Source organism: Microchirus variegatus (genome assembly GCF_963457635.1).
Source record: "Microchirus variegatus genome assembly, chromosome: 6".
Taxonomy (NCBI): Eukaryota; Metazoa; Chordata; class Actinopteri; order Pleuronectiformes; family Soleidae; genus Microchirus; species Microchirus variegatus.
In genome coordinates this window covers 26,941,780-27,085,958 of record NC_139807.1, presented here as the reverse complement: position 1 = coordinate 27,085,958, position 144,179 = coordinate 26,941,780, and the positions used below count along the sequence as shown (strand labels likewise).

General features: G+C 40.7%; 1 protein-coding gene across 1 annotated transcript; it reads right to left on the bottom strand.

Moving 5' to 3' along the window:
• Nucleotides 1-56,051: 56,051 nt before the first annotated feature.
• igdcc3 (immunoglobulin superfamily, DCC subclass, member 3) lies at nt 56,052-139,773 on the bottom strand (the record flags this gene model as incomplete). Its single annotated transcript, XM_083890655.1, has 14 exons — nt 139,685-139,773; nt 133,044-133,352; nt 88,600-88,744; nt 88,369-88,499; nt 87,914-88,051; nt 81,821-81,979; nt 75,038-75,203; nt 62,919-63,166; nt 60,743-60,907; nt 59,350-59,538; nt 58,303-58,407; nt 57,179-57,314; nt 56,807-57,017; nt 56,052-56,183 (listed from the first exon to the last, which is right to left on the bottom strand). The coding sequence occupies exons 1-14, from the start codon at nt 139,752-139,754 to the stop codon at nt 56,052-56,054; spliced, it is 2,304 nt and encodes a 767-aa protein (XP_083746781.1). The 5' UTR covers nt 139,755-139,773.
• Nucleotides 139,774-144,179: the final 4,406 nt, after the last annotated feature.

Below are 144,179 nucleotides of genomic sequence, written 5' to 3'. Positions count from 1 at the left end.
GTTTTTGGACAAGACAAGAGGCCCTTTGTCAGACCTGGGTCTGTTTGCTGCAAGGCAACAGTGCTAACCACTACGCCACCATGTGGCCTTATCCGTTCTGTCATGGTTTTTCTTTTAATCATGCTGTTGCGCCATGACATCACTCACTCACCCACCCACCCAGTCTGGCTAGCATCTCCAGGTCCTTTTTGGTTTGCTGATTCTTTATTTAGTTTGGTTTTCATTTAGAATGTTCATTTCCCTGAGGGAAAAGGGTTTTTTCTGGTGTCCTTCTTTTATGTTGAGGTCTCCAATTTGAGCCACTGAATTGATTTATTATTGTTATTTATTATTGTTTGGTGGCGGTAACACATGCATTGTAGATGGGCATTTAAAAAACAACAACAATAATAATTGCTTTTATTATCATAACCGTTATTATTGACGATTATTAAAATTGAAAAAGTTCATATTATTCCGATAAATCATTGGTTCTTAAAGCGCGGCCTGCGAGCCAATGGCGGCCCGCAGAAACATTTCTGGCGGCCCGCAATGAATTACAGTTGATAGTTTTAATCCAGGAGCGACTAAGCTTGTTAAATGTTTATTAGACATTACTGGATACAGACCAATACGTGTAAACTGTAGAACTGCAATCTGGTCATTACAATTATTTCTATTTATTAAAATATTTTTCCTTTTTTACATTTTTTTCCTTTGGTGGCCCTCAGTGCAATGTTGGGTTCCTAAATTGGCCCTCAGGTATCAAAACTTGAGAACCCCTGCGATAAATGCATCTAATTTTTCTAATTCCCATGCCTGAAAAACTCACATATTTTTGTGAACGCATCAGACCTGGTGATTGTGCTCTGATGGTGAAATTTACATCTAAAAGTGGTTCAGGGAATGTACGTCAAACATTGGATGTGGGAGGGGCCAATAAGTGTGCCACCCCCCGTCCAAATTCACCCTGAACAGCAAAATAATCGTTCATATACTAAAATTGGTACACGTGTGTAAGAAGGTCGGGATGAAGGAAAAATGACATTATGACCATGATCCAAACCCAACAGGAAGTCCACTATCTTGGGTTGAACGGCTATTTTTTTGAAGATTTTAGCAAATTTGCATCAATGGTATTTGAACGAACTTGTTTATACATTTTTATGACAAACCCTGATACGAACAGAAAAATGGTAGTGATGGTTTAGTGATGTTGATGTTTGCTGTTCAATCTAAACTATTCTGTGATGAAATGAAAAAAAAAAAAAAAATCATCTCTAACAGGTGTGATTTCAGGACGCACAGTTCTAAAAATGATCCACACTTGGTGAGGTCAGGCTGCTTCTTTCTGCCAGGAGGTGTCACTATTCAACAGTGGATTTTTCCCTCTGACCACTTCACACTCACACTGTCACAGCATCTCCTCCCATATAAACAAAAAGGTTTCAGTGAATGCACGGAGCCGTTCGGCTGTTCTCGCTGGATTTAATTAAACCACAATGGACTCGAAAAGGTTACGGCAGAAATGACTGTAAAGGTCAAAGCTGCACCTATGGATGGAAACAGAACCACAGGCAGAAATGTCTGTCTTTTTGTCACTGTAAACATTCAAAAACATGCTTTTTACTCTGTCAGGTTTCTTACACGTCAGTCAGCTCTGAGAAGACGCCGTGTGTGTGTATGTGTGTGTGTGTGTGTGTGTGTGTGTGAACATGCCATCAAGTCTTGAGTAATGGATGTAATTAACCGGTCACTGTAGAACAATGCCTTCACTTTTCATAAGTTATAATCATGCTTGAGAAAATCATAGGCTAGTGTAGTGACACTCAATGTCTCATTTTGCTTTTCCAGATTACCTAATTAAACCTTACACGGCAGCCTTGTTTATTTCCCTTATTGGCTTCTGCTATAGCATGTTCAACACATGTTCAGCTGTGTGTATATAAAGCATGTACAGTAAAATATTACACATACATTAGATTGCACACAAACCTGGGCTAAATAAGATCATTTATTTTACATCAATGTTGACAGGTACTTCCTATGTTTTCATTTTATTATATTATGGCATGGCTATAGCTATATAGGATGGATGGATGTAATAAACTGACGTATTTGCGCTTGTGCAATCCTCACGTGAATTAAAGGTCCTGGACGAGGCCTTTAAAATACATAAACAGAGATTAATAAAAAGGTTGCAGACAAAGATAATTTAATATGGCTCCTCTGTGGACTGGACAACATCTTTTTTTGCTGACTGAAAAATTATGATTTACACAAACACACACACACACACACACCATAAAATGACTGTATACTACAACGCTGGCTCAGAAGCAAAGCAAGTCATCTTTTATCCTGAAGCTTGGGGGTTAAATTCCAGGTCTACATGCGAATGTACATGTCAACTGCAGCCACCGCTACATCACAGTTAGCTACAGCCCCCTCAGTAGTTCCCGAGCAGCCGGGAAATCAGGGAGAGTGGGTGACTGTCCGCGGTGGGAAGCGTAGCTCTAAACCGAAGCCCCCGGCTAGCCACCGGCCGACCCACGTTTCGAACACATTTTCCCCACTCAGCGACACACCCGCTGAGGAAACGACTCTAGTTATCGGTGACTCTATTTTACGGAACGTAAAGTTTTCGACTCCAGCGACCACAGTCTGTTGCATTCCTGGGGCCAGAGCGGGCGACATCGAATCTCATTTAAAACTGCTGGCTAAAGCTAATCGTAGGTTCAATAAAATCGTTATTCACGTCGGCAGCAACGACATTCGGCTTCGCCAGTCGGAGGTCACTAAAATTAATGTGGAGTCGGTGTGTACATATGCCAAGACGATGTCGGACACCGTATGTTTCTCTGGACCTCTGCCAAATAGAACGAGTGATGACATGTATAGTCGCATGCTATCATTCAACAGCTGGCTGTCAAGGTGGTGCCCTAACAATAACGTGGGCTTCACACAGAACTGGCAAAGTTTTTGGGGAAAACCTGGTCTTATTAGACGGGATGGTGTTCATCCCACTCTGGATGGAGCTTCCCTCCTTTCCAGAAATATGACAACGTTTATTAGAACCAAAACGTGACAACAAGCAGTCGGGACCAGGAAACAGAGTTGCAGTTTAACACGCTTCTCTGTGCTCCCACTCGTTCAGTCGCCCCCTATAGATAATGACTATGCTATATATAAAGATAAAGCTATATATGAACATAGATTTAGGATTAACACAGTGTCTGCCTCTAGGGCTCCTTACATTAGACAGTCACGGAGAAACAGGAGAGGAGTCATTCATAGTAACCTTGTTAGAATAAACACGAGGACATTCTCCGAGCCGAGAACGAACAGTTTTAAGTGTGGTTTGAAAAATATTCGTTCTCTCCGCTCAAAAGCGTTGCTTGTGAATGAACTGATACACGAACAGGATTTTGACTTGCTCTGCTTAACAGAAACATGGCTTCAAGTGAATGATTATGTATCTATAAACGAAGCAACGCCTCCTTCCCACACCAATGTTCATACCCCTAGAGGAAATGGCAGAGGTGGAGGGGTCGCAGCTATATCTGACTGTATACTTTCGCTCACCTCTCGACCCACGTGTACTTATGAATCATTTGAGCACCTTACTCTAAGTCTGTTAGACTCAAGTATTAAACAGAATAACAGACTCCAGCTTATCGTTGTATACCGACCACCGAACTCCTACTCCGACTTTTTAAGTGATTTTGCAGATTTTTTATCTGATTTAGTTCTCTGTTCAGATAAAATCATCATAGTAGGTGATTTTAATATTCATGTGGACGTAGCCAATAATAGTCTTGGCTCGTCTTTTAAAGCTTTGCTTGAATCAATTGGCTTCAAGCAGCAGGTTAACAAACCAACACATCATTATGGACACACACTTGACCTTATCTTGACGTATGGTATTGACATACGTAACTTGGTAGTATTTGATGAGAATCCTTTGATATCGGACCATTGTCTGATCTCATTCGAGGTTGTACTTACTAATGTTACTGATCCTAAACAGCAGCATTATTACAGTCGCTGTTTATCCGACAGTTCAGTTGAAAAATTCACTGAACAGCTCTCGTCTGCCCTCCAGCCATGTTTTATCACAGAGGATGACTATAGAAACATCTCTCCCACGGAACTTAATGGAATAGTGGATAACACAAATTTAACCTTGCAAACAGTTCTAAACACTGTTGCTCCTCTTAAGAGAAAGGTTATCACCCGGGACAAGTCTGCCCCATGGTACACAGCCCAAACTCGAGCGTTAAAGCTCAGTACACGGAAGTTAGAAAGAACGTGGCGTTCCACACATAATGACAGTCACTATGTCTTGTGGAAGAACAGTTTTGATATATATAAAAAAGCTCTTAGACATGCAAGAACTTCTTATTACTCAGAGTTAATAGAGAAAAATAAGAGCAACCCCAGGTTCCTTTTCAGCACTGTAGCCAGGCTGACGGAGAGCCATGATACAACGAATCCATCGATCCCTCGATCGCTGAGTAGTAATGACTTTATAACATTTTTTAACGATAAGATAGAAACGATCAGAGATAGAATTACCAACCAGTTTAGTACAGCGAGCCTAGACTTAACTGCGGCTCCAGCTTTACATGTATTGAATCATTTTATTCCTATAAGCCTCCGGGAGCTGACCTCACTGGTCTCCTCCTCTAAACTAACTACATGTCAGTTGGACCCTATACCAGCTAGACTCCTTAGAGAGGCTCTACCACAAGTTGGAAATATTTTACTAGATCAAATAAATATGTCTTTACTGAGCGGCTGTGTCCCAAAGGCCTTTAAGATGGCAGTAATTAAGCCATTACTTAAAAAGCCTTCTCTCGACAGTAGCATTCTGAGTAACTATAGACCGATCTCAAACCTTCCTTTTATTTCAAAGATTTTAGAAAAAGCTGCAGCCACACAGTTGTGTAATCACCTGTGTAGCAATAATGTATTTGAAAAGTTCCAGTCTGGGTTTAGAACCCACCACAGTACAGAGACTGCACTACTTAGAGTAAAAGATGATATTCTTATGGCCTCTGAAAAAGGACTGGCTTCTATACTGGTTCTGTTGGATCTCAGTGCAGCATTTGATACTATAGATCATGAGATCCTGTTACATAGACTAGAACAAGACGTTGGGATTAGAGGATCGGCACTTGTCTGGTTCAAGTCCTATTTATCGGACAGATTTCAGTTTGTTAGTGTAAACGAGGAATCCTCCATACTCACTAAGGTTAACTACGGAGTTCCTCAGGGTTCTGTGCTTGGACCTATTCTTTTTACCCTGTACATGCTGCCATTAGGCAACATTATCAGGAAACACAACATAGATTTTCATTGTTATGCAGATGACACTCAGCTATATGTATCTGCACGACCGGACGACCCAAACCCATCTATTAAACTCCAGGATTGTCTCATAGACATACAGACGTGGATGACTCGTAATTTTCTGATGCTTAACACAGAAAAAACTGAGGTCATGGTCCTTGGGCCAAAAGATATAAGAGCAGCACTTGGAGCTCTAAACCTAGGCAGTAACACTCCAGTCCCTTGCACTACAGTAAGGAACCTAGGAGTCCTGTTTGACCAGGATTTATCGCTGGATGAACATATTAAGCATATATGTAGAACAGCCTTCTTCCACCTTCGCAACATCAAGACAATTAGAAATATTATATCAAGACAAGACTCTGAGAAACTTATCCACGCCTTTATAACCTCTAGGCTGGATTACTGTAACTCCTTACTGTCTGGATGTCCTAGTAAGTCCCTGAGAAGCCTTCAACTGGTCCAGAACGCAGCAGCACGGATACTGACTCGAACCAGACGACGTGACCATATAACTCCTGTCCTGGCTTCTCTTCACTGGCTCCCAGTGAAAAGTAGAATCGATTTTAAAATACTTTTACTTACATACAAGGCCCTGAACAATCAGGCACCTTCTTACATTTGTGACTTAATCACTTTATATCAGCCGAATAGACCGCTGCGCTCCTTGAACTCAGGTCTACTGGTTATTCCTAAAATAACTAGAAGTAGAATCGGTGGTAGAACATTTAGCTACCAGGCTCCTCTCCTGTGGAACCAACTTCCGCTTTCAGTCAGACAGTCTGACTCGGTCTCTGCCTTTAAGGTGAGACTGAAAACCTACCTTTTTAACATAGCCTATAGTCGAAGCTAGATCAGGTAGTCCTGATTAGAATAGTCTATCTTATGCTGCCATAGGCTTAGACTGCTGGGGGAATTTCCCATCATGCACTTAGAATGAGCACACAGACTTTGCACGAGCCGCACTTTCTCTACCCCGTCCTCGATTTTTATCCCTCACCACTTACCTGATGTACCCCCATGAGATGTAGCACATAAATCTACATATAGCACATCTCTAACTGATTTTAATCTCTTACAGTTCTGCTGACACCAGTGAACGACATGAGGTCAGGACAGGAAAGAAGACTCCGTCATCCTCAAGTCTCTGACCACAACAGTCTTCACTACAGGCTGTGATAAACCCAGTGATCCAGATGATCCTGGCGTTTAAAGACTTTTTTCTTTTTTCACTTTTTATTCTTGTCATTGTGTATTGTATGTTTTGGGTAATCATCTACTGCACGTCTGTCCGTCCAGGGAGTGGATCCCTCACCTGTGGTTCTCCCTAAGGTTTCTACCCTTTTTCCCTTTTACAAGGGTTTTTTTTCCCTGGTAGTTTTTCCTTACCCTGGTCGAAGGTCTAAGGACAGAGGATGTTACCAACCCTGTGAAGTCCCGTGAGACAAACTATGTTTTGTAAACTGTGGGCTATATAAATAAAGATTGATTGATTGATTGATTGAATGTGCCTCTGGGCAAGACGCTTCAAGTGGCTCCTGCTGGCAGCATGTGAATGATCATCAAGACTAGATGTTATATAAATATGGACCATTTGATTTTATTTGCTAAAATAAAGAAAGAAGCGGGCCAATAATAGAACCCTGTGGAACTCCTTTCTAAAAAGGTGATTTCCTTAAAGGGGATCAATGCAAGATTATTCATGTATTAATATATATATATATTTGTTTTAAATGCAAATGAATAAACCTTTAAAAAATGCTTAGGTGTTGAAGGGTTAAACAAATTAATAAAAATAAATCCCTGTAATTATTTTTATGACTGTGAAGGTTTTATATCATCCAGCCATCTCATAATCATAATGCAAGCAAGTCCAGTTACTGACAATTTACTAATGATGATGATATTTTTAAATTTATTTTTCACCTGACATTATAAAATAACATTTTCATAACGCAACTACTTCAAAGTGGCAAATTAAAAAAAAATATTATTCCATATGTGAATCTGCTGATGCACATATTTAAATATGCAGAACACTTTATGAAGTTCTGGACCTCAGCTTGAGGAAATATTCTCTATCTGGACCTCTCTGGATTTGAATTGACATTCAGAAATTATACTATCAGAGAGATATCGCAGCAGAGCAAAGAGTAATTGGAAAGAAACACCTTCTGAATGGAAAGCCAACTCTTAAGTTTGGTCGGGAACACACGAAATAGTAAATAAATGGTGTGAGTGTGTTGTGGCATGGCTGATGTAAGTGACAGCACAGAGAGCACAGAGGTGTCTGAGGGAACGAGGACTTCCAATATGTTCCTGGGAGCTTGTTACCAGCTGTGTCACGGAGCCCAGAGCCCGGAGCCTGGCCCTCACTGATAATAGACGGGGGGTTGACTGGAAGGGCAGGGGCTGGTCTGCAGGAGGGAGGAAATGTCCAAGGGTTAGATAGAGACTGGTGGAGAAGTGCACGGTGCAGCTGGAGCAGCTGCTGGTCAGAAGCTGTAATGATGAAGCCCTCCGTGTGTCACTCTCATCATTTTAGCCTTTGACGAGATGGGGGTGTTCGTTGAGGGCTGATCAAGATGAAGTAGATGAAGGAACTTGGAGGTTGTAGGTCAAGGATATACACTACTGTTGAAAAGTTTGGGGTCACCGATACAATTTTTTTTTTTTTTTCATTAAAAGTCACACTTTTATTTATCAAAAGAGTTGCAAAATGAATAGAAAATATAGTCAAGACATTGACAAGATTAGAAATACTGATTTTTATTCAAAATAATAATAATTTTTGCTACCGTCAAAGAACCAGCAAAACTGTTTTCAGCTGTGCTAACATCATTGCACAAGGGTTTTCTAATCATCCAATAGCCTTCTAACGCGATTAGCAAACACAATGTACCATCAGAACACTGGAAATGGGCCTCTATACACCTATGTACATATTCCATTAAAAACCAGACGTTTGCAGCTAGAATAGTCGTTTACCACGTTAACAATGTATAGAGTGTATTTCATTTAATGATATATTCATTGAAAAAAAGTGATTTTCCTTCAAAAATAAGGACATTTCTAAGTGAGCCCAAACTTTTGAACGGTAGTGTAGGATTTACATTTGTTTTCATTTAACAAAGTGGGCTTACATTGGGTTAACAATGATTTAGTGTTTGTATTGTTATATATATACATCAAAAAAGTATCTTTAGGAATATATAATAAATCAATAAAAATGGTTGCTTTATGTTAGTTAACACACATACACACCATAATGCACAGTACTCTCTGTAACTGGAACATAATTTTGTTCTAACAATTACTGAAGGCTGTAATGAATGAATGAATGAATGTCTTTTGTGTCGATGAAAGAAATGACTCAATTAATATTTGTTGATATTAAAAACAGCTTTAAACAGAATCCTTGACCTTGTCAGTCTGGATCAAAAACACCTCCATCAATTTAAGGTGTTTAAGTGGGAAATTGTCATTAATTCAACTTAATTAACGAGGTTCACTGGATCGGGTCACACACGACACCTTTTGTGTACAAAGGACACGGAAAGGAGTTGTTTGAAGAGACTCAAAAATGTCAGTTACAATGTGTACGAACATGTTTTTATGGTTCTCTCGCCTTGTCAAGGGATTCTGTGAAGTTATTGCTGCGTGGCATCAATCTTAAATAAGTCCGTGGGAAAAATCAAGTGTGGGGATGAATGTGGGTCAGTGTTGCCAGATCTCACGAGAGGAAATAAGCAATCGAGCGTATGGAATGAAAACAATCGCAACACAAGTAACTTCTCTCTAACTTCAGCAGAATGTCCACAAGATTTTCAGTAATTTCGAATACTGCACTGTAACTTCTATTCAATTGATACTTCGTATCTACATCGTTTCATTTTATTTGTATTATTTATTATGTATTATTATTATTATTATTGTTGTTATTATTATTATTATTATTATTATTATTATTATTAGGGACCTCGTACACGAAGGTGACAAGGAACCGATTGAAATTGTAAAGATTATTATTATTGTTATTATTATTATTATTATTGTTGTTGTTGTTGTTATTAATCTTTTTTACTTAAGGTTTTGCACATATGTTTTACCTGCGTGTTTTTATTAATATTTTACATCTGAATGTTATTTTATAAACATCTCTTTTCTATGCTTTTTAATGTTTTATGAAAAGCACGTTTAAAGAAATACCTTGTTGTCGAAAGGTGCTATACAAATAAACTTGCCTCGCCTTATTATTACATAATACCATAATAATAAAACCATGCTATCAATACAGTTTCCTCTCACATTTACTCAGAGATTGTTTTCATGGATCCTTCTGTAATCGTCTATAAATATCCGTTATCAGCGTCTGTCACGCCGTCTTCCCTCTCTCTCTCTCTCTGGTCCGTTGTGCTGTAACTGTGTGTCTGTCAGACGCCGCAGTGTTGCGTCGCTCACAGAGGAAATAGAGAAGGAGACCATCTGGACTGGGTCACTCTATAGCGGCCGGCGACCACACGGGACGCTGCAGCCAGAACTGGTTTTTCCACGTCATAATAACTAGTCCAGGTGGTTATAAATAATGACAGTGGCTATGGGAACGTTTCCTTACAGTGGCTGCTGTCATTCTTTTGCCTCATTCTCTCCCCTCATTCTCTCCTCACAGCTCTTGAGATAGTTCTGCATACACGAGTTGATAAATCCTTTTTTTTTGTGCTCCCCGTATATTCGCAGTTTGTCTTTGCACCACTGGGCTTTGCCTCATTCAGGAGGAACACAGTGTATCTGCACACAGGGGTGAACATTTGGGAGCCCCCCACCCCGGCCCCCCCTTTGTTGCCGCTCTGAAAGAGCTCAGCTTGCACTCTGACAATGAGCAGCATACAGCTCAGGGATAAACACTATTTTTCCTCACGGCTACGCATTCTGAAACACTCGACTTGCGCACGCACACACAAGGCGAGATCAACTTTGCCGCTGCTCGGTTTAAGTGTGTGTCAGCGACGACGACAAAGCTCAACCACTGGCCAACACAAAGCCCACAATTCGCCTTTTTAAATGTGTATTTCCATGACATTGGAACAGTTGCTGGTACAATAAAGTACACTTCTTTTTCCTCTCTGGCATTGTGGAGGTGTCTGCCTGCGATGAATGCTGTTTGTCGTTTGTGTCTGACACTCTTGACCTGGATTTCTTTGGTCCAGCAGTCTCTACTTCAGTCTACGGTCCCTTTGTTTTTTTTTTGGTTTTTTTTAAAGCTTTGGGACCAGTGGCAGTTTGTCAGTGGAGGGTGCCAGGACAGCACCCCCACCTACAGTTAACACCTTCTACAGGGTCTCTGCAGGTTTCAACAAGTCAAATTTAAGACTTTTTAAGACCATAATGAATAAAAGTTAAGACCCATTTCAAATCCATACTGGCAAAAAAGTACAAAAGACATCAAGGAAAATTGGAGCCATAAATCGTTGAACTTGCAATTCGGCTTAGCTGTGGGCTTTCATTAAGTTTTCTCCGCTGCTATGCTAAGCTGTAACACCCGTGGCACGCACACAGCACACTAGCTAGTGGTGCGCAATAAATTCTCACCAGGCAGCACAGGTGTTATCGCAATCTCAAAAATAGAAACATTTCAAAGCGAGACTGAAGTTTATGCATGTTTTAAATAAAAGTAACGTTAAAAGATTTTTAAGACCTTTCAAAATTGTATTTCAGACCTTTTATGACATTTTAGACATTTTAAGGCCTTAAATTCAAATTATTGGATTTAAGAGTTTTTAAGACCCCGTGGATACCCTGTTTCTAGGATGTATATATTTTAAAAAAGAGCAAGCTTTGTATTGTTTTACAAAGTCTGTGAGTAAAATGTAGAGTGTGACACAATCTGCACTAAGAATTAGCACTGTCAGATTAATGGGTTATTAACGACGTGAACGCAAACCCATTTTAACGGGGAAAATTTCAACAAGAAACAAGAACAAGAACAAGAAAACAAGAAAATTGGAACTAGCCCAAATCCGCAATAAGCCCAAACAATCTGTGACTGTCAATATTACTAAGTGATATATTACAGAAAAACAAAAAGAAACAAAAAGATATCAAGGGACATTTAAAAATGTGCGACTAATTGCAAGTTAACTATGACATTAATGCGATTAATCGCGATTAAATATATTAAAATATTAAAAATGTGACATGACAAAAGCCATTTTTCAACATTGTTAAAACAATGTTTTGATAATGAGTAGCAGTGCATCCACCGTTCCAGAAGGGGGAGCTGCGCTACTGAGAGCTGGTGTTCTGATTACGTCACTTCCAGGTATTGGCCAATCACAAGACAGTTGGGAAAGCTCTCGTTGGCTGGCCAATCACAACACACTCTGTCTTCTGGGGGTGAGATTTCAGTCTGAAACAGCGCGGCTGACGAGAGCTTCAGTCAGGAGAGATTTCTATCGGCTCGTTTACAGCAACTAGGAGGTTTTTGACCATAAAAACAAGTTAATGTATATAAGTAGACCTCCATAACTCACATGTATGTGCCATAGGACCAAGTAAAGTTACTAGGGTGCTTTGTCACAGGGTGCTGTTTTAGGACCCTATTACCCTTTATGGACAAGCAAAACACATCTTTATATCTCTTCCTGCTTCACTGTGTCAGATAATGAGCTGTCATAACGGAGTGGATGACCCTCATTTATACTCTTTCCATCTTGCTGTGCGACAGAGGGCCGCAGCATGGGGTATAGAGAGTGAGGACGGCAGGAAAATCATAGAGAGAGAAATTGAAGCCTGTGGACTGCACTTCCCCTGTGCTTGTCTTAATAATGGACAGGGTTAAGGAGCAAGTGGCTCCATCTCCAGAAGATGAAGATGGGGAAAAATGTGTCTTCTCTCCTGCCTGGTCCAAGCTCAGCATTGATCCACCTTTAGATAGAACAGAGCTTATTATCTCGGAAATGACTTTCAAAGCTTTCAAGCTTTCTTTTTTTTTTTTCCTCTCTCATGCCTGTCCATCAGCTGACCACAAAAAAGGAACTGATTGCATTCCTGGAGCCTTTGCAGCCAGAAGTCCAACCTGTGTGGACGACATTAACCTCAAGCAACCACAGACTGACCTTCACTTTGTCCTGCTTTCATAATTCTTCTCGGAAACTCTTTCCTCCTGAGCTCACAATGAAGCAGACTTCACGACTCAGATTTATCTTCAACCTGACAAGAGCGAGAAGCTGTTTTGAGTAACGGAAAAATAAAGCAAATTCTTCATTAATATTTCAGTGGGTTAATTAATTATGCATTGTTTACAGTAATTGTTTCACTCCTGGGATGGCAGACACATATCCAGTCCGTATTTTACCTAGAGCTGGTTGAGTCCTGAGTCAATCGGATCTTTCACCCGTGTCTTTAAATTAACACGAGTCGTTAGGATCATTAACCCGGATCAGTTAAATCATACTACAATTTAATTTAAAGCTCACATAGAGTGGTGCTGTTGCACATATATGTTAGTTATGGAGGTCTACTTACATACATTAACTTGTTTTTATGGTCAAAAACCTCCTAGTTGCTGTAAACGAGCCGATAGAAATCTCTCTTTACTAACGCTCTCCTCAGCCAATCTCACACCCAGAAGACAGACTGTGTTGTGATTGGCCAGCCAGCGTAGAGCCTTCCCAACTGTCTTGTGATTGGCCAATACCCGGAAGTGACATAATTAGCACACCAGCTCTCACTCTTTCCTACGTGCACGGACCTCCAAAACCGAGGGAACAGTTCAACTGCTCGGCAGTTGAGACTCTACTGACTGCAATGATTGGAAACTCGGTAGGTGGCGCCTCATGCCAAAACATAATTTCAAAACATAACTTTGCGGTGCGCAAAATATATATTTATATATATAAGTAAATATTTTTGTTGTACTAGTTTTGTTGGTGAGTTCAGTTTGTTATATGAACATTATTCCTGGTCCTCTTCGACATATAAGGAGGATTTTATGGCCAGTTGCTATAGATTTATTACATCTTTAAGCATGCGCACGCAATTTAGCGCTCTCTATTTGGGATATTAGTAAATCAGACCCATAGTGATTTGCTTTCTTCTTTCCTACCTAAGCAGGGAGGGAACCTCCTGTTATTGCAGTAATTAATCAATGCCAATGACTCATAGCGGAATACAGGGTTGCTTTCAAAATGCTGCTTTTTCATCTTTGCACCTAATTGCTTGTCTCACTGGTGCATTTTCAACCTGCTCACAATCAAATCAGGTCTCAGGTTGCGAAGTTGGATGTAGATTTAGTACAAAATGGTGTTTTTACAACGGATTGGACTCCACCAAATAGTTTGTACATTTTCCAAACTAACTTAAAGGACACATTTTATGCAAAATCAACTTTTTAATCATTTTTGATGCTTATATTTGGGACTTACTTTGGAGGCCCTATGAGTAGGCAAAGTGTGACAAAAGATGACTCAGTCATGTTTTTGTGGTCTGCCTCAGTCTAAGTACAGGAGATAAAACACACAATGTTGACTTCTGCACTCATTGTTACGTCACAATGAGACATTCCTGGAATTGTTGTCTCGTAGAGCTCCACTTTGTCCCTAAAAAACGCGAGAGTGCAGGCGAGGGCAATAGTATAATATGTGAAGTGTTCTATTCTTGGCTGCACAGTGCAGCACAGAGTTCTACACAAACTTCCAGCCTCAGAGGATTTACATTTTATATATGACGGCAATGTGCCGGCTGGAGTCTGCAAGTCGAAATCGAAAATGGCAGTTCACACAGGTGTCCAGCAGGTGACATAAAAACCTCATGAGACTTAAAGGGGAAATAAGTAGTTTATAGTGCCATCTAGAGGAGAGGCTGAAATTTACAACAAAGACCTGCTGCTCTGCTCACCCCCTCCCTTCCCTGAGCGCTACAGTATCCGCAGCTGGTCAAATGTCGTCCTCGTTGTCTTTCTCCGTGTCAGCAGACGAAGCGGAGAGAGTGGAGGCGGGACTTCCGCTACAAGTAAAGAGACGCTTGTTTTGTTCTCTCGCGTTTGACCTTACAGGCTCCGGTAGAAACATGGCGTCTCGCTGCTAACAGTGGCTATGCAACCGCGGTCCGCGGTCATGTTATTTTACATGACTTTTTGAAACACTACGAAAATGAAACAAAAACTATTATACAGCAGCTAGACAATGCAGGAGCACATAATATGTATAAAAAAGTGGATTTTGGGTTATATAAACCCATAAATACTACATATTGTACCTTTAAGCTCAAAAACACTGTGTCAGGCAGTTAAATACCATGATTCCCTCCTGACTGTCCTGTCCTGTCCTGACTGACCCACCAACAACAGACACTTATGGGAAGTGAGAAAAGAATTAATCCCAGTGGCCTTTTTCGTCTTCGTGTTTGGTTGGCTCTTAATTTTTCACATTGATTTTAAGTGGCTTTTTGCAGCTCAGCAGTGGAGAGGCCAAAATTAGTATTGTCAATGTCTGTCCTTCTCTAGTCTGGGCCAATTGATTCTACAGCGAGGTTATATTCCCGGGACGGTTCTGATCAATGGATCATGATGGTTCTCCAATCGTCAGAGGCCACAGTTTGTAAGATCTCCCTTTATTACCTCAGAGACTGACCTTGCCTTGAAGAAATTGTAATGACGTTTAAGACTTATACGCAGCCACAGAAGAGACTCATTACTGGGGTTAGGGTTATAAAAGTTTTATCAATTTTATTGCTCAAAAGAATCTTTAAAAAAGAACGAGACCATAAAGTGACACTGATGGCAGGATTTTTCAAATCCAGATCCTCTGAGAGTGAGAATAAATTTGACGTGACTGAGAAATGATGAGTGAATGATGGGCTGTGACAGTGACAGCGTAATTGGTCCCAGGCGCCATTAAAGCAGCACACAGCGAAGAATATCACAGACACGGACTCATTAAAAAAAGAAATAGACGTTTGCAGCGTTTGTGCTTGATATTCCGAGAAGTCTAATGAAATTCTCAAATGCTTTGATTTGATAAATGACGCTTTGGCGTGTACGCACGGTGCTTCAGGTTCTGCACATGAGGAGTCTCCTCCTCTTCTTTGATCCGCGTCTTCGCGGCTCTGATGAAGGGCAGGAGGTGAATTGATCCGAGCAGAGTCTCGTGTTCACATGGCAGCAGCTCGATGGAAGTCAGGTGGGGACAAGGAGTCTGTCAGCAGGGACGCACTGGACTGACTGAAAGACACTACAGTCACGTGGGGAGGGGAGGGGCCCAGCCAGGCTCTGACCTTCAGCAGACCTTCAGCAGACAATAATAACACGACTGTCGTGCCTCCCCCAGGCTCCCTCCCTCCCTCCGTCCACGTTTGTGTGCTTTCTTTCTGCTCTTCTGGTTCACAAAAGCATTTAGTTTTTAATTAGCCATGACAAAGAGAGAGAGCAGCGTACACAACAAAATGTCACTTTCTTACAAAACTGCATCTATAAACGCACGCAGGCAAAAAATGTGAAATAAAAATTGAATCAGTAAAAATACGACATGCTTCGTGCTACTCACATCGAATTTATTCTGGTTTTCACATCAATGACTGACCTAAACTCCACCAGGCTTAGATGGAAACAGATGACGCTGACCAACGCCATACAATTTTTACATCCATTTATTGTCATTGTTGGTTACAGTATGTGTAGTTGGATGAGCTAGAAAGAAAACAAAATTAAGTTAGTTAAAGCGGAACTAGACCGGAAGTTCCAATTAACGCTGTTTTTTAGTGCGTATCTGCGTCATTACCTGTTACTGTTAAAACAATGTTTTGATAATGAGGAGCAGTGCATCCACCGTTCCAGAAGGGGGAGCTGCACTTCTGAGAGAGGGTGTGCCGAATGTCACTTCCGGGGTACTGGCCAATCACAACACAGTCTGTCTTCTCAGGCGAGATTTATGTCTGAAATAGCGCGGCTGACAAGTGCTTCAAAATGGACAGATTTCTATTGGCTCGTTTACAGCAACTAGGAGGTTTTTGACCATAAAAACAAGTTAATGTATGTAAGTAGACCTCCATAACTAACATGTGCAACAGGACCACTCTATGTGAGCTTTAATGAAATAAATAGTAAATGATATATCATGAATCATCATATTTCATATAATTTTTCATTCATTATAATAATATCATTTATAGAATCTTGTAATACAGTGATACATTTGTATGTCGTCATGCCAGCAAGACAGTTTCATGTCATGAAATCATGTAATAATGTGACAAACGTATTGTTCTAATATCTCATAATTATGACTTTTTTTAATCTCTTTTTATCTCATAGTTTTGACGTTTTATCTAATGTTGACTTTCTTAGGCTCAGGGATAAATACCCAGGTAAGGCTTAGTGGCACACTCATGAACATTTCCATGATCAATAATAAATCATGAATACAAATAAATCATAGAGTACGTGTTTTCCCTTGTCAGGGACAGAGGCCCTGTGTGCGTCTGTCAGGCGACGTGCGGGGACATAACAGAGCGGCAGCATTGTGCCAGATTCCAGCCAGTCCTTGGAATGAGAACCCAGCTGGAACCTGGCTCATGGAGGATCTGGAGCAAAAATCGTGACAGACACTGGTGCGAGACAGGGTTCACTCAGGCAGGTCAGCAAGTCTTTCACACAAACAGCCATTCACACTTATAATCACTCACAGGGGCAATTCAGGCTCTAATTAGCCAAAGTCCAATCTGCATGTATTTGGAAGCCAAAATCCCCGGAGGAAATCCATGAACACAAGAACACAAGAACATGTTTGTAAAGCAATTGATTTCATACAAGAGCGCTTATGTGAGATTGTGGTTTCATTACATGAGGAGGTGAGGACATGAGAGCACAATCACACTATACAAACATTAGTGGGGACCAAAGCAGATACATGTCTCTTCTCTACATACTTAGGGCCAATTCCAATTCCTATCTTAACCCTCAAGCTCAACCCTTAATCTTAACTGGCCCTGAAAACCAAGTGTTGAGGGTTATGTTGTCACTTAGAAATGGGACACCCCTTAAACGCAGATACGTCCTCAGACTGCGGGGGGCAGAATAACACGAAAGCTGCGTCCAGTCTTTCAACTCCAAAAAAGAAGAAGAGGAACAAGTTGTCAGTCAAGTTATTAGGTTGTCAGTTAGTTATAAGATGATACTCATACAAATACCACAACCACGGACATATTCAGCTGACAGTTACCACACACCACGGCTTATTGAAAAGTAAACCATAGCAAACGATCGCTTGTCCGCACCGACAGGCTATTGACAAAAGATCGTAAAATAAAAATAAATGTTACGCAACAATGACGTCAGTAATCCATAATATGGGCCTAAACTAAGATAATACAATGGTTTTCATCATTTTTATATCTCTATTAACAAAGAAAATACTTCATTTGTATCGCACTCGCTTCGCTGCTTTCGACGCCATCTTTCTTATGTGAAAACACGCAATGCATTCTGGGTAGCCCTTGCTCCCAAGGGTGGTCTCGGAAAATCTCAATATTGAGGGCGATACAGCCCTTAAACTTGCCCCTCAACTTAATTTTTCTGAGAATCGGGACAGCACTTGCACTAGAGGGAGCGCACATTTTTGAGATTGAGGGTTAAGATTGAGGGTTAAGCAAGGAATTGGAATTCACCCTTAGATTTAATCATTCATATTTCACAAGGTTGTTATAAATCATTTCTCTGTGGGAGCGACAAAGTCAGAAGTCAGTTTATTATTGCTTTAGTCAGGATGTTTTGCGTTTAAAGCTCCAATATGTAACACTGAGGATGGCTTATTAGCATAAATGTAACATTCTATGCTTAAGTATGTTTGTACTAAGTGTATAATCACTTAACATGTGTTTACATTGTTTACGTAGCTTTTGAATAAGCAATATATATGTATTTCAAGGCCTTGGTTTATGGAAGCCACCATCTTGTGCCACCATGTTTTTTTTTTCTATGACGCTTAAATGGACAAAGTAATAGTCAGAATTTGTATTTTTGCATTTCAAAGCAGGAGATAACTACACGCACAGAGAAAGACAACATTATTTCTGGTATAAAAGTGCAACATGCATAGAAAAAAGAGAGATGACTCAGATCAGAGTCTACTGTTTGATATTAGGCGTCAACATTTGTTAGCTACGCGATCTGTTGCAACTAAAACTTAATTTAGTCTCAATAATAATCAAATATTCATCTGTGAAAGCACAAAACAGGGCACGATTCATCGTTTATGACATGAACATAAACACAGTCACAGCTAAATCACAGGATGCTAATTTGATCCACATCCAAGCATTTTTTAATTTTTTTTTAATTTGTTTATTTTTTTTAAACTGTTCATCAAACTCCTTTAACATGTATGAGGTAAATCAGAGGAGTGGCGCATAAACAGAATTTCTTATAAGGACCGAAGCCACAGCACCTGAAGGAAGACACGGCGCTCATGAAAAATACAACCCTTGTTTCATTCCTCAGGCGAATTAAATCACAGCTCAGCCTGTCCTGGAAGAATTAGCGACTAATTGAGGAGCTTGTAATTATGAGCGCTCATACACACTGAGCAGACAGTCGAGTGTCTCTCTGTTTCAGAAGCAGCAGAAGCGTGCAGGAGTTATCTACATGAGGCACCTCCGCTCATTGAAATGCAAATTTGAAAAACACCGTGTGGCGTTGGCAAACCTCAGCATGTTCCTCATATTAAATCTGGAAGGCCGGAGGATTCTGTGATATCATCAAGATCCAACTGTGCTCGTCGCAGGGGAACGGTGATTCTATCAAACGCAGTGGGCATGCAGATCCACGCCGGAGTGCATTAAAGGTTTGCTCCTTATGACTTTACACTAAAATAGTGCGGTCAACACTGGGAAAAAGGCCACTCCAACAATAAGCAAAAACAAATGAATACGAGATATTTTTTGCTTGTAATAAGCGAAAAAAATCTGCCAATGGAACAAGTGAAATTTATCTTGGTAAGATTTCTTGAAATAAGGTAATATATTTAAAGGGATACTTCACCGATTTGAATGTGGCTTTGTATTGCTAGAATAGCAGTAGTATTTTTTGGAAAACGTGCTTCCCTCCCTCAGTTTTCCACTGAGTTGTAAAAAATCTGTTTTCCATTTTCAGAATTTGCCCTACTGTGAGGCAAAACGCGTCATTTGACTCACAGTAGGGCACATTTGGATAAGGGAAAACAGATTTTTTTACAAGTCAGGGAAAAACTGAGGGAGGGAAGCACATTTTCTAAAAAATACTACTGCTATGCTAGCAATACAAAGCCACAGTCAAATCAGTGAAGTATCCCTTTAAGCCTTACAAGATAAGAGTGATCTTGAAATTAGCTGTGGAAACGCATTTTTAGCTATATTTTAACTAGTATTGTGATGTTCTGTGTAATTAAAAATGAGTATTTTCCCCTGTAAAGTAGCATCTTTTTTGTCATCCTGTTTGTTTCAAGTGTATTTAACTCATTTTTAGTTCAAAAATTGTGACACTGCTCTAGATTTAAGTCCACCACCTACTTGAAATTAGAGTAGAAACTGGCATTTTGAGACAAAATATATTGAATTCAGCATTCCTGACTCATATCAGGCAGTGCCATAATAAGCCGTATTTTACCATCCTGTCATCATCTCAAGTGTATTTGCCTTGATTTGTTGTCTCAATTCATCTTTTACAAATAACACAGCAGCTTGAAAACCTTATGACATGTCAAAAAGCTTGTTTCATCTGAGATATGACTCAAAACGAGATGTTTTTTCGAGACTGTTCCACTTAACGAGATATTCAAGATGCGCTGTCTAGAAACAAGCTCCTTTATCTCACTTAAATCTGACTCTTTATGTGATTTTGTCTTCTAATAAGTGTGATTAGATATTTTGACTAGAAATTAGAAAAATGTACTTGGCAAGGTGAACATAAGTGTGAGCAATGAAAAGGTTCAGAGAGGGATGGAGAATCAAGACGGAGAAGATGATGCAGTAGATGATGAAGGTCCTCATAAAGAGTGTGATATTATGTCCTGTTATGGAGATAAATTCATAATTTCTACTCTATGTGACATGGAAAACATACTACTGTTCAAAAGTTTGGGGTCACTTAGAAATGTCCTTATTTTTGAAGGAAAAGCAATGAATATAACATTAAATTAATCAGAAATACACTCCATATGTGGTAAACGACTATTCTGGTTACTGGTTTTTAATGGTATATGTACATAGGTGTATAGAGGCCCATTTCCAGTGTTCTTATGGTACATTGTGTTTGCTAATGGCGTTAGAAGGCTATTGGATGATTAGAAAACCCTTGAAAATCCTTGTGCAATGATGCTAGCACAGCTGAAAACAGTTTTGCTGGTTCTTTGACGAAAGGGCAAAATTATTATTTTGAATAAAAATCATTATTTCTTATCATGTCAATGTCTTGACTATATTTTCTATTCATTTTGCAACTGTTTTGATGAATAAAAGTGTGAGTTTTAATGGAAAACACCAACAAATTGTATAGGTGAGCCCAAACTTTTGAACGGTAGTGTAAATAATGAATAAATGATGAATTAAGACAACAATGACCTATTTTAGAAAAGTTGGCGACGCCCTTTTTTCCATGGAAATGTCTATAGCCATTTAGTATGTCTGTTGACAGTACAATTGCCAAAGGCATTTTAATACAGCGGCAGGGACCTGCTGCTCTTTGTGGCAGAAGCGCACGCAATTATGCAGCCTGAGAATTACCAAGTGGAATCGTCCGAGGACGCTTTGAATTCCCATTTTCCTGCTTTTCCATCTCCACGTGAACGTCGCTGCCAGTCTTCTGCATAATGAATTATTCACGATGTGTGTGTGTGTGTGTGTGTGTGTGTGTGTGTGTGTGTGTGTGTGTGTGTGTGTGTGTGTGTGTGTGTGTGTGTGTGTGTGTGTGTGTGCGTGCGTGTAAGTGATAGGAGATAGAGATGATAATTGAATAAAGGTGGGGGACCTTCATTGTGATTGTAACTGATGTGAGGACGAGGACAATCGCTCGCACGGCTCAACATATTCATACGGCTCATATTAAAATTCACACCCCTTTTTCTTGAATAGACGCCAAACCCTTAAAAATCACATGCATGCACGGACAAAAACACCTATAATGCTTGATTGCATTCGTGCATAAAATGATGGTATGTACAGTATACTGAAAAATTATCGGATTATGCTGCCACAGCTGTGACAGAGCGGGAGAGAGAGAGAGGAGGTGAAAATGTGGAGGAAAAAAACCCAACCGTCTTGTTATTGTGGCACTGATATTGACCTTTATGTCACTCAGAGTGAGAGATGCAGGGATCGTGCAGGAGGCAATGGTTCACCTGGTGACAGACTGTAGGCAAAGGGCGAGAGCAGAATCTCCAGACTGGACACATGCACATGACATGAGACGCAAAAGCAGTAAAACTATACTGGAGAATGAATTCATTTGCTTTCATTTGTCAATGTATTTGAGTAATTTTACTCTTAACCCTCAACCTTAACCCTTAATCTTAACTGTCCCTCAAAACCAAGTGTTGAGGGTTATTTTGTCACTTAGAAATGGGACACCCCTTAAATGCAGATACGTCTTCAGACTGTAGGGGGCAGAATAACGAAAAGCTGCGTCCAGTCTGTCAACTCCAAAAAAGAAGAAGAAGAAGAACACATTTAAGTCAAGTTATTAGGTTGTCAGTTAGTTATAAGATGATACTCATACAAATACCACAACCACGGACATATTCAGCTGACAGTTACCACACACCACGGCTTATTGAAAAGTAAACCATAGCAAACGACCGCTTGTCCGCACCGACCGGCTATTGACAAAAGATCGTAAAATAAAAATAAATGTTACGCAACAATGACGTCAGTAATCCATAATATGGGCCTAAACTAAGATAATACAATGGTTTTCATCATTTTTATATCTCTAAGAAAATACTTCATTTGTATCGCACTCGCTTCGCTGCTTTCGACGCCATCTTTCTTATGTGAAAACACGCAATGCATTCTGGGTAGCCCTTGCTCCCAAGGGTGGTCTCGGAAAATCTCAATATTGAGGGCGATACAGCCCTTAAACTTGCCCCTCAACTTAATTTTTCTGAGAATCGGGACAGCACCTGCACTAGAGGGAGCGCACATTTTTGAGATTGAGGGTTAAGCAAGGAATTGGAATAATCCTTTAGTCTACCTCTACTTATAGGCTGCAGTCTCCTCACACAACAACTATCCCTGTCTTTATATGTCATATGATATGCCACATTTTCATGTAGATAATGAACACAAAGAATGCAGACTTTTAATTATATCACATTTTGCTCAGAGATATATCCCTGTTTTCTGGGGGGGAGAAAAAAACAGCCAAAAACACAACCTCAAGTTTACGCTGGCTGAACATCTTCTACCACTTTATCCTCCAGCTCCAGCTTCTTAGAAAAAACAATTAAGGTAAAACCTGGTGACATAAGACGGTGAAGACGAGGTTAAAGCTCTAGTGCAGTTAAACCTCTGTCCATCTCTGTGGAACCTTTGAGTAACTACCACAACACTGCAGTCCTGATTTGACCCAGTTTCCCACCCCCTCCCCTCCCTAGTTTCTCTCTCACACACACACACACACACACACACACACACACACACACACACACACACATACACACAGGTGCATGCTTGAAAACAAAACAATGTGCTAAACACAGAGTCACGTGGAGCAGATAGGCTTAATCATTGTTGTGTGAGCTCATTGCCAGTGGTTTGAATGTAGCAGATTATTTGTTAAAGCGGACCTAGACCGGAAGTTCCAATTAACGCTTTTTTTTAGTGTGTATCTGCGTCATTACCTCGTTTAAGAAGCCCTGAAGGTTCTAAACAAACAGCTCAGCCACTGCTGAGAAAGCTGTGTTTTATTGTAATCTCGGGCTCAGCGAGATCTCTGAAATAACCCGGTCCGGTTACGTAAAGCAGCAGATCGTCCTACTCCGGGCACTAGTCCCGGGCACATCCGGTTGCGTACATTGAACCGCAGAAGAAGAATAACGTCCGTTGTGGAGGTGTTTCACGAGAGACAGTGTCTTCTGACTCTGGGTCTGACTCCGGGTCAAAGTCATAAAGGGACTGCGGCGGGGAGTCGTGAAGGAGCTATTTTTAAACACTGTTAAAACAATGTTTTGATAATGAGGAGCAGTGCATCCACCCTTCCAGAGGGGGAGCTGCGCTTCTGAGAGCGGATGTGCTAAATAGTATTGGCCAATCACAAGACTCTGTCTTCTGGGTGTGAGAGTTCACTCTGAAATCTCGCGACTCAGAAACAGCGTCAGAAAAGAGGATTTCAATCGGCTCGTTTACAGCAACTAGGAGGTTTTTGACCATAAAAACAAGTTAATGTATGTAAGTAGACCTCCATAACTAACATATATGTGCAACAGGACCACTCTAGGTCTGCTTTAATATTTAAACGTCGCAAACTACAGCTTTAAATTCAAAGAACATTCAAGTGATAAGCTTACATTTATGTCATAAACGTGTGACCCCGGGGAACATGCCGTTTTTGCCATACTAGAAGAAAGTGTAATTTCACATCCATAGATCTATATTTTGTTTTCTTCAATGTTATGCAGAGGTGTACTTATAACAATTTTATAGACAAATTATACTATTTATAGGAGCAGAGTATAGTTTGGGGGGGGGGGATATTTGAGAAGCACTGGTTTACAGTGAGATTCCAGAAATACATGTAGATAGAGAACATGATACAATCTCTATAATTTTGTCATTGTTTTGTTGATTTCCATTAGCTCACAATTGAATGGAGTCAATTGTTTTTTAATCTAGATGCATCTTATATTGCCTTTATTTTGCCTCGTCTTCCTCTTTGTGTACTGTAGTAATGAATGTGCTGTATTAACAAATACGCCTTGACTTGCTAACGTAACGTTATTAACGTAACATATTTCCATGTTGCTGATATATTAGCAACTCGCTCCGCTAAGAAAAAAAACACAACTGTGGCAGATGAAACCAATGTTACACTTTACACTCGTACAACATATTAGCGCTAAATCAATAACAACACAGGTTCAGCACAGGCTCACTTTATGTGTTGTCCACAGGCTACAGGTATGGGGGCTGCTTCTCGAGGGAGTGTTGACAAATCCCTGGATATCGATTGACTGCAGGAGCTTCTGGACACATGCATCCAAACTGATCTCCTCAAAGCCCGGGCAAAGGGCTGCACACGGCAAGCAGGAGAGAACTGGAGGGCTAATACGCGCCGTGACAAAGATATATGTACTGTGAAGAGAAGGTGTGTGTGTCTCTCTAACATCCTTATTGCTACTGTACTCAGCAACACGCAGTGCCGGAATGACTGATTGCACCGGGAGGGATTCTGGTTGTTGTTGCAATTGGATTTTTCTTGTGTGTGTGTGTGGATGTGGGTACTTGTAGGCATTGTGGGAACTCATTAGAAATGTAAGGTTTGGTTGTCGGGTCAAGTTTAGGGACGAAACATTTTATCCATGACGGTTAAGGTTGTGGTATAAGGGAGAGGGCGCGATAACAAATGACATCTGTAATGGGATACAGAAAGTACAGAAATCTATCTATCTATCTATCTATCTATCTATCTATCTATCTATCTATCTATCTATCTATCTATCTATCTATCTATCTATCTATCTATCTATCTATCTATCTATCTATCTATCTATCTATCGTATAAAATACATGCTTAATCCACGTGAGGTGTTATTTACTCATAATTTGAGTTCCAACAGACCTCACTGCATCATGTGTAAAAGACATGTTGATAAATATTTAACAAGTAAAGCATTAAAAAACTCTTCCAACTTCAATTTTTATATTTAAATTCATCAAATGACAACTGTGACAACAGTTAAATGAATGAATCAACTGTCATTTGTGCAATTATAGAAAAGAAAAGCAACAAAATGAGTAGGAAGAAGTATATTTGGCCACTGTGGGTCATTTTTTGTTATTGTACACCTCATACAGTTGTCGCTCATAGGGGTGGATTTGAGGTGAACTTTGGCTGCAATGACCAAGTCTGACCATTAGGTGGCAATGCATTTCTTTCCTGTGCAGTGATAGAATTTTGGTGTTTCCAGGTTGTGTGTGTGTGTGTGGGGGGTGTGTGTGTGTGTGTGTGTGTGTGTGTGTGTGTGTGTGTCGTCATCTATACATTACCAAGCATACAGGGGCAACCGTGCTGTGCCTTATAGGCTGAGACAACAAAGGGAAAAGCGGTGGTTGGAGTCTCTGTAATGGCTGCAGCGATGGACAAAGGCCAGTCAGGGGCAATCGTTCCTCATAAGACGGAACAAGAATGAATTATGTTTGGACAAAATATATATTTTTGCACATTTTCAGCAAAAAAAAATGCACAGAGCATACAACTCTAATACTACTACTAATAATAATAATATATTTTATTCTTGTTCTTGTTGCCCTCTTAATATCATTATGTGCTGTGATTCAGTTTGTGTTACAGTCTTCATACTAATAGATCCCTCTGGTGAGCTCACTGCCATTTTATGGTCACCTATTGATCGTACAATTAGCGGCCCAGCGGGGTCCACCCACTTCATGTCCAGTTGAGAGTAATGGTTATTGAGTGAGCTGTCAATGGTAAAGAAGGACATTGACCAGAGAGGAACATGGTGGTGGTGGTGGTTGTTGTTGGTGGACAGGGGGTTGGGCAACAGAAGCCTGCCTGACCTTCACCTCGCCTCTGCACCGATCCAGTGATTTGATAAGACGCGCCAGAAACCACGGTGACCTCCACTCGTGACCGCCAGTCCACCCCTCTCCACCTTAAGCTGACCCTTCTTCCCGTCCTGTGAAGCTTGAAAATTGGGTCGCGCGTGTTTCCGCGAAGAAGTAGGTCCACGCGGCACAGTGACTATCCTTCATCCTGTAGGTGATGATGCAATTGGAGAGCAATGCAATCATTTCACATGATCCAATTTTGGAGATCTACCAAGGGATTTAAGAGGAGCCCCAGGCCACTGCTCATTTTTTAATATATGTGGTGTTTCTGTTGTCAATAGAACACACATTGTAGAGTCATATTTTAATGTTTCTCTTCCTAAAGCCGCAATCAAAGACCCTGAAATCTGATCCTGAAGGCTGAACATTGATCCAAGAGGATTGAAAGAGTGAGTTCTGATGCTGTAGCTGTAGAGTGGATTTTTAAAGGCTGATAGAGCAACAATTGTTGGAAGCTGATAGCCAATTTATCGCCTTATAACCCTTACCATCTCACTAACAAACGTTTCAATACCAATATTTATTACACGATGTTGAAATTATTTCCTTACTTCACCAATGATTCACCTAATCACTACACAATGAAATGGTCCGTGTTTATATAACACTTCTCTAGTCCTGATCACTCAAAGCTGCTTTATTTTACAGTTTTTGCCCATTCACCCATTCACACCCATTAACTCACTTTTTTCTATCACACATCCTCTTGGGGGCAACTTTGGTGGTCAAACAAGTTGTCTTTGAACCAGAAGGATGCAGGTTTGATTCCCGGCACCGCTAGACCACATGCCCATGTGTAGATGTGTGCAATGCAGCTCCTGACAGCTCTGCCGGCAGCGCGTGAATGGGTGTGAAAGACGTGTGATAGAGAAATGTGCAGAACGTAGATGTGCCGGATGAATGTGTGAGTGAGTGGGTGGGTGTGAATGGGTGTGAATGGCAAAACGGTAGTGTAAAGCCATATATTAATACAGACCATTTACATCTTTTCATACCCTCACTCACATGCTGCGAATCAAACCCTTGGACCTTCACGAGTTGAAAGACAACCCACTCTACCACTTGTCCACTTTTACCCTAATTAGTTGTGTATTTATTACTACAATGTGGCAGCAGCAGCAGAAAGTTTTTAAAAAGGTAAAGCAATGTACATGGTTTGTTGAATGCAACTCTAAGCTCAGCATGCAGAAATCCAGCACCAGAAGTCTCTTTTTTTTTTCTTTTTTTTTTCTTTAAAGGAGAAGTAAGTAGTTTATAGTGACATCTAGAGGAGAGGCTGAAATTTACAACAAAGAACTGGGTTAGAACTCCTCTGCTCACCCCCTCCCTTCCCTGAGCGCTACGGTATCCTCAGCCGGTCAAATGTCGTCCTCGTCGTCTTTCTCCGTGTCAGCAGATGAGGTTCGTGAGGCGAGGGAGAGGGCGAGCTACCGCGGCCGTAGCAGACGAAGCGGAGAGAGTGGAGGCGGGACTTCCGCTACAAGTAAAGCGACGCTTGATTTGTTCTCTCGCGTTTGTCCTTACAGGCTCCGGTAGAAACATGGCTTCTCGCTGCTAACAGTGGCTATGCGACCGCGGCCCGCAAATGTGTTATTTTACATGACTTTTTGAAACACTTAGAAAATGAAACAAAAACTATTATACAGCGACTAGACAATGCAGGAGCACATAATATGTATAAAAAAGTGGATTTTGGGTTATATAAACCCATAAATACTACACAGTGTCCCTTTAAATCATCAAGACAAAATAACACCAAAAAGTGTCCAAAAGACCTAGAATTTGTGTCAGGTGTGCTATCAGTCAACTATCAGAGGTAATTAATTGGCTAAAACTATTAATCTCTTAATAATAGGGAATGTCAAACGGAATGCCAACGTATACAGTTACATTTTCGATTCATGAAAAATCTACAGCGATATAAAACAAACCTAATACATGCGCCACTGTTTAATATACAGGATACAGGATCTGTAACATCGCATGCTCGTTTCACGGGGTTTGCCAAAGCAGATGAAGCAGTGGGAACAAACTCTCCTGGGACTCCTGAGAGAGGCAGAGAGGGCCGGAGAATAATGGAGGTCAGGTTTGACAGGATTATAGTGACCGCAGATGTTTGGAGGAAAAGGAAAATCAGAGCACTGAACACAAAAAGCATATATTAAACCATGCGACAAGCACAAAGCGAGTACTTATATTTCCTTGGGTTATTCTGCTACACGTTGCTCTGTATTAAAACTGAATAAAACACCCATGCAATACAGAACAGCAAAGGTTTATCTAACCACAGTGAACAAACTGAGGATTCAACGCACAACATTGATAAGGTATTGAATGTTCAGTATTTAATTTTTCCTTCACCCACTTGTTAAACTGAAAGATGCGGAAAAGCTCAGTGGCTTCACAGTCTGGTGATAATCAATGTTTTCAATCGCCGATCTTCCACATACATTTGATCCAGAGCTCACTCTTTATAATGGTGACATTGAAAATTGAGTAACAATTATCAAAAGTGCAGTTTTCAAGAGATTATAATCAAGCACAATGGATCAGATGGTGTTCAGGTCTAATGTGAAAAGAAAATCATATATAATAGTACCTTGATGTAGTACCTTTCAGCATCAGGTCTGACTTTTTCTCAAGTGCTGAACATTATCAACCGCGGTCAGCAATCAGCACAGTGAATACAGCAGCTATGAATAGAAGCTTTTTTTCTCCCCCTGAATTATTGGCATTTCACCAGAACAGACAATAATCAGCAAGTGGCCAGCAACGCAACTGCAAATGATTGATTTGCTGTGTGTGGATGTATAAATCAGAACATGTCGGTTATAGGACAATGACCAGAGGGATTATCTTATAAGGTCATAATACAGTACATTAATGTTGTGGTTACAGCTTGTTTCCCCTGCAATAAACCTATTATTATAGCTTTAGGGAAAGGATGTGACCGAGCTACACTGCAGTGAATTTATATCACTCGCTGATTCTGCTCAGCCACCTTTGGCCATATATATTTATATATATATATAAAAAAACAACACAATTAAATAACAGGTCACGCTCATCTCCACCCATCCAACCCTCTCTATCCAGTCATTTCTTTCTGAACTGCCCAAGGGACAGCTGGGCAAATACAGACCACAATCTGCCTTATTCTCCATGACCACTTAATTTGACCTCAACCCTCAACAGCTACCCATGCAGCCCCCCCCCCCCAAATCTGCTCCCTCGGGTTGGCCCCTCAGTTCATGTGGCCCAACCAAGCAACTGGACCTGATGCCCACCCAAGTCTGCGGTCCCAGAGCAGGGGCGACGTGTGAGGCTCAGGAATGCAAAACAGTTAAGAGCTCGGGTAAATACACAAGGTCACTCCACACAAGGAGCAAGGTCACAGTCTTTAGACTCTACCAGCTCTCCAGACGCTGCTACCGCATATCGTTTTCTTTCTTTCTTTCTTTCTTTCTTTCTTTCTTTCTTTCTTTCTTTCTTTCTTTCTTTCTTTCTTTCTTTCTTTCTTTCTTTCTTTGTTTGGCACCAACATTCTTCCAACGTCCAAATGTTGTATCGTGAATTGACGCCCCGATGGAGTGAAGCAGGCAAGAGAAGGACAGGGATGAGCTGGACTTGTACTCCAAGGACTTGTACTGCTTCAAACCATTGTTGTTCTATCGGCCTTTGAATATCCACTCCACAGGTACGGCATCAGAACTCACTTTTTCAATCCTCTTGGATCAATGTTTAGCCTTAAAATGAAGGATTTCAAGATTGCAGCTTTAGGAAGAGAAGCTTGTACTTGAGGTACAAGTCCAGCTTCCTCACTCAAATGAGCCCCGTACTTCTCTTGCCTGCCTCACTCCATTTTCTGAAAAGAATGCATGTAAACTAGTGCAGCTAATGAGTATTTTCGTAATCGATTAATCTGTCGATTATTTTCTTGATTAATCGTTTGGTCCATAAAATATCAGAAAATGTTAAAAAAAAAATCATCAGTGTTTGTCAAACCTGGAAATGACGATGTTCTCGAATGTCTTGTTTTGTCCACAAACCAAAATGATTATTTTTTGTTAGGCGCAAAGAAACTTCATTTAAGAAGCTAAAACAATCAGAAATCTTCAAACCAATTATCAATTATCAAAATAAGTTGACTATTTCAATTAATAATAAATTAACAGTTTCAGCTCTAATGTAAACAAATGTCCTTTACAACCAGCGCCACGAGTGCACACAATACAGCGTATCAGCTCCACACGACTCTCTGTATTTCTCAGTACAGCAGTGTTTAAGACCTCATCCTCACGCTCGACATAGAAAGTGACAGATGGAGGCAACACCAACATTGCATTTGTAAAGTGAGACGCTTCCGCGGAAAAGTTCTAGAAGTGAACGCTGCTGCTCAAAACACCCCCGCACGACAGCATCTCCCTCACTTCTAGGTCTGTAAACAAGTTGCCCTTTACATTCAAACCAGTGTCAGATGAGTGCACACAACTACTGCATTGCCCTGCAGGTCTGAAAGTATTTCTAGACAAAGCCCACATTCAGATGAAGGACAATTGTATCATCATTTCAGTTTGAGGCACAATAATAATGTCAACAACAACAGAAATCACCCAAAAATGATGCACGGCAGCTTTAAATTTAGAATGTATGACATGTTTTATCACATCAAACCATAATGTACCCAGTCATGACAAAACCAGCAACAAGTTGGCAGAGGGACATGTTATTTACAGATGCTGTAGTCATGTTTCCATCATCTGTTTTTGTTGTTTCTTTTCGTTTTAAAAATAACGGGTTTTCGGCAGTTCAGTTCCCAGAGAAAAACAAAATGAAATATGAATATAAATTTTGCAAAAATGAAAAACAAAAAGGTAATACTTAAAAGTTAGTAGAATCAATGATAGATACATATTTCTAATATCAAATGAAATGAAATACACTGAAGTGGCTCTGTGGTGTAGTGTGGATGGATCAGTCTGTTACTGAATAAGCTGATGATGTGCTAACTCTCAGCTAGTTGCTAAGTCATTAGCATCACAGTCAATACTTCATACACAAAGCTATTCAACTTAGGGCCCCATAAAAGTTTGGCCCGGCCCTGGAGCTAGTTAATAACAATGTAGCCACATAATGTTCTGAAACGCACAGTGGATTATTAAAAGACAGTGTCTAGCATGAAAAAACATGTTTTAATCCCGGTATGTGACTTTGAATGAACACAAACGTAACGTAGATTACCAACGTGAATGAAAACTCACCCCATCAGCTGACATTGGGCGATAGGCTGGGTACACCCTGGACAGTTCGCCAGTTCATCACAGGGCCACATATAGAGACAAACAACCATTCACTCACACTCTCACACATACGGTCAATTTAGAGTGAAATTGAACATGAAATTCTTCATTTTGATATATATATATACATATATATATATGTATATATATATACATATATATATATATACATACATATATATATATATATGTACTGGATTTGGCTGGGTCAGGCTGGGTCACATATTAGATTATTGTAAATTATTTCGTTAATTGATTTTTTTTTTTTTTTTTCAAATGTGAATATTTTCAGGTCTGGTTTCATTGCTCTAATAATAATAATACTAATAATATAACAATAACAATAACAATAATAATTTCTGACATTTTATGGACCAAACAATACTTAAGGCAAATTGAGACATAACACATTTACTTTAAAGATGCAACGAATCCAGATTTGAAAAAAAAGTAGGATTTTAAATTTGATTTAAAAAAAAAAAAAAAAAAACATCAATGGAAAGAAAAGATCTGAGAAGCGAGAGTGTTTCAGATCTCCAGATGATGGAGGCAGCATTTAAATAATGTTTGTGTTCACAAAGACCAAAACCAATCAGCAATAGTTACACACTGCAGCTTTATGCTCTCACTCACATGTTTATTGGCCGTTGGTCCAGCTCTCGCGTACACTCTATATCACTGGTTGTGTTGACACTAAAATGATCCAGTGGCACAAAACCTGCAATGCAATGTGACACATTGCTTTGTGTGAAGGTGCTTTTCCTCTCTGCTGGATCTGCTGTTTGTCTTTCCTCATCTCTTTTTCACACACACACACACACACACACACACACACACACACACACACACACACACACACACACACACACACACACACACACACACACACACACACACACACACACAACAACTACCCACACCTGATTTATTCCCCCGCTAGTGCACTCCTTACAAGGCTCAGGCAGCAAGGCTTATATAATCTGCAGAGTAGAATTTTATGTGTGCGATAAATTAACCTCTTATCCCTTAAAAAACTGTGTATTTGTTTGAGCATTGTAAATGTCGCTTGTACACACAGTAAAAGGAAGCAGTAATTGCATCTAAAGCTAAATGCGTCGGCAGAACCTGGTGGAGAATTAAAGCTTGCCGTGTGTGGGCTTTGTTTACACAAAATTTGCTCAGTGTCATCTTTGTTTAACGTGAATTAGAGAGGAGTGTAACAGTCATTAGAGAGAACAGGCTGACATTGTTCTACTGCTTTGAAAGGATCATGCAGTTGCAGTTGCGCAACACTACTATTATAGTGAAATAAACAGATATTTCAGTTGTCTCCGATGATCACCACTAAATTAAGTTATTTATTGGAATAATTCTTACAGGAGATTAGAATTACTCCCTTAGGAAGTTGTTATGAAAGGATACACCCATGGAATAAAGTGTTACAGTGTATGATTTAATCCATTTAAGCGCACAAAAAAACACCCAGAGGTGTCAGGCCAAATACAAATGCCACAACACAAATACAAAAGCATTTGTGCATTTGTGTTGTGGCTTTTGTATTTGTGTTGTGGCTTTTGTATTTGTGTTGTGGCTTTTGTATTTGTGCTGTGGCTTTTGTATTTGTGCTGTGGCTTTTGTATTTGTGTTGTGGCTTTTGTATTTGTGTTGTGGCTTTTGCATTTGTGTTGTGGCTTTTGTATTTGTGTTGTGGCTTTTGTATTTGTGCTGTGGCTTTTGTATTTGTGTTGTGGCTTTTGTATTGGTGTTGTGGCTTTTGCATTTGTGTTGTGGCTTTTGTATTTGTGTTGTGGATTTTGCATTCGTGTTGTGGCTTTTGCATTTGTGTTGTGGATTTTGCATTCGTGTTGTGGCTTTTGCATTTGTGTTGTGGCTTTTGTATTTGTGTTGTGGCTTTTGCATTTGTGTTGTGGCTTTTGTATTTGTGTTGTGGCTTTTGTATTTGTGCTGTGGCTTTTGTATTCGTGTTGTGGATTTTGTATTTGTGCTGTGGCTTTTGTATTTGTGTTGTGGCTTTTGTATTTGTGTTGTGGATTTTGCATTTGTGTTGTGGCTTTTGCATTTGTGTTGTGGCTTTTGCATATGTATTGTGGCTTTTGCATTTGTGTTGTGGCTTTTGCATATGTGTTGTGGCTTTTGCATTTGTGTTGTGGCTTTTGCATTTGTGTTGTGGCTTTTGCATTTGTGTTGTGGCTTTTGCATTTGTGTTGTGGCTTTTGCATTTGTGTTGTGGCTTTTGCATTTGTGTTGTGGCTTTTGCATATGTGTTGTGGCTTTTGCATTCGTGTTGTGGCTTTTGCATTTGTGTTGTGGCTTTTGCATTTGCTTTTGCCTGACACCTCTGGGCCACCGTATTAAACACATTCGTTTTGATCTAACACAAGGAAAATCATTGAAGTAATATCAATTATACAGTAATAATTATACATTTGATTAGCTGAATGTGACATAATTATTTTAGAGGACAGAAACAAGTTGACGTGGGTCAAATTGGATTAACTCCGACTAACAGATCATCCTACGTGACCAGTTTGATGACTTTATTCAATCTAAGACGTGGGTCTTTCTTCGTAACGGGGCTATTTCTGTTTCATGTAAGTCCTCTCCTCAGATCGCCTACTGTATCTCAACCCTCCCACTTAATAGTGGGGAGGTTGCTTCCAGCATAGCAACTGATGGAGTCACTGGAGTCCCCGATGTGGCCACGCCCTGGGGTCTAATTAATACAACACACCAAGCATCCATATGGCTCAGTGTGATTAAACAGGGAGGGATGGGGGTGGCAAAGGGAAATAGAGAGGGGGATAAAATGGGCTGAGGGCACAGGCAGCATATTCCCTGTGTTTACTTCATTGATGAAGAAAAGCACATTGGTGTATATCGCTGTTTCCCCTCACGCCTGCAACAGCACAGTAAAGAGGGCCAGGAAACAGGAGGCTAAACAGAGCAGCTTCATTAGACTCTGGAGAAAAATCAATACACAAAATGAACCCAAAGAGACAATAACTCCGATCTTTTATTTCATGTAATTCAGTATGAAACATGCTTCCTCAAGGCCAGATGTACACGATGTCCGAGCGAAGCCTCGATCGTCATGGTGGAACAAAGCTCTGTTTTGCAGACCACAATCCCCCCGAGTGGCTCTCGTATTGTGTATGGATTAGAGACAGGTGAGTGCTGGGGGTAATAGAGAGGGACAGGGCCGGGGCAAGCACTTAAAAGTAGATCGGGACGAGAAGAAAATGCTCCATAGAGAAATGATAAAACACTATAGTGTAAATCTCCAAATGTACAGTATTGATCAAAAACTTATAGTCTATAAAAACCTATATCTCAGGATTATAATATTTTTATTTTAGGTACAGTTTGTAATATTAACCCATTGACGCTGGGAAAGCATTGTCGCATTTCTACCATTAGAGCCGGGAGAGGCTGCGCGTTTTATTCTACCATTCTACCAATTTTCGGGAGTTCCTCGGGACGTTGTTTTGAAATTACTTAACATTACTTAATGTTCACGGATCTGTTCTCCATGTGCACACAAATTGTCATGGGAATAATACACATCTCCTCTTCTAACGTATTATTGAGTCAAGGTTATGATTCATTTTCTATCAAATTTTTGGAAGTGATATAAAGTAGCAATAATTGCGCAGAAGTTTTTCTTTTATTTTTGTTCATTAAAACGAGCCAAGTGAACTTTGAACTGTGACGTACTTTCAAATTTCACAAATCCAATCCGATTTGTAATTTTTAAATTTATTTTTGCTCACGTTTACGGAGCCCCCGAAGCGACACGAGAAAAAAGACAAAAAAATTACAAAAAAAATATTTATTTTTGAAATCGTGAGTTTCCAATTTTTTTCTTTTTTTTTTATTAATATTCTTTTGGGAAACTCGAGATTGCAAATTTTTTTCTTTTTTTTTTTTTCTCATGTCACTTCGTACACGTTTGATTATATAGTTTTATACATATAGTTATAAATAGTTCATATTTTAACTATATAGTTTAACTATATATATATAGTTTATATTTTTTTTATATCAGATTGTCCAGGTTGTGCTGAAAAAAAGGGATATAAGACCCTATAATGCACATTCTTAGAGCCTCTGTATATTCTTCACGTTTTAACATTATTTTCTATGTATATATGTGTGTGTGTATATAATTGTACTGCAGTGAACAAATAAGATTAGAAGTGAATGACATGCTTCCCCTCAATAATATCATATACGACAACTGTTGCCATTCACAGTGTGGATCGTTTATGGTGAATGTGAACTAATGATGCAGCTGCACTGAGCTTGAAAGTCTCTCGAATCACCCAGTTAAGTCAAGAAAGGCGAAGCGGTGACGTGTAAACGCACGTCTAAATTTGGCAAAGCTACGTTAAAGGTCTAATCGTGAGATGATAGAAGTGGAGCAGGAAGTGGACTGAAAAGCAGGTCGTAGAAAGCATTATTTCATTGATATAAAAGAGGTTCATTACAGAGAAGCACAGTCAAAGAAAACAACACAGGTCATACACTGGAGACTAAACAGGAAAAGTGCTGGATCGCTATCTGGTGACTGAGTAAACACACTGGCAGTGAGTGACAGACGAGCGGAGACTAAACACTGCAGGTCAATAAGACAAATTAAAGTAATGGAAGGGGAGACATTTAGTCACAGTGATGGGTGTGGAATAATGACAGGAAGTTAGCTGATCTGCAAGAGGAGAAGAATTAGGAGAATTTAAAAAATAAAACAAGAAATGGCCAAAGAATGAACGGGTGTTACAGGGATTTGAGTGTGGGTTTTCTTCAGGGTTTTCCGGCTGCACAGTCCATGCAATATGGGGATTAGTTCAATTGGACACTTGTCCATAGGTGTGAGAGTGAACGGTATAATGACGTCACCTATCGCCCTATTTCAGCACAACAGCAGCCCCCACAAATGTGGAGGATAAAGCAGTCAAAGATGGATGGATGGATGTTTCCTCTTTCCAAGCACATACGCTGACTATGGCTTAAAAATGCAAAACTCACAATCAGGTTTGAGCAGCACATAGCAGCCTCCTTATAGCATGGCCCTTAGCAATAGTATATACTTTGAGAGGTTTAATCTAAAGCCACACAAATATAAAACAATTTTAAAATATTGCAAATTGCTGTATAGAGTTGTATAAAACACATACTCTTGTAAATACGCAGTCTGTGTATAAAACAGATATCCCTGTGAACACATTTCAGAGGGTTCTATTTTCCTCCAAATAAATAGCTTTATTTTGCTGACACAGCATTAGTATAGCTGTGCCCCTAAAATCACTGTAAATGCTTGAGGGCTCTCTTGTGGCCTCTTGAGCCATTTCTTTTTGCACACATGCCCTAACTCTGCAATTCAGAGGAGCTTCTACAGGGACTCTACCTCCCTCCATTCCTTCCTCCATTCAGGGTGTTTTCAAAGTAAAAAAATGATGACGCGCGAAATCCAAAGTATTGTGGGAGAAGATGTTACATCAACCTCAGCAACATGCACATTTATGTACATAAATAGATGTGAATAAATGTGATGTATTTCTTAAAGCTCACACAGAGTGGTCCTGTTGCACATAATATACATATAACATATATTATATGTTAGTTATGGAGGTCTACTTACATACATCAACTTGTTTTTATGGTCAAAAACCTCCTAGTTGCTGTAAACGAGCCGATTGAAATCCTCTTTTCTGAGTCGCGATATTTCAGAGTGAACTCTCACCCCCAGAAGTCTTGTGATTGGCCAGTACTATTCAGCACACCAGCTCTCAGAAGCACAGCTCCCCCCTCTGGAACGGTGGATGCACTGCTCCTCATTATCAAAACATTGTTTTAACAGTGTTTAAAAATAGCTTCTTCACGACTCCCCGACGCAGTCCCTTTTATGACTTTGACCCAGAGTCAGACCCAGAGTCAGAACACACTGTCGCTCGTGAAACACCTCCATAACGGATGTTATTCTTCTTCTGCGGTTCAATGTATGCAACCGGATGTGCCCGAACTAGTGCCCGGAGCAGGAGGATCTGCTGTTCAGGAGAAACGTTGTTTACATAACCGGACCGGTTTTTTTCAGAGATCTCGCCGAGCTGAAGATTACAATAAAACACAGCGTTCTCAGCAGTGGCTGAAATGTTTGTTTAGAACCTTCAGGGCTTCTTAAACAAGGTAATGACGCAGATTCACACTAAAAAACAGCGTTAATTGGAACTTCAGGTCTAGGTCCGCTTTAACTTGTTTTTATGGTCAAAAACCTCCTAGTTGCTGTAAATCAATCAATCAATCAATCAATCTTTATTTGTATAGCCCACAGTTTACAAAACATATTTTGTCTCACAGGACTTCACAGGGTTGGTAACATCCTCTGTCCTTAGACCTTCGACCAGGGTAAGGAAAAACTACCAGGGAACAAAAACCCTTGTAACAGGGAAAAAAAGGGTAGAAACCTTAGGGAGAACCACAGGTAAGGGATCCACTAACCTGGACGGACAGACGTGCAGTAGATGTTACCCAAAACATACAATACACAATGTACACAAAGTAAAAAGTCTTTAAATGCCAGGATCCATCTGGATCACTGGGTTTGTCGCAGCCTGTAGCGAAGGTTGTTGTGGTCACAGTTGTAAACGAGCTGATAGAAATCTCTCCTAGCTGAAGCTCTCTCGTCCACCGCGCTCAGACTGAAATCTCACCCCCAGAAGACAGACTGTTGTGTTTGTCCAGCCAGCGAGAGCTTTCTCCACTGTCTTCTGATTGGCCAGGTAGGGATTAATTAGCATGTCGGCTCTCAGAAGCGCAGCTCCCCCCCCCCCCCCCCCCTCTGGAACAGGATGTGCCCGGACCCAAGAATACAATAAAAGCCATGCGTTCTCAGCAGTGGCTGAACAGTTTGTTTCCAAACTTTAGGGATTCATAAACGAGGTTATGGTGCAGATACACACCAAAAAAAAAACAGCGTTAATTGGAACTTTCGGGTCTATGGGAGCTTTAAATTTAAAGCATCGCACTGCGTTTCACACCCGTGCGTAACTCCTGCCACTTTCAGCCGCATCCTTTCATTTCCTCTCCATCCCCAGAGCTGTGCCACATATACTCTCCCTCCTTTCTTTGTCCTGCTCGACACATCACTGCCACCATGCACACACAGGGAATCTCACTCCCTTCCACTGCTGCTGCTGCTCCCCCTCCCCCCATACTTGTTCCTGGAGGGCGTGCGGGTGAGTCGTGCGTGTTAACCTGTAAGTATAGCTGCTCAAAGTGCACGTATGCACGTGTGTTTGATTGATAAACAAAGAGGAACTTGGAAGAATGGGAGGAGGTGGGGGGGGGGGTGTGTCATGGATGGTGACTGCACATTTCAGCGCCAAACTGAAAAGGCCACGCAATTTATCTCGCAGATACGTACACATGCGTTATAAGGGCAGCCTCCACGGTCGTTCTCCTGTCGAACGATTCCCCCGGCACACATTGCAATCACATCAGGCCTCCTTTTTCCCCCCCTCCGAAACAGTCACTCCATTAATGCTTTTCAGTGCCACGTCTCCTGTGGCCTCGGCATGTTAATGCTCGCATTCTCCATCAGTCACCCTCCACTACATGACACTCCATCTCGCGGTGGAGCCACAGGCGAGAGCGCGCTGGCAGAAATCATATTGTCTTTTTCGTCCGCACGAGCAGCGCACGACAGGCGAGAGTGAGAAGTCAGCTGAAGATCTGAAAAAAACAAATGCATCGACTTCATTAATTCTGTGCTTTTATGAGCTGGTGTCTCATTAACACAGACAGTGGCAGGTTTCCATGAAGGTCCCCCTTTATTCTTGTGTGTGTGTGTGTGAGTGGGTGGAGCCACAAGAACACAATAAGCTGCTGTTGATGTGAATCCATTATGCTAAAATATGAATGATAATTAAAGTGAAACAATGTCCATGAGGTTTAAAAACATTATTTTAAAGCCCCTGGGATACGAGATCTACCTCCACCGACGTGTTCACCTGTTTGTTTGTGAGCAGCTTCACTTCAGAATTAAATTAAGTCATTTTCTGAGGATGTCAATTTAACGCCCAAGGAAATATTTAAAGGTGCATTATGTAATAAATCTAAAGCAACTGGCCTTAAAATGTCACAGAGACTCAGGAATAATGTTCATATAACAAACTGAACTCACCAACAACAACAGTACAGACAAAATATTGGCATTAAATTATTTTTTTTGCAGACTGCAAATCATGTTTACGTTGTGAAATCATGTTTTGGCGTCATGTGGAGCCACCTACCGCCGTCTACCAATCATTGCAGTCAGTAGAGTCCCAGTTGCCGAGCAACCACGGGTTGCCAGTTACGTCAGAAAACGAAACCTAAAAGACCTCGGTATTTTGAATTTGAATGTAGTAACTGTTTTTGGCCACATTCTTACATATGGCGCCTTTAATGTGGAAACTGAGCAGAATTAGAAGAGGAAAAACACTCCAGAAACGCACGAAATGTGTTGTTTTTGAGAAATGAATTACATTTTATAGATACAGTATATGGATTTTGGTATTTTGGAAATATTGAGATCATGATCATATTTGAATTTCATCAGTGTTATGCTACAGTCTTAGATTTAATGTTTATCTAAAGGATTATATGCCGTTCCCTTTACCTCTGAGAAGCATTTCACTGACTTTCAGCTCATTATTTTGTTTATTTTTTTGGCCCTCTGACTCTTGACCATTTAAACACTTTATGCTGCAATATAAAATGACAAAACATTAGTTTTGTTAAAAAAACAAAACAGTATCTCGCAATACGACTGTCATCATATAAGGAACAATAACGCCTGTTGGTGGTGAAACAGCAAACAAAGTCTTCTGAGTGTAAACCTCATGCACCTGCTTTCTTCTCTGCTTTACATTCAGTGCACACATGCATTGTGTCTTTTGAATTGTGTGTGTGTGTGCGTGTTTGTGTGTGTGTGTGTGTGTGTGTGTGTGTGTGTGTGTGTGTGTGTGTGTGTGTGTGTGTGTGTGTGTGTGTGTGTGTGTGTGTGTGTGTGTGTGTGTGTGTGTGTGGAGAAAAAGGCAGCCTGTGTAAAGTACTACAGAGGGCTGAGGATAGATTGACAAACACATGACAAGCAGATGCCATTTCCAAATAATCTGCTGGAGAAACCATTTCTTACTACGATGGAGTATATGTTGGGATGATGCTCTTTCTGTGTGAGAAGCTTTTTATTTATTGTATAGAGATCAAAGATTTGGGTAAAATATCTACTTATGAACCGTGATATAACTTTTTGTGTGTGTGAAGGAGGTGAAGCATAACCACCTGAGATGACGTCCAATTATTAACTAGCATTGAATATGAATTGATTCAAATGTCTGAAAAACATAAAGATGTGAGGACCAACCAAATTGTCTAAAATGAAAAATTGCATGTCCTCACAAAGCACACACACACACACATGCACGCACGCACACACGCATGCACACACAAATATCTACTTCATGAATCTATGACATCTATCAAGAACTACTGGGTGCAGTACCATAAAATGTCTGCAGGAGGAGCCCCAGCGCAAAACGTGTGTGAAACACTTGGACTGGAAAACGGGTTTTTGTACCAAATTGAGAACCTGTGTTAAAAAAAAAAAAAAAAAAAAAAAGTGCATAGCATGTTATAGTAACCTAAGGAAGTGATTTCAATGAAAACAAAGTGAGGACCGGCCAAAATGTCCTCACTCTGTAAAAATGACCTCACTTTGTTGGTTAAAAACCCTCACTGGTCCTCAGTATGCCGCAAGTACAAGAACACACACACACACACACACACACACACACACACACACACACACACACACACACACACACACACACACACACACACAGTTTCATGCAGACATCATTGTAAGGACTGTAAGGATGACTGGTCCTGACAAGGTCAGTGTTTAAGGCAGAAAGAAGTCTGGCATAAAGAGGCAACAAATGGTTTATACACTACCGTTTTTCAATGAATATAACATTAAATGAATCAGAAATACACTGCGTGCACACACACACTACACACACACACACACACACACACAAACGTTAACATAAGAAACAGGAGCTGACAAGACGCTTCAGATTATTTGCAGTGTGTGAATGAGGGACGTCACCTGTGAAGTGTGTTAACGGCTGAGGAATCTTGAAACATAAAAAAAAGGAGAGCGAGAGGGAGGAAAAACAGGGGGAACATCAGAGGTAGGCGGGGTATGAAAGCTGGCCGACGTGACCTCTGACCTCCCCCCTCTCTCTCTTGGCTGCTCCCTTTGAGCCACTAGACAAAATGTGTGTGGTGTGAGAAGCCAGGAGACAGCTGCGCCCCTCCTTCCCCTGATTTGGACTCTCTCTGGGAAAACGGAGGTCAGGAGGAGCCGGGGCCCTGTAGAGGTGATCCAGACCGGGGTAGAGTTTCACTGCTTTACATAGAGAGTCTGGACTCTGTGTGTGTGTGTGTGTGTGTGTGTTTTCTTGTACTTGCGGCATACTGAGGACTAGTGAGGGTTTTTAACCTACAAAGTGAGGTCATTTTTACGGAGTGAGGACATTTTGGCCGGTCCTCACTTTGTTTTCATTAAAATCACTTCCTTAGGTTGCTTGCTATACTCAATTTGTCAAAAAAAAAAAAAAAGAATGTGTGTGTGTGTGTGGGTGGGTGTGGGAGCTGCTTGTGTGGAAAACTACTCTGTTGTTGTCTTTAGGTTTCAAACCACAAATGATGACAAAGCTGCAACACTGTAAAACTACTACACACAGCTCTCATTCATAAATGCAGAACACCATATAGACCATTGGTTCTCAAAGTGAGGCCCGGGGGGCCAATGGCGGCCCGTAGAAACATTTCTGGCGGCCCACAATGAATTACAGTTGATAGTTTTAATCCAGGAGCTACTAAGCTTGTTAAGTGTTTATTGGACATTACTGGATACAGACCAATAAGTGTAAACTGTACAACTGAAATCTGGTCATTAAAATGATTACAAATGGGATTTCTTGCTGGTTTTTTTCCTTTATTTTTTCCTTTGGCGGCCCTCAGTCGAACGTTGGGTTCCTAATTTGGCCCTCAGGTATCAAAACTTTGAGAACCCCTGATATAGACAGTTGCATTAGACCATAATTTTGGATTTGATGGTTATTTGGTAACAGTACGGATCAATAGCACAGTAAAACATAATTAACTCTTGATCAACTACATGTGTATTCATGTGATTAGAGCTGCCACTAACGATTATTTTCTCGATTAATCGCTGAATGGTTTGGTCCATAAAATGCCAGAAAATGTAAAAAAAAAACCCGTTGATCAGTGTTTGTCAAACCTGGAAATGACGATGTTCCTGAATGTGTGAGTGATTCAGTTTTAATGAATTCTTTGATATGTTGATATGTCAAACAATCAGAAATCTTCAAAAAAAAGTTGATAGTTGATGATTAATTTAGTAATTGATTAATAGTTTCAGTTCTACATGTGATATAAATGATGAATTCAACATTTATTAATGCTTAAGTGTGTACTTACTATAAGTGTTACCCATAAGGGGTGAATGCTATTATATATAGCTACATATATATATATATATATATATAGCTATATACCTCGATTATTATTGTGCAGAGCAATAATTGTTAAATATAAATACATGTCTGATAAATGAGAACACACACAGTGTGGATTAAGACAATCAGCCGCGCACAAGTGTGTTTCTCACTGTACTCTATGAGATCTCATGTCGCCAGGCAACGTTCCCCACGTTGCTAACAGGGAATTCACGACTGATGTCAGGGAATGTTCAGTAACCACTGAACAACCTTGAGCTTTAATGTCCTTCTTTTTTCCCCCCTCTCCATTTACTTTAACTGACGTTCAGTAGCGGCTATGTCAGCGTCGGGAGGGGTTCTGATGACGCAAATACGCTTGGGCTCACCTATACTATTTATTTGTGTTTTCCATTAAAAGTCTCGCTTTTATTAATCGAAAGAGCTGCAAAATGAATAAAAAATATAATCGAGACATTGACAAGATTAGAAAAAATTATTTTTATCAAAATAATAATTTTGCCCTTTCGTCACAGAACCAGAATGACAGTTTTCAGCTGTGCTAACATCATTGCACAAGGGTTTTCAAGGGTTTTCTAATCATCCAATAGCCTTCTAACGTGATTAGCAAACACAATGTACCATTAGAACACTGGAAATGGGCCTCTATACACCTATGTACATATTCCATTAAAAACCAGACATTTGCAGCTAGAATAGTCGTTTACCACATTAACAATGTATAGAGTGTATTTCTGATGTTTAATTCCTAGGTTACCCCAAACATTTGAACGGTGTATAAGAACTCTTAGGTGTCTTTTCTAAAAGACACACACAGAGAGAAGGGAAGGCTGCATCCATATCGGTCTCTTTGTCTTGAAGTTCAATCATGCATCGGGGGCCTCGCAGTGATTAGAAGTCCAGCAGCAGCAGCCTCCATCGACCTGGAGCTCAGGGCTTTGAGCTCAATACTCTTTGTCTGGACAGAAGGCCACGAGTTAATGTGCTGAACAGGAGGGAAAGGGACGGTAAAGTGGGCCGAGAGACAAGAAGCTGCCTCGGATTGATCCGCTGCATCTCGGCGGACCGCGAGGAAGCAAGCAAACAAACATCTGTGCTGTAAATTATGCTCCTTCACACACACACACACACACACACAAAATAAAGACAGTTACCGCTTTTATTACTAGAGCTATTTTTTTTTTTTATTATCACCGTTATTGTTTTCAATGTTGCACAACGAACCCCTAAAACAATACAAACCACTAAAAAATGGTCTATTTTGCATTTTTACACATATACATAAACACATACAGTACATTCAGTATATGTGGATATGTATAAAAAACACCTTGGTTCTTAAGAGAGAGCGAGAAAGAGTATAGAAACATAGTTTGTGGGGAAAAAAACAAAACAAAAAAAACAAACATACAGTGGTGATTCCTGACAACGCTCTGAGCGTTTTGAGGTTTTTTTCCCCACTCGTACATACCTGAATTTAACTGAGGGAGAAACGGTAACACACAGAGACAGGCAATGACATCAGCAGACACACACACACGCACACACAAGACAGACACACACAGACATGTATTCATGGGTGAATGAACTAATTTGTGCTCCCTTTATTCCTTCAGGTTACCTGCTATTTAATTCAGTGCAGGTCCAGAACTAAAAATGAGGCTGAAAATGCATTTGTGTGTTTTTTTTTATTTTGGTTTACCACACTTTGAACCCTGCAGTTACTGTATGTAAATAATAATGTGAATATAGAACTGCATAGTTAAAACAGAATGAAGCGATTACACAGACATATGGAACAAAGTGGCCCTCTTCGTCTTTTTTTTTAGCTTTTAGCTTTGGAACATGAACTGGAGGAGAAAGGATAAAGTCTTTCAAAATAAAAGCAGTGACTGAATTTATAAACATAATTTAGGGAATTAGGGATTTTTAAATTAAATTTTCAATGGTTATTCTTTGGACTCGTAAGTGTTGTGCTTGAGCGGCACCGGGGTCCAGGCACCTGTTTGCCAGTTAGCTCCGTTAGCTCCTTTAACACTGTTAGCACACCTACAGTGGAACTGGAGCAGGAAAAAAAACAGCGCTACAAAATAACCAGCGTAACTGTGTCACGCGCGGCTTTTTTGCCTAAAACTAAAGAAAAAAAATATGCAAGATCAATCATTTATCGCTCTTATACAAATTTCAAGCTGCAGTACGTAACTTTGGGTGATTTGGATGTAACCATTCTGGACGCTCATATTTTCTGATACGGCAAAAGATATATTTTCCACAAAGCTTCTACATTACAAGGGCCAATTCCAATTCCTATCTTAACCCTCAAGCTCAACCCTTAATCTTAACTGGCCCTCAAAACCAAGTGTTGAGGGTTATTTTATCACTTACAAATGGGGCACCCCTTAAATGCAGATACGTCTTCAGACTGTAGGGGGCAGAATAACGCAAAAGCTGCGTCCAGTCTGTCAACTCCAAAAATGGAGAAGAAGAACACATTTACGACACGATTATTTATTACGATCCGTTTTCAGTCAAGTTATTAGGTTGTTAGTTAGTAGTCAGTTGTAAGTAAACGATAGCAAACGATCGCTTGTCCGCACCGGCCGGCTATTAACAAAAGATCGTAAAATAAAAATAAATGTTACGCAACAATGACGTCAGTAATCTATAATATGGGCCTAAACTAAGATAATACAATGGTTTTCATCATTTTTATATCTCTATTAACAAAGAAAATACTTCATTTGTAGCGTACTCGTTTCGCTGCTTTCCACGCCATCTTTGTTATGTGAAAACACGCAAAGCATTCTGGGTAGCCCTCGCTCCCAAGGGTGGTCTCGGAAAATCTAAATATTGAGGGCGATACAGCCCTTAAACTCGCCCCTCAACTTAATTTTTCTGAGAATCGGGACAGCACTTGCACTAGAGGGAGCGCACATTTTTGAGATTGAGGGTTATGATTGAGGGTTAAGAAAGGAATTGGAATTCACCCCAAGTCTCTGTTATGAGGCTTAAACTGTTTTCATACTGACACTGATGTTCATGTTCAAAAGCTCCCCCGTCCCCCATCAGGGTATAAGGTCACTCCCGAGCTGCCGGAGTAGATCCTACTCACTGAAGCCCTTTTCTTATTTCAGCGGCCAAATAAAGGATGACAGAGCGGCTTTGGATGACACACAACATCGCTCTCCTCCAGCAAAGACGGGGGGTTTTTTTGCGAAAGGAAAATGAAGACGAGTCGTCCTGTCAAGGGTAACAGCAGGACTGACAGGACCTCACGCTCACGAGTCAGTGGTGAACACGACTGCGGGGGGAACAGGACGAGACGATGATCGGGGCATCAACCGGGGCAAGACGGATTTAGACTCGTCAATGGGAAAAAGGTCACTCGGCCAAGTTTCATCAATACACGCCATCAACGATTGACCGACAACGTAAGACAGGACCATCGATAGCACCATAATGAGATCACAACATTATTTCTTTTTGCCAGCATTCAGCTAAATATCACAGTGTTACCATCACAAAGTCCAATAATGATCAACTAACACTTTTTCATTTGAGCTAAACAAAAAAAAAATGCATGTTAGCTTATATTAGCTTATCTTTCCTCATGCAGATCTATCTATCTGCCCACTACCTCGCATTTAATCGTAAACTAATAACACTGATCTCAAACATGAACCTACAAATACATCAAATCACGGTTTGACAAGAGAATAAATGACCTTCAGAGTTGGTGTTATTTGACAGGCGCGGTCAATACGGGACTCACAATGGAGATACATGCAATAGAAGTGTAATTAATTTGCAATATATATCATATGAGATGTTGTTTGGTGCCAAAACGATCAACGCCACACAACGCAATGGACATTTCAAGAGGGAATGAGCGTCAGAGAAACAGAAATGTTGCCGCCTTGTTATCCAGAGCACACACTGAGGAGATGACAATGTCAGTCGATCATGTCCTTCAGACTTGATCTAGTTACCCTGGCTTCAGTTAATGCATATACACATATAGAGAGAGACAGAGCTTCACAGTCAGGTGTGCACTTTTAACAGTAAGAGCTGTTAACTGGTGATCAATGTAAAACAATTCTTACCCAGTGCAGGATGCCGTCTTTGTGAGAACCATGAGGATACTGGAAGAAGCATGAATGACTTACAGTAAAACATACTGATGTATTCATGTATTCGATTGTTTCCAGAAAACAGTCAGAGAGGTCATTTTGTTTGCTATTGCATAAAATATAAAGCTAATGCCTCACAATTTAGAAGCTTGAATTGTTCAATCTGTGATCTAAAGATTAAAAAAAAATGAGATTTCCTCAATTGTTTCAATAGGTTTCAACAAAACCTAACATTTTATGTTATTAGAACTTCAATTTAAGACCAAATACACCGGATTAGTGAACTATTTTACTTTCAGGTGCTCTCTCTCTCTCTCTCGGGGGTTGCCACAGCAGATTTGGCCCGATAGTCTTCCTGATGCAACCCCTCTCATTTAGGAGTACACTAGACATGGCCCTCCTGTGGCTGTGGTCAATATAGAGTGTCCAATTAACAATGAGCAATGGGGATTTGGCAGCCATATACAAGCCAAGATCTCTTTCTACTTGGCTCTGGGCTGCTCACAGTTTACGTATATCATTAAAAGAGATAAATGCATTCTGAAATAGTGTTAAATTTCACAATTTTAGTGTTAAAGTAAACCTGGTTAGTGTTACTGTAATGCTGCAAAATGAGCTGTGTAGAGGCATAGTAAACTTTTTACATTGTCTTTGTAGTTGGAACTGCTTTCTGTTCACGTTTCCAGCTGAGTGGCCACATAAGTACGGAAGAGGATTAGGGCCACACAGGGAAAAACACATTTGAGTTTTAAAAGTTTAAAGTTTAAACTTTGAGTTGCTGACTTTATTCTCAGAATTCTGAGTTGTAAAGTCAGCAATTTCGAGTTTACAGTCAGAATTCTGAGAATAAATTCAGAATTCTGAGAATAAATTCAGAATTCTAAGAATAAAGTCAGAACTCAAATATCTTTTTCCTGTGTGGCCCTAAAGGCCACATTATACTTCTCCGACTGTGTAATGCGTTATCCGACTGCGTAACCACGGAGACCCCTCGAGCCTTCATACTTCTGCGTCGTGGTGACGGACACGCTGCAATTTTCCGCCCGATCAGTAGGGGTCACTGCGCAAGGTTGTTGTGCTTTTGGCTACAGTGCGCAATGGCGTCCGAGAGAGAAAGACTGTTGTTGTTGAAACAGTGGCCGTTTCTCACTTTTCTGTGTCACAAACGCAGTTTTAAGATAATTTGAGGCGAGAAATTGGCCATTTAGAGTCTAAACATGTGCTGTGTGTATTAAGATATGACGTATTTATAGTTTGGCAGCCACGTTGTCGGCGGTGATCAGCTCCGCCTCTGTGGACGCTCGGTGCGCACTGTGAGCCGGCACAGAGCAGCTTTGCTCGGCCTGTCCTGAGGACCAATCGCAGCTCTTGCCGTCTCCGTTGTCCCTTGACGGAGTGACGGACACTTAAAAAATATATTGTGCAGTCGGAGACGACGCAGAGACTCTACGACAGGCTCTGCGTCGACGCAAAGGACTCTGCGTAACCTACGCAGAGCACTTTACGCCGGAGTATAAATTGGGCTTAATCCTCTTCCGTACATAAGGGACACATGAAAGAGTTACCATCTTTTTTTTATCTCAGATAAGATAAGAGCAACAAAGAGGGCATCCTTCACTTCACATCATATCTGTTTGAAGTGCATGGGCAAAAAAAAAGAAGCAGAATTTTAAGATCATTATGTAACGTCAAGAAGGCCAAGCAAGGGCTTTTGATATACACACAACGTGACAATGTGAGAGTCCCTGAGCACACACTCTCCTTGTCCAAAGGCCAGGCTTCAAGATGTATAGGACAAACAGGAGGCAAGCTATAACTAACAGGAGTTTGTTGACGTATAGAGCTTCCCAAGGCTGCAAAATACAAATAACAAGGCCCATTTTTTTTTTCTTCCCACTGTGTCAGCAGAGGAATCATCACATCAACTTGAGTTGACGGAGATTCCGTCAGTCAGTGAGAACAGCTTTCAGGGCTCCGTTAATTCACACAAGCTCTATATTACACACATGCAACCTGACCTATATCGTCTAACCACGTAAACATGAGCGTCACTGCGTCACGGTCCCAGGGAGGCAGGTTAAACAGTATGGCATTAAAACCTGTCACAGCCACCGCTGAGATGTGAGCAATTTCCTGAAGCAGATTAACCCTAAATTACACCGAGGGACAGGAAGCAATGAAGGAAGGAAGGAAGGAAGGAAGGAAAGTAGAAAAGCACACCACATTATTCCCAGAGTGAAATTACCCACAATACAAATAAAAACACGGATTTAAGGCCTGAAGCAAGCCTGAAGAGAGAATATCAAACTGGGAGTTGATGATAAATATTCATCTGCTATTTTTAAGAAAAAGCACCATCACTTGTCACATGATATAAACAACAACGTGTACAATTAAATAGAGTTAATGGATGCAAGGAGAAAAAAAAAATTTAAATCAGCGAAAACCAATCACTTTCAAAGACAGAAAAATGGCCGACTGTTGATCACGAACGTGGAAACTGGTTTGCATAAGACATTAAAACAGCATTTGAAGTGGTGACACACGTACAACTTTCATGTGGATGATCAGAATATTTGATTTTGATTATAGAACCAAAATAAAGTATTCGCAGAATGGGGGAAAAAAGTAATCCAATGTTTATATTTTATAAAGGTCTTTCAATTTGTGTTTAATATCTTTTAGCTAAGAGGAAAAATCTTTGTCTAGAATTCTCAAAAACCACACATTACATATTTGTCCTATTTATTTTATTTGCTCATAAAAATAGCAGTGTTGGGCGTCAACGTTCACGCACATTAACGCATGGTGCGTCCGTGACGGTGATTTTTACGCGTCGTGGCACTGGAGTCCAGGCACCGTTTACCAGTTAGCTCCGTTAGCTTTGTTAGCTCCTTTAGCGCCGTTAGCGTGCGCCTACAGTCGAACTGGAGCGGTCTGTTTATTAAACAAAAAGAGCGCCGCTACAAATAACAAGTGTACCTGTGTACTGCGTATGTGTGCCTCTGTTTTTAAAGTTTAGCGTTACTTCAGAGACTAATTTTAACAATCACGAGTCACGTAAACATCATGTTCTCCCGTGACTCCAGATGTCTTTTTACGGTCAATTGTCGGAAATACGTTGTGCGCTAACGTTGACGCCGTTAACCGGCACTAAAGAAATAGTCTAATAACACATGTGAATGTAGGATAATAATGATAAAACATGAACTGTGTTTATTTTCTAGTTGTTGGTGTCGCCCACAAAAAAAAAAAATTCTCACGTTCTCTCGAGTCACAGATCCACACAGGAATACAAAAGTAAATCACCAGTAGCAAAAATAAAGTTATGGAAATCAACAAACATACATATGAACAAACACAAATCTAACAACAACCGTTCACACGCACTGGAAAACTAAACATGACAATGAATAGTTTTAATAGTTAGTGCACGTGGTTTAAAGGTCCTTAAAAAGGTTCTCCCTCCGTTTGTACGCTCGTGTCCCTTTTTCCCGTGTAAATACTCTCTGTCCAGCATATTCTGACAATAAAACATACAATAATATACAATAATACACCGTGTGTGTGTGTGTGTTCATACTCTATATGTCCTTTCGTTAAGACCTGAGAGCAAAGGCCAAAAGCAGGGTTGAGGTAGGTTAATTACAAGGATTAAAAAAAAGAAGAGGAAGTGACTGAAGGGGGAGGGGCGCTCGGGTCAGAGGCGGCTGCTTACACGTTAATTAATCAACATGTAAAGTCTGTACAACAGAGTCATTCATTAATGACTTAATCCATCTGTGCGACTTCTGCTTTAGTGTTGACACGTACTAACAAACGGTGTCACGAGTGGCCACGTTTAAAGTAAAGAGACTGACGTTAATTTGCTTTTTTTATGCATCCGTGTTCTCTTTTTTAAATATATTTTTTTTCGGTTATGTGAACAGGTAAAAGTTTGTATATATGGCCAAGTTTGTTTGTGCACATGCAGGATAACTCAAAAAGTAAAGGTCAAATTTGGATTACATTTTTTAGGCATGAAGGTTAAGCCCTCAAGGGAGAACATTTTTTTGGGTGGTGGTCCAGCTGTGGATCTAGATTTAGGATATAAAAAAAAAGAAGAAATTGACTTTGTGATTTATATGGGAGTATAAATTCAAATTAATATATTAAAGTGGGAGTTTGGTGGTTTGGCTGGTACAGAAGAGGATTAGGGCCAGACAGAAAATAAATATTTGAGTTCTGATTTTAAGTCAGAATTTTGAGTCTTAAGGCCACATTATACTTCTCCGACTGCGTAACCGCGGAGACCCCTCGAGCCTTTATACTTCTCAGTCGTGGTGACGGATACGCGCTGCAATTTCCCGCCCCGATCAGTAGGGGTCGCTGCGCAAGGTTGTTGTGCTTCTGGCTACAGTGAGCAATGGCGTCCGAGAGAGAAAGACTGTTGTTGTTGAAACAGTGGCCGTTTCTCACTTTACTGTGTGACGGAACGCAGTTTTAAGATAATTTGAGGCGAGAAATTGGCCATTTAGAGTCTAAACGTGTGGTTTGTGTGTTAAGATATGACGTATTTATAGTTTGGCAGCGACGTTGTCGGCGGTGATCAGCTCCGCCTCTGTGGACGCTCGGTGCGCACTGTGAGCCGGCACAGAGCAGCTTAGCTCGGCCTGTCCTGAGGACCAATCGCAGCTCTTGCTGTCTCCGTTGTCCCTTGACGGAGTGACGGACACTTAAAAAATATTTTGTGCAGTCAGTGACGACGCAGAGGCTCTCAGACAGGCTCTCCGTCGACTTGACGCAGGAGTATAAATTGGGCTTTAGAGTCAGAATTCTTACTTATTCTGACTTTATTCTCAGAATTCTGACTTTAAAGTTAGAACTCAAATATTTTTTTCCCTGTGTGGCACTAATCCTCTTCTGTAGACAGGCAGTGTGAAGCTTATGTCACTTTTTTGGGGGGTAAGTAACCGTCAGATCATTTTCAAATATAGCTCACATTCTTCACCTTGCTTTTCCCCCTTCAGATAAACACTGATCTTATATATATATAAACTATGGCTTTCTTTGGAATCCAATTGATGGAAATCCATTGCAGCGACTGAGAGCGTTTAATCCCTGTAAGCATCAGAGCAAAGTCTTGTATGTGACGACACCGAGCAGAAAGAGAGAGAGAGAGAAGCCCTGCAATCTTTTAACCACCTTCTCTCTCTCTCAGCCACTTGTGGTCATTGGCATCGAGCGTTATTTGTAAACACTGTTTGTGAAGCGCAACCAATCAGCTTTGATAGGAGAGAGAAGGCTGAGCAGTGGTTTTGGGAAGAAAAATATGAAGAGCATGCGTGTATAAGGACATCAGGATCACTGAGAGCACTGCAGCGACACATATTTAGAAAAAGCTTAGAGATACACTGCTGTCATTATAAACCAAAGAAACTGTTCAGTCATTTGGGAAATAGCTATTTTTCTCTCTTTTTCTGGAGATCGACCACAGTCGTCGCCGTGTTGTTAAGGGGATTGTTGACTGTTTTTTTTGGGGAAAAATAATGCCACTCTTATTTCTGTGTGTTAAATATATTTTGTTTAGCAGCAGGAAATCACTGTCCCAATCAAGAAAATGTGTTTTTGTACGGAGGAAAAAACAAGACACGGTGTTAAACAGAGAACCTGCAGACTTATGATTCTAGCTTCATATTTAGCTCACAGTCATGAGAGTGGTATCTGTTTCCTCAATACATTTTCCATTGGAAAGAAAAGAAAAAAAAGAAATAAGGAAAAAACACAATATTTCCAACAATTTTAACATTTGCTTGAACTATGAAGCTATAGAGTCGGGAGGCAATGACCTTCACAGGTTACACAAATAGTAAATACAATACAATTTGTGGTTTTAGGGTGTTACTGTATGTGCCTTTAAGGGATAGTGTAGGTTGTATGAAGTATTGACACATTATCAAGTCTGACTGAGGTGAACCAGCCTGAGAAACCAGCTCCTGAGGAAAGTCAAGGAAAACCTTCAGATTCAGGCCACTGAACCAAAGGCTCACCGAAGAAAAATCTATACCTGCGTAACTCCAGTGTACCTGAAGAATACGTTTGCTGCTTTATCTCACACCCAAAAACAAGCCTTTCACACAAAAGTCCATAGAGAAAATCAACATTTTAGACACAGGAGGTCACTGCTGGTCTACTGCTGCCTCATTAGGTTTAAGTTAGTGTCACTAAAGATAAATGTGGATAAACATGGATTTCAAAACGAAGTGAACAATTTCAAGGCCAAAATAATAAACAAATATATTATTAAAATATCTTAGACTTAGATTTTATGAGGTGTTGTGTCCCTGCTGGCAGCCATTATATCAGTGAGATATGAAGCCACTGTCCCCTCATTTTTCCTTTCACCCCAATCTATCGAGGCAGATCGCTGCACATTTCTGTTTTTTTCTCTCCACTGATGCCTAGTGCTTGCTCATTGTTGTGTGAATTGTTGGGTTTCTCTGCTCTGCATGATGTTGTCTATATGGATGGATGAATTGAATGTGACAATACCTCACACAAACACACCTGAAATATCCCTTTAAAGGCAGCTAATGCACTCTATGAAACTAAGGTATTTGCCTACAGGGCTATAGATTCAAAATTTACAGACTCAAGAGTGGTTTCATCTAATTGCCATAACAATAAGCACATTTCAAAAAAAAATAAAAAAAAAAATATCAAACTAACAGTAGTAGAACAATATTTTTGGGACATTTTGGTAAGATTTGTGCTTCATTACCGTCTGTATTTTTTTTTTTTTACACCAGTATAGGAAAACATTCATTCAGTCAATAAAATAGCTTCACACAAACACGCTATGACACACGCGCACACCTAATTTGAATATATAAATATACAGTGTGGTGTCTGTATATTATATTATTTTACTTCTTTCCCATTTGAACGCGATGTGTCGCGTCTCATTCAGCAGGTAATAGCCGTGAAGTTATTATAACCAACGCAGTGTATCTCTAATGTTCTTTTCTTTCAACTGGAACAACTAAAAAATGATAATAAAAAAAAAAACAAGAAAGGAGAAATCAAATATATTCCTGACACACTGTAATAATTCACACAGCATTGTTACCAGTCTGTCAAGTTGCATGAGGTACCGACACTGTATCCACAAACGCCATACTGTCATCATCATCACAGACAGATGGAGAGCAGGATTTCACAGAATGAGGGGGAAAAAAAAAGAGAAAGGTTTTTCATAATGCATTAAACAGACAAACAACAACAGCGACAACATTAACATTGTTATCTTGAGGTAGAACATTAACTTCAGCATTTGGAAGTGCTTTATGTTGGATACAAACTTTTTTTTTCATCGTTTGTTTTTGCTTCGAAAAAAAGCAGGAGAAGAGAGAGGATTCTTGACATCTGAGGTAGTGCGGCAACTGATCTTGTCGTCGTCTCCCCTCCGGAAAAAAAAAAACAACAAAAAAACAACAACAACCAGTTCCTCCGCATGTTAAGTAATTGTGAGAACAGGGGAAGTTAAAAAAGTCCTTAAAGCTTCCCGCAACACATTCATTCTGACTGAGGTAGGTTTTTGTTGAGACGTAACGTTCACGCAGCCAAGTCTATTATGAAGTCTGTATGAAGGCCGAGAACTCATATATATATATTTTTTCTTTTTTTTTTTAAAAGAGAGAAAAGAAAATGTTGATATCACTGAAACAAAGTCCTGAGACAGAATATATATCAAATCCCTGGGAGAAGGCTGAGGTCTTCTGTGAATGAGTGGATGGAATCATTGGTAAGGTGAGAACAGGCAGCAGGAGTCTTTGAGGAAATAAGACCAATAACTTATAACCACTTTTGACATATAGATGATATATATATATATATGCATTTATATATATATTTACTGTATATATATGTCAATAAACTTAAAAATAAAATCATCGTATAACAATGACATTCTGGGCTCTCTATTCTGTGCTGCCCAACACTGGAAAATGAACAATTTAGTAGAACTGTCACTTTTTTTTTTATTTGTTTATGGAAGTTTTTTTTTTTTTTTTTTTTTTTTTAAATGTTCTAACATTAAACTAAATTATGAATACTCATCCGAAAAAGGCTCATTTATGCTTTTAAAAGTTACAATTGTGACTGTAGTTGTGCAATACATCCACTAGAGGGCATTATTAAGGGAATATTGAGTTTTTGACAAGGACACACTTGTCTGCGAAGGCGGTGAAGGTCACACAAATATTCCTGTTAAGAGGAAACGCGACTGCCATATCGCTGTCGTCAACATGTCAAAATTTCTTGCTTGTGTCTTTTAGCCATCTCGCTAGAATTATCGGCAACACTGCCCCCCAACGGTTCATGATGGCACTGCGTCTGTTTGTCGACACGAATACAGATGGAAGGAACACTGGGTATGGCAAGAAAGCTCCTTCCATTTCCATCTTTTGATTTTGAGCATAAATGAGCCTCAACACTGAAGCAACTGATGAACACGGTGTGGCAGGATTTTAAGTCATCAACAAAGATAACAGTTGGTGACTTTACTTCCCCCCCCCGAAAAAAACAAATTTGAGGTAATGTTTGTTCAAGTTTGTTCGACGTGGACTAAAAAAGTGACAGCACTGCAAATTGTAAAAAAATAATAATAATAATTAAAACAAACAATTTAGTTGGCCTGTCCAGCTTAAAAACCAGGCCAAGAGAGAAGAAAAAAAATCTGATATACGTACATTTCTAAATTCTTCTGAATTTACCAACAATAATAATAAAAAAAAAAAACTACTTTGAAAGAAAACACTTTTCAACCTGAGTGAGTGAAGAGTCTACACTGTGGACACAGTGCCGTGTGAGTTAGCCTTCATACAACATTAGCCTTGGTCCTGCTGACTTGCGCCTGCTGCAGGAGGCTCCTGGAACTGCGTCTCCACATCCCGCTCCACCACAAACTGGTCCAGTGGTATGGTCGACAGCTGGGTCTCGTTGAGTACGAAGGAGTTGGACTGAAAACACATGGAATGACTTCTGTTTAATTCTTTTGCCTCAGTGTAGCTTTTTATTGCATTGATTAGACACATTTTAAATGAGCTAATATTAAGCGATTCGGCTGAGAGGAAACCTGTTTAGATGACGTGCTGTTTGAGCTTAAACACATTTAAACAATACTTTTCGACTTTTTATGTCATAATTTTGACTTTATCTCATAATTCGGAGTTTTGATCTTATAATTTTGACTTTATCTGATAATTATGAATTTTTATCTCATAATTATGACTGTTTATCTCTTAATTATGACTTTTTATCTGATATACCTATGTACATATTCCATTAAAAACCAGACGTTTGCCACATTAACAATGTATAGAGTGTATTTCTGATTCATTGAAAAAAAAAAGTAATTTTCCTTCAAAAATAAGGACATTTCTAAGTGACCCCAAACTTTTGAACAGTAGTGTACATGTCAGTGTGCTTTTGGGGCAAATTTTAGATTCAAAAGTTTGTGTTTAACACTTCCCTCCACCAACAGAATGTAAGCCCAAAACAACATTGTGAGAAACTGTATTTTACGCTCTGTGAGACCAAACTAAAAAAGGCTGAAACAAGAGTTCTCACTCGTGGGACTCACCATGCATGAATCTTGTATCGGTTGAGTGAAAAGTCTCTCGAGCTCGTTGCTGTCGACCACTTTCTTCCCTACGGCGCTGCCATTGACCTCCATCTCTCTCCTGACAGCACCGTTGAGCCCAGTCGCCCCCTGGGAGGAGGAGGACGAGGACTCGAGCACTGTGCTGTGTCCTGCCTGAGGGCTCGCCTGAACTGTCTTACACATCATTAACCTAGGGATTACACCAACACACATACATGAAGCACTTGTCAGGTGCATACTCGTGCTAAACTGACGCTGACCCCCCCCCCCCCCCCCTCCTGCCCCCGACAACAATTATTGACTTATTTCCATTGGCTCCACTTGTCGTTGACGGTGATTTTACACACTGACCTGCCCCGATAGCTGAAGACGAGGAAGAGTACGCAGAAGATGATGCAGGTGAGTCCGATGTGGATCCCGATTATGATGCCTGTGGTGGATGCTTTGCTCTGTTCGTCTTTGACGCAGTCACACGGGACGTCCAACACTGACGAGACACAACAAACTGTGTGTTAACCACGAGGTGTGTGCAGAAGGAAGAAGCGCCATTTCTGCATGGAGTTAGCATGTTCTCATGTTAGCATGTGTGCGTGGGTGTTCTCCCACAGTCCGAAAAACATGAAAAATGGGGATTAGGTTAATTGGACACTCTAGATTGACCATAGGTGTGAAAGTGAGAGTGGATGGTTGTATGTTTGATTGACTGGTGGTCTGCTCTTTCACCCCATGTCAGCCCCCTGTGACTCTCATATGGAGAACAAAGTGGTAGAGGATAGATAGATAGATAGATAGATAGATAGATAGATAGATAGATAGATAGATAGATAGATAGATAGATAGATAGATAGATGGATAGATGGATAGATGGATAGATGGATAGATAGATGGATAGATAGATAGATAGATAGATAGATAGATAGATAGATAGATAGATAGATAGTCCTGTTGCACATATATGTTACTTACATACATTAACTTGTTTTTATGGTCAAAAACCTCCTAGTTGCTGTAAACGAGCCGATAGAAATCTCTCTTTTATAACACTTATCTCAGCCACGATATTTCAGACATAAATCGCACACCCAGAAGATAGAGTGTGTTGTAATTGGTCAGCCAGCGTAGAGCTTCCCAACTGTCTTGTGATTGGCCAATACCCGGAAGTGACATAATCAGCACACCTGCCCTCAGGAGAAATGTTGTTTACGTAACCGGACCGGGTTTTTTCAGAGATCTCGCTGAGGCCGCGATTACAATAAAACACAGCGTTCTCAGCAATAGCTGAACTGATTGTTTCAAAAAAACAAGGTAATGACGCAGATACACTCTAAAAAACAGCGTTAATTGGAACTTTCGGTCGAGGTCCGCTTTAACTTAAATAGAAGATGACACACGTAACTAAGTGACACATGATCAACTTTGACGTTCTGGCTGATGTCCTTATTTACGTGTTTTGCTTGTGTTAGAAAAAAAGTCACCTGATTTCTCCACCGCCTCCCGAAGAGAAACAAAGCGCACCGTGGCGTTGCCATCTCCGTGTTGGTTGAAGGCGAGCAGCTTGATCTCATAGACCAGTGTAGGATCTGGACAAAAGACGAGGTAGAAAAATGAAGATAATGAATGAATAAAAACAAACAAAAAACTGTAGGGAAGCTGATACGAGACAATCTGTCACAGCGAGACATATTTGTTCCAAATAAACAAAATCAAACACTCCATAAATAATTAATATTTCCCATGGGATTCTGGGATGCTCATTAATCGGCCCAGATGACAGGAACACACATAGCAAGAATTGAAACAAATAAAATCAATATAACTTAAATCAAAATCAATTGATAAATAAATACAAATACATTAAGTTGTGTCATTTTGAAGAAATGGTTATTGTTCAATGCACAAATGATTTTTGGTTTATGAGCACTGTGTACAAGCTACTGGAGAAAGTGTTGTTGTAAGTCTTACGACTGGAGTTGATGACAAATGACATCAAAGCTATTGCTTAGAATAGAATAGAACTAAGAACTGGGGTCACATGGTTGTTGTAGACCCGGGTACGAGACCATGGAGTTTGCGTGTTCTCCCCAGAGTTTTCTGTGGGCTATCTCCAGGTTCTCCGGTCTCCTTTCACAGTCCAAAAACACATGCAATATGGTGATTAGGGTAAATTGGACACTCTAAATTGACTGTGAGAGTGAATGGTTGAGAGTGAACCCCCTGTGACCCTCGTGTGGAGGATAAAACTGCTTTATGTTTTTGATATTTTCCTCTCTCCAACACACCTGATTCAAATAGTCAGCTCATCATCAATCTCTGCTAAAGCCTAATAACAACCCACTCATTTCAATGAGGTACAATAACATAAAAGGAAACATGCAAGAAATCATACAAATAACACGCAGATAAATTAAATGACAATAAAGCAATAAAACTGACACAGACAGGGTATATTTGAACCTTAAAAGCTTTGTGGTCACTTTGTGGAGTTAAGAAAAACCACTGGTCACTAGTACATGTGGTCTCACCCAGCTGAGTGATGTTGTACTGGCTGATGTTGCGAGGGAAGACGACGGGACCAGTGAACAGAGGCGTGTGTGCTCTCCTGTAGAACAGCCTGAAGCCTTGATGTTGGCCCATCTTTGACGACGGCTCCCACGTCGCTTGGACAAAGCTGCTGTTCACCACCTTCGTGTGGAGTGAAGGAGGCGCTGGCACTGCAACACAACACAACACACACACACGTCAGCTGGTATGTTATAGACGATAAACTATTGCAAATGAGAGCTTTTATTTAGCATCATGGCATCGTTTAAAATACAAATTAGAGAGCAAATTTTGCTTTTCAAACACAACACTTGACACAAGAACTTGAACTTTGCCCGTTATTCAGATGTTGATCAGTAATGTCACGCATGAATATCATCTTTATTAAACAAAGAGTTAACAGCTTCACAACAAGCTTGTACTGAGGTTTACAATAAAGAGAGAGAGCAGATGAAATTATATCTCACTCCACAACAATTTTATTTTTATTGACGCAATAAAGGCAGCATAACTGATCTACGGTTACTCACCTTTTATGGCTCTTCTTTAATTTAACAGTCTGTAAACAAGCACTATACAAACATCATTTTTTTATTTTCCAGATCTCCATGAACATTTGTCTGTGAGCAGAATAACTCAAAAATTAAAGGATAGACATTTTGTAAGAATGTAGGTTATTGCCCAAGGAAATTCTAAAATATTAGTGGTGATGTGGACCAATTACATAATGGAATGGAAAATAATGGAAATTGCAATGCAACCAAGGGCAATATCCAAATAAAAAGGACACGGCAATCATTTCATAAAGATTAAATGTGTGGTCAAATTACATTATAAAGAAACTATGATGAAAAAGCGCTGCAGGAATTCTTGCCCCCCAAAAACCCTGCTCATCAGATCAGAACATCGTTGATTTGTTGACAAATTTATAGATTTTTTGTGCATGTGAACATAAAACTTATGAATCATATTGAAAAATAAAAAAAATAAAAATAATAACAATACGATATTTTGGTAACACTATAGATTCACCATTAACTAGGTGCTTACTAACATGCATATAAGTAGCATACTAGCCCTTAATTAGTAAATATAAAGCATGTATTAACACCTTATGCAGGAAAACTCTGAATTCATGTCATATATATGTTAGTAGGCACCGAGTAAATGGTGAATATGTGTTACCGTTTTTTTTTTTTTTCGCATTGAGCAGCTCTATTCTGGACAAAATTTGGGATTTTTTGTTTTGGTGACAAAATAACTGCTGATCTTGTGAGATAGTGGAGTGGATTGGATATAGAGCAGCCTTGAGGAGGCTACAGGTGCTTCCTCCAGCTACTCATAAAACGTTTGTGTAATCCTTTTACGACTCACCCTCTCCGTGCGTGCTCTGCGTGACGCTGTCCGACGGTTTGCTGGCCCCGTGGGATGTGTAAGCCTTGACGTAGAAGACGTAACTGGTCGACGGCTCCAGGTCCCGGATGACCTGCTGCAGCGTCATCTTACTCACAGCCTCCTCATATTCCATCTCCACTGGGTCTGAATCAAGGTGGAGAAAGGGTTAAAAAAAAAGAGTGATGGGGCGTGGGGAGTAGGAGAGACATAAACGGAGTAACAGGAACCAGAGGAGCGCAAACCATGAATACAATATGTTTGTGTCATCGTTTTATGGTTATTGCCCATTTCACTGGTGTTATCAGAATAACGGCGTATAAAAAAGCTAATCTAGTTTTGCCCTGGGAGGCTGAATAATGACGGCTCTGTGAATTGCAGGGGAGGAGGAGTACGGAGATGGAAGATGGAAGAGTGGGAGTTAGAGAGGGTGTGCTAAAGCATTTTATTGCTCTTAACTCAGAGACATCCAACCATAACCGCTATCTACCTCCAGCCCTCAACCAATCAGGGCCACGCAGCCTTGGAAGGTAATTACAGCAGATCCTATTGGTCGGCCCCTGGGGCCCTTAATTATCCATTCAATAGAGGTACTGATGAAAACAGCAGCTGGTCCTGTAAGGCTCTCTCACAACCACACACTCGTACACTTTACACGCTGCATGCATGTAAACAAGGAGCCACGTGTTCATGTGTGAACACACACAGGGAGCAATGTGCCGAAAATACACAGATCCCAAAGCAAAAATCAGCTCTTCATATTCATCTGGGGGAGATGAGTGTGGGGATGACTCCACAGATGTGTCTGATGTGAATGTGTGTTTGTTTACGTGAATGACAGACAGAGAGAGGAAATAACAGCTCTATAGAAATAAATCCGTGTCTGAACCAGGGTTATTATAAGGTAAGGAAAGCGAAGTCTAAAACTAAAAACTAGCAGTGAAAACATTATTTCGTTCACTGAAATCATAACAAAAACTACAATGAACAAAGCAAATCTAACTAAAACTGAACTGAATTGTTGATCAATTCAGCGTCGTCTTTCTTTTTCCACAACTTCATTCTGGAATACTGACCATTTGAAGTTTTTTATTTTTTGATTTTTCCTGAAGGTGTTAAAGGTTAAAGAATGAAATGAAAGGATTTGATCATCCATATTTGGTCTCACACATTCTTTCATCCTTTTCAGTATCTACAAGTCAAGGCTTTCTCTTAATACCTGAAAAACTAAGACCACTGTGTGCGAAATACAGGGGGGTCTGGGGGGGTTAGACCCCCTGAAAGCCTCAAATGCAAAATTTGAGGGGGGTCTAAACATGTTACAGTGTAATTGGAAAGCATGTTTTTTTTTGTAATTTCAGTTTTACATATATGATCTACATACATAATACACTTTGCATTCTTTCTTATCCTTTATAACCAGACAAAATGTCAATTATTTTATTTCTAATTGTGTATTTTTAATGTTTTAATAATTGCTTTCCAAATGGCGCTGTGGAAAAGGCCCACACAAGCCCACATCTGACAGGGAAAATAGCCAATACTGCAGGGTGGTACCTGGGGTGGTGAAACAGTATTGGCAACAAATGGAAGATGGAACCCCCCCGATTATTAATAGGTATTTCGCACACTAAGACTAAGTCTTCGACTAAATAAAAAGAAAATGAAAACTGATAAAACAGTTGTTGGATTAAATACAACTAAACTGAAATAAAAAGCAAACTGAAAAAAAACCTAAATGAAAATAAAGACAAATGAAAATTTAAAAACTATATTAACCTTGGTCTGAATCAGAGACTCTAATGTCCCGAGGACAGATCGCCTTCATGCTGCTCAGGAATGTGTGTCCAAAAAAAACCCCACTTTCAAATATGTTTTTTGGGATCAGACCTCAGACGTCTGCCCATGATTGGATCACAGATTTATTTCGGCTTCTCCCTCTCTAGGGGTCGCCACAGCTGATAATCCTCATATTAGATTTGGCAGACAGCTTTAACACAGGATGCTCTTCCTGTCGCTATACCTCCCATTTATCCAGCCACAGGGTTTGGTACCTTGTTCAAGGGACCTGGCGGGGACTCAAACCCCTTGGTCACAAATTATTGCCCACTGATCTAAATTGGCTCGTACTCTTGTGAGATCTTAATTGCATGCTCACCTGGGGTCCTGCGTATGTGGACCACATATCCAATGATATCCTGCGTGTTCTGATCGGGCTCCCTCCAGGACACCTGGATGGTGGTGGGCGAGAGGGCCTCAGCCTGCACGTCATTGGGCACGCCGGGGAGTCCGTCGGCCCACAGCACTGTGAGGCGGGCGCTGGCCTGCGTGGAGCCGGCGCTGTTTTCGGCGATGCACTGGTAGATGGCCTCGTCGTCCTGGCTAATGCCATAGATCGTCAGCGTGCTGTGGCGGCAGCGGGAGAGAAGACGTGGAGCGGGAAGAGAGGGGAAATGGAGAGAGAAAATGGAGGGAAATGAGAAAGTTCAGTATTTTCACACACATATGGAACAAAAGATTCAATGTGATAGATGTCAAAGTCAGTTTTACGTGACAGAGTATTATATACTGAAATAATAATAAAAAAGCTTTCAAGAATAAAGTCAGAATATTGTTTCAAATCAAAATATCCCACAATCATCATAAGATCAGGGACGTGGAGCATCTTCCATGTTGGAGGAAGAACTTGATCTTTTGGAACATCACACAGGAATACTTGGTAGCAGAGCTGCAACTAACAATTGTTTTTCGTAATCGATTAATCTGTTGATTATTTTCTTGATTAATCGCTGAATCGTTTGGTCCATAAAATGTCAGAAAATGTTAAAAAACGTTGATAAGTGTTTGTCAAACCTGGAAATGATGATCTCGAATGTCTTGTTTTGTCCACAAACCAAAATAATTCAGTTTTAATGATTTCTTTGTTATGTGGAGCATAAGCATAAGAAAATATTCACGTTTAAACGAGCTAAAACAATCAGAAATCTTGTTTTAATCATGAAAAAAGCGCCAAGCCGATTAATCAATAATCAAAATAGTTGTCGATTCATTTAGTAATCGATTAATAATCCATTAATAGATTCATCGTTTCAGCTCTAGTTGGTAGTGGACGACTGCACGGAGCCTCTGACTTTGTCAACGGCAGAGGACCCAACGCTTTATGGCATATAGATTCTTAAGATTCTAACTGAACCTGTATGTCATTGCAATTAATTGTGGCAAAGATAGAACTAGCTGTCACATCATGCTTTGATGCTCATGCCAGTAAAATTATATGAAAAAAAAACCATATACAAAAATCATTTATAGCACCATTTACCAAAGTAGTAACAGAAAACGGATCAGTGCTGCGTCTTTGCCGTACAGAGTTAAAAAACGATAACGGCTTCACACACCGTTATTCGACACCTGCATGTTGAGTTTGAACAGGTGCTAAGTGCGTCTCACATGAGAGGTTCTGTATGTTAAAGTGCGGCTTACACCAGCACAGAGGCAGCTGCACAATTAACACGACATGCATTCAGCACATGCATGCATGCACCGTAGGTTCATATGCACACAAAAGATAATAACATTGGAAATGTAAACCATCATTTATTTGTGAGTATTACAAAAGAGTGATACCAATCAGATGCATTATGTTGCTGTAGTTGTTGCTGTAGAGATGCCACTTAACCCTGTTTACTCGCTTACAATTACACATTACAAGGACGTGTATATGAGTCCATTTGCTGGCTTCATCTAATGATTTTCCCTGTTGATTAATCAGGTTGCTTGTCTGATCAGCTGTTTGGTCAACACAACGTCAGGAAATAATCATGCTGGTCTTTCTAAAGCCCAGACTCCTCAAATAGTACAAAATTGAAGTGAATCAATATTTTTTTATTTTTCCCTATTCGCCTGCAGAGAGGAGGAAGACATATTAAATACATATTATAGCCTATTTCTCCAAGTTAAGCGGAGAATGCTTTGGTCAAAATACCTTAAGGATGAAGCACCACAGCAGTTCAATCACTCTGCCAAAACAGCCCTGTTCAGAACGCTCGCTTTTGAGTGTCTGTCTCTTTAAATATGCAAATGAGACACAGGAAACTACGTCAGCGTCACTGAGGCTCCGGCAGCTAAAAGCGGTTAGCATTTGGAAAAGCCATCATTTGCAGACTCTTGCCGGCACATTGCCGTCATATATAAAATGTAAATCCTCTGAGGCTGGAAGTTTGTGTAGAACTCTGTGCTGCACTGTGCAGCCAAGAATGGAACACTTCTCTTCTGCGCTTCCCGATGCTATTGCCCTTGCCTGCATTCTCGCGTTTTTAGGGAAAAAGCGAAGCTCCGCGAGACAACGATTCCAGAAATTTGCACAATGTGACGTCACATTGCTTGCGGAAGTCAACATTGCATGTTTTATCTCCTACTTTGACTGAGGTGGACCACAAAAACATGAGCGAGTCATCTTTTTCACACTTTGCCGACTCATAGGGCCTCCAGAGTCCCAAAGATAAGGATTAAAATTATTAAAAAGGTTGATTTTGCATAAGATTCCCCCTTTCATATATGAACGTACTGTACTTACAGGTGATGAAGTGCACTCACTACACTATTGCTCCTTCATACCTCACATATACAGGACTGTGGGAGTGCATACAGAGAAGAATGTGACAGCATGTCAGTGTCACGAGGTTCTGTGCTCAGCTGTGTGTGTGTGTAGATATTTGAGCTTGTGAATGAAACACTCCACATTCTATAGACATCGGCGACGATGTATAGGAGTTCCTCATTCACGCCACGTGCATACTTCTGAACCGAATTGTCTGCTGGAAATCCCAGGGGAGACGATAAATGTATTTCGGTTTCAAAAAAAAAAAAAGAGAAGAGAAAAAAGTAATTTGCCTACATCAGTGAAACCTTTTCACGTGTTCACGCACAAATGTGCAGTGCAGTCACATATCTATACGCGCGCACAGTCTTCCACAGACAGTAAATGATTTCCCTCAGTGCATTCACTACCAGCGTGATGCCTTTGTTCCAGCTCCTCACCATCACACTGTATGTCCACCACTCTGCTCTTTGTCCCCTGTCTTTCTATATTTGCTCTTCTTCCCTCCCTCCTACCTGCCCTGTCTTCATTTGTGGGAGGGAAAATAACAAGGGCACCGTGTGTTTGTGTGACTTGAGTGAGTACGTATGTGCATGCGGAGTAGGTGTTATTAGATGAAAACACATAATCCAATCCCCTCATTGCATTTGTCCTGAGGCAAAAAGGAAAAATAAAACATTTAACATAATATGATAATGAAGCCCTGTGGTGCCAAACATATCTTCAACCCCCGTTTTCGTGCCAAGGCCATTTCTGTTGTATTTAAGGTGTAATGTTCACTGGGGAAAAGTGAAAACAGGCAAACAATGAGCACTGTGGGAATATGGAGAGGCTTAACTTGTAACTTCACCTGTTTTCTCTCTCTGTAAATAAAGTGTGGGCAAGGCACGACAGCAGAAAATGACACAATCCCACACCACTGCAAAGAGAGGAGCAACAAATGGATGCTGTGGAAGCAGTGAGGGATCACTCTAATAGAATAATACATAGTTTTCACGTCTCTGTTTTTCCACATTAGGCACCTGTCAGTCTTACTTACGGGTCTTGTTCTCAGTTGTCACCACTAAAAGGAAATCTATTATGTCCCCATAACAACACAGCACCTTTTGCTTTCACTTATTTCAACGTATTTCAAACTACAGGCATTCACAGTACGTTTGTTTTTTTTTTGCATAATTTTAAAAATAATCATCATAGATCGATTACTGCGTTAGCACTCACCCATTTTACTGCCAGAAACGTATACTAACTGCAAACTCACTGTTTATTTGATCACGTTTATGAACCATTACCATTGTTATTATTATTATTATTATTATTATTATTAATAATAATAATAATAATAATAATAATAAATTGGTTTATTGAATCAGATTTTATTATTGCCTATGGCAAAAAAAATACCCAAAAACAACAATAAAGAAATCAATCAATAAATGAAAGAATTGTGGACCTCGACTCATCTCCTTCATTTGCTGTTTCATCTGCATTAAAACATTCAGACTCAGATTAGAGAGATTAGAGACTCAACAAACTGGTTTATGTTAAACCCACTGCATAAGAAGAAAAAAAATATTTAAAGTATCACTGAAATTCAGGCATTTCCCACAATTCCACTATCAACTTGTTTACATGAGTTGTTTAGATCCAATATCTATCCAATAAATGTCCTTATTTCTCATTTGGACAAAGGGACTTTTCTTTTTTTATATACTGTATATATAAAATAAATGCATCATGGTAAAAGACTGACTTTTGATTTCTAAGAATTCTTGGAAAACATTTACTGAGAACGCAGAACATTCCCGAGCCACACAAAAGAAGACAAAGAGCAACAAGCAGCTTGCCACCTGCAGGTCTGGAACCCTCAGTGTAGCCATCGGCCATGGGAGTCCAGGAGATTAAAAACTAAAAAAAAAAACAAAGCACAGACATTCTCACTTCTGCTTCTTATGCTGTGCTGTAAGCGGACATATTATACCATATTTCTCCAAGCTAACCTAGTTCCCTGGTGTCCTAATAAACATGTCTGTGACATGCTTTGGTCAAAATACCTTAAGGATGAAGCACCACAGCAGTTCAATCACTTTGCCAAAACAGCCCTGTTCAGAACGCTCGCTTTTGAGTGCCTGTCTCTTTAAATATGCAAATGACACACAGGAAACTCCGTCAGTGTCACTGAGGCTCCGGCAGCTAACAGCAGTTAGCATTTGGAAAAGCCATCATTTGCTGACTGCAGCCGGCACATTGCCGTCATATATAAAATGTAGAGAATAGAACACTGCAGACTTCCGCTCTTCCGGATACTATTGCCCTCGATTGCACTCTCGCAATTTTTTTAGGGACAAAGTGGAGCTCCGTGAAATAGCAATTCCAGGAATGTCTCATTGTGACTTAGCAATGAGTGCAGATGTCAACATCATGTGTTTTATCTCCTGTACTTAGACTGAGGAGGACCACAAAAACATGACTGAGTCATCTTTTTTCACACTTTGCCTACTCATAGGGCCTCCAGAGCCCTATATAAGGGTTAAAATGGTTAAAAAGTTGATTTTGCATAATATGTCCCCTGTAAAACATTTGAGCTGAAAGCCACACAAGTTTAAACCAAAACTGCTAATCTGTCAATTCCACTGTGAAAGAACTTGTCGCGCAGATTGTCATCTTTCTTTGACGGACAGTTTGGCTCCTCCGTGTATTAAATCAGAATTTATTACAAAAATGTCAGGAAGGACAATCCCGTGAGGAAACGCAGGCAATTTATTGAAAGAACAACATGTCAGCCGCGTGCAATGTATGCGGTTTGTCACCGGACACCTCCTGCACTCATGAAACGGAACATGAGGAAGGTGGCATTTCAGACAGTGCTGACCTCACAGTCCCAACTCAGCAAGCTTTGCGAGGATGGATTTGTGGGGACAGGAGAGTGTTCTCTTGGGTCAGCGGGCGGAATGGACGAGTGAATCATTCCATTTCCTTTTCAAAATTGATGTGCTGGGATACAATTACAGTACGTCTCTAAACTGGGTCAGAAAAGGCTGCGATGTGGAAGAGTTATTATTCTGTCCGGGGCTACCAGGTGGATTCAATCTGGATAATTATCAGGTCAAAGAGGCCCCCGCTGTATTTCACCCTCTCTAAGTCAATCTCACCTCTGACCCCTGAGGTGGCAGCAGTCGCCCGCTCTCCACTCGCTACTCAACCATCACATTTCTGACAGGCTTTCATATCAGCGATAGACGGAGTGTTTGCAGACAGGCAGCCTGTCCAGATGCCAAACACTCAGCAAAGAGGCCCCTGGGGCGGGACTGGATGCCACCGTGGCTTGTGGATGAGGGACAGGGAGGGGAAAATTTCACAAGATGCTGCTTGTCTCAGAAGAAACAGCAGCATCTGGACAGCGTGTAGACACATTCACATTCGCAGAGCACATTCCAGCCACACAGACTGAGGTACAGCTCATGAAATTCCACACCTGCTGTCAAATCTTCTTCAGCAACTTCCAGGATTGAAGCTTAGGCCGTTTTTTTTCCCACATTTTAAATGCGCTTCATATGCTGTATACATACAGACTCATGCATATATGCTTTACATCTTATCACAGGAGAGGAGGAGGAGGCGGCGGGCTTAAGCAAGCGGAAAAAAAGTCTTCAAAAGGTTTTTGAAGATAATGAGGGACGACCGAGCTCTGACAGAGTGCAGTAGCTCCTTCCAACATCTGAGGACCTCAGTGAGTTCATCTAAAGTTGTAGTCCATAAAAATTCTCTCTTATGGTCTCACTTTGGCGACCTTTTCTGAAGACACTTTGTTAAATAATGTGGTTCCACATTTCATCCATTTTTAAAACTTTTCCTTGAACTTAGATAGCTTGGTCTATAGAGCTTTAAAATAATCAAGCAGGATGTCAGAGCAACCAGAGATCCATACAGGGTATTTAATGACTACAGAGAAATCTGCCTCGGTTTGGACTGTTTGCTCGTCTCCATAGCCAATTTGTCATGTGCTGACAGGTTGACACCATCATTTACCCATCAGTTCAAGGTCATTTCACCCATTTTTGATGGGTAAGGCCATGGGCTGACAGTGGGCCTTGGGCCTGTTGTTCAGCTGCTGAGATTGTGTTTACTCTCCGTTTTGTCTTTGGGGCGCGGGACCCCCGTCAAAAGCCAGCACGGCCATTCAGGATCGAGCCACAGAGAAAGTGGGCGAAAAAAAATATGGGGGACAAAGGGGAGAACAGGAGGAAGAGGAGAGTACAGGGGAGGGGGGAGGAGCAACGAGCTGTCTGCGGCCTGGGAAGAGCGAAGAGCCCAGGGATATGACTGATTACAGGCGGGGTCAGAGTTCAAGGCCAGTGCCCAGGCCCCAGCTCTCTGTAATGGGCGCAGGAAGGGGGGATGTGGGGCACAGAGAGGGGCGGGCGTAAAGAAAAAAAAAAAGGAAGGATTCAGTGAAAGACCATTTGAAACTCTACAACAAAAATGCCCAGGTTTATGTGGTCAGCCATTCCCTTTAGATGTTGCCCATTAATTATAGAAAACACCATAGTGCACACGCACACGCACACACACTCTTTACTACAGACAATAAACTCTTAACGCACTAATGTAAACACTAAATTATTCAGAGAAAGAGAGAGAGAGTAAACTCACTCATATCTTCATTTACCACAGATAAGGTTATTTTTTTTCTCATCATTAGCCGCAACAAAAACAGCCCCCGTGTTTGTTATTAAAGGGCTCCCGATGTGCGACGATTGTGCGTCTCTTGAAAAGACTGGAGAGTGAGAGCAAGTCCTTGCACAGTTAATTAATAACAGCTCTCACATGAGGCTTCAAATAGTCACGATAGCATGTTTTACAGGAGCCTGGTCAGTAAAGGCCAATAATGAAAGAGATCAAAATAATGCTTGCAATGTGTGTGTGTATGTATGTGTGTGTGTGTGCGCAACACACGCCCAGAGCGGCAACATCTGTTTACAGAAGCAGCCAATGATTGTGTGTGTGCATTAATGCTAATGCGTCTCCTTTTTGTGTGTGTTAATTTTACTGTTAGATTTTGTGCATGCACACAACTAATGACAGGCAACATCATTGGGCTTTTTGCACAAACGCACACGCACATACACACACACGCAGGCTTACTTGCTTTTTGATTAATGTCTCTGCATGTGTGTGTGTGTGTGAATGAAATGTACAATCGATTCCCTTCCCTTGTCCGATTTGCTCTTGAAGGTCAGCATCACGAGGGATCAAGGAGCTGAGGGAAGAAGCTTGTGTACACACACACACACACACACACACACACACACACACACACACACACACACACACACACACACACACACACACACACACACACACACACACACACACACACACACACACACACACACACAAACGTGCCCATTACACTGTACTCTGCGTATATGTGCGGTGTAATGGGCAATTTTTTTTGTGTGTGTGTGTGTGTGTGTGTGTGTGTGTGTGTGTGTGTGTGTGTGTGTGTGTGTACACAAGCAACCGTTTCTTCCTGTGTAACTGCAAGCATGTTTATGAAAAGCAAACTGCAAAGTAAATCAGTTTAACATGAGAAATACTCAACTTTACAGGAGGCGCGGGTTAACACTGGGTCACGCTGTTTTTCATATTCTGTATACACATAACGGGCCGCTATAACGAATGGGCACTGCCATGTCTTCTGTGTACACACACACACACACACATTCTTGGTATGGACATCAAGCTGCTCTGTTTTTTTCCCCTGGTCAACTAACTGAGTTTATGAGCTCATTAGCTAATGGTAGCGATCTCAAGCTGAGGCCTGAGCCCTGAACCAATCACAGTGCGGGGTTTGTGATGCATGAGATCCATATTGTAGCAGGTCATACGCTAATGCGATGCCTACTATCTCTCTGTCTCTCTCTGTTTGTCTCTCCTCATTCCTTCTTCCTGCAGACTCATCATTTCTCTATGACCATCCGGTCATTTTTCTGCTTTTATTTTTCCTATGGCCGCTCATTTGTTTCCCACTCTCTCTTCCTTTCTCTACCCTCACTCCATCTTTCTGAATAACATAGACTGGTACAGGAATGGAGCAATGCATGTGAGCGATGGCAGAGCTCTTGATCTCTTCACTCACTGAGTGCAGTTATTTATTCTTTGGTGCATGATTAATAAATTCTTAATATTTCTCTTTTATGAATGATAAAAACATACACTGATGGATCAGCGTACACAATAACGCATAACAGAATACAGTCAAAGAGACATTTAGTGGATAAATAGACTGCAGAGGAGTTAACAATCTCACATCCAGCACATGTCCTGGTCACATGACAGTGGTAACATATATATATCTCTTTGCATGCTGCTTGTGTTAAAGCTCACATAGAGTGGTCCTGTTGCACATATATGTTAGTTATGGAGGTCTACTTATATATTAACTTGTTTTTATGGTCAAAAACCTCCTAGTTGCTGTAAACGGAGCAGGACGATCTGCTGTTCCAGAGAACCGCTGTTTACGTAACCGGACCAGGTTTTTTCAGAGATCTTGCTGAGCCCAAGATTACAATAAAACACAGCGTTCTCAGCAGTGGCTGAACTGTTTGTTTAGAACCTTCAGGGCTTCTAAAACAAGGTAATGACGCAGATACACACTAAAAAACAGCGTTATTTGGAATTCCGGTCTAGGTCCACTTTAATGAAGTGTTTAATGTATGTAATATTTAGGATTAAGGCCTATTTATGGTGCTTTTCCAAAATACGGTTCAGCTAGTTTGGAACCTCGCTACTACCAAAAACAGCACCAGGTACAGGTATTATCACTAATAGAAAAGAAACAAGACAAGGTGATACTTTATAATAAGTACACACTAGCATTAGTTGAGCATTAATAAATTAATAATTAATATTGAATTCATAATTTATAACGCATGAATACTCATTAGTAAGTAGTTTATCGACACAGTTATAAAGGTTTTACTCATTCCATCAGCTGAGAAACAAATGTCCAAATAGCTGCTGTACTCAAGCAGCCAATCAGCATCCGCCTTCAACAAACCAGCTCTTTGATCGGGACTGCTCTCTCACCTCTCTCTGTGTCCAGCAGTCGTTCAGCACATGCCAACACTTCAGCAAATGAGTCAAACATTTATAACTGCGTTTATAAACTACACACTAATGAGTATTCATGCTTTATAAATGATGAATTCAATATTTATTAATGCTTCACTAGTGCTAATAGTGTGTACTCCAAAACGATTACGTAGACTATAAAATAAAACACATTTTAACATTAAAAGACTGGAATAAAATTGAAAAAAAATCTCCATCAAGAAATAGGGCTTCCCAGGCACATAGCCATATGGAATAATCCATCAATTAACATGCAGAGCACACAGCTACACTGGGAAACATGGATAAAAGGTGGAATTCAGAAGTTGACAGATGTTATAAATTGCGACACTGTAGTACCTTTCAGTTAATTAAAAAGTAATTACAGCCTAAATGATATAGAATTGTTTAGGGATATGCAACTGAAAAACTGGATTACTCAAAATTTTGACTTGGGAAAGAAAACCAGTCCTGAAATAACCAATATCTTAAGCAAAGGGGTCAAAAAGAAGAGACTGATTCTATGGTTCTATGTACAATTTGCTGATAAACGTGGAAAACAGCAATACATTATTAGAGAATATATATAATAAGTGGACTGGCGTTGATGTTAAATACAATTAACCCCTAATGAATATCTGCGCCTAATACAGTTCAAGCTAATGACAAGAGTACACTATACTAGAGATAAAATAAGCAAGTTTGAAAACACATCGTCAGATAAATGTTTAAAGTGCAACCTATATGGTGACTCCCTCTTGCACGCCTTTTGGTACTGCAAAAATATTAAGAAGAGTTGGTTATGTAAATTTACTATACCTATACTATATATATATATATATACTATATACTATATACTATATATATTTATATACTATACACTTTTTTCCACTCTTATCCTTGATAAACTAATATTGCAAAACTGGAATAAGAAAGCACCGTCAAGAGAGAATTGGAAGGCTTTGATGAAGTACTAGCTGTGTATTGAAAGATCAATGTCAGAGGACAAAAATAAAAATAAACAATTTGATAGCTAATGATGCCAAATTTATAATACCCTCTAAGACCTTTTTGTTTTCTTTTTGTTGTCGTTTTGTTTTGTCGCGTGGGTGTGGCCGCGCGTGTGGGGTCTTGAATGTGGACTGGCATTGAGATAGAGGAGTCTTGTGCACTAGGTATTTTCAGCTCTAACCGGTATAAAATTATATATATATATATATATATATATATATATATATATATATATATATATATATATATATATATATAAAGAAAATCCCCGAAGTCTAATACACTTATAAAACAACAAAAAAGTGAGATGTGAGACATCGTTTTATTTCCTCTTTCTGTCCCTGAATAAATTTGCAGATTTTTTCTTCCTCCAGGCTTTTACTTAAGATCTGTGTGCGAATAGAGATATATTGTCACAAAAGGAATGTTTTACCTTTTACTCAACTTGGGTGTCTTACAGATATATTATTAATATACTTCTGCTCTGATCTATATTGTGAATTGGGACACAATAGTCCATGCCATCTTTAAAAAGTGGGTCCCTATAATATAGGTTTTCATAAAGTTTTCATATATTATATGAAAACTTTTGGGAAACACTCTACCACTGACATTTCTGCCAATGCTGCACATAGTACATGACGATATATGCCCATGAAAAATATATAATATACAATTCTGCAGCATGTGTGAGCTGCTGAGAATAGCATGATAGCTGCTGCTCAGGAAAGAATCCAGCATCGAGTCGATATACACTGCTCACACACAAAGGAACAAACTGCTCATGTCCTGTCTTGGCAGGTTCCATTCCAGCAGCTGCAGATTTGACACCCGACAACGATGAGATCAAGGAAGTGCTGATGATCAGTGACATCTATATACTATATTATAACACCAACTGTGATGATAAAGCCGTGTGCAGTGATGGATAGGGAAGCTCGAAGCTGTTAGTTTGATTTATGCCATTGCCTACATTATCTTATATTAAGATGAAATGAATAATCTAATCAGTGTACCACTTTCAAGTAGCTGTAAATGGCTTCATTAATGGTTTAAATGGGTTAGACTGATATAGATTAGCTCTGATCCATTATTAAGAATAATTATGGTCTTGTTTTTCCCCTATGTAATTTAGAAGAAAACTGTTGATAAATAATGCAGACATAAATGTTGGTAAACCCTGGATTAATATGCATGATTCACAGTTTCATGTACATGTTTGAACACCTTTTCCTCTCTCTTGCAGGAATGTGCTTTATTGGACCATTTTCCCCCTAATGAATTTAAGACTTAAAAGTCAAGTAATGTAGCAGCTACAATCATTTTTTACAGCCTGGCAGCCCAAAGGTTACCCAGCACCCCATAAATTACCAGTCAATTATTTATAAATCATTGATAAAGGCCTTAATTAGAAGCTTTTATTAAGGCTGACTTTGCTTTGGTATCAAAGTGGAGCCAGAGATAGAGTTTTTTTATATACAGTACATGCTGAATGCTGAAAAAATAAAAAATACGATATACTTATACATGTATGAAAGAATACATTTATTTACCTGTTGTTGTTCCTCAGTCTGACATGAGCCCCCGGTTCCAGAATCTGTCCGTTCTTGAGCCAGGTGAGCTGAGGCTCGGGCTCACCCTGAGCCTGGCAGGTAAAGATGGCGGTGGTGCCGACGGGACGAGCTACCGACTGAGGAAGTTGGACAAACTCGGCTGGAGCTGAAAGAAACAGAGAAATTGACAAATGTTTTTGGGCCTCACTTCCCAGTCTTAAATCAAAGTTTCATGAACTTGCTTCCAATCAGCTTTCCAATCTGACACAAAACTCCAGGATACAGTTGAATAATTCCCATGCAATTTAATCTTGTGAACACAGTAAGACCAGTATTTGTAGGGTTGCCACCTTTTAGAAATGAAAATAAGGGACGCCCCACCACAGCCCCTCGGGGCCATGACCACCATGGACCCGACTAATCTAGGACATCTAGGTGCGTGTGTTGTAAGGGTGTCAGGGGTTTTTCTAAGAAAATTTCAGTGTGGGGAGTACATGGCGAGGGAGCGTTTGAAAATTTTAGGTAAAAATGGGACATTCAGAGGCTTTTTGAAGGACCATTATGGTGACTCATGAAGTAAGTAACTCAAAATGGGCACATTACCACGTGAAAACATGTGGGGGCCGACCATTCAGCCTGACATTCTTTGAATCAATAAGATTAAATACAAATGATCTATTTTATGAAATTTTTATTGCAAATGACATCCTTCATTTTTTTTCATTTTCAAGTTTTTACCAAAATCACTCTGTCTTTCGTATTTGAAGACCACATAAAATGAAGAAAATGTCTGTCTTTACATATTATTCACTATTAAATGCTCACTGTAAACCTCTAAATTCAAAACGGTGGTTTTGATCATCACGAAAAATCTATTAATTAAGATTTTAAAATGTATTCACCTTAGAGGACTAAACACATCATGTCTGCACTAATGTGAAGGGTGATTTTTGCTGGCCTTAGTATTCCCTGTGTTTTATTTTAATCTTTAGCTTTAGTGTTGATGCGAGTGTGTGACACAATATAATTGCCAATTGTGTAATTGACAAATAAAGGACGATTCCGTATTTTACGGGATGGGTGGCAACCCGTATTCAGCAGTAAACAGCCGTAAGCGTGGAGCTAACTTAGCATTTGCGATTAGCTTTTTCCGAGGGAGCGTACCTATGTTCCCCGGGTCCTATGTTCCCCACTTTTCTTTATTGGGTCCAATAATATATAGGGATTCTTTTTTCCACCATAATTTCCATGAAAGATTCCTACTGGAAGCTACGAAAAGTAATGTACAATGTTTTGCATGTGACGATGCGCTATATCCCCTAACCCTGTCCCTTTCCCTAGCTAGCGTCAGCGATTAGCATCCGCATTTAGCATTAGCGTCCGCGATTAGCATTAGCGTCCGCGATTAGCATTATCGAACTCCATATTACACACAGACATTACTAACAACCTATAATTACACACACTACTCACAGACGTCGCATGAGCAGAGAGGGAGAAAGAATAGCTTCAACTGAGGAGCTGTTAGCTGATGCACAACTGCATCTTCTTATTAACATAACATAACATTAACAATAGCTACTTATTGTATAAAAACAAAAAAAAATCCGCAGGAGAGGAGTTCAAAGACTCATGGAAAATCAGGAGACGACGATGGAAACAAAGGAAGAACAAAGGGACAAAATTATGTAAGAGAAGCCCACAGGCTTTTTAGGTCATTTATTACCATATTATTATGTATGGTTTGGTATAAATCCTGTTGGTAAGCTATAAATCAGGGTCTATGGGCAGGATTTAAAAACAACAACAACACCAGATCAATACAGATTCAGGGAAACTAAAATCAACAGAAACGCGGAAATGAGAAATAATGTGATTTTAATGTCACTGCAACTCCATTTTGTTGAACATTTGTTCCAAACATGCGACAGATTTGAATGTAAACCCAGGTCGCACTTCAACACAAAGTGATGCACTTTATAGTTAATCATATCCTGTCTCATCACTTCCCCACAGCTTTCGAGTCATAGTCAATCAGTGGTAATATCCTATTCATTTGCACTGGCTCTCATCAGGTAATTACAGTTATATCCCCTGGAGTTTCCCTCGATGTCTGATTTCGTGCTTTTTATTTCAGCTGGCAGGCGATCGTCGTCTCCTCACTCTCATTATTGTCCTGGCAGTTTTCAGTGATTTGATAACCAGAAGGTATTTATGACCAAATTCACTCTGTAAGTAATGTTATCGTGATTATACGATCGCAGAGTTATCGGTAAAACAATGGGAAACTGAAACTCAAGGCATATCATATAACGCAGCATAAAATAAAGACCTACTGTACTTCTCCTCTGTGAATTTCTAATCATTCTGCTAATCGGGAGTCTAATTGTAAAATGGAGACATTTAATAAGAAAAGCACTCTTGTTCATAAAGAAGTGCTTGGGAGTTTGTACATTTAATTCAGTTATTCAAAGGGACAGATCAGGTTTTGTAAAGTGTTTCTGTATGAGGTATAATTATCAACACAGATTTTGCTGAGCATTCTGTTTACGTAGAACCAACTTGGGACCCAGATGCTTTTTCTCACTGAAAACAACAGAACAAAAAAAAACAAAAAAAGCTCACCTAATAAAGTCTGCACCCTCTTTAGTCAATAATATCTTAAAGCGGACCTAGAGTGGTCCTGTTGCACATATATGTTAGTTATGGAGGTGTACTTACATACATTAACTTGTTTTTATGGTCTAGGTCCGCTTTAAATGTAAATGGATACTTTTGTGGGCATTTATTAAAAACTACAGTATGTACCAAAATAAACTGTCTGTGTTCGTCACAGTGAAACTGAACATGACACCCGAATGCTGCTGGACAACGAGTAATAATGTATATCGGTATTGACAATACCTGATGGCTACATCCTCTCCCTTGTCCCTGTCCCAAAAGACAAAATGTTGTCTGCCAGTTTTTCAAAAATGACAATGTCCATTCTCTCATTGGAAAAGCTAAGGGACCCCTGAAAGGAGGCTGCTGACAGCGCGTGATTGTCCTTTCATTTACCTCTCCCTCATTCTCAGCTTTATTTCTTCTCTGTCTCAAAAGGTGAAGGTCAGAGGGAGCTATGGAAGATATTGATTTGGACCTGTGAGGGTGTGGGTTAGATCATTAGCACCATCCATCCATCTTGGTCTTGTTTTTTTACCCTGCTTGTCTCAAACACTTTGACTCCTCCTCCTTCTATTTTTGTATCTCTTGTTTTTGTTGCCAAAGAACCCAAAATTAACCTAAATGATTTACCATATCGGGTCATCTGTATGACACATAATTGTCACGTGATGATTACGGATCGCCGCTCTGATTTGTCGACTCACTCTGGTATTCGCAGGAGGCGTCACATGGTCTATTTACACAAGACTAACTCATCAGCTCAATGAAATCTGTTCTGTTCCTATGATGAAAGAAAGCCAACCTTGCATTTATTTGGAATTAACAACACAGCTTTGGTTCCACCAATCAATAGAATCAAAAAAGCAGTGACGTGCAGTATAAAACTAAAAGACATTAACATTGAATTAACACCTTTGGCTTCTGTACCCTGATCCTGGTTGGTTGGAGGTCTTATCTCAGACTTGACAGGCAGGTAGAATGAAATATTGATCAGGATCAATACAGCTATGAGCTGAGGCAAAGCGTGGTCCATCTGATCAATGTGTGAGTGAAGCAGACGCTGGATGGATGTTTCCTGCTTGGTGACAATTAATGCACAGAGACACCTGGCATCATCCCATTGGTCAAAACCACACGTTTTACGATTATACAGCACAATAAAGGCTGAGTGTGTAATATTTAGGGGGGGTTTATTGTCAAAGAATGAACACAATACCCATGTTTCTATTAGTGTAGAATTGCTTTGAAATAAAAATTTACGAGTTTACGTGTAGTTAAAGCTCACATAGAGTGGTCCTGTTGCACATATATGTTAGTTATGGAGGTCTACTTACATATATTAACTTGTCTTTATGGTCAACAACCTCCTAGTTGCTGGAAATGAGCCGATAGAAATCTGTCCTTTTTGAAGCACTTGTCAGCCGCGCTATTTCAGACATAAATCTCGCCTGAGAAGACAGACTGTGTTGTGATTGGCCAGTACCCCGGAAGTGACATTCGGCACACCTGCTCTCAGAAGTGCAGCTCCCCCTTCTGGAACGGTGGATGCACTGCTACTCATTATCAAAACATTGTTTTAACAATGTTTAAAAATAGCTTCTTCACGACTCCCCGCCGCAGTCCCTTTTATGACTTTGACCCGGAGTCAGACCCAGAGTCAGAAGACACTGTCGCTCGTGAAACACCTCCACAACGGACGTTATTCTTCTTCTGCGGTTCAATGTACGCAACCGGATGTGCCCGGACTAGTTCCCGGAGCAGGACGATGGGCTGTTCCGGAGAACCGCTGTTTACGTAACTATAACAGGATTTTCAGAGATCTCGCTGAGCCCGAGATTACAATAAAACAGATACACACTAAAAAAACAGCGTTAATAGGAACTTCCGGTGTAGTTCCGCTTTAAGAAAGGGCCTTGCTTCTCGAAGGCCACTATCGGTCATCACCATTTCCTATTTTGAACCTCGTACATTGCAAACAATAAAGAACAAGATCATTTCTAGGTTTCGAAGGCCACTCTAGTTTGTTGCAGTCTTTTACTTCTCTTTATTTTCTTCTACGCTAATGTACCAATAATCAAATGCCATACATGCATACATATTACTAAATAAAAATAAAATAAAAATACTCTTGCTGTAGAATTTGTCAGTGGTAAAGAAAAACAAACATTTACTTTGTGGTGCCTCCATGAAAACTCTGAAACCAGTAGATCCAGAGACCTGAGGGAAGTCTACACCACTGATAATCATTATCCTGCGAGTCATCCCATCGAGCCTAGATTTTCAGTTTTAAATAAGAAGGAACATCCATAACATCCCATAGCTTTGTAGTTGTTTACTGCTTGGTCTTCAAAACCCTCTCCCAGCCACATTCTTATGCATTTCTAATTTACCATGGACCTCCACTGTCATTGCATATGTGCATCATCATTGGATGGCTGTCATATCCATTAAAAAAGATCAAGAATTAAAAAGAATATATGCATAAATAGAGTCAATAAAATAAATAAATACCTAAAAAAAAATAGCTACTGAGAACAATATAAGAAAGAAACTTCATGATGGGTTCACTTTCTCCATATTGAGTGCACTTATGGCTGAGATTAAAGTGGTCAGTGGCCTGTGGTCAGAGCTTTCATGGCTCTGAAATACCTCCAAGAGGCAGTGGGTAAAGATGGGTGCGATGAGCCTTTATAAGAATATTATATTTGTATAATATACTGTGCTCTCATGAGGCAACATGTTTGGAAAATGTTTTCCATGGAGGAGAGCAGTCAGTCGATTATTCTTTTGGGGGCGATGGAAACAACCCCAGACATTGTGTCTCGTTTTTTCTGTGAGGAACGGCCGAGACAGGTAAAAGCACTTAATTGTAATCTAATGGTACGACTACAGATCGTAGACTCTGTCGCTCACACCTCGCTTTCTCAAGCGCATGATGGAAACGTGGAGGTCTTTGTAAACCAGAAAGGATCTAAACATTCACTCAAGAAGCTCTCGCGGCTGTAAGTTTTGTTTGGTGTATGCATCATGTGGACGAGCACTTCAAAATGCTCAATCTGCCTATTTTGTCCATTCAAATAGCTGGAGGTGCAAGGTGGCAGCCTTTAGCTGAAGTACATATAAAAGGCTTATTCTAAGGCTTCAAAATCTATCTATCTATCTATCTATCTATCTATCTATCTATCTATCTATCTATCTATCTATCTATCTATCTATCTATCTATCTATCTATCTATCTATCTATCTATCTATCTATCTATTTAGATACATATACAGTATATATATATATATATATGTATATATATATATATATGTATGTATATATATATATATGTATATGTATATATATATAACATCGTATACACTTATACAACATCATTTAGGATAGCACATTCATTGTCTGCCAATAAAACCTCCTCACTGTGACACAGTGGACCTTCATACAGCATTTAGAGACCACACACACACACTGATTATATGATCGTAGCTGCATCCTAACGCTGTTGCGATCTGACATTGAAAAACTAGAGGTATGGCATTAATAAACCACTTCAATCATGAATATCATACGTCTTCACCTGGCTTTCACCGGTAATACATATAGGGGCTATTCATGCTTCAAGCTCTTTCAAACCCTACACGAGTGTTGCTGGACCAACCATGTCGAGATCTCAAGGGCAATGGAACAGAAATCACAGTCTTTTTTTGTCTATTTCAAATATCCCAGGATACCGTGTTGTCTTATTACCACCAAATACTAACACTGACACTGACTAGTGAATAAGTAATAGGTCGGACTAGGCAAGATGTATGTGCCTCAAACAAGCAATAACCATAAAATATTCAGGTACACCATAGGCTGCTTAGTATGTTATATATCTCTGGGTTGATTTATCATTTGCTGTAGTCCCTATAGGGTGGTATGGACCTGTTTTGTGTGAAGTTATATATATATTGCATTGGGATTTATTTTTTACTAAGGTCCACCCACACAACTGACAATCATAACCTTATCGCTTGACCACTGCTGTGCGCACAGTGTATGCTTCGAGTTCCCCTCCACAGGTCCTCTCTTATCTTTTGGAAAAAAAAGGCACATTACTTATATCCAGAACTCACCTTGGACCACAAGACGTCCCTGAGCAGTCCTGCGAACACGGGTCCCTGGTTTGTTAGCGGCGCACACGTAAACCCCCGAGTGCTGCACGCCGACATCTGAGATCATCAGATTCCCTGTGCCGAGGACCTGGATTCCCTCCACACCAATGGGACGGCCATCTAATCAGGGGGGAAACGAGAAGGAGAGAGAGTGAGAGCAGTGTACAGGCAAAATTGTAAGTTGACAAAAGAGATGCGATGTGCATAAACATTAGATGTGTGTGTGTACTGCAGTACAGATCAGATTGAGTTTAAAACAGCTTCAATGAAGACTACACATAATAAACGACTCGATGGTTTTTTTTTTCCTCCCAGAGGTCAAGGATTCACCTTTCATTTACTGTGATGAAGCTGAAAAAATAAACACAGAGGAAAGAAATAGAGAGGTTTGAGTTTGCTGTGCATGTTTCTGTCTTCATACCTAATGGCTATGCAACTGAATGATTCTGAACTGTCCCAGACCAAAGATGACTAACATGAAACAATCGCAGTGATTTCTTTTCATCACTGTTCCTCAACAGTGGTCCTATATCTTACTGTGATAAACACAATTAAATATAGACTGCAAAACAGTATCAAACATGTCTGATACCTATCTCCCAGTGTATGTGTGCTAGTATGTGCTATGTCTGAATAGACAACAATAAAGGTTGGCTACTGTCAGACTGCATCTCAGTAACATTGGAGATGATCTGAAGTCTAGAAAGACTGTAGTCACCTCCTACTTCCAAGAGGCGTGACCAAGGGATATCAATCAAAATGCCTATGTTCACAATGGGATAGTCCTACCACTGACCATTGATCCCAATGATGTATGCTTAGCGCCAGAAAAAGTACTTGTACTAGTTTTCTAGTGCTTGTTGTAGTTGTCTAGGAGCGAAGGCTATCCACTAATGGAGTCTTTTGGTGACTTTTTCCCTGGGGGGGAGCTCCATAAGTTGGAAGCAACAACCGAAAGACAGCTGCTCTTCAGTGGCTGCCATGATGGATGTATACAAAAGCTGCAAGGCGTCGTCATCAAGTTAAGCCTAAAGCTGACCGTCATCCTTGCCACACGTGTCTGCAGAGCGAAGTGAAATGGCTGGCAGATTTGACTGGATTCACTCAGGCTACCGTGGAGTAACAGTAAAAGGAAGGCCTGAAGACACCAAGAAAGAGTTGTGGCAGTCGAGGTCTTTCTGATATGGGGTATTCTCTATAGCTGTTATCACGACCACGTCCAAAACGATACTGCATGAGTGTAAAATAGCGCAAGAATTGCAGTCCAGTTGCACATCTCCTCCTCCTTCTGTGGATTTTTCTCCCACACATAAAAATAACGACTTCCAGAGCACCGTTCATCTTGTTCTGCTTACCAGTAGTCGTGCGGGCTAATGGCGTTTGTTCTTAAAACTTGCATCGTTGCCTACGATTCAATAAGTATCATCTTCAATCATGAGCCGACACACATCATACTTGATCGTCGCATCAAAGTTTATTTGATCCATGTTGCACAATGTGATTTGCAATGATCTTACAAGACTGCTGAAATCGCACGGTCTGTAGGAAACATTTGCCTCGCAAAGCCTGTGCACACAGTTCATTACATTCACCTTTAAACGGTTACATGGGAGATGTTCCCACTTACCACTGGGACACTATAAAGTCAAACAGCAATTTCTAATCTCATATCTACTTACATAATCCATAACTACCTCGTCTCTGCTCTGGCTGCATGAACATGATAAGCCCACACGTTCCTCGACTACCTATCTGCAGTTTCTAGCCCGAACAATAACTTCAGTCTGCCTCTAATATTAGCTGTGGGGCTACGGGGGAATTTAACTTCCATCTGGAGCCGGCAAGCCTGCAAGGTCTTGGTTTGATGTGTTAAAAAAGCAAAGCAGAGAGGCAGAGAGAGAGAGATGGGCACTGTGGTGGACACATGCAGAGGAGAGAGCTTCAGCCAGAGATTCAAACCACATGTGGCACATTTCAACGGTGTATGTTCAAAGCAAATAAGATTGATTTGTCATCAATTATTTCCAAGCATCCACACAAATAATCGCTTCAGCTGACATCGAAACATTGGTTCCAAAACTGTGACACGAGGACCACCGGTGGTACACATTCTATATGTACAATAGGCCTATGCTGTCTAACTCAAAAGGAGCAGAGGAAATCATGACACAGATAGAACTAATATTTAGTGCTGGGCACTTTAACGGTCGATCAACGTTAATGCATGACGCGTTTCCATGACGACTGATGGGAAAAAGACGCTTGTGACATCATGTTTCTGTGACTCCCGATTGTTAAAGCTCACATAGAGTGATCCTGTTGCACATATATGTTAGTTATGGAGGTCTACTAATATACATTAAGTTGTTTTTATGGTCAAAAACCTCCTAGTTGCTGTAAACGAGCCGATAGAAATCCTCTTTCCTGACGGTGTTTCCCAGCCGCGAGATTTGAGACTCAACTCTCATCCCCAGAAGACAGTCTTGTGTTTGGCCAATACTATTCAGCACATCCGCTCTCAGAAGCGCAGCTCCCCCCTCTGGAACGGTGGATGCACTGCTACCCATTATCAAAACATTTGCTGTTCCGGAGAACCGGTGTTTGCGTAACCGGACCAGGTTTTTTCAGAGATCTCACCGAGCCCGAGATTACAATAAAACACAGCGTTCTCAGCAGTGAACTGTTTGTTTAGAACCTTCAGGGCTTCGTAAACAAGGTAAGGACGCAGATACACACTAAAAAACAGCATTAATTGGAACTTCCGGTATAGGTCAGCTTTAAAATGAGTCTCTAAATTAATGCTAAACTTGTAAAACAGAGGCACACAAACGCAGTACACAGGTACAGTGGTTATTTGTAGCGCTGCTTAACGCAGCTAACGGAGCGAACTGGTAAACGGTGCTTGGACTCCGGTGCCATGGCATGCAAACATGATTTTGTTTTCTGGCCAGGCGACATGGAAAAGCGCCATGTGTTAGCGCTGACGCCATTAGCACGACTAATATTACTATAATGCAGATTTTGCAGAGGTGAGAATTGTTCTTGAAAAGTTCTAGTGCTAGTATTCTGTACAGAGTCAAGTCAAGTCAAGTTTATTTATAAAGCACATTTAAAAACTACCTCAGTTGAACCAAAGTGCTGCACAGTTATTAAAGCTTTTTAAGCTTAATTTGGTATAGACCTATTTAGTATTTACACCATTTCATTTTAACGTCAGTCATACACTCAATATTTCCCCAGTGTAAAGATTCTGAGAGGCACCGGCATAGAAGCTGGCACTCTTTGGATTAAAAGCTTGATCTTCATCATTTGAATGATTTCAGCCTGTTTGTTTGATTGTGAGACAGATAATGGCCAGAGGAAGAAACTATTAGATTGTTTGTAGTGGTCTTCCTTATACAGAAGTCAAGTTTCTAGATGACAGGAGTGCTTTCTAAACAAATGTTTCACTGGACACACCTAAGCGTTTTGCTGTCTTTGTTTTGTGCATTTGTTGTTGCCGCCCCCTCCCAAGCATTTGATTTTAATCAGATCGACGGAATGGCCCTGTGACATATTGTGAATTGCTTCACCACGCAGCCATTAGATCGATTGAAATAATCAGAATCCTCCCAGTCAGTTCAAAAAGTGAAGTGGAAAACCCTGTGCACTCGCATCTCCATTTAGATAAGATGTAATCTCGTGGTGATGGAGAGGACAATATTCATAATTTAACATGACAAATTACAGGAATGATAGATCACTCCAAATTGCTTACCAAGTAGTTTTTGTCAGCGTCTGTCATGATGATGTTTTATTGCTCTTTGTGCATTTTTCCATTATCATGAACAGACTCATTGGACTGAAAAGTAACAGTCCAGTGAGCTGTTGCCTCAACAAAGGCGATCTTGTTCTTTTCTAGCCTTTTTCTACTACGCCCCCCCACCACAACCCCACCCCACCCCCGCTTGCCTCCTCCATCAGTTTCTCTTTGTCAACCACTAATTAACTTAGTGTCAGAAAAGAAAGAGAACAAGCTAGCAAGCTGTGGAGCTGCAGAATGAATAGCGACAAACAAACTCTAACATTAAGGAGTGACTGATGTGAAACTATAAAATTCATTATGCAGTTTACCGCGGCCTCCTCGCTGTAATCTAATACACACAAATCCCATCGTGTTAGCATTTCATTCTGGTGATATTGTGCAATGCAATACCCTCAATCTGATTAAGTCCAACTGCTTGGGAGGGGCGGCAATTTGCATGCGAAGCAGCAAATCAGATTGGATAATAGGTAAAGAAAACAGATACCAGATTGAAGAATTGGTCATGACAGACTTTGACTGATAGTCGGGAAAAAAAAATGCCCATGACAGAAGCGGGAAACTAATCGTATCTGCCTCAGCAGCTCATAACCATTACTCAGAGGCTCTCCAGTGTTTTTGAAAGGACGTTCAACTTCATGAGGAGAAGAAGCGTGCATTCATCAACAAAGATTTGAGCACATTGTTTTAGCCCTGAGGTCTATTGTTGAATACCATTGCCCCGCATATATAACACAATGCTCAGCTGTAGTCAGGCCAGTTCAAAGCTGTGTTCAAACCAATTATTTTTCGATTAATCAAGGATGCAAACTGCTAAACTATTAGTATTATCTTATTTTTTTATAATAATATTTTTTTATAAATCTTATCACTTGATTAATGGAGGAATAATCGGTAGAATACTCGATTACAAAAAGTTCTAGTAAGATACATTAAATCAGCTAACATCAATGTTTACGTCAGCATGTGCCTGAAGCGTTGGATGCTTTGGGCTCAGATGCTGAATCATTGAAGACGTGCTGTTGTGGTACGCCACGTGTAGTTCACAGTGGTTACACTGCACCTTGTTGGCTTCTTGTTTAAGTGTGAAATGGTCCCACACTTTGGACATTTTCTGCCTTATACGTGCTTATTTCACTCTCCGTCTCCGCCAACGCACCAGCTGAAATTCGGATGTGCGGTGTGCGATCATTGGAACAATGATCCCTGCACTAAACAAGCCGCTCCAGATAGGAATTAAACTAAGGGTGAATTCCAATTCCTTGCTTAACCCTCAATCTTAACCCTCAATCTTAACCCTCAATCTCAAAAATGTGCGCTCCCTCTAGTCCAAGTGCTGTCCCGATTCTCAGAAAAATTAAGTTGAGGGGCAAGTTTAAGGGCTTTATCGCCCTCAATATTGAGATTTTCCGAGACCACCCTTGGGAGCAAGGGCTACCCAGAATGCATTGCGTGTTTTCACATAAGAAAGATTCCGTCGAAAGCAGCGAAACGAGTACGCTACAAATTAAGTATTTTCTTTGATAATAGAGATTTAAAAATGATGAAAACCATTGTATTATCTTAGTTTAGGCCCATATTATAGATTACTGACGTCATTGTTGTGTAACATTTATTTTTATTTCACAATCTTTTGTCAATAGCCGAGCGACAAGCGATCGTTTGCTATGGTTTACTTTTCAATAAGCCGTGGTGTGTGGTAACTGAGTATCATCTTATAACTAACTGACAACCTAATTACTTGACTGACAAACGGATCGTAATAAATAATTGTGCCGTAAATGTGTTCTTCTTCTTCTTTTTTGGAGTTGACAGACTGGACGCAGCTTTCGCGTTATTCTGCCCCCTACAGTCTGAAGACGTATCTGCATTTAAGGGGTGTCCCATTTCTAAGTGACAAAATAACCCTCAACACTTGGTTTTGAGGGCCAGTTAATATTAAGGGTTGAGCTTGAGGGTTAAGATAGGAATTGGAATTGGCCCTAATACTCGAGGCAGAGTTTTTGCCTCAAGGAATTTTTCTAATCGAGTTACTCGAAGAGTAACTGTGAAGAACACACAGACAAAGCACATATGGCTCACACAAAACACACAGGTGCGTGTGCGTAGGCACGCTGTGATCACACTTTTTTCCATGACACGTAATTCTTCAAACACACACACATGCACAAAATGAAAGAGTTGAACTCTATACTGTATATATGTACTCTCTGGGGCCCTCGTCCTTGATCCGATCAGAAAAACATTCTCACCTAATCTGCTCCAGGACACAATGGGCCGAGGATATCCAGTTGCGATACACTCCAAGATGGCAGTTTGGTGAACGGTGAGGGTGAGATTTTCTGGACCGACCAGGATCATTGGCTCTTTGTACACAGATGCCTGGGAGCCTGGAAGAAAGAGGGGGGGGGTGAGAGAGAAGGGAGCTTAAGATGGGAATGAGCATGATGGATGGCTTCCTTTAATTGGATTTTTCTGGTGTGCATTAGCTCGATGTGCTGTATCTCTTGGATCAGGCGGAGGAACAATAGGTTTGGAAATATGCTGGGCAGATAAACTGGCGGAGAACGCTGTGGTTTTGTTCGAGCATGACGGGGAGAACAAAAGACAAGCCCACGACACAGATTTAAAAGTTAATCTGCAGTGAGGAAAACAAAGTCTTTCATGTGGTTAATGCAGTTGTGAAAAAATGATGAACTATAACAACCTGAAACAGTAAGGAGCGCCTCCTTGCTGTGTTTCACTCCTGCACTGTTGTGAGCCACGCAGCAGAACTTCCCACTGTCCTCCTCACGCACTCCAGTAATCTGGAGAACACCTGTGGGCAGCAGAGTATACCTACAAGGAGAAAAAGAAGGGGATGACATAGATAATGAGGGCTGGGAATGATGCTGCTGTTTCTAATAAGCACCAGGTCATCATAGTGTTTGCTCCAAACCTTTCGTCCTTAGTGTCCACTGGATGGTTGTCTTTTTCCCAGCTGATCACAGGCTCTGGCAGACCGTGGATCTGGCACTGGAATCTCGCTACGCCAGTCTCTTCAGCGTGAACGGACTCTGGCTGAACATGGAAGTCTGCCATGGCTGTGGAGAAAGGATTTGGAGGATATTAGGCTACAACATCACAACAACAACAACAACAACTGACCGTTTCCTGTAAAAGAATTAGATATACAAGTCCAATACACATCAAAATGAGATTATCTACAACATATTTATAGACTGTCCAATGCTAATGGTAACATCCATATGATGCCGTGTTTTTTGACGTTCATTTTTATTTTTTATTTAACCTTTATTTTACCAGGAAAGTCCCATTGAGATTAAAAACCTCTTTTTCGAGGGAGTCCTGGCCAAGAGGCAGCAAAAGTTCCAACGTTACAATATACAAACAACAAATAAAATTATGAAAAACAGTCACAAGTAAAAGATGTCGTCTCAAATCAGTTCAGTTAATTTCCAGTCTTTTTGCAGCATGTTCCAGGTAAAAGGAGCAGAGCATACAACAGCCTTTCATTAACGCATATCATCGTATTGAAACCTCAGGAGACGAGGGAGGATGATGTACAGGGTGTGAATCCTGACTGCTTGGAAAAGAGACTGAGGACGATATAGAATATCTGATAGACAGCAAAAGTGTGACTGAATAAGCGAGAAGCAGCAGCCTTGAGAACTTGAGGACGATATACTGTGTCGTTATGTTCCCTATATTGACACCGCTGGTGTCTTCAGACTGCAGGTACATTATCTCATTTTATCAGAACTATTCAGGCAGACTGGTGCTCAAGTGATCAAATCTGATCTGGGTTCTGACACACCCCAAACTTTTGAACCCAACGATTGATTGAGAAAATAATCAACAGATTAATCGATTACAAAAATAATCGTTAGCTGCAGCTCGAGTTCCATGATAATTACACAGAGATCCATCTGTAGAAATATGATTCTCGAAATGAGGTTGAAGATGCAAAAACCAGATTTAATGCGTTTGTTTTTTTGGTTTTTTTTGTCAATCTGGATAAAAACCTGTATATGATTCCACACACGTACAGTGAGCCACAGTGAGCCACAGTCATGACTCGCCGAAGGTGATCGTTACATGTACAGAGGTCAGCGCATGGATTTCCTGCCATATGTTAACATTAACTATTTAGGTCGGGCACGTTTTTTTTTTTTTTTTAATTCATGTCAACAATGCGAAATGCGACTAAGATTGCATGTATTGCCATATGGTAAAACCAGCTTCACCAGCCCTGCAGAGAGGCTCATTCAGCTGCTCCTCACATATCTCACTCCCTACAAAACAAAGGCAGCGCCGAAGGTGGAGCTAGCAACAAACTCAATTAGAGAGAGGCCCTCTTCTCTCTTCCTTGGTTCTGCCATCGTCTTCAACACAAGTGTACTCATTTAAATGTCAACCATAATTAACTCGGATGAAGGGGGGACTCATCGGAACACTGTTAGCATAACAAGAGCGACGCTAGCCTTATTATTTCATAACCCTCTGCTCTTGCCAACCTGTGGCCGCATTAATTCATTACTCGCAGGATGAGCCTGTTGTAAGCAGCACAACTCACAAGGCTTAAGCAGTGAAACATGCCAGCTTCTACTGATGTCTTTTTCTCCCTCCACTTCATATGTTCACTGTGTGTGTGTGTGTGTGCCTGTGTGTGTGTGTGTGTGAGAGAGAGAGAGAGAGTGTGAGAGGGAGAGAGGGAGCACTTCAGAAAGCTGTGGCTGCATCACTGGTGTAACACTGTGATTATTCCATTTCAGAGCTTAATAAGAACAGCGGCGTTCTCAAACACGACTTGACCTTAGATCTTTGAAAAGATGTATGGCGCTCCGATGAAAATTTAAACATGTTAATTTAGTATTCTTCCAGTGCAATCTCCCGGCACATTCACTTTTGTTGGCATTGTTCCGTCACAAGACGACAAAAGCGCTTAGAAAGAACCTGAGTGACAGATTTCTGAAGCTCATTTATTTTATTTAACCTCCTGCTCTACAAGGCCACGCTTACTGTAAACAAGTGTCAATCTCACCGCTGTAATTCAATTTAAGTGACGTGATCACAAAGAGCATTTTCCACCAGAGAAACAAAAGCTTCTTGCCATTGAATGTTTCAAGTCAATTTTATGGCAAAATATACATAATTCTGAGAAATCACAGAGAATAATGAGTGATGTTTGATCAACATATGGTTGTATGACATAAATAACATCAGTCAATTTATCTCACTTTTTCAGGATGGAAACTGAAGTTGGGAACTGTCACTTCCCTGCACCAAAGTCCATAGAGAAAATGTGAGTTTTTAGCTCATGGGGAAACTGCAGCTGCTTGTCCCCTTCTCTCTTGTTTTGGAAATGTGTCGCATATGGAAAACTGAATGAAACATTTCCAACATGAACTCACACACACAAAAAAAACACATTTTAAACTTACTGATGGAGGTAGCAGTGGATTAAAAACTCTACTGTACTGTGATGTAAAATTGCAGATTTTGCAGACTTTAGTTTTCTGTCAATAATGTGTCAATTCCTCATACAACCACACTTCAAAATCACCAAACTATCCCTATATATAGTGCATATGCAGCTCTCTACATGTACATGTTCTCTTAGTAGTTTCCTATTTTATTGCGGTGCCGTGGAAGCCATAAAACATTTTTCAAAGTTGTAAAACACAGACAAACTTGTCAGAAGTATCAAATTATTGTATATATATCCAATGACGGAGTGTTTGCCGCTTAAGAGCACTTTTATGGGTTTTCACTTCTCTCCTGCTGACAGTCGTTATCAGCATTACTGCCGTAACGCAGAGTCCAGGTCAAAGACCGGCAGAGTTCAGCGCTGAATGAAAAGCCCTGAAGCCACTGACACAGCTAATTCAGACAGATTTAGACACCGGGAAAGAGATAGAAATCATTCTCAGCGTAGAGAAAACAGTGACCTTAGAGTCAGGGTTGGGAGGGTTACTTTAAAAATGTAGTCCGATACAGTTACTAATTTACGATGGCCGACAGGGGCAAATGCACTTCAAACCCCAAAACACCAGCAAATAAGAAAACACTGGCAAATAACAAAAAGCCAGCAAGTAACAAAACTGTTGACTCGTGTTGGGCCAAAACTTTTTTTTAAATAAACTTTATTTAAACGTTTCCAGTACACATACAAAATACCTCAAAGGGAATATAAATATATTGCATCTCGTCATTTAGCAAGGATACCTCAATTGTAACCTTGCCTTTATTGCCTTGTTGTTATTGATTTGTTTTCACTGTTGTTTTTATTCTCAACAAAGCCTTGTAGATTTTATTTATTTTATTTTAGTTTTGATAAATAGATCGACGAGATGCAATTTTATATTCCCTTTGAGGTATTTTGTATATGTGTTTATGTGTACTGGAACAGTTTAAATAAAGTTTATTAACAAAATGTTTTGGCCCAACACTGCGAGTCAACAGGTTGGTCGAAGACCTGCACGACAGCGCCTCCACAGACCCGGAGCACTTCCGTATTGTTACTTGCCAGCGTTTTGTTATTTGCTGGCATTTTGTTATTTGCTTGCGTTTTTTTATTTGCCGGTGTTTTGGGGTTTGCAGTGCGTTTGCCCCTGTCGGCCACCGTACTAATTACCTGGTAAAAAAATTAAGTCAGTAATGTAATCTAAGTACCACAATATAAAAGTAATGTAATTTGATTACTTTAAGTTACTTCTGGATTACTGCAATGCAAATGCATATTAAGACAAAGAAAGAAGAAATATCCAACTATAACGATCTAACCCATTGACTACTAATAATTCAGCTGTATTCAAGAATAATAATGGTTAACAATTATGATTTGTGTTATTCTAACTACTTTTTCTAGTAAACAGATGTGTCACTTATATGTCCCCCAAAATTACCCATACAATTTCCTAATATAATCATGCTATTTTAATACCTTGAAGTGTTACTGACCCATTTCAGTCACTGCAGGTGTTTCAGGCAATAACGTACAAGCCCCACAAGGGGGCAGTGGCTACATTTAAAGTGCCTATGGGGCCCTCGCAAGTCTGCGAGTTTTCCACGATGAAGTCCGTGCAAATGTTTCACAATAAAAGCCTATTGAGCTATTTATGCTAGAGGACTTTTATGTGAGACAGACACAGTAAGTGTTGAGTTTGCATTAATGTCATTTTAACAGGGCAAACGAGAGCGAAACCAAACGAGACTTCGCACTACAGCATGTTAATCACATCAGAAATAATAATAAAACAAACCTTCTGTGAACATTTAGCAATGATGTTACGGTATTCACATTTGAACGTCATGCTCAAACTTCAACACTACCAAAAAACACGTACCACCCCGGTCACCAGCAGCACCACCCACAGACCCAAAATAGTAGCAGCAGCAGTAGTACTAACAATAACAATGACAGCCCGAGCCTGGTTAGCAGGCTAACTAGTGTTAGCTTTAGCTAACATCATTTCTGTGTAGCTAGCTAACGTTCGCAGTTTCGCTTACCGTTAAATGTTTCTTTAAATGCGATGTGGAGTCCTTGGACGATGACAGTGTGTGCACAGCTGGGAGGCATAGCTTACACTGTACAGTGATGTTGTCCCCCCTCACATATTTATAAATAAAATAATGGCGAAATTTCTCTAGCGCTCGAGGTCATAATGAGTTGCCTGGCTTCACTTGAGAGCAAAGAGTCGTTTTGACTGACTTGTCGTGAACTGTAGTAATGTGTGCGCGCATGCATACGGCATTGCCGCACTGGCAAGTGTTATCGCGTTATCCGACTGCGTCACCACGGAAACCACTCGAGCCTTCATACTTCTGCGTCGTGGTGACGGATACGCACTGCAATTTCCCGCCCGATCAGTAGGGGTCGCTGCGCAAGGTTGTTGTGCTTTTGGCTACAGTGAGCAATGGCGTCCGAGAGAGAAAGAGAGAGAAAGACTGTTGTTGTTGAAACAGTGGCCGTTTCTCACTTTTCTGTGTCACGGAACGAATTTATTAGAAATAATGATTTTTATTCAGATTATCATTTTGCTTTCGTCAAAGAACCAGCAAAACTGTTTTCAGCTGTGCTAACATCATTGCACAAGGGTTTTCAAGGGATTTCTCATCATCCAATAGCCTTTTAACGCGATTAGCTAACCCAATGTACCATTAGAACACAGGAAATGGGCCTCTATACACCTATGTACATATTCCATTAAAAAACAGACGTTTGTAGCTAATAGTCGTTTACCACATGTACTAACAATGTAAAGAGTCTATTTCTGATTCATTTAATGTTATATTCATTGAAAAAAGTGCTTTTCCTTCAAAAATAAGGACATTTCTATGTGACCCCAAACTTTTGAACGGTAGTGTTTGGAAAAATCCACACAAACACGTATGTTTCAGCTGCGCTGAAGAACAAAGGAAGAACCAGTGCCTATAGGAGATTTCTTATGCATCTTTGCCAAGTAGTCATGGTGTCCGCTGATCTGGCTGCTGAGTGTGTGTCCGCCAACACGCCCCCCCCCAACGGTCCCCCACCCTCTGCCCTCATGCATAAAACATGGCCCCTCTGAGAGGCCCACACCCCTGCTGCCATCGACACACTCGCAGACACAGTCAGACACACAAAAAGAATAATAATCATGATGACACATTTTACATACACGGACAAATGCAAACAGGAACAAATAAACATGTTTGTGCTGAATGAAAAAGGAAAAAACAGTCATTTGTAAACTGCACTGTTGCTTGGATCCTGAAAGTGCTCTCGCTCATCTCCACCAACAACAGACCTGTTACTCCATTGTTTTGTTTTTTGTTTTTTGTCTTTCCTGCTAAGAGTTGATAGACACGCACACATGATTAAACACTGTCCACGAGCAGCGTGTTGCCGCCGGCTTAAATGGACGAGGTCTAATTGCTGCAATAAGGGAGCGAACGGTTGGGGCTGTGTATGCTTAAAAAGAAATCCATACACAACTGCACATGCAGCGAGGAGGCGGCTCCATCGCCGACTCTGTGACGAGCACAAAAGAAGGATGAGCGGAGGGACTTTTTTATGAATGAGGGACACAGATAATATGGGGAAAGTGAACGCAGTGATTTCACAGAGGAAGCTGAGCAGAAAAGCACTTTTTGTCATAAGTCTAATGATATAACAATAGCCAACAAGTGAGTGGCAGTGTCCTGCTGTGGCCTTCACAACTCCAGGCTCAACAATTAATCATTTTCACATCAAAATGTGAGGCTATTTTAAGCGTCTATTTCTGACGGTTCAATACTCCACACACACATTAGAGACAATGAATCTCTTTATGTTTCGTTAAGTCCTTGCAAAAGAAGAAGAGATTAGACGTGGTGATGTTTTTTGTTAAGTATATAGGCAAGGATGATGACTTCTTCTCCAGAGGGAGAAGCCTAAAGAAGATGATTTTTGAATCAGACTTTGCACAGCTGATGTCCACATGTTGTTACATGACCTCCATGCGTTTTTAAGATCTTACTGCATATTTTACAGGTGATATTTGCTTTAAAATGCAATATTTTTTAGGCGAGAGAAAAAAATCCTTCATTTATGCTGTGTTCCATGTGCATTTACTCTGACACAGTGGCATCAGTCATCTCACTGTTGTACAGAATTTTGACTGGAAAAAAAACATATAATAAATAAAATTGCATCTGCAATATCTGTCCCAAACAATAGTTGGTATTGTCCAATATGAGCCTGGTATGAAAACGTTGCCAGCCAAATAAAGATTCTGGTGGTTTCAAAACATACAGTACATTCAGATTCTGGATGCCACTATTTTTCACATGCTGAGGTGACCAAATGACCAAATCTGCTGCTGCTGATGAGACCTTTCTCCTCTTTTTCCCCTCTTTTCACACAGGCTCATGGTCACGCGTTAATGTTAGTTTTCCCCCTGTCCTGGTGATGTTTTATAGCTGTGACAGAGGTAATGACGCCAGCAGAGGGACACAAAGCTGCGGTAAGCCCTCGTGATACAATGTCACCACCTTCCTTCCTCACATCCTACACTTACCTCTAGAACCAAACACACCCACACACACACACACACACACACACCACCACCCATGTACACTTCAGCCGCTCCCTCAGCTCTCCGTTGCACCCCATGCTCCACCCCCCCATGAGTCCTCTCAAGCCTATGGCATCATTAAGCACATGCTCATTGTTCAGCCAAGGGTGATGACTGCCATCACTGCTCCACCCCCGGGCTCTGCCGTGGTAAACCAGTAAAATAGAGATGAGGCACATAAATAATGGAGATGGTGTACAATGCTATTCCAGCATGGAGAGCATACACTTCAACAGCCTTTAAATAGGCAGCCTTGAAATAGCAGGCCTGGCACTGAGACCCCAGAGATGGCATTTTAATGCAGATGTGATATTTTATTGGCTCCCTGCCCCACTGGCTTCCCCCTCCTCCTCCTCCTCCTCCTCCTCCTCCTCCTCCTCCTCCTCCTCCTCCTTCTCCACCCTGCACCCAAGGCCCTGGGCTCTCCTGTGATCAATCTGCAGGTTTGTGGTGCGTGATGCTCATCACCTATGAAAAGGAAGGTAAGGTAAAGGCGGGACATGTGCGGGATTCTGCGCTCGTGTTTAAGCACATCAACGCCTTCTTATGTCAGGACAGCAGTGGTCAGGAACCAGTGATGGTGCGGTGAGCTCTATAGGGTAGGGTAGGCTGTCACAGACCCAAGACGTACACACACTAAATTACGTTGCAGACAGTGCACCATGCAATCAGAGAATATCAAGATTGTAGCAGTGTTGTCAATAAAAAAGTAAAGTTGTCGATGACAGAGTTATAAAAGTCTCCTGACTTCAGTTTACAGAGTCTACAGAGTTTACAGTTGCTCTGTCCTTTTTCTTATACCACTCTTTTTGAAAAATACGTATCATTTTCTGTCCCTTCCTTTGGAGAAGGTCCAGTAGCTCAGGCGTGGGTCTCCCGCTAATAAAAGCTGCCGTTTTTCATCAAATGCCAGCCTTAAGAAACGTTTAAGCATCTCGTGGCTCTATGAGAAAATAAACTCCACCTAAAGCCCAATTTATACTCCTGCGTAAAGTGCTCTACGTAGGTTACGCAGAGCCTTCGTCAACGCAGAAGGCTTCGACTCCCTTGACGGAGTGACGGACGGAGAGACGGCAAGAGCTGCGATTGGTCCTCAGGACAGGCCGAGCAAAGCTGCTCTGTGCCGGCTCACAGTGCGCACAGAGCGTCCACAGAGGCGGAGCTGATCACCGCCGACAACGTCGCTGCCAAAATATAAATACGTCATATCTTATCTTAATACACACAGCACATGTTTAGACTCTAAATGGCCAATTTCTCGCCTCAAATTATCTTAAAACTGCGTTCCGTGACACAGAAAAGTGAGAAACGGCCACTGTTTCAACAACAACAGTCTTTCACCATTGCTCACTGTAGCCAGAAGCACAACAACCTTGCGTGGCGACCCCTACTGATCGGGCGGGAAATTGCAGCGCGTATCCATCACCACGACGAAGACGCATGAAGGCTCGAGTGGTCTCCGTGGTTACGTAGTCGGATAATGCATTACGCATTCGGAGAACTATAATGTGGCCTTTAGACTGATGGGAATTTTAATTTGTTTTTATACAGCAAGAACCAAAAGGTGTTTGTTTGTATTTGCATTTACATTTTTGATGAAGTGATTAGGCTGGATAAAATGTCAGGTGATCATTCTAATAATTACAACGTCCCGAGGGACCATGTGTGGATGTGCATAAACAAATGTCATGGAAATCTAAGCAGGAAATTTGTAGATATTCCATTACAACCCACTGATGTTCAGAGACACAAGAGACTTAACAAAAGTCGCTATAGGATTCGTCCTCTGAGTATTATGTTTAGGTTTGTACAACATGCCATTACAACCGTTAATTAATTTCAGTCAGGACCAAAATATTCCCTTTCCATAAGCAGCAATAGATACTAAAAGACGGGTTAAAGTTAAAGTCCAGGGTGGAGCTTCTGTCACCAAAACCCTGGAATGAGTATAGCAGCAAATCGTATTCAATGAAGCCATTTCTTAAATTACTAAATTTAAAAGGAGCTGGAAGTAAAAACTGCTTCTGCCGTGCGACAGTGTGGCTAAATGTTATGCTAATATGCATATTTAATTCCTAAAATACAAAATGAAGACGCTAAAACAAGAATCTTCATCAAAAGAAAAAGCAGCAGATCTTTGGAAATCAAATTGGGAAAATAAATGTCCCTTTAAATGCCTGATTAAAATCTGCATAGTTCAATTACTGATTAATAAATGTGTTAATGTGTTACTTTCCATTCTTCTGCTTTCTTTTCATCAGCCATTAAATTGTAAAACAATGATTTAGTTAGGGGGAGAAAAATAATGATGAATTCCCATTTTGATTTTTGCACCATTATTTATTTTTTTAAATAAATGATCTATAATAATTACTGTGACACTTGGACACGTGGACCTCCATATTTCAGCACATACACGGATCAGCTAAATGTCAAAGAAAGAAAAGACAGACACTCTGTCCACTTCAATTACCAAAGCAGTTTTTCTTTTCATGATCACGCCGCCTTTTCCTTCCCTTGTCTTCGCTGATTCTCCTGTTTTGATTTCCTATATTCACAGTTGAACGTGACAGATTTTATCTTGGTTCCAATCTCGCATTACAAAATTGACTGGGATGTAATGGCCTTTTCTGCTCGTGCTGCAGACTTGTTTGCATTGGACTTTTTTTTGTTCCCGCTGGTGGGATTGTCCTTAGCCTGTTGTGTTGATCAATACTGTGGGGCTTGTGTGCACTAAGTTAAATATAGTAAGATTGATGGCTGCTATTAAGGCTCCCTGTAGGAGGTGGAGGGAGCAACGACGCTGCAATAGTTATCGCTCACAAATATGCTCAACATTTCTCCTTAAACCACGGAAATTAAGGGGCTAAAAATGCCGCGTGAACAAAGAAACAGAAGCTGAGTGAATATCTTGATTTGATTACTCGACTTGTATAATTACAGTTCGTGCCTTTGTGAAGGAGACGTGGGCGAGTGGTGCTCAGTCATAAAAGAACATCTGCACCTCCTTGAAAAGTCAATGTGAAGATCAATCGGCAGAGAAATGCAACTGAAATATAACCAAAAAAAAGACCAAACAAAACAAGTAAGTGGCCCTTGATTTATTATTAGATTTTCCTTAAAGCGGACCTAGACCGGAAGTTCCAATTAACGCTGTTTTTTAGTGTGTATCTGCGTCATTACCTTGTTTAAGAAGCCCTGAAGGTTCTAAACAAACAGTTCAGCCACTGCTGAGAACGCTATGTTTTATTGTAATCTCGGGCTCAGCGAGATCTCTGAAAAAACCCGGTCCAGTTACGTAAAACATCGGTTCTCCGGAACAGCAGATCGCCCTTCTCCGGGCACATACGGTTGCGTACATTGAACCGCAGAAGAAGAATAACGTCCGTTGTGGAGGTGTTTCACGAGCGACAGTGTCTTCTGACTCTGGGTCTGACTCCGGGTCAAAGTCATAAAGGGACTGCGGCGGGGAGTCGTGAAGAAGCTATTTTTAAACATTGTTAAAACAATGTTTTGATAATGAGTAGCAGTGCATCCACCGTTCCAGAGGGGGGAGCTGCGCTTCTGAGAGCGGATGTGCTGAATAGTATTGGCCAATCACAAGACTCTGTCTTCTGGGTGTGAGAGTTCACTCTGAAATATCGCGACTCAGGAACAGCGTCAGAAAAGAGGATTTCTATCGGCTCGCTTACAGCAACTAGGAGGTTTTTGACCATAAAAACAAGTTAATATATGTAAGTAGACCTCCATAACTAACATATATTGCAACAGGACCACTCTAGGTCCGCTTTAAAATAATGTTCCCTTGTGGTGACTTTTAGGGATTTTGTTTGTGTAATCAATTTCTTAACTAAAAATGTGATTATTTATTATTTTAACCAGGTTAAATATATATCCCATGGTGCCTTGCTCTGCCTCTGCACCATTGTCACACCCCTATATCCTGCACCACCTATGCCCCCCCCCCCCCCCCACCTCCAGCACTTTACCCCCATACCCAGGCCTCTGTCCCCCCTCCTCCCACCCACTCCTGTTCTGCCCCCTCTCCACAGCGAGCCCTCTACCCTCACTTCAACATGCACAGCCTAATTAAAGGGAGACCCATTACAGCACAACAGATGCTCAAAATTAAGGGATTATTTAAATGATCCCCAGTCGTGGCTTGGGTGAGATTAGAGAGACAAGCCAGAGACAAAAGAGAGAGGTGGTGGGGGGTGGGTAAAACAGAGAGGGGAGGGGTTAAAATAACCATCCTTAAAAGCAGCATCAGATTTCATATTAACTGCCAGCGTGTCAAACTACCTGATACCGTTTCGTTGTTTTCTTTTTTTCACTAAAACTAAGTCTCACAAGCAACAACACAGGATTTAACATAAAAAAGCAGGCCTTTTGTGTCATTTAAGGATTAACAGGGTGTAAAAAGTGAGTATTCATTTAAAGAAAAGTTCAAACAATCTCTGGTGATCATCTGACAGATGGCTCAGACGCACTGAACAAACCTGACAGTGATGGAGCTGCCGGTGCCAATCACACGATTTCATCTACACAGAACACAGATGTCTTTTTTATTTATATACTCCAATACATCCATGTCTCATCGACACCGAGCATCTCACTCACGTAGGCTTACTGTGACGCAACACACACACACACACATGCACACACTCACACACACACACACACACACACACACACACACACACACACACACACACACACACACACACACACACACACACACACACACACACACACACATTAGTGTACTTGCTCCATACTGAGGACCAGCATTTCCACTTTATAAATCAACACAATTACAAATATCTACTTCATGAATGACATCTATAAAGAACTACTGGTTGCAGTACCATAAAATGTCTGCAGGTGGAGTCCCAGAGCAAAAAGGGCTGGAAAACTTTTTCAATTTTTTTTTTTATTATTTTTGGTTCAAAATTTGACAAAAACGTCATACTATAATGTCATCGAAAATTTGAAGAAAAAAAAAATTTACCCAAAATTTTTGGTCAAAAATTTTTTGTCAAAAATTTGACAAATAAAAAAAAAATTGGTCCAAAATTTGACAAAAAAGTCACACTTCACTATGTCGTCCAAAATTAAAATTATTATTATTATTTTTTTTTTTTTGACAAACTGAGTATAGCACGTTATAGCAACCTAAGGAAGTGATTTCAATGAAAACAAAGTGAGGACCGGCCAAAATGTCCTCACTCTGTTGGTTAAAAACCCTCACTGGTCCTCAGTATGCCGCAAGTACAAGAACACACACACACACACACACACACACACACACACACACACACACACACACACACACACACACACACACAATCTTAATCTTAGTATTCAGTGTTAAATAGAGCTGATACAATATTCAGCATCAGTATCGGGCCGATAATGGTCAGAATTACAGAATCGGATATGGTTTGAATAAAGAAAAATGCTAAATCTTTTCTGATCCAGAAACCAAAAATGTGGTTAATCGTTTATTTCTTACAAATTACAGAATATAATACATAATACACAGCTGCGTCATTACCTTGTTTAAGAAGCCCTGAAGGTTCTAAACAAACAGTTCAGCCACTGCTGAGAACGCTGTGTTTTATTGTAATCTCGGGCTCAGTGAGATCTCTGAAAAAACCCGGTCCAGTTACGTAAAACATCGGTTCTCCGGAACAGCAGATCGCCCTTCTCCGGGCACATACGGTTGCGTACATTGAACCGCAGAAGAAGAATAACGTCCGTTGTGGAGGTGTTTCCTCCTTCCACTCCACTCCAATGAGTGGAGTGGAAGGAGGGGGAGAGAGTCAAATGGCTGAAATCCTTCTACCAACTAGTGGCTGAAGGCTTTTTATTTACAACACAAAACCCATGTATCATTACAGCGCTTTACAGAATCAATACGATAAATTGTGCATTAAATTAAAACTTTCCTACAACCTGAAACAAGTATATGGGACAGATAATATCGGTAGATACTCATGAAGGTGATCTCACAATAGGTGTCAGAAAAGGAAAAAGTACTATTGAGCCCTGCTTTAAGATTATGAGATAAAAAAACACCTATATTGCATCAGAACACAGCCTACACTTTTCTATTTCTGTGTCCCGGTTACACACTGGGGACGCAACTCCTGCTCCTGAAGCACAGAGAGAGAGACAGAGAGAGAGAGAGTAGTCGGCCATAACTGGAGTCTGGAATCCTCTACTCCAAAGAATTTGATCTCCTCTTAAACTTAACAACCCAGCCCCCCTTTGTTTGTCCTGCTGCCAAATGACCACACATGTGGGACGGCCTCAGAGAAATGTCCTCGTGGACGGAGACACTTGTGCACCATGAATAATGATAGTGAAGTTATATAGTAAGAGTTCATGTCCATATACATGCTCAGCCTCGCAATGTAACGTGTGACCATATTCATGTTTTCGACAGTCTTTTTAAGCAGTAAAGCACTGATTACATGTTCTGTGGATCTATAATATAAGGAGAAATTGTTTTTATTTTTTTCATTAAAAACTTCCCACAAAATTTCGATATTGCTTTAAAGGTCAAAATTTGAACAATATAGACCTGAGGTACTATTTAATAGTATCTCAGGTCTATGTTACTGTGTAGTTTGGTTGAATAATTACTCCCTACTTTGACTTTGAAGGTTGCAAAGGCTTCATCCACTCTTTATAAACACGTGTCCAAAAATCCTTTTAACCCTTTAACACCTAAGCCTCAAAATGTCCGTCTGGACTTGTTTTAACCATAAAAGGGCCAGAAAAAGTGTGTTTGCCCATTTTTTCCCACAATAACTTTCATTATCTGGCAGATATTTACAATTTGTATATTTACGGTGTATTAAGGACTTAAAATGAAGAAAAACAAAAGGTTTTATTGAGGGAAAAAAACACCGTAGTTGTATACTAGATTTGTTTTTAAAGGAGACATACTATGAAAAATGTATTTTTAATCTCTGGAGGCCCTATGCGTACGAAAAGTGTGAAAAAAGATGATTCACTCATGTTTTTGTGGTCCGCATCAGTCTAAGTACAGGAGATAAAACACGCGATGTTGACTTTTGCACTCATTGTGACGTTGCATTGTGCAAATTCCTGAAATTGTTGTCTCGTGGAGCTCAGTGCAGCACAGAGTTCTACACAAACATCCAGCCTCAGAGGATTTACGTTTTATATATGATGGCAACGTGCCAGCTAGAGTCTGCAAATGATGGCTTTTCCAAATGCTAACTGCTGTTAGCTGCCGGAGCCTCAGTGACACTGACGTAGTTTCCTGTGTCTCATTTGCATATTTAAAGAGACAGACACTCAAAAGCGAGCGTTCTGAACAGGGCTGTTTTGGCAGAGTGATTGAACTGCTGTGGTGCTTCATCCTTAAGTTATTTTGGCCAAAGCATGTCACAGGCATGTTCAATAGGACACCAGGGAACTTGGAGAAATAGGGTACGTCTACTTTAAATTTGACGCTAATTCTCCGGCTTCCTGCGACAGCGCAAGTGAAATTACCGTAATAACCACATGTTGGCTTTAACACTCTGTAAACATGTTGATCACCTTTTTCAGCCTGCATATGTAATTCTCTTCACTCTTTTGTTATGTGTTTATTATACGTCAGTGATGATGAACGTGTGATTTATGGGTCAGCACTAGTTGACCCTGTTCTTTTTTTTCCACTCCAAATTTGAAAGAGGCTGTCGCTCGACAGTGGCATTCTCTTCTTGCCCAGAGGCCACATATCTAATTAATATCACAAATACCTCAGCGTGCGACTGACATGCTTCAGAATTAAAACGAGACACCTCGCGCATCATCCCACTTCTATATGTGAGATCATATCCCTGTGAATTATGTGCACTCTTCCACTTGCACATAAAGACATAAAACCTGCTTTGTCCTCAGTGTCATTTCTCGGTGTTGGAGAGTGTGAGTGAAATATTTTTAAACGTTGGAGACATCTGGGGTGAAATAACCTTTGAATTCAAATGTAAATGCCATTAAATTCTTCTTTGGCGCGTCTCCGCCTCTTGTTTTGTGAAGCCAGAAAACGAGCGAGGCCTGCAGACAGTCCTGAGTCTGAATAACAAACCTGGAGAGAACATTTGGCATCGCAATTCTCCTCAGTCTAAAACTCATTACTTCCCCCTCATTAGAGGGCAACTGTTGAGATACGTGTGTGTGTGTGCGTGCGTGTGCGTGTGTGCGTGTTCTTTTCTCAGTGAGCAGAGTTAACTATGCATCTGAGAGTGACTTTGAGGAGCACTGGTCTGAACCAGGGTGAGATGGATGACCCCACATCTGGCACTCCCACGGGACTTCTGAAAGACACGGGGCGGGACCGGCCCCGTGCGCTCCACTGCATCTGACAGCACCCTGAAAACTGGGCTACCCCCAAATGACAGAAACGGCTGTGTAAATCTCCCCGCTTCCCCACGGCATCACACACACACACAGACACACACACACACACACTCAGACAAGGAGCCCCTGATAATTCTGAGATTGAGGCCCACTGTGCCTCAGCTGTGTGGTTCCCATTGGGCATTGATCGGCGTCTTAAATGTCCCCGCTGATCCTGAAATGACAACCTTCCCACAACGTAGTCCTGTCAGAGATTCACATCACACATCCATCAAGAAAACTGTGTGAGTGACAACTGCGAGCTGTCAGTTTAACACAGTCTTACTGTTTCAGTTAGTGTCTGGGTTTTGTATAAACAAATAGTAGTGCTGGTGGTGTTGAAAAGACACAATTCTGCATTGATGCAGTAACACCATATATAATCTACAGAAACTGCTATAGAAACTACAGCCAGAAGCATTAGTTTTGTTTTGGGGCTTGACTGTAAGTTAACAACATTTAATAATTGACATGATAAGGATGTCACTTTATTTTTTATTTTTTAAATTTTTTAAATGATCGAATGAATCTATAATCACTTGTAATACATTTAAAACCTCCCAGCGCTGATCCCCTAATACACCATCAACATCACAGTTTTCATTACTAGCATTTGAGTGTCCATACAGCGGAATAAACACTCCTTGAATAAGAAAACATACTAGAAATGATAGTCGAGGAGAATTTTTGATATCATTCGCCAGAAACAACCCGATCGGGATTTAATGTGTGCCCTCTGCTGGTTTCTAAAGGGTACTACATAAATAGGAGCTTATAGGGTGGCAGCCTGCATTTTGAGCACCTATAATAACAGTTTGAATGTCAACTTTATCTCCCATGATCAAAATAATTTTGAGAAAAAAAAACGACAGACCTCGGTCATGACGATCGTGATTAAATTTAATCGTGGTAATAATTTAAATGATGTATTCTCAGTATGTAGGAGAATACGGACGATTACTAAGCTTGTGGAAGCTTTGTAAACTACTGCCAATGCAAGAACCTTAAGGTGTTCTCGACTACTTTCATTGTTTTGTTGTGTTCCCAGCAAGTGCTACAGTGCAGTTCGGTGCAAGTCCTGCTTTTTCCACCCTCTTGTGGCTATTCAATATATTTTTTACTTCCTATTTGGCTTCAGAAAGAACCCATTAGACTGTGTCTTAACCTCCTTGGCAGATGTAAAAGTGCAGATTAACCCGAAAATAATTAGATTTCTCCCAGACTCATCAATCCAGGCAGAAAAGCAAGAGCCTGAGCCCCAAATGGAGCTCATTTCCATATGTATACAATCCTATGTACATATGCATGTCCTTAAATCTTCATTTTGGCAGCGTCTGCAGTGTCACTGAGTGAAGATACCCATCTCTCAGCGAATGCTACACCTCTGCTTATCCATACTGTGCAGACCTCCTCTCGTTTCTCCTCCTCCTCCTCGCTTCACTTTCACACTATTCATAATTATGGGGTTTTATATTAATTGAATAAGGCTATAGGACACAGAGCTACTAAGTCAGGTGAAATCCTCACGACCTGCTCTATTCTCCTTCCTCCAGATACAGGTTTATCTGTCAATGGAGGACGGCAATATGCAGTGATAAACAAACAAGAATCCATACGTTCCAAACACATGTGGAGGAGAGTGGCTCATAAAGCAGCGTGAAGCGCACGGGTTACACATTAATATGCTTAAGTTTTGTGTGTAAGTGCGTGCATGTGTGTGCGCGTGTGTATGTGTGCGTGTGCGGTGTTGTTGATGGAATCGGGCTCATTCATTTCTGAGAAATTATCCATGTTACTAGGATACGAGCCCTGGGACACGCTGTCACATTTACACTCCGCTTAAAACATGTGGACACGCTTATTCACGCACGATGGGCTCGTACGCGACAAAGGTGGGTAGACGTGCGTGCGCTCACTGAGTCATGCACGGAAATGAGTTGCTCACACACACGCGCACACACACACACACACACACACACTCTCCCGTGCTCTGTCAGCTAAAGTGACAGCAGTAATGAGTTTCTTCTCTGTGTAAGCCAACTGGCACTCACTCAAGGGAATTTTTCAGACTGAATTGTGGCCATTAATCACAATCCCAGGCAACACAGTGCCATCACTTGTGTGGCAAACAGAGAGCGTAACAGAGAGAGAGAGAGAGAGAGAGAGAGAGAGAGAGAGAGAGAGAGAGAGAGAGAGAGAGAGAGAGAGAGAGAGAGAGAGAGAGAGAGAGAGAGAGAAATGTATCTACAGCAGAGCAAAAGAGGAGCTAGAATTTACAGGGGAAATGGACAGATGTGGACAAAGCAGAGAAAACATCTTTGTTTGGAACAAAGTCGGATGCTTTATTCTGCAAAATGCTCCGTAACTATGATTATAAGCCAAATGTGTTCAAATGCCCATCAATTACACATCAGATTTCAATTAACTTGCATTGGAACACCACTTTCCCTTAAGTCGGCCTCCGTGCACACACTGATATCTTTGTGTCCAAGACAACAACGTTTATTTGCGAGTCTACTTAATAATGGAGCAGGATAGAAGTACATGGCATGTTTAGTTCTAGTTTCACACTTTCAATGTCAATTGAAAAAAAGAGGTGTGCTAAGGTCTGCGTGACGTAGAGTTTGTCCTCCATCTATTTTTAGCACTGGCCCGTGCGGACAAAACTGTACAAGTGCTCTTTGTTGTACAACACGATCCAGTAAACTTGGTCGCGCACTCTTGTTTTGGGTTAAAAGAGAACATTAAAAGAAAATAGTAACCATGGATACTCACCAGTATACTCATACAAGTACAAATCGGGGACCAAAATATTGCTAATACGACAAGGTTTGCTGATTTGCAAAACAGCGAAGAAAGACAAAACTGGAAATCGAAAATTTCGATTCACATAAGATTCACGATTCTCATTTACTACGATTCAGAATCGATATAAAATGTCCCAGAATCTATTTTTGTCACTTATGCAAGATGTGATATTGCTTTGATGCAACAATTACAACAATTCCGTCTAAGCATGGATAAATGTTTAAAACTTAAAGCTCACAAAGAGTGGTACTGTTGCACATATATGTTACATACAATAACTTGTTTTTATGGTCAAAAACCTGCTACTTGCTGTAAACGAGCCGATTGAAATCTCTCTTTTCTGACGCTGTTCCCCAGCCGCGATATTTCAGACTCAACTCTCACCCCCAGAAGACAGAGTGTGTTGTGATTGGCCAGCCAGCGTAGAGCCTTCCCAACTGTCTTGTGATTGGCCAGTACCCGGAAGTGACATATTCAGCACTACCGCTCTCAGAAGCACAGCTCCCCCCTCTGGAACGGTGGATGCACTGCTCCTCATTATCAAAACATTGTTTTAACAGTGTTTAAAAACAGCTTCTTCACGACTCCCCGCCGCAGTCCCTTTTATGACTTTGACCCGGAGTCAGACCCAGAGTCAGAAGACACTGTCGCTCGTGAAACACCTCCACAACGGACATTATTCTTCTTCTGCGGTTCAATTTACGCAACCGGATGTGCCCGGACTAGTGCCCGGAGCAGGAGGATCTGCTGTTCCGGAGAACCGGTGTTTACGTAACCGGACCGGGTTTTTTCAGAGATCTCACTGAGCCCGAGATTACAATAAAACACAGCGTTCTCAGCAGTGGCTGAAATGTTTGTTTAGAAACTTCAGGGCTTCGTAAACAAGGTAAGGACGCAGATACACACTAAAAAACAAAGCAGACTGGAGTAGATCATCCTTTGCACACCTACAGATTGAAGCAGAAATCATTATGAATCGATTTTGGATCGAATCGCAGCCCCAAAAATCGAATCGTAGTCTGAAATAGTAAAAGATTCCTATCCTCCCTAGTCCACACAGCCCCGGAAAAAAAGGGATACGAGTCACTCAAGGCTGTGACAGGGGAGCAAAATTTGCTGAACCGCCGTACGTGTTGAGGAACTTGTGGCAGCAACACAGATCCTCGTGTGTGTGTAAACAGACTCGCTGAAGATGAGCGTGGCAGCCATTTTAAGATATGGATCATTTAAACAATGACAAAGAGAGCAGGAGCCATTATGTTCAGAAACGTTGTCCCCCCCCACCACCACCACATCGGGGGAAACTCAAAAGTCAGACGACTCCTATTCTTTCTTCTTTTCCTCATTTATCTGGCTGCTTTCAGGCTGCCAGCTGACTGCGGGGATATAATGCAGATCAGACTAACCCCTCCCCTGTCCCCGCAAGCCAATCCTGACAAATTCATGCTAATATGCAGTCAGTAACCCCCTTGTCCTCTTTGTACGCACATGTGCGACTCCGCCGCCACCACCACCACCACCACCACGCCCACCACAGACACCGATTCACCAGGAGAACTAACCACACATGAAGAGGAGCAGAACAAGGGAGAGGGAGAACGATAGAGGAGGAGAGGCAAGTGCAGGCCCTGTCATAACCACTTAGTGTAACAAGTCAGAGGGTGAGAAATGAAAGCCCTTTGTCTCTGCCTCCACCAACAGCGTGTGTGCAAACAAAGACGGCGCACACGCACAACACTGTAGCCTACCGTGTTTTAAATCAGATAATGAAACACAATTTTCTGCAAACTAAAGACGTGGATTTGCATAAATTGAGAGAAACATTTTTATTTTCGATGACAACAGAAACACAGACGTCACTGCGACTCTTTGTCTTCAAGATTCAAGACGGTTATTGTCGTATGTTCGGTTAACACAGACGTCACACGGCACAATGTGCAGTAAAGTCAAAATAGTGATCTTAAACTAAGGTAAAGAAATAGGAAAATACAAATAAAATTAACATTTATATAACTTAACACAATGTCAGGAAATATAATTTTTAAAAAATTAAGCTAAAATGTACAGACTAAAAATATAAACTTTTATTTAAGAGTGATCTTAAAGGGACACTGCATAGTATTTATGGGTTTATATTACCCACAATCCACTTTTTTGTATACATATTATGTGCTCCTGCATTGTCTAGTCGCTGTATAATATTCTTTGTTTCATTTTCGTAGTTTTTCAAAAAAGTCATGTAAAATAACATGGTCGCGGGCCGCTGTTGCATTGACACGACACCATGTTTCTACGGGAGCCTGTATGGACAAACCCGAGAGAACGAATCCAGCGCCGAGACGAGGCTGAGAGCAGATCTTTTTTACGCGTTTAGAATGGAGGACCACGCGTATTTTACAGCGGATAAAGGAACACCAGTACCTGATCGTACAACCGCACCACGGAGAAAGACGACGAGGACGACATTTGACGGCTGAGGATACCTTAGCGCTCAGGGAAGGGAGGGGGTGAGCAGAGGAGCAGTTCTTTGTTGTAAATTTCAGCCTCTCCTCTAGATGTCACTATAAACTATTTACTTCACCTTTAAACTAAGGAAAACACTTTGACTAAAGTATAGAAATTAAAAAAAAAATGGAGGCAGAAAACTCTTGGTTAGTGCTCCACTGACAGACTGGCTGGGTTGCAACAAATCATTATCTTTATTGTCAATTAATCCGCTCCGTATTTGTTCACTTAATCCCTTTGTCTACAAAGTGCCAGCAAGTAAAAAGTTATACTTCTGAATCATACAATCGTGGAAAAAATATTTTCTCTATAAATATCTATCCAATTGTTTCTAAATGAGTCCTCAGAGAAGAGGTTGACAGAGAACACACTGCAGCGCAGACTCTCCTGACTGACGGACGGACGCGCTCTCATCTCGTCTGTTCCCTGCAGTGTTTGGGAGGAGCACCATCATAAGCTGTCAGACATAAGCACGTATCAGAGGCTCCTCCAGCCTGCCATCAGCCAGCTCTAAGCCTCTAAAACTGTCTTCCCACTCAGAAATAATGCCCGTGCCGGCAAATGGAGAGGGGCTACTAGCATCGTGTTTCATCTTTTCACGCTGAGGCAATGAATCGGTCTGCCTGAAACGACTCACTAACACATGAGACGGAACCGCTTCTATTATGGAAGAAGAAGAAGAAAAAAACGATAATTTTTTTTTTTATAAAGGGCAGTGCTGGGCACGCCTACAGTCGAACTGGAGCAGTCTGTTCATTATAGGAAAAGAGCAGCGCTACAAATAACCAGCGTACCTGTTACTTTAGAGCAGGGGTTCTCAAAGTTTTGATACCTGAGGGCCAATTTCGGAACCCAACATTGGACTGAGGGCTGCCAAAGGAGAAAAAAAAGGAAAAAAAATACAGAAAGAAATCCCATTTTGAATAATTTTAATGACCAGATTGCAGTTGTACAGTTTACACTTATTGGTCTGAATCCAGTAATGTCCAATAAACATTTAACAAGCTTAGTAGCTCCTGGATTAAAACTATCAACTGTAATTCATTGCGGGCCGCCAGAAATGTTTCTGCGGGCCGCACTTTGTGAACCAATGTTTTGGAGACTAATTTTAACAATCGGGGCGACACGTAAACATGACGCCACACGCCTCTTTTTCCCGGTCAGTCATCATGGAAACGCGTCATGCGCTAACGTTGACACCGCTTACATGCCCAGCACTAATAAAGAGGCACTTTTATTTTTCTTACTTGTGCAATACGCGATATTGCTTTTATGCAACAGTTACAACAATTCCATCTAAGCATGGATAAATGTTTAAAACTTAATAAATGAAATGAAAAAGACACTTTAAAGCATTGGTTCTCAAAGTGCGGCCCGGGGGGCCAATGGCGGCCCGCAGTAACATTTCTGGGGGCCCACAATGAATTACAGTTGATAGTTTTAATCCAGGAGCTACTAAGCTTGTTAAATGTTTATTGGACATTACTGAATACAGACCAATCAGTGTAAACGGTAGAACTGCAATCTGGTCATTAAAATGATTACAAATGGGATTTCTTTGTTTTATTTTCCTTTGGCGGCCGTCAGTCCAACGTTGGGTTCCTAAATTGGCCCTCAGGTATCAAAACTTTGAGAACCCCTGCTTTAAAGTCTCCATTTGTCATTCTGTCTTGCAAAGCAGACTGGAGTAGATCATTCTTTAAACACCTACAGATTGAAGCAGAAAACATGATGAACCAAATCGTTTTTTTAAATCGTAAATCGATTTTGAATCGAATCGTAGCCCCTAAAATCCGAATTGAATTGTGAGATAGTAAAATATTCATACCCCTAATCGCTCACGTAGCAAATTAAATGAGTCAAAACCTCGTCCGTTTTTTTACCTTTTAAAACAACACTGACCGTGAGCCTGTGTGTGCACATTGACGTTAAGTGTCTGTAACACGCATGTTACAGCGATGATTTACGAGCGTGGAGGTCAGTGGGAGCAGTTTTTCCCGGCGTGTTCCAACGGCAGAGACGTGCTTCTTCAAGCTAAGATCGCCCCGCCGTTGCTTTGCTTCCCCGCTGCCTATCCAAAAGCTGCCCTTGAAACAAAGCTGCCGAGGTCAGGAGGTCGTGGCACAGCGTTTGGAATGGAATGTTCCTTCCTGGTTCAAGGTCCAGCCTCCAGAGCCAGAGGGGCCCAGAGAGCATTTGAGACCACCGACACATGCTCCATCTATTTTACTCCCTGCTCTCTCTCTCTCTCTCGCACTTTCCTCTCCTCCTGTTACCTTTTCCGTGGCTCGTTTCACTGTGGCCTACTTTATCTGCTACGATAACTCACATTAAAGCTGCTGAGTCACCCGTACGTCGACATCATTATACAGACGCTGTGCTGCAAAAGGAAGTGCTCACAGGTATCAAAACATAATGATGTAGTGTATATAAGCAGTTTTTGGTGATTTTTCTAGCGAATGGTCTGAATCTTATTCACATTTGTAAATATTTAAAGCGGACGTAGACCGGAAGTTCAAATTAACGCTGTTTTTTAGTGTGTATCTGCGTCATTACCTTGTTTAAGAAGCCCTGAAGATTCTAAACAAACATTTGAGCCACTGCTGAGAACGCTGTGTTTTATTGTAATCTCGGGCTCAGCGAGATCTCTGAAAAAACCCGGTTCGGGTTACGTAAAAACATCGGTTCTCCTGAACAGCAGATCCTCCTGCTCCGGGCACTAGTCCGGGCACATCCGGTTGTGTACATTGAACCACAGAAGAAGAATAACGTCCGTTGTGGAGGTGTTTCACGAGTGACAGTGTCTTCTGACTCTGGGTCTGACTCCGGGTCAAAGTCATAAAAGGGACTGCGGCGGGGAGTCGTGATGAAGCTATTTTTAAACAATGTTTTGTTAATGAGGAGCAGTGCATCCACCGTTCCAGAGGGGGGAGCTGTGCTTCTGAGAGCGGGTGTGCTGAATAGTATTGGCCAATCACAAGACTCTGTCTTCTGGGGGTGAGAGTTCTTAGCTCTGAAATATCGCGACTCAGGAACAGCGTCAGAAAAGAGGATTTCTATCGGCTCGTTTACAGCAACTAAGAGGTTTTTGACCATAAAAACAAGTTAATGTATGTAAGTAGACCTCCATAACTAATATATATGTGCAACAAGACCACTCTAGGTCCGCTTTAAAAGTTTTTAGTCACCTACACGTACATCACGATTAAACTAACTCCTTATTAACTTATGACATACAGTATAGTGAAAAAAAAAAACAATATTTACAGGTAAGATAACATAATACAAGGCTTTCAAATAGTGCTCATAGAATTTGAGGTAGAAATGATTCTTATTTAAGTGTTTTAGTCAATCAGATATAGGATTCCTCTATAAAAAAGAATGATGTTCTGTTTTTGTCAAGTCAAAGCGCTAAACTAAAAGACAATCTGTATTTCATGATATACACATAGGGAAATAATTCTATATAAAATAGTATTTGCCTCCAATATTGAAATAAAAAGGTTAACTATACAGTTATCAATGTGTCTGTGCAGTACCAAAACAATATTGAAAATGTTTTGCCTCACATTTGTGGATAGGTCTGTTGTTTCCTGTCCGTAAAGAAGTTTAAAACTTAAAAAAAAAAACGATTTGTCCAACTTTCATCAACCTTTATCCGACAATGTGTCACGATAATTATCAATATTGACTGATTTGAAACTTTACCAAACACAACAAACAAGAAATTAAAATAAGACTAAAGACAATAATTATACACATTACTGTCTGTTCTTGTAATATAATAAAAAACATGATATTTAATGTCTTCATAAGAAACCACTCTTAATGGCAGAAGTCAACCTGTACATCCCTAACAGAGGATGCCAGGATAAGTAGAGATGACAAATTGCAAATCTACGCCCCATGAGCTGCACAGCGTGCAAATGAATGTGATAAATGCTAACGAACGTGCAAACATTGTCACAGGGAAGTTGGCCAACGCAGAGGTCTTTTATCCTCTGCCAGCGACAGCCACTTCGATTTGTTCCTGTGGAATGAATTTTACTCTCGGTGACTGATTCACACAGTGTTTTGAACACCAAACACCTCGGGAGCTTTGCCTCTATACGTGACAGGCATCGAGACAAGAAAGTTACGTTTTGATTGAAATAACTTTTACCGTTTCATTTTCAATGCTGTTCTGAGTTCAGTTTGTTATATGAACATTATTCCTGGTCCTCTGTGACATATTAGGAGGATTTTATATACATAATGCACCTTTAAACAAGAAGCCAACGAGGTGCAGTGTAGAGCTACAACTAACGATTATTTTCATTATAACGATTATCAACGATTAATCTGTCGATTATTTTCACGATTAATCGATTAATAGTTTGGTTCATAACATGTCACAATGCTAAAAAAACGCTGATCAGTGTTTGTCAAACCTGGAAATGATCTCGAATGTCTTGTTTTGTCCACAAACCAAAATGATTCAGTTTTCATGTTTTCTTTGTTATGTGGAGCAAAGAAAGGAAGAAAATATTCACATTTAAGAAGCTAAAACAATCAGAAATCTTGTTTTAATCATGAAAAAAGCTTCAAACCGATGAATCGATTATCAAAACAGTTGACAATTAATTTAGTAATCGATTAATAATCGAATCATCGAATCATTGTTTCAGCTTTAGTGCAGTGTAACCACTGCAAATTACAACTGATGTACCACAACAGCAAGTTCTCAATGATTCAGCATCTGAGCCCAAAGCATCCAGTTGCTAACGCTGCCGGCACACGCTAACGTAAACATTGATGTTAGCTGATTTAATGTAGCTTACTAGGGTTGCAGCTATCGAATACTTTTGAAATCGAATATTCTACCGATTATTCCTCAATTAATCAAGTAATCGGATAAAAAAATATTATTAATATTATTATTATTATTTTGTATTTTTTCATCCTCAAAAATAATTGGTAGAATACTTGATTACAAAAATATTTGCCCGTCTCTTGATGCGTCTTGCCCTCCTTCATTATTCCCTGCACACTGACAGTTACCCTCTGTTAGGATTAAAAAATAGGTCTGAGTGCAACGCTAGAAGCTCCACTCATGTGAGGACAGGACATGTTGTGTGCAGTCACTGGCTCAGTCGCTGCTATATGATCCAGTAATAGCTTTAATACTAAACCTAATAACTGTGTGTGTGAAGAAAGGAAGAAAAAAAAAAAAATCAATCCACTATCAAGTCCAAAAAAACACGCCAGAGAAAATCAGAACAAACATTTGTGAGGAATGACGTTATTGTACAGAATTGACCTTTGTGTGGAGAAAAAAAAAAACAGAAACGCATGACGGAGACATATAAATGTCCTTTTCTGAGTGAAAATGTGCTTATTCTGCTCTTGTTTTCCCCGGCTGCTGCTGCTGCTGCTGCTGCTGCGTCGCTCGTTTGGGGAAAGGTCAAGGTTAGAGAGCTGTGATACTGTGACAGGTTTAGGCCTGGACCTTATTTCACTGCCAAAGCCAAGGTCACTGCCACTGCCCCAGGGCCATCAGACAGGGGGGGATGGGTTCCCACTGGGGAATGAGCAAGAGGGGCTGAGTGTTGGGGGGGGGGGGGGGGGGAGGGGGGTACACAATGGGAGGAGAATATAATAATAAAAAAAAAAGAGATGGGGAGGGGTATTCTGCCCTGACGCACACAAAAAGGTCACACTTTCCCAGATAAACCCCCCCCCCTCCCTCCTCCTCTCCATCGTCCAGCCCCTCACAACCTCTGACCCCTCTATTTCTAAGTCAATGCTAAAGCAGAGGGAGAAGGGGGGGGAGGAGAAACACACCGACCCACCCACCCAGAGTCAGCGGTGACAAAAGAGCGAGCGAGCGTCAGGACCCACCGTCACTAAGCTGAGCCACCACAGGGCTGCACATCTCCGCAGCCTCGGCCTGTTCCCAGACCCTCCACACACCACTCCGTATTTCACCGCTAACAATAGAGGCTGCTATGCTCCCAGAGGTACCCCCAAAACACACACACACACACACACATAGGGGCTAAAGAGGGGAGAGGTGGCTGAGGCCCAAAGGAGAGCTCATCACTGGCTGCCCTTTGTCTTCAACTCGTCTGCTTATCGGGCCACCAAAGAAACATTTCCACATTTTCTGCTTTTAAAACAACGTGGAAAAACTGGGAGGGAGTGAGTTTTTGAGCAGTGGGAAAACACTCTCAAACTCCACTGCATGCAGGTTTTTAACCATTTTTGGCGACGATGGACATTACCGGGAACTCAAGACCTGGCTGAACATGCAAATTTCCTCTGGGTCGGCTCCATTTTTGGCAGCGATGCAAATTCCAGTTGCAGTTTCCCGCGCAACACGATGTTAACATAGCCGCCGGCTGTGAATGGTTTTTGGTTAAACTTACTTTTTAGAGTTTGGTACAGCAGTGTTTTTCAATCAGTGTGCCGTGAGAGATCGTCAGGTGTGCCGTGGGAAATTATCCAATTTCAGTTAATTTGGTCTAAAAACATTTTTTGAAAACAAATAATTAATTATCTGCAAATAATATGGATATAAACATTCAAGACACTTTGACAAGAATGACAAAATTGTTAATATAAATTAAGGAGTGTTCCGGATTTATCATGATAGGTAAATGACACATTAATAAATTCATGAAGATTGTGTGATTTGTATAAGGGAAAATAAAATCCTCCTCCTGCTGTCAGGCCCAGTAATTCATTAATATCCAACAGAAAACGGGCACTTTTGACTGGTCGTCCATGAATGCATTTTGTATCGTAGCGAAAAATGGTGACTTTTTAAACTCATATCTGGGCGATAGAACGTTACAAACATAGAAATACTATTGTTAAACATGAAAGTGGAAGTGTGGAGTGTGTGGGGTAATGCAGCTAGAGCTGCAACTGACGATTATTTTCGTAAATTCATTAATCTGTCGGTTTTTTTCTCGATTCAACGATTAATCGTTCGGTCCATAAAATGTCAGAAAATGTTGTGATGTGAAAAATCTGTGTTTTTCAAAACCCGGAAATTACGATGTTCTCAAATGTCCAAACCAAAATGATTCAGTTTTAATGATTTCTTTGTCATGTGGAGCAAATAAACAAACAAAATATTCATATTTAAGAAGCTAAAGCAATCAGAAATCTTGTATTAATCATGAAAAAAGCTTCAAACCGATTATCTATTATCAAAATAGTTGACGATTAATTTTGTAATTGATGAATAATCAATTAAAGCCCTGAAGGTTCTAAACAAACAGTTCAGCCACTGTTGAGTACGCTGTGTTTTATTGTAATCTCGGGCTCAGCGAGATCTCTGAAAAAACCCGGTCCGGTTACGTAAACACTGGTTCTCCTGAACAGCAGATCCTCCTGCTCCGGGCACTAGTCCGGGCACATCCGGTTGCGTACATTGAACCGCAGAAGAAGAATAACGTCCGTTGTGGAGGTGTTTCACGAGCGACAGCGTCTTCTGACTCTGCGTCTGACTCTGGTCAAAGCCATAAAAGGGACTGCGGCGGGGAGTCGTGAAGAAGCTATTTTTAAACATTGTTAAAACAATGTTTTGATAACTAGGAGCAGAGCGGATGTGCTGAATATGTCACTTCCGGGTACTGGCCAATCACAAGACACTCTGTCTTCTGGGTGAGAGAGTTGAGTCTGAAATATCGCGGCTGGGGAACAGCGTCAGAAAAGAGGATTTCTATCGGCTCGTTTACAGCAACTAGGAGGTTTTTGACCATAAAAACAAGTTAATGTATGTAAGTAGACCTCCATAACTAACATATATGTGCAACAGGACCACTCTATGTGAGCTTTAATTGTTTCAGCTCTAAATGTAGCCTATGTAAAGTATTCGGGGGTGCAATGTGTGTAAAGTGCAATGTCTAAACAACATAACTGAGTTTATTTATTAATTTCTTTTTTTATTATATATATATATAATTCCTTATTTTCATTATCACATAACTTACATTTTCAGGTACGGGTAACACAGGGCAATAGACTAAACATTGGCAATGAGAATCCTGGGTATATCCCCTTAATCTTAGTTTGGAAGAGGGTAAAGTAATTCACACTCCTGTCACTCTTTGTCACTATTACACTTTTTCATGCATTCAAAACCAAAAAAGTCTGCTGAAGTACAGAAGACCGGAAGAGGAGAGTTTTTTGTTGGTGTTTTTATTAGTGGTCGGTGCAGGTCCTTGTAAAGGCTTTTAACAGCACAATCTGCCCATAAAGCCTCTGTTAAGTGTAGTGAAGCGCAGTGACGGGGCAGTAGTGAGAGCTCGCTAAGCCCCCGAGTGAAGCTTGGAATCACAGAACACCAACGTACACACGGAAAACACCAAACCCACACGTCGTCTTTCTTCCACGTGTAAACCCTCGATTGCTTTGTCTTACGGAACATGGAACATTACTCGACAGGAGTTGAAATGATTGTGAAAACTTCCACGAGGTCAGACACACACACACACACGGGATCCACTGCTAACACGCGGTGCAGACAAAACCCCTCAGGGGGAGATTATTCTGGATTTGTTGCGATCAAAACAGGTCAATGAAAGATGGCGGTGTATAGATTGCAAAGCCAGACTCCCGCATTCGGAAAAGGTGCCTGCCTCGTCTAACCTTTGGGGCCCGGCCTCTGCTCCCCTGCTTTCACCTCTCACCTCTATTACTTAGGAATTCCTACCGTGAGCCTTAAAAAGCAGGCAGCAGGAATTTCAGGCCCCCTTTTCAGTTGTTTTGTCAGAGAATAGCACGGGTTGCCCAGAGACATCCGGAGAAACCAACAACAGACTCCTTTAACAGAGTCCCCACTTTGTCAAACACACACACACACACACACACACACACACACACACACACACACACACACACACACACACACACACACACACACACACACACACACACACACACACACACACACACAGGCATGCACAGGCAACTTGTATGTGCAGAATAAGAGACAAAGCCACAGACAGGAAAACAGGCAACTCATGCTTTAAAGACGCATCAATACTGACTGAAAGCTTTTGCTTTATTTTATTCCCTTTTTGCAGACGTTGTATTATTAGTGCCAAATTGTATGTATTTATTATATAAGTGTATACTACCGTAAGTTTGGTGTCACTTAAGGTAATAAGACACCTTTCCTTATTTTTTGAAGGAAAAGCAATTTTTTTCTCAATGAATATAACATTAAATGAATCAGAAATACACTCTATACATTGTTAATGTGGTAAACGACTATTCTAGCTGCAAACGTCGTGGTTTTTAATGGAATATGTATATAGGTGTATAGAGGCCCATTTCCAGTGTTCTAATGGTACATTGTGTTTGCTAATCACGTAAGAAGGCTATTGGATGATTAGAAAACCCTTGAAAACCCTTGTGCAATGATGTTAGCACAGCTGAAAACAGTTTTGCTGGTTCTTTGACGAAAGGGCAAAATTATTATTTTGAATAAAAATCTCTATTTCTAATCTTGTCAATGTCTTGACTATATTTGCTATTCATTTTGCAACTCTTTTGATGAATAAAAGTGTGACTTTTAATGGAAAACACAACAAAAATTGTATCGGTGACCCCAAACTTTTGAACGGTAGTGTATATTTACTTTAAAATAAACATATCTTGGCTTTCCGTAGCCTTAGCATAATCATTTTTATACTGTAAAGCAAGGGCCTTGCTTTACAAAGGCCACCATCTTGTGTTTACTCCCTTTCAGGGAAGCAAAGTATCCTGACATTCATGGGGAAAGGGAGGAGTGAGTCGTCTGTTTGTCATAGTCCGTTTGATCTTGTATTTGGGATTTGTGAGCAACGAGCTGATGTACCATTCAGATGGATCTACTCTCCAGTCGCTCCCTCTTCAGCAGCACAGCATATCAGTTCAAACACATATGGCCTCACTCTAGAAATATCCTCCTCCTCAGAAACATCACTCCCAGCTTCCTCTTTGGTTATCAATGCAAAAGTACTCCAAAAACAGAGAGTATAGACTGTCTCCCTTGTTTACCTGTTGTCATAGCTGCAGAAACTCTGTTGCTTCTACTCTAAACATCAATCGATATGACATGGGGACCCTCGCCTACTGACAACTAGTTTTATTGGAAATGTATAAATATGCAGAAGCCCAAGAGTCATGATGTCGAGGCAACTCTGAGTGTAATGTTTTCCAAAGTTAACACTGGTTCGTGTGATGGTGAAATAAAGGCATTATGTGAATGATCAGTGAACACAGATGTGGAGAACAGCTGGCACGGTGACAGGAGGCAGCGTCTGCGGTGACGAGGTCAGAGTTTTCACTCGTGCATTTAAAGATGTAACGGACAGGAACTAAACACGACGCTTAATCTTCTTGAAAAACACCGACACACAGAAGAGTAAGACATTAACTTAAGTTAAACCATCGTGAAAATGACAGCGAGCCAACAGTTTGCTGTTAAAATGGACAGTTAATGACTTTTTCTTTACATTGACCTCAGTTTAATTAATCTGACATTTCACTTTTCTGAATTGACAGGAGGACGGTTGTCTTTGCAGATTTTAAAGCCGCAGTAGGTGAGATGGCTGGGAAAAGTATAGTCCATCGCCGAGTGCTTTCATGGTTGACATTTAATGCACCGGTTTGCATGTGAGGTTCCTCAGGGATGACTTCTGAGCCCTCCCTGTTAACGCGCTATAATATGCATATATTTCACCTATTGCTGCCCAAACAACAGCTGGAAATAAATGTTTTCAAATCATTATATGTTGGAGAGAACACTAGCATCTAAATGTAGGTTCTGATGAGGAGGAGAAGGGCATTCTTGAGCTGATCATTTTCAATTCAGTTTTGACATTTGCTGAACATAATGCACGCTATAAATGTTCCCATTTTTTTTATTCTCCACCTCCTGTTTATTACCTAATCACATTCAAAGTGCAACATTAGCATTTAAAGTCCTGCATTGTTTTGCAAATATTTACATTATTATGGTGAACAACATAGCATCAATGTTGCACCAATATAATCCTATAAGCATCTGACCAACTCACTTTAAAGTCACAAAAATGTGACTGATTTTAGCAACAAGTCATATTCCGTAGTTTTCTCACAGCTTCAAAAGTCCCAATATTTGATTATTTTTTCCCTTTTACAACTTTATGATATTGTGTGTTTAATATTACTTAAAGGGATAGTTCGGAATTTTGGACATAAGACCTATTTTCCAACTCAGCCGGTGTGATGGAGACGTCTAGAGACGTTTTCAAGAAATTTCATTCAGTTCTTCTAGTTGCCGAGTTCGCTGGTGCTATGGCTAGCGCAAGTCAATGGTACAAGTTAGCATGGCATCAAAAACACTCATACCGACTCCACAGTGCACCTGAGGCAAATCGATTGTAACGGCAGACTATCGATGTACATATCTGTGTTGATAGAATAAAATTTGAAACAAAACTAACCTCGCATCGCATGCATTTTTGGGGGACTACTTTCTCAGCAGCAGCGGAATCAGTCCGCCGCTGCCGGAAGTATGACGCGCTGCTGCTGCTGCTGAGACATAAATCCTTCAAATTGCAAGATTGGTTTTATTTCAAACATTCTATCAACACAGATATGTACATCGATAGTCTGCCGTTACAATCGATTTGCCTCGGGTGCACTTTGGAGTCTGTATGAGTGTTTCTAATGCCATGCTAGCAGGTACCATTGACTTGCGCTAGCCATAGCACCAGCGAACTCGGCAACTAGAAGAACTGAATGAAATTTCTTGAAAACGTCTCCAGACGTCTCCATCACACCGGCTGATTTGGAAAAAAGGTCTTATGTCCAAAATTCCGAACTATCACTTTAACTCACTCATTCATTGTCTACTGCTTTATCCTTCACATGGGGGTCGAGAGGAGCTGGAGCCAATCCCTGCTGTCATAGGGTAAAAGGCACGGTACAACTTGGAGTCCGTATTTGGACTGCGGGAGGAAGCTGGAGAACCCAGAAGAAAACCCACATGCACACTCGGGTGGAAATCCATACAGAAAGGCCCTCGGTCAAACCGAAATTCATCACTGTTTTTTTAGTATTACGTCAACAAGCACAACACCTTAATCCCATATGTAACTGGAGTCATTTAACTCAGTGTTTCAAATTCAAATAGTCTACAAGCTCTGCAAAAGCCATTCATTTGAATCAGGTGTGTTGGAGTAGGGAAACCCCGAGCACCAGGATTGAGAAACACTGATTTAAAGAATTGTAAGGAACCAGAGATAGAGCTCGGAGACCACTTTATAAAAATCAAAAAAAAAAAAAAAAAAAGAACGACCTGAATCCATATTCATGTGCAGATTACGACCAAAATCAGATCAAATCTACCTTGGGCCACAAATGTAATCAAAATCCATACTGTTTGACACTAACAAACAAACAAACAAACAAACACAACAGAAACAATTACCTCCTTGGTAAAGGAGGCCAAGTTCACTCTGTCTGTCCCTCACCGTTCTTCAGTATCACTCTCATTGTTTAGGGGCTTGATTTCCCATGTGATGTTTGTTTAAATCGGACCTAGACCGGACGTTCCAATTAACACTGTTTTTTAGTGTGTATCTGCGTCATTACCTTGTTTAAGAAGCCCTGAAGGTTCTAAACAAACATGTTCAGCCACTGCTGAGAACGCTGTGTTTTATTGTAATCTCGGGCTCAGCGAGATCTCTGAAAAAACCCGGTCCGGTTACGTAAACACCGGTTCTCCGGAACAGCAGATCGTCCTGCTCCGGGCACTAGTCCGGGCACATCCGGTTGCGTACATTGAACCGCAGAAGAAGAATAACGTCCGTTGTGTCACTTCCGGGTATTGGCCAATCACAAGACAATTGGGAAGGCTCTATGCTGGCTGGCCAATCACAACACAGTCTGTCTTCTGGGGGTGAGATTTATGTCTGAAATATCGCGGCTCAGCACAGCGTCAGAAAAGAAGGATTTCTATCGGCTCGTTTACAGCAACTAGGAGGTTTTTGACCATAAAAACAAGTTAATGTATGTAAGTAGACCTCCATAACTAACATATATGTGCAACAGGACCACTCCAGGTCACAAGCGAGTATTTTTAGAGCATAAGGTTGTTCATTTCTGCCCCGCACAGCAGTGGAGAAAATATATAGAATTACAGACTATTGCTCCATGTACTATATGTGTAACTGACCATTGTGGTGTTGATTTTTATTGTATTAGCCAAATAAAGATGATGAGAATGCTACTGATGTTTGGTGCAGGATTTTTTTTCGTTTCCACCCATGTAGAATAAGTGAAGTACTAAAAATTATTAAAAAAAAATAAATTGAATTACCGTATATGATTAGTGAGTAATTAAAAAGTACCACATTTACATAATTGGTTTGGAAATCTAATTGAGGCCAAATTTTTACACTGCATCGCACGGACACCCCGTTGTTTCTCGCTGCCTTATATGGGCATGATGTAAACCGAGGGCGGGGGGGGGGGATGTTATCAAATGCTATTTAGATCCCTTGGCAATTTCTCACAGCTTCAAGGTCAATGACATGTCATACTGTGAAATAATAGAGATTCACCCCTGTCTCGTCTCTGCGGGGGAGTCGGACAAATACGCATTTGTCTATGCAAATATCCAGAGTTGTCATTAGGGACGTGAGGTGTTGCTGTTTTTCAGCTTCCTGACAACAAAACAAAAACAAAAACAAGCCACAGAGGACAAACAAGGAGAGTGCGACAGAGCGAGAGAGAGAGAGAGAGAATGAGTAAGATTAGCGGCTGTTTACCCCTTTGCCTTTGCCGTAAATAACAGTGCAGAGTATTGGAAACGGATGAACAGTGAAGCAATTTTGAAAAAAACAAAAAACAGACGAATTCATCTAAGAAAAAAAACACTTCATTGTTTCCACGAAAGCTGAAACAGAGCAAGCGCGATGAGGCAGTGAGATCTGAGCGCATCTGCGGACGTTTCAGTAATGAACCAGTTTCCAGTGTAATGATGCAGCAGAGGTCAGAGCCACCGCTCCCTTTTTCAGCCCGCCTCATCGTTATCGGGGGAAAAAGAAGAAGAAGAAGAAAAAGAAAAAAGACAGACTTTCTGACACAGTGGCAGACAGATGCCACTGTGCACTGACCACACAGCGAGGACGGGAAACACTGGTGGTTTAACATCAGCCCAAACACCTGCACTCATAGACCACGCCCATTCACACAACTACAGTGGTATGTGGTCAATATGAAACCACATAAGTGAGAAATGTGAACATTAGGAGTCTGAGAAAAAACATCAATACGGTAAAATACTGTGATATTTCATAGCGTGGCGTTGTATTGATTCTTTGAAATGCTGGATTACTCCATCGGAAATAATCTGGAGCGTCCACCGATAATGGCGTCAGTCATTTTGACATCGTTTAAAGTATAACACTGTTAAAACGTAACCTTTAAACATTACAACAACAACAAAACTGTTGTTGACCCAATAATATTTTAATAGAAATAAAGGTGATTTTAAAGTTCTATTTTTTCTAAGGCTGAACTTAATAATTATGGGATTTAGATCGTTTTTTTATCAGATCACAGGATTTTGGCCAGTATCAAAAATGGCGATATATATATAAAATATGTATAAATTATATAATAGATACATAAACATATATACATATATTGTATACACACATATATATACATACATATGATATGAATGGACACACTGCGATGTTAAACGTGAAGTCAATATTTAGCATGAGCTAATTTGGATTTAAGTAAGGATTAAGAGAAAACAATGAGTTAAGCTAAGGCTTCATGTTTAATTGTCGGTGTAAGCCCTTGGAGGACATGCAGTCAGCTAATCTTTATGACTGAGGCATGACTTCAGGCTTCCTTCTGCAGGAGCAAGCGGAGTGTGGGGAGGGGCGGACAGAGCTCGGGGTGGGGTTTGGTTGGCAAACAAAGACAGGAGACGACGGTGATGCGGGGATGGAGGAGCTTCAGCATTCACCCAGGAGGGGAGGCCACGAAAAGGGGTGGGGAAAGGAAGGTCGGAGAGTGATGGAGAGCCACCGACGACCCTCCCAGCACACACACACACACACACACACGCATACAAACACTCTCGGGTAAACTAACAGCTGCCCATAAATCACTCTCACTAACTGCTGTCGCAGGCTGAGAAGCACCTATAGTGGGCGAAACCATCCTGGGTTTGCAACTTCTCATCTTCTGCCACAGCCACACATTTTACGCAGTCACGTCGACGTGACATCGATTTACATTTAATCCTCAGGGAAGAGTTAAAATTCACACAAACAAGAGGCATGGGTATACACTCCAACATTTTTTACAGCATCCTCATACGTCTACTGCTTTATTTTCATCCTTAAGAGCCCCCATGGGTTCGTTTATTACATTAAAGCCTCATGCAGAAACCTATAACAACACAATTTTAGCATTAAGGTGAATGTTTTCATCAGGCAGCAAGGGGGGGCTCTCTATCGACACTTTTATAACACTGATCAATACCAATTCACCTAAAAAATATCACTAGACCTTTCTGGTACAATGTCAGCGTTAACAGGAATCAGATTCTCTCTCCAGAATCTCACGGGAAACTATGTCAGCGTCACTGAGGCTCTGGCAGCTAACAGCAGTTAGCATTTGGAAAAGCCATCATTTGCCGACTCTAGCCGGCACATTGCCGTCATATGTAAAATGTAAATCCTCTGAGGCTGGAAGTTTGTGTAGAACTCTGTGCTGCACTGTGCACAGCCAAGAATAACTTCACAAACTTTCGCTCTCGTGTTTTTTGGGGACAAAGTGGAGCTCCGAGAGACGACAATTCAAGGAATGTCTCATTGTGACGTAGCAGTGAGTGCAGAAGTCAACATCGCGTGTTTTATCTCCTACTTAAGGCCACATTATACTTCTCCGACTGCATAATGCGTTATCCAGACACGGAGTCTGTTGACGCTCGGTGCGCACTGTGAGCCGGCACAGAGCAGCTTCGCTCGGCCTGTCCTGAGGACCAATCGCAGCTCTTGCCGTCTCCGTTGTCCCTTGACGGAGTGACGGACACTTAAAAAATATTTTGTGCAGTCGGAGATGACACAGAGTGCTCTGCGTAACCTACGCAGAGCACTTTACGCAGGAGTATAAATTGGGCTTTACTACTCACTTACTTAGACTGAGGAGGACCATAAAAACATGAGCGAGTCATCTTTTTTCACACTTATTCATAGGGCCTCCAGAGTCCCAAATATAAGTAATACAATTATTTGATTTTGCAGAATATGAATCAGTTCAACGCCACTGTAGTCTGAACAGCAGTTGCATCCGAAGCAGAATCTCAGTGTTTTTTTTTTTTTTAAATAAAAACTAAGTCATGTGGATGAAAACAATCACATATACCATCAGTTTATTCTGAGTAGCGTCTCCAGTTAACCTTACCCCAATCTGTATGTGTTTGGACTGTAGAGGGAAGATGGAGAACCCAAAGAGAACACACACACACACACACACACAGATAAAACCTCACAGAAAAAGACCGTCGGTCAAACTGGAATTTCATACCGGTGATGCTGCTGTGAAGCGACACGGCTCACCACATTGGTGAGTATTGGGTTTGCAAATCTATTCCAATAGACCCTGAGGTCAATTACAATCTCTCATATACATACATGGGTTTGGGAAGGGGGGTGAAATATGAATTATTCTCTAAATAAGACTCAACTCTGTTCCTGTTTAATCCCAGACGAACAGACAAAAGCAAGTCATTCCAATTGATCCTAAAAGCTATTTTGTAACAGGGGCCTTTTGTTGTGTGTTGCCTGGTGACGCGGGGCGTGCAGTGGGGGGAGGGGCGGGACCAGCGGCTGTGTCCACTGTATCAGGCTTGTCATTCATCCGAATGATGAAAAGCTTCCTGAGCCTAAGCTAATGAGGAGGTCCTAGAGAAACCAAGGAAAGATCGAGACCATCGAAGAAATAACATTTTGGAGGAAAAAAGGCTTTCCCGGACCAACTGCCGATTTAGAGAGGCTATGGGGAGTCCGTGCTACACCAGCCCCCCAACAGTGACTTCACACAAATGGTTGTCAAGCATATAAAAAGTGAAATTTATGGAGCGAGGTGGCGTTGAGGCTAAGATGGAGGCTTTATCCACGGAGAGGGGTGATTAAGAGGCTTCGGTAATCGCACACCGTCTATACCATCACAGTGGTGCAAGTCAGAGTTCTGTTGTGAGCAGTGCCAACACGGCAAATTACCTCAGAAAACACAAAGACGGCGTCAGCATTAACCAACACTTGCACCAGGAAGAGAAAACAAACACAAGTCGTTGAGCTTTGTCAAGGCAAGAGTTTGCTTGTTTAGAGACAAAAAAACACAAATGAAAAGACACAACAGTGGATCAATTCATGCAGATCTCATTAGTTGGTTCATTTACTACAATACCGTTGTGTTTTCCATTAAAAGTCACACTTTTATTCATCAAAAGAGTTGCAAAATGGATAGAAAATATAGTCAAGACATTGACAAGATTAGAAATGGTGATTTTTATTCAAAATAATTATTTTGCCCTTTCGTCAAAGAACCAGCAAAACATCATTGCACAAGGGTTTTCAAGGGTTTTCTAATCATCGAATAGCCTTCTAACGCGATTAGCAAACACAATGTACCATTAGAACACTGGAAATGGGCCTCTATACACATATGTACATATTCCATTAAAAAACAGCATTTGCAGCTAGAATAGTCGTTTACCAAATTAACAATGTATAGAGTGTATTTATGATTCATTTAATGTTATATTCATTGAAAAAAAGTGCTTTTCCTTCAAAAATTTGGATATTTCTAAGTGACCCCAAACTTTTGAACAGTAGTGTAAATTGGTCTTTGTATACCAGAGAGGAGGTTGTTGTTCAGATTCCGTAGTAAAAGGTGAATCACACCCTGTGGCTGGTTAGTCTGCTCAAACTGCTGCAGAAACATGACAGAGCAGGATGGTGGTCTCCATAAAGCGAGGCCTTTGTCTGAAGTTCACATAAGAATTATTCTAAGGCTACAAAAAACAAAAACAATTTCACCACCTCTGGATTGTATAATCCAGTTTCTGCCAACAAACCTTGCTGGAAGTTACACACTGGACGTTTAAAGCATGGAAACAATCCTTCAAAGTGAGTCATTCGGGTGCTGAGTTATCCTCACAGGTCGACTCCACTCCCGTACAAAACAGGCAAAAATGTTAAGTGTTTCTCTGATGCTGTTTGGCAACAGTGGACAGTGTTAGCCAGGTCTTAAAATGCATTGTAAATACTGGATAAATATAGTTTGGCTGCTTCTAAAAGATGTGAGTAGGTGTTAAAGCTCACATAGAGTGGTCCTGTTGCACATATATGTTAGGAATGGAGGTCTACTTACATATATTAACTAGTTTTTATGGTCAAAAACCTCCTAGTTGCTGTAAACGAGCCGATAGAAATCCTCTTTTCTGACAGTGTTTTCCAGCCGCGAGATTTGAGACTCAACTCTTTCACCCAGAAGACAGAGTCATGTGATTGGCCAGTACCCGGAAGTACACCCGCTCTCAGAGCACAGCTCCCCCCTCTGGAACGGTGGATGCACTGCTACACTACTTCTTCGACTCCCCGCCGAAGTCCCTTTTATGACTTTGACCCGGAGTCGGACCCAGAGTCAGAAGACACTGTCGCTCGTGAAACACCTCCACAACGGACGTTATTCTTCTTCTGCGGTTCAATGTACGCAACCGGATGTGCCCGGACTAGTGCCCGGAGCAGGACGATCTGTTGTTCAGGAGAACCGGTGTTTACGTAACCGGACCGGGTTTTTTCAGAGATCTCTCTGAGCCCGAGATAACAATAAAACACAGCGTTCTCAGCAGTGGCTGAACTGTTTGTTTCGAACCTTCAGAGCTTCTTAAACAAGGTAATGATGCAGATACACACTAAAAAACAGCGTTAATTGGAACTTCCGGTCTAGGTCCACTTTAAGCACTCGGCAAACCAAAATATTAGTCTCCTTAGATTGAACTTTCCTTTTTCTTTTAATTAAGGTTAAATTAGCTTATTTAAATTACTCATTTACTGATTTTGTTATTGCCATAAATTACCATAAAGTGTTCATTTGATGACTAAAATGATTTAGACATTAATCAATTTCATAATTAGCCTAATTATGTGGTTAAATGAACAGCTAATTTGAAGACTAAATAATAAAGAAGGACAGATTTGCACTCTAAATGATATGCATAATGTTAACCCTAACCCTAACCCGTTATACTGTATGACGCTCGCTCAACAAGTGCAGATGATGAGAAGCTGAGCGAGGATGGAAGGTTTGGGTGATTTTTAGGAATGAACAACAACAGGAAACGCAGCCCTAACCTTAAACCTTTTCTTTTCCTGCAACACTGGTGCAGAAGCACACTGACTTATATACCAACATTACATTATCCTAACAACACGGAGAAGCTTATACGACAAGGTAATGATGGGTAACATTGACACGTTTTTTTTACAGTGAGTTCCACTTTCATCCCTTCAAGTCCCTTTGAAGGGTCTCTGGAGGACTGTTTTCACAGTTGTGTCCTTGCTGCTACAGAGGTATAAGAGCCCATTACATATTAAATACTTTGCAAAAAAAAAAAAAAAAAAAAGCTTAACCCAACTGAAAATTGGTCATAAGTTAAGAGTCACTTCACCCTGTACGCACTGTATCAATACAGTGAAAGAAGAAAAGCTGGAAAAGTCTGAAGGAGAGCAAAAAAAAGCCCAAAAAGAGAAATTAACATGAATGAATTCATGAATTTCAAAACTGAACAAAAAGGTGTGCTGACAGCCAAGGTCACATTCATTCACTGGAATTAAAGCACTTTCAATAGGTTTTTATCAACACAATTGCTCTACAATTATTTTTCATGCAAACTCTACGTGGATAAAAAATGTCACATTCATTCATTATATCTATAAACTATATACAGTATAGAGCATGATATAATGTTACGATGAGATTTAAAGCAAACCTTTTTAAAGAAATCAGGTGATTAAACTTATTTTCAGTCTGAATGCTTTCAAGAAACACCCAGATCCCGGTTATCCAGTACGGAAGCGTATTGCATTCACTGGAAAAAAAAAAAAACTCCTGTTTTTCTCAGTAATTAATTTTGGGTTTGATTTTTTTAAAACATTTTTTTCTGTTTTTCTGACTATTTTTTTTTTTAGTTTAGAGAGCATTTGAAATAATAAACACATTCACTCCTTTATTGAGAGTTCGCTTTATAACAACATGGACGGCTTGTTTAGTTTAATCAAGTTTTACTTTGATCTGGGTTTAAGACACTGGGAGATAGTCCTGTCTTTAAGTCAGATAGATGGTATTATCATTAGTTTGTCGACTTTACGCAGGCACCTGAGGACTTTGCGGTTGTTCAGAAGGAAAGCTCATTCAGATCTGCTCGACATAGCAATTTTTCTCTAGGATCAGTTGGACAGATATGACATGCTCCATGGATACAAGATGATGCATTTGAAATGCATTCAGGCTGGCTACGTGGTGACTCAAGAGACAATCAGGAGACTGCTGAAAATATTGGATCCACACGGTGTGCAGCTGAGGCGCCGGGAATCGCCTTCGGCGGCGTATGTACCATAGCGAGAGTTCTCGATAATTCATTAAAAAAATGACTCAGAAAAACAGGAAAATAATTACTCAGAAAATCAGGAAAAAAATTGGACAGAAAAACAGGGAAAAAAATATTAGTCAGAAAAACTGAAAAATAAATATTAAAAAAAAATCAAACCGAAAATTAATTACTGAGAAAACAGGAGGTTTTTTTTGTTTTTTTCAAGTGAATGCAATACACTTCCGTAATCCAGTGCCAGATATAGCATATATCATCACGGTTGACTCTGCGCACAGTTCATATAATGACTTTGTTTTGTCCAATCTTAAAACAACTGCATGAAATAGAGAACAAATTGGGGGGTGTCACATTTCTCTATGGCGCGGAATCAAAGAAAATGGTGAAATTGCGGTGAAAAGCTGACCTTTGGAAAGAATAGGTCTTTGGTGAGGCTTTAAAAAAGGTTGCATGTTTTTGTCAGCAGCTCCAGGCGCACAGAGATGAAGTGACTTTAGCCCTGAGCCAGTGAGACATTTACACATTTACCCTCACCTCCCTATCCCACTGAGTGGAAAAGCTGTATCGGCCACAACAGCACAGCAGTGTGCTGTCTACACAGAGCCCGGGAATCAACAGGCTTCTGTCAGCCTTTGTCCATCTCTGTGTTTAAGAATATGCTTCAAAAAAAAGAGAGAAGTCACAACTCAGCACAGTGTGGAGTAGCAGAATATAACTGAAGTCACTGTCGGCACAGGAATGTGCACATTCAAGATTTTCAGCGTGCGATTATATCAGCAAGACGTGACTTAAAAAAAATAATAATCCTGTTAAATACAGACGTAAAATTCACCATCATGGATCATTGACCATCACTGTAAACATTTCTTACATGATAGAATTGCCTCGCTTGTGTTAAGTACAACGTTTTGGACAGTTTTGTCTAATTTCCTTGTTTTAAAGCTCACACAGAGTGGTCCTGTTGCACATATATGTAAGTTATGGAGGTCTACTTACATACATTAACTTGTTTTTATGGTCAAAAACCTCCTAGTTGCTGTAAACGAGCCGATAGAAATCCTTCTTTTCTGACGATGTGCTGAGCCGCGATATTTCAGACATAAATCTCACCCCCAGAAGACAGACTGTGTTGTGATTGGCCAGACAGCATAGAGCCTTCCCAACTGTCTTGTGATTGGCCAGTACCCGGAAGTGACATAGTCAGCACACCCACTCTCAGAAGCACAGCTCCCCCCTCTGGAACAGTGGATGCACTGCTCCTCATTATCAAAACATTGTTTTAACAATGTTTAAAAATAGCTTCTTCACGACTTCCCGCCGCAGTCCCTTTTATGACTTTGACCCGGAGTCAGACCCAGAGTCAGAAGACACTGTCGCTCGTGAAACACTAGGTCCGGTCTAGGTCGGCTTTAAGGAACATAACTGTCTGAAAGTGGCTGAGCAAAATTCCCTTACTCTAATGACAGATTATTTTTCTTACAGCAAGAAAATTTAAATCAATTTGAGATAATTGAGCTTATTTATAATGGACAGAGGTAAAGTTAGATGATTATTAACAGGCTGGAGTAAGACTGAAAAGACAGAGTGCCCAAGAAAATCTTTAGAAGGGAATTCTACTGCTCAGAAAAACCCAGTTGTTTAGCAGTTTGATAAGAGAAATGCCTCGTGCCCCCACCCGCCCCTGCACTGCTGCTGTATACACACAAACGCTCCCTCTATCGTGTCTTATAGTATTGCTTCACAAAGCCTTCACCAAAAGTTACGCACTGCAGTTTAACATTTGAGGGGTGGGGGGAAACAAAGAGAAGCGATGAATTTCAATTATATGATAATAAAAATGTTGTGCAAATCAACCATAACAACAAGAGTGGGAACCTTTCAACTAATGAGCTGACTTTAAAGATATGTTTTGCTTTAACTACAGACGATTTATCTCCATGCTTTTACCACAAAAGCTAAACAAAATTCAAGCTTATTGCGCTGCTACAAAGCGGAGACTCCCAGCGTGAACACTTGTTCATGCTAAACTCGAAAGGCTTGAATTTCTAAGCAGCACTGTCCATGAGCATCAGAGAGTTCATTTAATACAAAGGCAGATATTCAAATATTCATCTGGCTGCACACTCAGGGATATTAAGCACGTTTACTTGCACTGAGGCAAAGCAATTACTGAAGGCAACAGTTGAATTGTGCATGTTTTGTAAAGTGTATTTTAGTAATATTTACATTTGTAGAGGACACAGTTCATGGCTAATTGAAATATTAAAGGTCTGGTGAGTAAAAAAATGAAGTTGAAGTTCAATTTAGCAGACATTGACGATAAGATGGACAAAGTGAACATCTTGTGACTTTTGATGCTAACTGAGGGCTACGTAGATCCAACAACAACACACGGTGGACGGTGGTCACTTAGAAATGTCCTTAGTTTTGAAGGAAAATTAATATAACATTAAATGAATCAGAAATACACTCTATACATTGTTTTTAATGGAATATGTACATAGGTGTATAGAGGCCCATTTCCAGTGTTCTAATGGTACATTGAAGGCTATTGGATGATGAGAAAACCCTTGAAAACCCTTGTGCAATGATGTTAGCACAGCTGAAAACAGTTTTCCTGGTTCTTTGACGAAAGGGCAAAATGATTTTGAATAAAAATCATTATCATTTCTAATCTTGTCAGTGTCTTGACTATATTTTCTATTCATTTTGCGACTCTTTTTGAATAAAAATGTGACTTTTAATGGAAAACACAAACAAATTGTATAGGTGAGCCCAAACTTTTGATGTCAAAATAAGATAAATCCAAACACACATTTTAAACCGTGACTGTTTGACGAAATATGAAAGCCCGAAAAAAGGAACCAAAGAGGAGTGACTTACTTGCAGCCTGAATCCGGGCTTTACGGCTCACCACCAGCCCGAAGGAATTCTCGGCGATGCACTCGTAGTCGCCTTCGTCCGACGAGCCGTCGGCTTTGGTCTTCTGGAAGTGGCCGATCAGCAGCGAGCCGTTGATGAAGGTGGTGTGATGCCGGTCCTGAGTTAAGAGCGAGAGGCCGTTGTGTCGCCACTGCATGGTGATGGGGGGGATGCCGTTCACCTGACAGTGGAGCATGAGCGGCTGCTCCTGCACCGCCGTGACGTCGCTGGGCTCCAGCGTGAAGGAGAGCTCGGCCTCGCAGGTCACACCTGAAGATAGTCACACAAACAACACGATGAACGGATTCTGAACATAAACGTTGTTATTATAATGTTATTATTACATATGGTCTAATGCTAGTGTTTCAGGGGGTGAGGGATATTCAGCTGCAACATGGAACGTCACTGTAATTGACATTTCTGCGTGTGCCATTGGCAAATTATGACGGTGGTTCAAAACAGGTTCATTGGAGACATTTCAGAACACACGGAAAGTCCAGAACCAATCAACTCAAAGTGCTTATTTATTTCGTACACCCTGATATATCGGTTTATTGCGGCTGCGTTCGCTCATCAGCTAATTCCTTTTTACTATCCAGGGGCAAAAGAGAGAGAGAGAGAGAGAGAGAGTGTGTGTAAGGCAGTAATACTTTGTTTTATAGGAACCCTGGTGCCTAAACAAACAGAAGTGACTGCTGCTAATGTCACATCGCAGTAAGCAGCTCAACCGAGGCCTCGCAGCTCATGAATCAAAAGCCTCGGCGGAGCTCCCTCCGGGCTACAGTCAAAGAGAAATTCATTGGCTATAGATTGAATGTATCCTGAGTGTGTTCTCCTGCACAGACACACAGACACAGACACACACACACACACACACACACACACACACACGTCTTTACCACATTTCCTTGTTGGGACCGGGCATAATGCCCTCACAAGGAAAAATATCCTCACAAAAAAATGTGTTTTTCCAGGCGATGGTCCACACAAGCATAGAAAGACACACACACACACACACGCACACAGCCTTGTATTGCACATGCAGTGACACTTTTTCCACTGTGCCCTTTTTGTCCACCCATCAACAGAAAAGGATATTCTACTTCTCCGACTGCGTAATGCGTTATCCGACTGCGTAACCACGGAGACCCCTCGAGCCTTCATACTTCTCCGTCGTGGTGACGAATATGCGATGCAATTTCCCGCCCCGATCAGTAGGGGTCGCTACCCAAGTTTGTTGTGCTTTTTTTGGCTACAGTGTACAGCAATGGCATCCGAGAGAGAAAGACTGTTGTTGTTGAAACGGTGGCCGTTTCTCACTTTTCTGTGTCACGGAACGCAGTTTGAAGATAATTTGAGGCGAGAAATTTGCCATTTAGAGTCTAAACATGTGGTTTGTGTATTAAGATATGACGTATTTATAGTTTGGCAGCGACGTTGTCGGCGGTGATCAGCTCCGCCTCTGTGGACGCTCGGTGCGCACTGTGCGCCGGCACAGAGCATCGTTAGCTCGGCCTGTCCTGAGGACCAATCGCAGCCCTTGCCGTCTCCGTTGTCCCTTGACGGAGTGACGGACACTTAAAAAATATTTTGTGCAGCCGGAGACGATGCAGAGGCTCTACGACAGGCTCTCCGTAACCTACGCAGTAGAGCACTTTACGCAGTTTACTTTACGGAGTATAAAGTTCGGCAGATCAGCTGCATTTTTTTTCTGATGTAGTGATGAAAGTCACTGGATAATCTCGGGATTTTCTGTAGTTGTGGTTTCTGGGGGTAAACGAGGAGGAAAGAGGAAAGAACAATAAATAAAGGACGTAAACAGCCTGACCTGACTCTGTACTATAAAAGAGGAGCTTAGTGGGCTCTCTCTCGGTATCGTGTTTCAGCTGCTGATGGACTAAGCACTACCAGCCTCTGCCCCGGGCCCTGGAATCTGGTGGGAGGGGAGGGGGCAAAGCACAGGGGTCAAAGCAGAGAACCTTTGGCTACATCCCTCAAATTCCAACCAAAAAAAAAAAAAAAACCTTCCCCTTAAGGTGCAGAGCTGGAATTTACTGACGCGCTCCTGTGCACAAAGATCACACATGGGGCTGTAATGCAAAGAAACGTTTCCTCTTCCTCTCTTGTTGCTCTGTATCCTTGCTTTATGTGTGTGTGTGTGTGTGTGTGTGTGTGTGTGTGTGTGTGTGTGTGTGTGTGTGTGTGTGTGTGTGTGTGTGTGTGTGTGTGTGTGTGTGTGTGTGTGTGTGTCGTCGTAGTCGCCCCCCCTTCTTTTTTTCACTCAACGAGTGCAGTATAAGTAAAATGGCCATGGGAGTGGACCAAAGAGACATCGGTGCTACCACTTGTGAAAAACAAGGGGGTGGTGGTGGTGGTAGAAATATTTAACCCTTCATTGGCAGACAGTGGTCGTCGACCCACTGCTGTTCCAAAAATGATGCCGCACGGCCACATAAGCAGCAGCACCAGCGCCCGCCCACCGCAGATCACACGTGGAGAGAAAACACATCCACGGCCTCACAGTCGCTCACACTTCCGTTGATAGCTCATAGATGTAAAGGATGTAAAGCACATAAAAAGAAGTGTCGTTTGTGTAGATTCACTAAAAATAAATCGAGTCACTGCTATGAAGCCCTGCATTAAACAAAGGTAAAGTATTGGGAGATTTTGGGTTTGACATCGAAAGACAAACACAAGACAACAGATCAGTATCTCAGCTCTCACTTGGATAGAGAATAAATAATACTTCATATTTTGCTTCATATTACTTCATATTTTTCACCACATTGTTTGTTCCAGGTTGTTTTTGTATCCCTTCAGTTTTCTCTTTAGCAGGAAAAATGCAGCTCAATCAGTCTGAAAAACCTCCCACCTCTTTCCCCTGATGAACCAGCCTTTATTTATCTGACATTTCATTGTGAAGTTCGGGGTCACTTAGAAATGTCCTTCTCTTTTTTTTTATGAATATAACATTAAATGAACCATAAATACACTCTATACATTGTTTATGTGGTAAACAACTATTCTAGCTGCAAACGTCTGGTTTTTAATGGAATATGTACATAGGTGTATAGAGGCCCATTTCCAGTGTTCTGATGGTACATTGTGTTTGTTAATGGCGTTAGAAGACTATTGGATGATTAGAAAACCCTTGTGCAATGATGTTAGCACAGCTGAAAACAGTTTTGCTGGTTCTTTGACGAAAGGGCAAAAATATTATTTTGAACAAAAATCATTATTTCTAATCTTGACATTGTCTTGACTATATTTTCTATTCATTTTGCAACTCTTTTGATGAATAAAAGTGTGACTTTTAAAGGAAAACACAATCAAAATTGTATAGGTGACCCCAAACTTTTGAACGGTAGTGTATCTTTGTTTGATTTGAAACTTTCTTTTATCGTGATAATGTTGTTGCCCCTGCCCTACATACTGTACCTACTTTCCTTACGATTCCAGGTTATTATCTGTTTACCTGAAACACGCTTTTCCTGAGGAATAAAGGACATTAAGTGGCTGCTGCTGCTGCTGCTGCTGCTGCTGGGTAAATCAATTCCCAGCTCTCGGTGGGCAGAAGGCTGAAAACAAGAAAGGTCAAAGCAAATAAAAAAAATAATATTTTGAACGCAGCCCTGAATCATAACGCAGATAAGAGGACAAGGGATAGCTGATTGATTTTGAACTTGGTGTGTTTTAGTTTAAGGTCATCTGTGAATACTGAGCATCCGCGGGAGAGTGGCGAGAGAGCCGGAGCAGCTGTGCAGTCTACACACAGCGTGTCTTAAGAAACACATGTTCTTGAATCTGCGTGGATTTTCATGGTTAGATAAGCAGACAGACAGGAGGCACATGCATCCTCATGCCCCTTTTTTTTTCCTCCACACACACTCGCGTGTGTGGGATTAGCGAGCGAGACCAGAGACAAAGTGTTGCCAAGTGTGTGGCTCACGCTCGGGCTTACTATTGTCAGATAAGGTTAGCTTGCACAAAGGTTTACTACTGCTGCAACGAGGGAGAGAAAACACCTCTCCCCACACACACACACACACACACAGATGTAGCTGTAGTCGACACTGACAGAGCTAAGTGAGCTTAGGACAAACATGCACCACAGGCTCGTACACAGGAAGCCAAGTGAGGATAGTGGGTTAGTGACACAACTGCACTGCATCACATTATTGTCGCTCTGTGAAGCCAACACTGTCGCTTATATTTAGATGTAGAAGAGCTTAAAGGCTGCGATAACAACACAAAAGTCACTATTTTTAGAGTTTGGTCCATAAAATGTCAGAAAATGTTAAAAAAAAACGCTGATCAGTGTTTGTCAAACCTAGAAATGTCTTTGTTTTGTCCACAAACCAAAATGATTCAGTATTTAATGATTTCTTTGTTATGCGGAGCAAAGAAACGAAGAAAATATTCACATTTAAGAAGCTGAAACAATCAGAAATCTTGTTTTAATCACGAAAAAAGCTTATCGATTATCAAAATAGTTGACGATTAATTTAGTAATCGATTAATAATCGATTTATTGTTTCAGCTCTACTGTTTTTGTTGCTATTTTGGGGGTGGTGGTGGGTGGGGGGGGGTGGCAATGGTTAGCACTGTTGCCTCACAGCAAGAGGATTTCTGCGAGGGTCTTCGAGGTAATCATGCATGTCGCTGTTTTCCACATGAGCAGCAAGTTCCATGCACTTCATAGACATCTTTTAGCCTCTTCTCCCGCTGCTGTGCTGTCCCTCACACTATTCATCTGTTCTTCTTAAACAGCACTAATCTGAATCAGGAGGAAAACGAGCACAGTGTGGTAAAGATCTATCTATCTATCTATCTATCTATCTATCTATCTATCTATCTATCTATCTATCTATCTATCTATCTATCTATCTATCTATCTATCTATCAGATTAGTTATTTGAATACAATTACATATCCAGCCTGTCTATTTGTCTTTGTCTAATCTATCTATCTATGATGAAACTAAATCTTTTTTTCCCCCATGCTTCGACTTTAATCTCATATTTTTCCCTGAGCTCTAAAGACGTAAGTGAACTCATTTAATCCGCTCAAAGACTGACAAGTGAATATCTCATGATGACATCTTCAGTTGCATTTAACCTCAGAATGTAAGAGTCCAGATTTAGTGCAGGTGTTCGTCTTGAAGTTTTCCATCATCTCTCGTATTAAGCTGCTGCTTAATGTAAAAAAAGAAGAAGAAGAAGAAAAGTTGCCTCCTTTATCTTCACCAAATCTAATCTCTGAGGCAGACACGCACTTGAAAGAGCTCGGCGTCTTTGATGCGATGAGTAGATTGGAAACGCAGCCGTGTGTCTCTGAAGTTTTTTGTTCACAGTCGTGTGACTGAAAATGTTATGAACCACTGTGTACTGGCCTTGATGGTTCCAGTATAGGGGCCTCAGAGGGTCCCTTGTGCGCTATGCTTTGCAAATACTCAATACTCCCCCCCCCCCCCCCCCCCCCCCGCCTTTGAATTAAGGGGGCCTCACATGGCGAGAGAAACTGTCCATCAGCGCGAACAATGGCTGGAAAAAAGCAGGAGAGGGGACAGTCTTGACATTCAATCTGTACAAATATTCTCCCCAGCAGGCAATAACCATACAGTCCCACAGCCACTGTCATCTCAACCTGCCACAGGACGCTGTGCCATGAGGACTCAACTGTCAAGTCCTCAGATATGAAATCGCACTTCATCTACTGGGCGTGTTGCTTTTTTTTAAAAGTTAGGCAGGGTCATGCAGATTTCTTTATAGCACAGATATCCAACAAACTCACATTTTAAAGATAATTTAATCAACTTTTTGTGCTACAGGGACAGACACAACTTTCCTGCCACACGCCATCATACTGTACAATAACAGCTACAACTATGGTCACAACATACATTTACACTGTTTATGGAGCCTTATCTGCTCACTGCACCATATCTATCTAATAAAAAAAATGTGGTCACAAACCTCTAATTCTACATCCATGCTGTGCCTGGGACACCTGATTAAAAACAGGCAGCCACGCATGAGGAGAAACCACTTCAGATAAGAGACTCAACTGCCAAGGGCTTAGTCATGCACAACTCCCAACTCCCAACTCTACTTCTACTGCTTGCACTAAAAATGTGACTTGCTCAGTGCACCCGGGAGCAGCACCTCCACCAGACACCTCATCTTTCCTGATCGTTTTCCAATCAAAGGCTTATTATAAAAGCAGTAGTGTCGACCCAGGATGACACGAGGCTGCGGTGGCTGCAGCCTGGACATCACGCAGGGGGGGGGGGGGGGGAGAAAACATCCACCATCAAACAAACACGCAAACAATAACATGCATTGTTTTAGAGTTCTGCTGCAAGTGCACGCGCAAAACTTTCAAATAGCCTATTGATAAATGTCATGCATGTGGTTTTTTTGCAGGGTTTTATAATCCCGCACACAATGCACGAGCAGGTCCAAGAGGACCGGACACGCTCCCGGTCTATAGTAGAACAGCAACATGCACCACGCTCACACTGACAAGACAAAAGCTCGCGCGCATCCTGCAGCAACACCCTGCACAATTTCTTTTTTTTTTTTTTTTTTAAAGACACTTACCCATGAAAGAATTGAGCAATATTCCCAAAAAGCAAAAAAGAACAAGGCGACGGCGCCTTGTGGATGCCATTGAAAACACTTGAAATATTCCAGCACGTGCAGAAAAAACAAAGTGGAGGTGAATGGACCAAGTAGGAGAAAAAATTGAAAAAAAAGAAAAAGAGAGCGACGCACACACTGAGAGAGATAATCCAGCTTCTGCTACTACATGTTCCGACCTACAGTGTTACACTTTTGGTGGCTCACTGCGGCTCGAACACGCTCTCGCCATTTTAACCATCTATCAGGAATCTGTCAGCATCCAGCTCTTTCTCTGTCGCCCTCCTCCTCCTCACACACACACACACACACACACACACACACTGCTGCTGGATCCTCAGGACTCTCCCTCTCTCTCTCTGACACAAACACACACTCGAACAAAAGAAACCTTACTATAATAATTATGTTAGTATACACGCTATAAACACTAATAAGAGATGATAAATAATTCATAAAAGCAATAACATGTGGAGAAATGACCGTCATTAATGAACTACTGTGTAATAATAATAATAATACACAGCAAAAAAAAAAAAACATAATTTCTCACATTCAGAATAAATGAATGATCAACCTGTGCAGTTGTTTTCCCCCCTGAAACTCGCCCTTTAAACTAATATCGCTCCTGTCACGTGACAATATGTGTAAACAAAAACACACAACAGTCACTCACCGTAAATAAAAATAGTGACTATAGTGACAGGTGTTTATGAGTTAAATAAAAACAACAACAACAACAAACGGATGTAATGACATTTTGAACATTGTTGCTCTGACTATTGTTGTTATTATTATTTATTATTATTAGTTTGATTTGAAGCTCAGCACCAAGGTGCGACGATGATGACGAATAAACAAGGAGGACAGAGATAAACACGCGCTCGCAACAAAGGAGCCGCGATCTGGCTGCACTCGAGCTCCCCCTAGTGTCTGAGCCTGTAAATGCACGAAGAGACTCAACACAAAAAATAAAAACCTTCATTCCTCAAACCTTGTTCATCACATAACAATGACTTTATCTCACCACCTTTGATCTAAATCTAACGTTACATCGTGTTATTTATTTATTTGTATTAAACTGAAGTAAAAAAAATAAAATAATGTACAAGTTACAACTTTGTCACAATGAAATGCAGCCTCGTTATATGAACTACTTTCTATATGTTGTCTGTTTTTCTCCGTCTTCATTCAACAACCACCAGTGAGAATGTGTATATAACGAATACATTTGTACACACTTTGGGTATATAGAAAAGCACTATATAAATAATAATTAAAACATTTATTTGACTGCCAATAATCCTTTTTTGTCCCTGCTTTCTTTGAAACAAACATGTGTATGATGCATTTATGGAACTAATATCAATATTTGATCATTTCACACACTGACATCAGCATCATTTTGTAGTATTTTGTCCTCAAGCTGACGACATAATATTGCATCTTTGCATAATTACCATTCACATAATGTAATGTGTGAGAAAACGCCCTCTTGTGGGCGTCGTCTGTCACTCTTTGTGGCCCCTATGTGGCTCCAAGGGCCCTCAGCAGCTGCTAAGTTACCTAATGAATTGGGCCGACCTTGCACAACTCACCTTGACAAGTATAGTTCCCCCCTCTGTCACCTGCAATAACTCAAATATTAAGGCATTATATGGTTGACTGTTGTTTTCTATATTTTTTATTCTGCTAAATGTCACTAAATGACAACATAAGTCCACGGTGATGTCCTCCAACAGACAGAACAGACTATATATATATATTTAAAGTAATATCTAGTTAAAATAAATAATCCATAATCACAACAGGTAATTAAATAATGCATGTTTACTCTTTAAATGCCTCTGAATATGAATAAACAGTGGGGGGAAAGAGCAGCCATGTTTTGCCATATGTTTTGGGGCTGATGAGGCACAGAAGCCAATCCCCCCTGAATTCCCCCATTAAAGCCCCGTAGGTCTGTAAATATCTCTATATATATGTGTAATATATGAGGTTTTTAATAAGAAAGTGAAAAATTAGCACAGAGACCTTGTTTCAATATGGGTCTCTTGCTCCGCTGTGTCTCATATCGGTGCTTAGGGGACCATTGTCTGATCGTCCATTCATGGGGGACACGTGATGCTGTAATGTGATGTGACTCTGGGTCCCCCCGGTGGAGCAAATGGGATTTTCAATCTCTTCATCATCAACAACAACAACAACCTCATTATGTATTTAATTGAAGTTGATTTAACGTTGGATGTGTTTGAGCTGCACTTCCAGCTCCAACCACGCTGTAATCGTGGTGTAACTACCACCTCGTACGTAATCTGACCTTTAACTGAATTTAATAAATAAATGCATTAAACCGAGCTTTGCAAATTGTTTTTACCCTTAAATATATACTGTATAAATCCAATAAAAGGCTCCTTCTTCATCACATGTGCTCCAATGAGCTACTTGTATATATATATATATAAAGGTGATGTATGTAAAATATATACACACACACAACAGCGACCTTCAGTATTTCAAACTACAATTGCAGGTCTGAGCGTTGCGTGAGCGAGCGAGGTTGTCGCAATTATTCATTCATCCTTCGTCTAGCGTTTTATCCTCCACATGAGGGTCGAGCAGGGCTGACATGGGGGCGTAAATACAGACATAAGAACCAACTGTTCCACAAACAATGAAGCGCTTTGGTTAATATTAGCGTGTGAGCAACAGAAGAAGAAGAAGAGTGAAGGTTTTGAGGCTCATCACACCATTTAAAAAAAAAAAAAATGTTTAACCTTTATTTAAATCCCATTGGGATTCAGACACTCGACGGTTGCACGGTTAAAAACACAAACAGAAAACAAATGAAAGATGAACACAGATTAACTCTCAGTTTGGATTTGAAAGCATTCAATTAAATCATTGGTTCTCAAAGTGCGGCCCGGGGGCCAATGGCGGCCCGCAGAAACCTTTCTGGCAGCCCGCAATGAATTACAGTTGATAGTTTTAATCCAGGAGCTACTAAGCTTGTTAAATGTTTATTGGACATTACTGGATACAGACCAATAAGTGTAAACAAAAATATTGAGTATTTACCTGGTTTCTATATGGTGAATTTTAGTGTATTATTGTGTTATAAGCTGGTAATAAGCAGGTAGCTACAGCCCCCAATTACTAGCTATTTACCCAGTAAATATATGGTAACAGAAATGTGTTACTTGGTATTAACCTGTAATAAGAAGGTAAGAACAATGGCCAAAATACTGGGTAATTACCCAGTAAATTATAAAGCGTTATTATATTAATTCTTATATTACTTAACGCTAAACTGCAATCTGGTCCTTAAAATTATTACATATGGGATTTATTTCTGTTTTTTCTCCTTTGGCGGCCCTCAGTCCAATGTTGCGTTCCTAAATTGGCCCTCAGGTATCAAAACTTTGAGAACCCCTGAATTAAATGATCTCAGTCAGTTTCAAAGTTTTTTTGCAACATATTTTATGCAAAAGGTGCAGAACGGACAAAAGCCATTTTACCCAGTTTAGAATATGGAACAGAGAGCAACACATGATCTTGCGAACGGAAAAAGTACGGCTCAATTCGTAAATAAACATCAGGGATGTTTTGGTAAACAAAGCATTCATAAAAAAATCTAACACTGATCAAAAAAGTTGCAGCGAGAAGCTGCTTTTTTGCAACAAAATAAAAGCCCAATTTTAGCCTCAGCTTCTATTAGTATAGTATAGTATTAGTTTAGTTTCTCCACATGCAAGACACATGCAAGACACCAGTTATTTATACATCTGAACCACCTCATCATTTCCCTCGGCCACTTCCTTGGAAAACAACATAAGCTAACAAGTTTCAGGTTAATCAATGACTGCAGTAGCAGCAACAAATGAAAGCTTTCTACAGGAATTCAGTGGCCTGAACAACAGTTGATCCACAGCAGGGAAATGTAGTCAGCATAAAAGTGCAAGTTAGCATCCGACACATTTAGAAATAATGATATAAGAGGGGATCTGATACAGAACCCTGCAGCACCCCCTTGTGGGCAGTAACAGACTCAGAACACATACTGCAGTTGGTACCTTCATTGCAGCTGTGATGGTACTATGTTTTTGTTTGTTCTTTTTTAAACCTGATTGATATTTCAATAAGATAGCACTGGAATATAAAAACTCCCATCTTCTCCAAGTAGATATTGGTCTATAGTTATTTAAAAGCCCAGGATAATCCCCTTAAATAAAGCAAGAATAAAAGCAGATTTTGTATTTTACTATGAGCCTGTATCCGGTAAAATGAGCTGTATTCCTTTGTTTTTGAGGTCTGTTCTCAGGACACTTTTTTCAGGTTTGTGCAATGTCTTCCTTTCCTGGCCTTGTATTTGTTGCTACCCCACTGTGGCAAATTCTAGTGCCTTTTGTGCTGGAGTGTCTTCGGGCATACGGAGGATGTGCCCAAACATGCACCA